Consider the following 107,541-nt stretch of genomic DNA (forward strand, 5'->3'; position numbering starts at 1 on the left):
TAGGGTCGTTGGCCACTTCCTGTCTTGGCAGCTATGACCTCCTTCTCATGCAAATGTCCCTCTGCCGCAGTTTCGCAGTGCGTCTCCAGGCTGGATTTCTTAACCTGAATGGCATGAGAGGAACTCCCCCCCTTCCCTTCTTCTCTTCCCCAGTTTATTTTATTTATATCAACTGATACACCATTTATTCCCATGAATTACTCCCCATATTTCTAACGTGTGTATTATGGTAATTCGTGCTGGTAGAGAATATATGTGTATGACATATGTTCGAAATATAAAATCCTAAAAAGCACACTAGCTGGAGACAAAGGGGTTGCTTCACAGGATGGCAAAATCGCAGCTGGCAGCAGAGGAGGAGGAATGCAATTAACATATGAAGAAGACCTAGCCCAGCACAGGAGATGGTCGTTCTCTCTGGAGTGATCAGGAAGTCGCCCAGGGGTGATGGCCCATGAAGATGCTCAATACAGATAATCAGAGCCATCAGGAACATACATCTGAATACCAGATTCCGGTAACGAAGGATAAACATACATCCTTTCCGGATGGGGTTTTGTTCAACGCAGTACAGATAAAGAAAGCAACATGAATATGGAGAACCCTGAAAGGAGATAAGAGACTGCCTCAGGACAGCCGCGGGTCGGGGATGGAACAGCTGGAACAAATGGGACCTCCAGCACAGCCAGCGGAGCAGCGCGGGCCAGGTGGCTGGAACCGGGACTGGCGGGGCCAGAGCCAGCACAAGGGCTGGATCGAGTGGTGCAGCCGCAAGAGGCGGGGCCAGGGGCTGGGGCGAGTGGTGCAGCTGCGAATGGTGGGGAAACAAGCAGGAACGGAGGAGGCAATACTTGTAAAAGATCCCAATCTTTTTCTTTCTTTTTTTCTTCTTGTTCCCAGCCCTTTTCTTTCCCCTTTTTATTTTCTTGCTTTGTCTTGGGGGTTTCTGATATTTTAAAGATTTTTATTCGCCTATGATCTCCCGTCCAGCATGCGGCATATTCTCTTTTTTCTGGATTAAACAGTTCTTTTGAATTTACAAATAAATTCAGAGCCTGACAAATCCAAACTTTGAAAGAGCCCTATCTGGGCCAATAAACGTGGTCAGATCTTATTTCTTTCTTTGCCCTTTTTATCACACAAAATTGGATCATCTTTACCTTGTCCTTTCTCCTTGTACAAGGATTTGCATCCCTGTTAGCTAACATAACTCCCAGAGGGCTATCTTGGGGTATCTCTGCTGGTACCCTTTTATTCCCCCCCCCTTTTTTTTTCCTGTACCCAACTTACTGGTTTTCTGTCCCATTTTTCAAGATCTTATCTATTTGTCCCCTGCCTCTGTTTCCCACTTTCTCTAACAACCTAAATACCACCTTCTTCCCACAACACAAAAATCCCTTTCTATGGCAATACAATTCAATACACCTCCCTCCAAGGAGATTAAGTGAAGCTTAAAATAAACAATTTACATTACATATACTTTCATTCATCTACATTTACTCGCTTTTATTTCTCGCTCACTCTCACACACAACAAGACAACAATAAGGTACCTTTTACTTTCAGATCACTTGTTAAAATCTCAGATGTTATTGGCCATTTCAAGGTGCTCTTGGATCCTACACCCCTCAGTCTCTAGTGTTAGCTACTCTCAATCCAGCAGCTTTTAAGCCTAGGTGCTCTTGAGTTTGCTACTCTCAGCCTAGCAGCTTTTAAACCTAGGTGCTCTTGAGTTTGGCCCTCCCAAGTCTCTTGTGTGGTTTAGACCTTCAACCTGGCAAGATTTATAGGGGGCCCTCCCTTTTGTCCCATTTCCTAGTGGATTGTGCTAGGAAACTCCTCTGCTCCCTTCCTCCGAGGGGTCCAACCCCTCCCTGGGACCCCATCCCAGTCACCCCGGGGGTCTCTCTCATTCCTTTTTCATTCACTTTGTTTCCTCGCTGGCAGCATTTCTCATGAAATAACGGAACCGCAGCACTCAGAAACTCCACGATCACTTTGCAGGTCCGGAGTAGCTGGCCGACATCTCATTCAAATATCTCACAACCCCCCCGTATCTGCACCCCCAAAAAGAACTTACAATCCTTTTTCCTTTCTGAGTCTTCATGTACACTACTAGTCTTGGGGGGCCAATTACGGTGGTTTTAGGGAGCCTTTTCCCTTTTCTTTGTTTTATTGTCTCTTTGTCCACTGGGTAGGAACCTGCATCTGCCGATCATGCCAGAAGAAACAGAGCGAGGCTGCCAAACTTGACAGGGCACACCTCCCTCACTCAGAATCCTCTGAGGTTTCTGCAGCAAGGTGTTAGATCTGAGTCACGGCACCAGTTGTGAAAAATGCCATTCACTTCTGTTAACATTTTAGAAGTTTAATAGTAATGAAAATAGTAATAAAAATTAGGACAATAAGAGACAATAAAAATCAAAGAATTACGGACATCCGGGTGCTTTGCACTCTGTCTCAAAGCACACTTGGCTAACAAAGGATTACCCCTTAAAAGCAATAGCCTATTGCATGTTCATAGATCTCATACATGATTCAAACATTCCTTTCAAACTAGGGTGTTTCTGCTCAATTTTAGCTTCCCCCCCTCATCTTGTAAATCTATCTTCTTGGTCCCTCAAAGTCTGAGCTTTCCTGATAAGGAGGCAATAATTCTTCTCTTGGGATCTTGGTGCCTTGTTGCTGTTATCTCTATCCAGAGAGGATAATGCAAAGAATTTCTTGATTTTCTTATCCATTCCTTGAGCTAGTTACAAAAAATATCTTACATCACATAGTTTCTATTTTAATACTATGCTATAGCCTAAAAACTATATTTACCACACTACTTAAAAGAGATTAATACAGCATAACTTTCCAACATAACACATATAGTATTCATTTTAATATTTGTGAAGAGCCAATCATATAATATTAACTTTTCACACTTTCTGAATCCAGTAAAGCGGCTGCCATCAGGGATGTTTTTAGTTTATAAAGATCAAGCCTGAGCCTTATAGTGGCTGGAGTTTTTTAGTTAAAAGATTTTTTTTAAGATAGGTAAGTATGTGATAATTTTTGATAATAATTGTATTAATCATGATACCTTTCAGTGTGTGCAGAGGTTAAATAACAAAGCCATTACAAGAGGTTTTTTGGTCAAAAGGAAAGGGGCAGATGTTGGAATGTTGGGGGACACAAGACAGATGATGGACTTTGGACCTGGTTAACATAAGAGATTTAATAACAGGATGCCTTGGCAAAAGCAAATGGAACTTTGAAAATTAGACCTAGATTGCAAGAAGAATAAATCAGACGGGTTGACCGGAAAAAGAAAATCCTATTAAACTCTGCAAGCAAGAGATGTTGTTATATGCATAAGTTTGTGTATGTGATTTTAACCTAATCATTATAGTACACATTACTAGTCTCCCTAAAATAGTATATAAGTGTTTGTATCCCACAATAAAATCAGATTCTGATCACCAAGTCAGTCTCCCCATCTCTCTATTGCCAACAGATATTCATTCCTATGCCTGAGCAGTTTTGTTTGTTATTATCTCTACAACTGCTTGGAGTCTTGTAGTATGATTCAGCATGTAAATTGAGGTTTGATATCCCCAACTCCCATCTTGTGCCCAGGTGGCTGGCCCATATGCTTCCAATATGCATTCAGGAGGCCATTCCTCATCTCTCTATTTTTGAAATCTTCTAATCAATTCCATTTTATTTCTTTTTAGGTCCTCATAAATTGGTACTCTTAATTGATCTCTATCTTGTTCTGGTAAAAGAAAAAATCCTGGTTGTATGATTCCCAGAGTTGTCACTATAGGACACGAAACAACACGATGCAGACACGCTGTTGCTCTCAAGGCAGGAAAAAGGGAAGTTTATTTTCTGACTCCAACATTTACAGATTTCCAAAGGTGACAGTGGATTGGAGGGTGAAAGTGCCACCTCTCCAATGCCACTGGACAAACCAACAGTCCATCAAGTTTCTCCTCCTCCATAAAATAATGCAAAACAATAAGTTGTTTACAGAAAGTGTGTGAGAAAGTTTGCTACAAGAATGCAAACATCAGAAGGCTTAGAAAATCTTAAAAAATCAGGGCGACACTATACAAGATATATTCATTAAACTACTATTTCTATGAGCTATACAGTGCATCCTTAAACTAATAGATTATGTTATATTAACAAGCAGTTAAAAGGAGTTATAAATTGCACCGTATCTAAATACTTATGATCAATAACAACATGCAAAATCTAATACATAAATACCAAAGCCAATATTATATGGTCATTTTTAACATCCAGACCTTGCCGGGTTGTTTGCTTACCTTTGCTTTCTTAGAGGAATGTAAGGGGTTCTTTCTTTCTTTCTTTCCTTTTCTTTTTACTGTTGTGTGTTTTAACAGATGCAAAGTCCAGATGGATTTCAATGAAGAATGTGGAACTCTGTCAAGAGCAAGAAAAACATTGACCATTCGACAAGCAAAGAAGACACACAGATGTGGACTGAGAACTTCGGAGACTTGCTGATCACTCATATTGCGTGCCACATTTCTCCCGCTGAACTCCACATTGGGGGGGGCTTCTGTTTTGAGAGGCTGTTAGAAAGATGAGTCTAAGAGCAAGTAAAAAATCCCCAAAGCGAGGGAGAAATGAAAAGATACCCCTAAACAACCCCCTAAGAAGAAGACTAACCCGGTGGAGATGTGACCCCAACACCAAAAGTGAAAATAAGGTTATGCAGTATTGTGTAATAGAGTGGACTGAGAGGGAGATTGGGTCCAACCAGGTGTACTGGCTGTGGTGTAAGTCGAAGGAAGAGTGGGTGTGCCAAGTTTTAAACATCCATATAATAATTGAAAAACAACCCCAGTACAGATCAGGGAGAAGGGACTTCTCACTGAACAACCCATCTAGCTCTAGCCTCTCAGACCTGAATCTCAAAAGAAAGCTACTCTGTACCCCATTCTGTCCAAACAAAAAATCCTGGATTTGAGAAAAACACTGGCTTGGGGTATGCTTTATTTTCCTCTTTCCTTTTGCCATCTCCTGTAAAAAGCGCGAGTTGGATGGTGGGTGCTGCTACGTATTGTCTGTTCCCAACAAGCATCTCCTGTGGAAAAGCCGGTTGGATTAGCATTCAGGCAACGCAGTCAGATCCACACACCACACTCACCTCAGCTGGTTCAGCAAAGAGAGGCAGAAGGCTCTTTTGTAAGGGTTAGTTCCAGCAAAGTTTATTTGGTGCACATGCTGAAGGGAAACCCAGACGAAAAGAGAGCTAGCACGTGCTGTGGACAGCTTAAGAATGGGAAGGGATAGGAGGGAGAGGGGGCAGCCACCAGGGGTACCCAACCAATGAGGAAACAGTGAAAGGAGAAACCAGAGAAAGTTGCAAAATATGGGAATCAGTGAGACAGAGGTCCATGAGGGAGACTTGTCTGTCCCACAGGAGGAATGAACTCTATGGTAAGTCTTTCAAAGGCAATACCCTTGGGAACTGGCTGGGGGTGAGAGTTCAAGGGATACTACAACAACCTCCTACCTTTTTCTCTTTCTCTGTGAACACTAATTTTTTAATCAAGTGTAACAGAAAACAATCGTTCTCCACTCAAATTTAACACTAGGAGGGTGTCAGCACAACAGGTCCCTGGCTGGGTAATAATTGACATAGACTCCATGTATTTCAAAGAAGGCTGATAATTTTTATTAAGAAACCCATAGTTTTATACCCTAGTTTGCTACAGGTGGACCTAATTGGTCCTTTACTTAAAACGCCATCAGTATTGGCTAATTAAGAAACCACCCTTTGGTAAACAAATCTCCATAACACATTCCACATGTTCACAATACCAGGTGCAGCAAGTTAAGATAAGAATTGTTTCTCATTCTTTTCTCTGATCTTCTTACAGCCTTTCTCAGAACGATGCCTGGGAAAGTTGTCTGTTTCTCTCTGTGGCCAGAGAGCTGCTGCCACAGCAGGGTGCTACTATTCTCTTTCCAGGACCCCACTGGGAGCGCTGGAGCATGGGTCTGTGAAGCTAAACAGTTAAATATTGCCCAGAAGGTAACAGGCAGTAGATGTGATCCATCTCATGTCAAGATTGTCCTAGCCTTTCTTGTTTGTACTTATAGCAGCATGTTTTAACTAATTGTGAGCATAATTAACTGATTAAGTGGTATGAAGAAAAACAAAAAAAGTGAAGAAGACTGTGCCACAATGTCCCCCCCCATACTCCCCTCTCCTGTCCCCATCCCCACCATGTTGTAATTCCACAGGGAGAGACCTGTGGAGAAGTCAGGGCAGGAGAGCTCTAGGGGAGTGCTGTGCACATGTCTGCCAGTGTGCACGGCTCTGTGTGCACACACAGGTGCTGAGGTACACAGGTGTGACAGCATATATGGCTGTGTGCATGTGTGTTGAATTGCACACTCTCAAGTGTGAGTAGGTTTGTGCATAGCTCTGTAGTTGTGAGTGTGCACAGGCTCTGTAGATGTGAGCATGGCCCTGTGTGGGATATGTGTGTGTTGATGTGTATGACACTGCACACATTAGTGTGCACAGCTCTGTTATGCACGTGTGCTGGTGTGTGCAGATTAGGTATGCACAGCTCCATGTGTGTGTGCAAGTGCTATAAGCAAGTACCAGGGCTCTGTGCAGGTGAGCAAGTGCTTGTGTGTGTTCACTAGCTTTGCACATGTCCCTAGGTGCACACACAAGCTAGGCACGCCCAGAGACATGGCTCTAGAGACACAGCTCTGGATACACAGCTCCATGCATCCGGCTGCTGTCCCACCTGGGAAAAACGGACGTGTGTGTGTGTGTCACTACTGAGCTCTGCTGTGGCTGGAGTGGCCCCTGGCTCTCTGTGTACCCTCTGTTCTCATGAAAAAAAAAAAAAAAAAGAATTTTCCTCTGCGTTTTGCCTTTTATAGCTGTTAAAGGAAAAAGAGTCTGCCTGCTCTAGAAAGAAGGGGAAGCATCTTAGGCATGGCTCTCAGATTTCCTCTGGTTGAGATGATCCCGAGGTGTGTTGAAGGTCTCTTTTCCCCAACCCAGACATCGAAGAACTGATCAGGAGCCTTCAGCTCACGTTCTCAAGGTTGTTTATTATTTTTTATCTAAAACATTTTCTGTCTGGCCTGCCAAGATCTGTTCTGCAGGTCAGTCTGAGGCACAGTGCCCACCCACAGGGCTGGTGTTGTCTTTTATATGATAACCTACATATTTGATATTTACAGTTGTGTCCCAATACCTATCACCTATGTTAGACAGTGACTTTCTAGTCTAAACCAATCCCAAAGTGCCACCATCACCAACAAAATGGAGGCAAGGAAGAAGGACAGGACAATGCACAGATTCCTCCATCTTGTGCCCTAGACCCCCATAGTAAAATTCTACAAAATTCCACTTTTCACCCTGTGACAACTACTGTTATGCTATCTAAACTTTTGTGACCTTTAATTCTTCATACAAAGGTGTTAATTTGTTCCATGGGTCAAACTCAAAGCCACAGGGGTCTTTGGTTGCATGCCAGGGTCTCCAACCCCCCTGCCAGGGCTTCAAAGCCCCCTGGCTGGGGCTTGGATCATCCAGGACCGTCAGGGGGACATCCTGGGTTCTGACAATGGCCAGTCCCTTTGTCCCTTTTCTCTAAGAGAAGTGTCCTTTTCATGAGCCCAAGGGCTGGACAGCCTAGCACAGCTGAGGACCCAGCTGGGTACAGAAAAAGCAGGCAGCTGTGGCCAAAAAGCTTTTGCTAAACCCAAAAGTTTTGGAGAATGCTGATGGCAAATCCTAATGTGGTGTTGCCTTCCTCTAGTCATTGTCTCTGTGCTGTTGGGTAGGTAACTGCTGAAAATATTATTCCTCTCTAGACCAGCTCTACCTTGGCCAAAAAACGAGACCCCTTTTGCCTTTTTCAGTGGTTACCAGTCCTGTTTGTTACCTTTCTCACAAAGTTGCCCTCTTCCATCTTATGTGCAGCCCACGGTGTGAATGCGGCAGTGCCCCCATTGGTGACAGCAATAACCAGATCAGTGACAGCTGCTGCTTGTGCCTTTCACTTGCCAGCACAAAACCACAACATTTTCTCTTGTCCCGGGAGAAGCCCATGCCACTAGCACATCTCCAAAGCCTAGAGTGGCAGACACCCAGGTCTTGCCAGAGCAGATAAGCCTGGAACATCCTAGAGAACCTGAGAACCAAAAATTTGGAGGGGGATGTAAGCTAGTAAGCATTGCTGCTACAACCTAGATAAATCCACCTGTTTATTGGAGAAAAACTACTTGTGCTTTGTTTTTTTATGCTGGTGGCTTTCTTTTTCCATTTAAGCTCAACTAAGATAACTGCAGTGTCTCTGCCAGATGTGAGGGCCAAGAGACACCTGCCTACAATGGTTCATAAGCCAGCACTGCAGTTCTGGCCAGGCTGGCAAGAAGATTGCCTGACCTCTGCTGCTTCTCCTCTTCAAAATACTCTCTAAGACAAAATTAAGAAGCCCGGTGAAAGAACCCAAAGAATGGACCATAACATCCATACCGGGTGAGACAAGATTGACTCGTAACCAGAAAACTGAGAAGTAACCAGAAAACTGAGAAGTAACCAGAAAAGCCCCCAAAACGTCTGAAAAATAGAGTCAAGCTTCCACCGGCCAGCTCGAAAACTGCTTAAGTAACACTTTTAGCAAGGAATTTTAATTGTATTAGTCATTAATGTAATTGTCCTATTTTAAATGGATGAGCATTATGAGTGCCTGTTGAGGAGAGGAACAGTGAGAAGTGTTGAAGTAATTCACTTGGAAACTGACAAGTGGAATATGATGGGAACCAGAGGGCAAGACCAGGTTGGCCCCTGTGTTCCCCACCAAGAAGATTATAACCCTGCTGCAGACAGCAACTCTGTAGGCATGGTAGGTGGGGGTAAAAGCCATACTGGACCTCTGTTACTACCTTTTGTCTGTTCAGACCAATTCATGTCACAAACTCCACAAATCATTTTGCTTAGAGAAAGCCCAAGGTTTCTTTTCCTTTTTCCACTGTCCTCACCCACATCAACAGACGTTATTATGACTCATCCAAAATCAAATTTGACTTAAGACAAGAATGAGTGGTTCATTAAAATTGAAAATAAGAGTTAATTGCTCAAGCCAAATGACTCATAGAAACAGAAAAAGGGGGTTTGTTATAGATGAGTAATGGGATGATTGGCTCTCGCAATTAAGGGATGAACATTGTGCGTATTGTAGGAATGTGCCCCCTGTTGACGGAGTGACAAAACTGTCCTTTGTCCCCTTAAAAAGGAAAGAAGCCCAGAAGTTTCTCTCCTGGATTAGGTGAAAAGGCATCTCATAGGCCTAGGGGACTTCTCCTCAAACTTAAGGATAGCTAATTGGACAGAAGCCAAAAAAGTCCCGCCTGAGCAATTTACTAGAAAAAGAAGTGAACAAAGAAACTAATCGTTTTTGTGAGGTGTTTTACCAGGAGCAAGAACCTCTTGCACCTGGCTCAGTTTTTCTCTGTTTGTTATTTTGCCTTTTATTAAACCTTTTTGTTTCCAACACTGCAACAGAAGCCATCCTGCTGATTTTTATACCTCCAAAGGTAGCTGAGCTATCTTGGGTGTGTTATAGACCTCCAAGAGCTTATGAGACCTGGCTCAAGGAGGCTCATATAACAGCGTATGTTAAGAGAAGCTTTATTGATGTATAGTTATGTTATTGTGATTTGTTGTTTAGATGTCCTCTGTTCTCCCCATAGTCCCCTTTCCCCCCTCTGTATTGTTGCAACTGGAAAGCCTGGGTTTGTCTGGTACATGTAGAAAGAAGGCATGTATATGTGCCCCTTGCATGGGGCAGTTGGGAATGGGAAAAGCTTGATTGCTTAGGCAGTGCGGCATGACAACACCTGACCTCCAATCAAGTTGCAAGAAAGTAGCCTCCACCAATGAACGGCAAAGAAGAGTTGACTGAATAAGAAGAGTTGACTGACAGACTTTAGGAGGGGCCAGGGTTGCCTGATGCAGCCCACAGGGGTATAAAAGGTGGAGCAGCCATTTTGTAGACGAGCTCGTGGCTGTCAGGTCACGTGCTCCTAGCGTGCTGTCCTTTTTCTTTATTCAGTCCTTTGGGTTTTTTTAAGGTTTTAATAAACCTTTTGTTAGGAATATAGTTAGTAATTCATGGAAATAAGCGTTATATAAAAATATAGGTGTATAAAATAAACTGTGGAGGGGGGGGAGAATCCCTTTTTCCTCAGGATGGAAAAAACCCTAAGCAGGATGATGAAATTACGAAACCACGAAACCGTGGCAGATGGACACCACAGCATTTGCATCCAAAGAGAGCCTCGGCTGCTCGGGAGATGGGCAGTCACAGAGGTATGCGCCCCATGATACCCAGAAGATGATGGCCGGACCAGGGCCATCAACACCTACAGACTGAATGCCAGATTTCGGGAATCGGGGAAACACATCACTCAATTCCCGGGCGAAAGCTTTGTGCTGCTTGAGCCGAAGGAAAGACCAAACATGAATATGAAGACTTCGAACCAGAAACAAAGGATCTCTGCCACGGGCAAAATAAAACGTATAAGAACCACGGACTGGGGACAGTTGGTGTGGACGGGGAGGTCTGGTACTAGTGAGTCCATTCCTCACGTTCACCTGCATCACTTCCCGGGGGTGGTATGCTGTCCGTTTTGGGTGGTGGCTGTTGAGACTGTATTACGGTCGCACAATAAATTTTATTTTTCATTTTTTAATTAAAATTTGCTATTTTTCATTTATAACACTTTGAAATTTTTAAAAGTGAGCATAATTTCTCACATGCTGTGAGCAAGGAAGAAATTTTATGGCATTTTTGGGGCGTAGGCAGCTCCCAGAACTGCAGTCAAAGTCACGAGACAGCACCGTGAGCGTGGAGGCCACATCCCCCATAAAGGAAGGGGGAGAAAAGCCGGCCTGAGAGGGGCCAAGGTGGTCCCTGCCGTTGACCTGCCGACGGCCGGGAGATGGGGCAAAAAAGGAACAACACCAGGACTCGGCCCAGGGCTGGGGCTCCCGGGGCAGCTTGCCCCTGGTCCGCTGACGGGGCCGCCATGCAGCCATGGCCCGGTCTGCCCACCGCCCCTGGGCCCTGCCTGCATGGCCCCTGATGGGGCCGGGAGTGCAGGACCTGCGGTCGGTGACGTGATCCCCGTGGGCAGCGCCGCTTCTGCTACCGCAAGGGTTGGAGGCAGAGGTGGGGTTGAGCCCCTCGGAGAAGCTGATGTCACCTTTGTAGGTGGGAACACAGCTCCTATGATGGACGCCTCTATTGAGGTTTCCATTGTAACGAGTTTTGTTTTGGATAGATACGGAAACAAAAAGTGGTGGCGGCAAGGAGCGGGCGCGGTTGAAGTGGAGCGCACAGCACTAGTCGTGCCGGGCGTGTCCCCAGGCAGGTATGTCCCCACTGTGTGTCCGTCCCCGTGCAGCGCTGCTGGGTCTGCGCTCGGAGACGCTCCTGCAGGGAGCAACAAGCACCAGGCAGTGGGTGGTTCTCGTCTGTGCTGCTGAGCTCTGGTCAGAGCAGCCTCCCCTGCCCTGCCGCGCGGGTCTATGGGAATGGGGCTATGCTATCTGCTCCTCTCCTCTTTGTTACCCAAGAGGAAAAGGCAAGGTCCAGTTATGGACATCTGCCTGATCTGGCAAGACCAGTGTACCTCTTAGAAGAAACATTGGAAAGGAAGAGGAAGAAGCCACATTTCAGGCTCCCTTAAGACAGGCTATAAGCAGAGTCCTGTTTTAATGAACACCTTAGAAGGGAAACTGAGTCAGGATATTGTGAGAATAGATAGGTCTCATCTCACCCCTGTGGCACTTTCTTCCAGCCTTTGAAATATGAATTGGGAAAACACTCTGTGGTTCATCAGTTTCTCTATTTGCCAAATTCTCCTAAGAAGAGTCAATTGAAATTTTGCAGAGTGGGGAGAATAGCAGATAACTTAAGAGGGTGTTCTATATTTAAAAATACCTTCTCCTGCATCCCTGTAAATAAGAAAAGCCAAGGACTCTGCTGTTTAGTGGAAGAATCCTGAAACAGGGAAAAGGAGCTAGCTCACTGAGACAGTCCTACCTGAGGGTTTAAAGAACAGCCCAACTATATTCAGAAATCTGCTGGCAAAGGAACTGGAGAAGGCAGCAGCTGAGAATTGCTGCATTCAACCAGCAGCCAAGAATTGCTGCATCTAACAGTTGCATACAACTCACTGTAAGTTTGTCCTGTGAACATTGGCGACATGTATTCCATGCCATGTTACTGAAACAGGGGAATGTTATTTTGAAAACATTTGCTGACAATCCTGGTATGTCTTTGTTCCCGACACTAACTGATAATGTATCTGAGTATGACTGTTTACAGACCATCAAAGAGGCCTATTCCAGAAGACCAGACCTGAAGGATGTGCCTCCAGAAGATCCAGATTGGGAGCTGTATGCAGACGAGAGCAGCTTCGTGTGAGATGGCAAACAAATGACAGTTTATACAGTGACAACCACAGATAAGGTAATCAAAGGCAAAGGACTTGCCATCAGATATGTCATTGCAGAGAACTGAACAGATTGCATCAACGAAAAATCTAGAACTGAGTGAAGGAAAGAAGGTAAAAATATGGACTAATTCTGAATATGCATTTAATGTTGTGTATGTCCATGAAGTCATCTGGAAGGAAAGAGGACTGCCAACTGTTCAAGGTAATGGGATGAAACATACTGAACAGATCCATGCACTGCTACAGAATATGTGGATGTTTAAAGAAGCGGCTTTTATGCATTGCAAAGTTCATCAAAATGGGGAAACAACTCCCAAATTAGAGAATAATTTTGCTGATGAAATAGTAAGGGGGGGGGGGGCAAAAAAAGGGCATCTTAACAGTGGTACCATAGAAGGAAATTGATCTGTCAAGGTTTGCCCCAAAGCACTGATGCCTGAAAGATAGGTTGGAAATAAATCCTCATAGACCGATGTCTATACAGCAGGTATTTGTTTATTGTAGCGCTGGTGGTGAGGGGGATATCTCCACCTAACTCACCCACCTTTGTCAAGTGCTGTGGTATATTTATACAGTAAGTATTGCTCAGTGTCACTATGTCACTACATCATCACATACATGCCGGAACTAATTTACATAGTATGATCTCATGGTTATTAGATAGTTCTCTTGCACTGCACTTGCACCTCCCCAATGTGGGGGTCATCGGGGGTCTTTGATGAAGGCTTCCAAGGTCTTCTTTGCATCTGAGCTTTTCAACTTTGTCTTCAGAACATGCGCAGTTACAGTGTTCCTGGGTCTGTCTGGTCCTAACTGGTCTAAATTCTTTATTTTGTGGTTAATTTGCTTTACATTTGCCAATTTCTCATTAGTACTATACTTATCTATCTCTAAAGCTGTCCACCTGGTGAGTTTTTTCTTCTTTTTTGTCTATTTAACATTAAGCAACTAGTTAACCATATACTAGCCATTACATTGTATAGAAAGTTATTTATATCAGGTTATATAGGTATAAAAAGCTATTATTCAGGTTATATAGGTATCAGGTTATATAAATATATAAACATTCATAATTTAGGTTATATTGATATCAGGTTATATTAATACCTTATAATTCAAGCTACATAAGCACCTTGTAACTTTGACCTAAGTTATATAGGCATCAGCATGAAAGTGAATGGACTATTACACCAGAGGGACAGATTGTAGTCCCACTGCAGCAACAACATGAAAGCAGTCATAGGGAAACAAAGAACCTTTTGAAACATCTGTAGATGGTAGTAATAGAAAGAGAAATGACTGATACTGTACAGTCTATTACAAGCAAATGTGAAATCTGCTATAGAAACAACCCAAACATGAGCAAAAGAATTGTGTTAGAAATAACAGAGGCAGGGGATTTTCCTGGAGGTTATTAGCAAATAGATACAGGTATGTATTGGTGTTGGCTGACATCTTTTGTGGATGATCTGAGGCTTATCCTTGTTGCAGTAACACAGCAAAAAAGGTGGTGAGTTTTGTTCAATCATATAATTCCAAGGTTTGGGGTTCCTTTGGGGTTGGTCCCCCAGTGATCAGGGAAGTTTGTCAAATGTTGGGAATTGTTTGGGATCTGCAAATTCCCTACATACCCCAGACGAGTGGTAAGGCTGAACATGTGAATGGAACCCTCAAAAAAAACCAAAACTGCATTCACCTCATGTAGGGGTGGGCATTTTGTGTGCATTTTCTATATCTGCCCCTGGAGGCCTCCAATAAAACCAACCTTTATATTACCTCCTACAGTAATATTATCTCAAAAGTGTGTTGTTTCATTTTTAGGTTCTTTAAGGCATCATCCCAACCTGTCACTGCTCAAGATTTAAAAGCATTCTTGGGTATGGCTGGATGATGCAGATTTTGGGTCTCAAATGATGGATTTTTGGTCAAATCATTGTATGAGCTTTTAAAGGAGGCCCCGGAAGGACCTTTGATTTGGACTCCTGAGAGTGAACATACATTCTGTAATTTAAAGATAGCCTGGTGTTGTATTGCACTAAATAGTTATTTAGTTGTTTGCACTGGGTGTTTGCTAATTTGCACTGTTCACATGATTCGTATCCTATCACCAAATGGTCTTCCCCTTCTCCCCCCCAAGTGTCAGTGTGGTCATCCCATTTCCCCCCAGTTCTCCCCCCCCCCCCCCCACCGTGAGAACGGGATGGCTTCTTTCCCACCTTGGAAATAAATGTAGGACGTTGGTCTCCACGTGGAGAAGAGCACTTCTGGTCTTTTGCCTTTTGTCCATGTAAGATCGTGTGGGCTGGGGTCCATAGCCAGCCGGATTGGACCTGAACAGCCCGTCCAGACATGAATTCTTACAGCCCTGATGTCCCCACCTGCCTTAGGACTCCCAGACTTAACAAAGCCCTTTGAGCTTTTTGTGCATGAACAACAGCACCTAGCCCTCAGAGTTTTAGCTCAGAAGGTAGGAGACTTCAAGAGGCCTGTGGGGTACTTTCAAAACAACTTGACAAGGTCAGCCAAGGATGACCCACATGCCTGCAAGTTGTAGCAATGACTGTTTTCCTCATAGAAGAGGCCAGGAAATTAACTTTGGGACAAAAGATAGTAGTGTACGCTTTGCACGCCATACCTACTGTATTAGGCCAAAAAGGTGGGCATTGGCTTTCCCCGAGCTGCATGCCGAAATATCAGTCCATTCTACTGGAGCAAGAAGAAGTGGAGTTGAAAGTAACCACACTGGTAAATCCAGCCCTATTTCTGAATACCCCAGTGCAAGGAGAAGAGCATCTAACCCATGATTGCTTACAGACAATTGAGCAAGTTTATGCAAGCCAACCAGACCTACAAGACGCACCCACTGAAGATCCAGAGTTCATAACAGACAGAAGTAGCTTTGTGAAAGATGGAAAATGAAAAGCTGACTATGCAGTAGTCAAGCCAACAAAGATAATAGAAGCTGCACCGCTGCCCATGTACACCTCAGTTATGAAGATCCCTGGAATTGGCACCAGGAAAAGGAGTAAACATATTGTGCAGAAAATCACACTATGGAAAGCCCCTGGGGGCCTCTAATAAAGATCAGTCTTTATGTTACCTCCTATACTAATATTATCTTGAAATTGTGTTGGTTTATTTCTAGGTTTGATAAGGCATCACTGGATGGGATTGCTCTTGAGATCTGGTCTGCCAGAAAACACTTGTTCAATGGTTACCAGGCAGTCATAGTACAAAGGTCTCTAAGCTTCTTCTGAAGCCTGGAGAAACATGTCTGAGTTTAAAGTAGTCATTACCTTAAGCCCAACATTGTCCTGCTCCAGTAGGGCGACCTGGTATGTCAGCATTTTGCTGGTGATATCTAATGTCCTCCTTTTTGTTCCAAACCATTTGTTACCATGTGGGGTACATATCAGCTTTTGCACTTCTCTGCAGCTACCACTGCTCTCAGGTATCCAGGTCATCCTTTACTTGCATTGTCCAATTGTTTGGACAGGCTGCTTCCATGACCCCAAATGCTGCACCAGTACCCCCAGTGCCAGGTGCATCCCTTCATGCACAAATAACTCAAATGGTTTGGTTTAAGTGTGGGAGTTCCAATGTAGGGGTTGGCATTAAGGTTCTTTCGGGGCTTTCCAGGCCCTCTGACTCTCAGGAGTCCATATCAAGTATTTTCGGTGGAGGACCATACAAGGGTCTTGCCAGTACCCAATAATTGGCAATCCATAACTGACACCATCTGGCCATACCTAAGAAGGCTTGTAGTTCTTGGCTCCAGTGTCTGGCAAACAGCTTCTTTTCATCTGCTTCCCAAGCTTCTTTTTCCCTGCAAGATCTCAAAACTAAAATATATTACTGCTTCTTTGCATATTTGTGCCATTTTCTTTGACACCCTGTATCCAGATTGTCCCAAGAAATTTAACAGACTTACAGTAGCATTGAGGCACTTAGCTTCAGTTATGATTGCTGGCAGAATACTTTCCAATTATTTTTTTTTTGTAGCACAATTCATGTTAGTTGTGCCTTCCACCCAGTGTTTGGATTCCCCCAATAAAAGGCAAACAATTTCTAACTACCTGAGTCAAGGTATTATGGAAAAAAGCATCCTTAAGATTGAGCACCATGAACCATTTGTATTCCCCTTTCAGTGTTGTCAAGAGTGTGTACAGATTAGGTACTACTGAATGAATATCAGGTACTATTTTATTAATGGCCCTAAAATCTTGTACTAATCTATAACTGGTAATATTGGTGTGTTATATTCTGATTTACACTCTTTCAATAACCCATATTCTAAAAATTTTTCTATAAGCTTCTCCAACTTTTTCTTTGCCTCCCATTTAATAGGATATTGTTTTTACTCATCTGCCTTCAGGTTTGAGAGTAATCTTCACTGGTTTGGCCACCTTTGATCATCCAGGCATCTCAGTTGCCCATACCAACAGGGTTACAGCATTCTCTGCCTCCTCTGGGATTTCTTCCAACTCTTCTGATTCCTGTAGCATTAAATCTTTGCCTTGACAGCTTTTGATTCTGGTGTTTGAATTTGTTTTTCCCCATCCTGGAAAGTTATTTGCGCATCCAATTTTCCCAATAAATCTCTTCTCAACAAGGGTGTTGGGCATTCAGGCATATACAGATTAGTGTTTCCCACACTGTTTTTTTTAAATTTAAATAGTAATAGTTGTAAAAAAAGGCCTGTTCTCTTTCCTCTCTGTTGCACCCACAACACTTACAGGTTCTGAGCTAAGTTTTCCTCTGCATGTATTGAGTACTAAGTTGTTCTTGTATCAATTTAAAAAATTTACCTTTTAATTTCCCAGTGATAATGTAACCAGGGGCTCAGCTGAGGATTATTCTCCCAGTCCCCTTCAGGGGAATTCTTAACTTTCACTTAAGTTCTTAAGCTTGATGACTTGAAGATCCAGGTTTAGGTTTTCTGTCTGATTTCCCCTGGCTTGGAGACGCTCCCTTTTCCAATGTCCCCTTTCTTTACAAATTGCCAAATACACTTCAGTCACCAACTATCACAACACAAACTGCCAAATATACTTTCAGCCACTAATTAATACATATTACCAAAGTATACTTTAGCCACCAATTATTATAATATCCAACCAATTGTTTCCAAGTGAGGGGGGTCCTGAGTTCTAATTGTGGTTTCAAATTCTTTAGCAATTCTATCGAGATCTTCCCTATAAACTCCTCCCACCTTTCTCCATGACATTGAATCCACTATTAAAAATGGGGTTTTTACTCTTACTGGTCCATGATTCCAGACTGTCTGCTGGAAGGGAGCCATCACAACTTCCCCCCCCCCCCATTTTTTGCTGCAGAGCAATCATCAGCTCTGAATCCTTCTCCTCTTGCCTGCACTTTAAATGCCTCTGTCCTATGATGCATGCAGAGCAACATCTCTTCAACCCTTTGCCTTTCTTTTCCTTTCAAGTGATAAAATTAATGGATCTTGGTGGTCCTCCCACATTCCTTTTGCCCATATGGATGATTTCTTAGGGTGAAAACCAAGTCAACATAAGGAACTTCATCCCACTTATTTTCCCTTCTACAAAACAACATTAATAGCAATATGGTGTTATACTGTAAGGTTCCATCCTTAGGCCACTTCTCTTGATCTTCCATTGTGTAAAGTGGCCATCACTGATTACAATATTTTATAGGTTTTTCTCATGTAAGGGGATAACCCCCAATTTCTTTCCAATGTTTCAAGATACATTCCAGCAGTGACACCTGTGATACCTCTTTTGAGGTTTTGTTTCCCACTATAACCAATTACCATTTAGGAGCTCCTTAGAAGGGACTCTAACCCTTCTCTTTTGAAGGGACTCTAACCCTTCCCTTTTCCTACTTTAGGTACCATTAAACCAATGCCTGCATAGCTTTTGCTGCACCTTACAGGCAGGTTAACAGTTAACACCTTGAAAGTAAAGTAAAGAATACCTTTATCTTACCAGGGGTCTTGCTCTGATTTCCTTCAGACCAGCGATCAAAGGTTTTCCCTGAGAATCCCTCAGTGCCAGCTGAAGGTCCTGTGATCCCTCAGATCTGTTGAAATTCAGGAGTATGTTCCACCTGGGTTGCCAAAACTGTTACCAAAAATTTGGTAAAATAAAAAAACTCCTTAGCACCAAGGTAGCATTAAGAAGCAGGCATTCTTTAATCGGCAGGACGCACAGAGAGATAGCTCCTCCTAAAGCTGTGCATGCTGAGTACAGGAAAGTTTCTGTTTATGTACTGTATTTTATGCACATATTCATTGATTGTCCCAGAATAAACATACATATGATAATAATTTCCCTGAAATAATTAATATATTTTCCCTCCCCTTTATGCATATGTTCTTCTGTCCTGGGGGTCTCTCTGGTGGTCCCTAGTAGTCATGGACCCCAATGTTACAGCTGACATAGTTGACTTGGCAGGGCACTGGGGCTGGTGAACTTCCAGTTCTCCTTACACAATGGGCATTGTGCAGTTCCATAGGCCAGTGGTTTCAGAAGAACAAACATTGTATTAGCTCACCAGGTATAGACAATTTATCATCTGGTGTGGGAGATGGAAAGATAGAAACTTCCACCGAGCCAGGAGGGTTTGATCTGCAGCCTTGGAAGGAGTGTGGATTGATGTAAAAATAAAGTACGCAGACATTAAGTAGAAAAATCATAAACTTATGTTTCTATAGTTGTAAGTAAGAATATACCTTAAGTAAGTAAGAAACTGTATTGGGTAAGATGGTGAAGGGTCTATAGTATAGTAATTTATAGTAATTTATTGGTATAGAGTAAGTTAAGAGTTTAAGAGTTATAATAGAAGCATATGTGTATATTTGTGATAATAGCCCATTGGGTAAAAGTATGCACAGTGCAGTAGAAGTGAGTTAAGGTGATAGGTTAGTAGGTTAGAGAAGCAAAATAAACCTTGTGGTGACTGTCCATTGAATTGGAAAGTTATATATTGTCTTGTAACAAAGAACTTGTGACTACTTTGAGCTATGGCTGACTGCTTGCTCCTTTAAAATCTCATGGCCTCTGAGAGTGATGTTTATTTGAGCAATAAATCGTTCTTAACCCGACAATGGTCCCATTCCTTCATTACAAAGCAGCGACAAGGATAATCTGGTATCATTTTCTTTGAATGTTCTAGTAATTCTATTTTTCCTGAAGACTGGGGGTGTGTCTTGGGTATAGAGGCAAGGGAGTGGAGTTTTCAGTGCTGTTTATTCAAATATCATTTATGTCATAGTCATGGGCATGGTTTTGGCAGGGGAGATTCCATGGCTGGAACCAGAAGGGAGTTCATTTTGTCTGGCTCACTCCAGTGAAGGTATCAGCAGACCTTGGCACTGTATGCCTGGTGGGTCTCCTCCCATTTCCCATCCCTCTAGGATGCTTCTGTAGGGCAAGGGGGTTGAGAAGAGGCAGCGGGGCTGCTCCCGAGCTGTAGTATAACAGGGTGCCCCCAACCAGGGAATGATTTGCATCTGACTCCAAGGCTTCGGAATGCTGAACACTCACTTTATTAAAACTATACTATATTACATTACAACTATATTAAAGAGAGATACTATACTATATCATACTTACTACTAACTGAAAAAAACTCGTGACTGTCTGCAGACCAACAGTCCACACAGCTTGGACCTGATAGGCTAATTAACATAAACAATCTCCACCAGAATCCAATTACCAAATTCCTTCAGGTAAACCATTTTCCCAACACATTCCACATGTGCAAAACACCAGAAGCAGCAAGCAGAGATTAAAATTGTTTTCCCTCTGTGCTTCTCCAGGAAAAAACCTGAGAGAGAGAATTATGTCTCTCTCTGTTCAGAGAATGTGAATGCCACACCGAGCCACAGTGCTGAAGTGACAGCTCCAAACCATAATCTGGACCAATGGGGCCAGGGCACAGTTTTCTAAGATCATCAAGTACAACTGTTAACCCAGCACTGCCATGTTCACCACTAAACCATGTCCCCAAGTGCCACATCTACATACCCCCTGAACACTTTCAGGGATGATGGCTCCACCACTTTCCTGGGCAGCCTGTTCCAATACCTGACCACCCTTTCAAGTGAAGAAAATTTTCCTAATATCTAATCTAAACCTCCTCTGGTGCAACTTGAGGTCGTTTTGTCTTGTCACTTGTTAGCTGGGAGAAGAGACCAACCCCCACCTTGCTACAACCTCCTTTCAGGTATGAGCTGCTTTATCGCAAACAATATTTATCTGTAAAGGACTACTTTTGACCTGCAGCAAAACCATCTGTATTTTGACCAGTTAGCCCAGAGATGGAAGGAGGAGGAGAAAGATGGCTGTGCAATAAAAAGCATTTTGCCTGGATTGTAGATGTCCTGGATTCAACTGCTACCTTTGCAAGATTTTCAGCATAACATAGAGCATCTCTTTTATGCTGCTCCTATCTCTTCCCATCTACGTAATAAAATAATAATGCTTATTTTTAATTGCTTTTTATGGCATGAATTACAAAATACATTGTTCCTCAGGAAGGCAATAAAAATCTTCACAAATCAGCTTGAGACAGGAGTCCACATGTAAGTAAATTCAGTAATGGGAAATGCTCAGATCTTACATAAATAAAAAATATCAAGAGACTGATGAAGATCTAAGAAGTTTTTTTCCATCTGTAATTGCCCAGATGCCACAGCTACTTTGCTCTTTCCATTACCTTTTTCCTGACACAGGAATTCCATTAATTCAGTCACTTTGAATTTCCTATTCAGCCCACCATTTTATTGTAAAATGTGTAAAATTGCATGAAATAAGGGCTGCCATCCAGCTTGAAAATAAAAAGAGAAACATCTGAGTCCAAATTTCCTGGAAAGTGAGATTTTAAATAATCTGGACAGCTCTCTAACACTTTCATTTTTTGTAAGGCATGTGTCTCCTTTAGGGAGTGAACAGCAGAGGAAAAAGGTCAGCTGTGAAATTGGCCAACAACTCACCAATGTGCAGCTCCAGAAGCTCTGCATCTCCCAGATGTTTGCAGTGCTTGATAGCAAAATTATATTGGGGGTCCTAGAGGGACTCCCTTTCCTTTCCTGCAGCTGCCCATCACTTTGAGACATGAGAACAGCTCAGCTTTCCCTCCTGCACCTCCAGGACTGAGTGATGGCCCTTCCCTGTCCACCTGGCAGTTTTAAAGGGACTCAAAATCTTTGCTCTTTACCCTTTGTATAAGCATTTTATGGCTCACTTGATAGTAAATAACTAAAAAGGAGAGGAAGGAAGGTGAGAGGTGACAGATGGACAGCCAGATGGAAGACTCACATAACCTTTATTTCTTTGGCAGCCTAAACCAACCTCCAAGCCAGCAGTGAAAAACAGTTTTGAGGTCCAGCCCAGCTGTGATGCAATGTGACAGCACAAAGAGACAGGTGGCAATTGTGGCATAATGGGGCATCAACAAGCCTATGGTGCCATCCCAAATCTCAGCTGGGATCTACATTGCTGCTCATCAATGCACTAAGAGCTCAAACAAGGTCTTTAAGGAGTGAGATGACAAAATCTGCTATGGAAGAGGAGCAGCTTAAACAGGTAAGGATGCGTTTAACATAAAGGCAAGGCAATACCTACACAAGATAAGAGATTTATATGTGTTAGTTTCCTCTCCCTGTCTCATAGAAATGGCTGGTTTAATAAAGCCTGTGAATCTGCAGCACAGTAAGCAAAATCATCCTGGAGCTGGAAAACTTCAGGTGCCCTGTGTGCAATGCATGCTGCACACCAGGGTAACTCAAGGACAGCGCTTTTAAGAGAAAGATTTGCAGCTGCTTTGACCTTGCATGCACTTAAAAATAAGCCATATGACTGTGCCCAACATATACATATTTTATGGAGATGTAATTTTTTAACAGTAAATTTCTCACAATCAGCAGATGACCCAGCCATTACTTCCAACATAAGCAGGCAGGCTCAGCATCCCACCATGCATAAACCTTTGGTATCGTGTCGACGCAGGGGTCCCCCTGACGCGGGTGTAATTAGCACTGACTCCAAGATGCAGAAGGCTGAACCATTGCTTTATTCTTCTATGCTATATTCATACTATATTCTTAAGAAACCCGTAGCCCCTTCCAGCCTGTCCGATACAGCTTTTACCTCATTGGTCAACCAACCAAAACACCACCACCCTTTGGTAAACAAATCTCCATAACACATTCCACATTTGCCTAGCAACAGGTGCAGCAAGTAGAGATAAAAATTGTTTTAATTCTTTCTCTGAGCTTTCTCACAGCTTCTCGCAGCCTTCCCCAGGGAAAAATGCCTGGGAAGGCCTGTGTCTGCTCTCTGTGGCCAGAGAGCTGCTGCCATACTTTGGGAGCTCATGAAAGGCATATCTATTACTGCTGAGACAGATCTGGGGCTCTGTTCATATATAACTCATTAAAAGTCCACAAAACTCACTAGACTTTTCCTGTGCACATGCTAGTTTTAGGAAGACAGGTACACTAGACCTCTGATGCCATCTGCCACTCCTATTCCACATCAGGTTGAATGAGCTAAAACCCAAGGGATTGGGGCTACAAGGCACTAATTGCTCCTTCTTTCATAGAAATTTCCTACAACTTCTTAAGCTACAAGTGGGGCAGAGGTAAGATGGAAAGGATGTTTTCTTCTGTGCTGGGGGGAAGAGAGTGTTTTGCTGGTGGGCAGGGTCAGCACAAAAGACACAGACACCAACTTAAGGAATAAGTGTAATTTACTATAATGTAAAACTGCAAAGAATCACAAAAGGATAAGCTAAGCAATGCACCTAATTATTACTACAAAAGATTGCTTAAAGTGATTAAGAAAGATAGATCACCAGTTACCCTAGTACTTAACTATCATCCAGGTCTGCACATCAACTGGGGGAAGCTGTCACAGTGAAAGACTGGAGAACCACTCCCAGTAACTGGGAAATCCAGCAAGTGCATCCACCTACAGGCAAAGAGGCTTCTCTGACTTTGCTGTGAGAGGGTACTGTTTTTATACTCTTAAATAAACAAGCTACTATAACTTCTAGTGCAGGAACATTTGGTTTAATTCTCCTGTTGGGTTTCTCCCAAAGCCTGGCCAGGGCTCAAGGAGGAACCAAGGGAGTTGTCTTTGATCCTATACCCCCAAACAAGGCCAGATGTGGCCTTGTCCAGTTTCTAAATATGGAAAGGTAAATACATGTTTTGCCAATGAGAGGATACATATATCATATTGCTAATAGTACTTTGTTAATGAGTGGATACATATAACATTTGGTTGGAAGGTTCATCTAGAGGTCAAATTTGGCTCAGGGCCTGTTGTTCAGGCCTTGGTACTTCAGAGTCATAGAAAATAGAAAACAATTCAATTTCCATAGACTATAATATGCAGCAAAGCAATGGTCTCACTAAAACACTGGGGGAAAATGGTATTGCTCCCTGGTCCTGGCTAACACCTGCTCCCAAAGAATCCTACTCACTACGTCTATAGCACCGGATCCACAATATCCAGCATTTCTCTCCCCTGAGTTCACACCAAGCCTAGGGAGGGGACAGTACAGCACTGTAGAGGTCTCAGTATAATACAACCACTGAAGGAGTCACTGTCCCAGTGAGGGGATGTGCTGCTCATCCAGCAGGTCCAGAACTCAAAAGACTGATGGACACCAGAGACGCAAAACACCAAAGGGCTTCTTTTGTAATCTGCTCTCCTGGGTCCATTGGTTCTTAGAAGTGAAATTACAGCTGCTTCTAAACTACGGGAGACTGAAGCACTGACCCTACTTGGTCCTTGTTCTAGGGTGACCAAGACAGTCCTAAAGAGAAACTGAGCACAGAATTAAAGATTTCATTGACTACTGGAATGGCCAGACACAAAAATGGTAAAAGTCTTTAAACCCAAAAATTTTAAGCCCTAGATCAAAATCCCAGTATGAATTCATCTTTCATGGCAGTTTATGTAATTTTGTATTTTTAACTTTGATTGATCATCCCGTCTGACTGTCTTTTAAACCCTCTATGGCAGCTATTGCATTTTGGTGAATTCTAACCAAATTTGCCAAGAGATTAAGGATCTCAAATAAAGGAAGTCATCACAAGTTTAATGAAAATCAGTTCTTGGGTGCAGTGTCCTCACTGATCAAAAGACTTCAACAGGAACTTAACAACAACTCAAAGGGTGGTAAAACACTGGCATAGGTTGCCCAGAGAAGCTGTGGCTGCCCCATCCCTGGAAGTGTTCAAGGCCAGGTTGAATGGAGCTCTGAGCAACCTGGTCTAATGGAAGGTTCCCTGGCCATAGCAAGGGGGTGGGAATGGAATAATCTTTAATGTTCCTCCCAACCCCAACCATTCTATGATTCTATGACTCCTGAGCCTGATGTATGGGCTTAGTACCAAAAACATGCTCCTCTATCAGCTGCTTCTTGGTAAGTGGTACTCAGGGGCATCAAAAGTGGTGAGGCTGATGGCTGATGGCATTTATACCTGCTGGGAGCTCCTGGGGTGTACAAGGGAGCAGAAAAGGACCCCAGTGAAGGTGACTGTGGTCTCAAGGCACAGGCTTGTAGGATGCAAGTCTATAAGAAAGTGGACTTCATCAGTTATGCTGCTCCCAGAACAATTGTTCCACGAGACAAGTAACAAAATTAGTAATTAAGAAGATTCACAACCTGAGAGAATTAGTGCCTCTGATCTATAATAAACCTATTAGAAACCTCAATGGCAGATTGCGCTGCCACAGAAAAGTCAGCAGAGATTTTAGTGCCCTGTCCTTACTAAATCCTCACCTAAGACAGGTTAAAAATAGCAATCAGATGGGTTGAATACTGATTTCAAGACCATTATCATGGTACCAAGCACTGACAAAAATTAGCTACATGTTGCATATTTCTTAAAGTAAGTTCTTTCCCAGGACACTGAATTTACAGATAAAAGCAACAAACCAGCAGAATTAATCTATACATTAATGAAACTCACTGTGTGTTATTAGAAAGCAGTTACTCTGAGACAACAAGAATTATATTTATAGTGGTGTGTGGTGATACTGTCCTGAATTGTAAGATAAGTGTGTATTCTATTTGCCATCTGTTAGAGGTGTGACAGTTATCTTCTGTTAACTGGGCAGTTTTCTTTATCTCTTCCACAAACCAATCCTCCCTCTGGGAAATATGACTGATAAAAATTACATCATCCCATTGTGAGATGCTCTGCCCTGGGGGAGGAGCCAAGCATTCCTTCCTGGATATAATCTGATATTTTGGGACACCAGGGCAGCCCTTTCCCACTGGATTCCCAGAGGAAGACCAGGCCCATCTACACCACCACTGGATCTTCAGAGAAAGACTACACCCTTCTACAGGATCCCTGCTTCAACAGAACCACATCTGTCACTCTGGGAGGACTGCAGCCACCATTTCAATTGGACTGCTACCAACACCCTAACCAACAGGGTGTCAGGTCATATTCTGACTCTGTCAGTGTTGTTTTGTATTACTGCATTGTTTTTTTTTTTATTATTTTCTTCCCTAATAAAGAACTGTTATTCCTGCTCCCATATCTTTGCCTTAGAGCCCCCCTTAATTTCAAAATTATAACAATTCGGAGGGAGAGGTTTTACATTTTCGATTTCAGGGGAGGCTCCTGCCTTCCTTAGCAGACACCTGTCTTTTCAAACCAAGACATATTTTAATAGTTTTGTTAACATTATCTACTTTTCCATAGACTTAAAAAGAATTATCCATAATAGTGGTAGTTACGGTAGCATCTTAAAAATTTCCGGCTTTCTGCCATTCTAATTCTCTTTTCAATCATCTGCAATTTTCAACCTTTTTCTCACCTATTAGGTTGTGATTTTTCAGTGGAGAACCACACGCTAGTATTTTGCAAGAAGGATACAGGGAATCTAATGGGGGAAATATTTTACTCAGGACAGGGAAAAATATTTTAAAAATTATTTTGCTTTATATAAGAGCTACTGAGTCAAAATTTGATCTGGAAATAATTCTGCTCCCTCAGGGGACCAGACAGCATGGATGGGCTCTATCAAGGATAAGAGCAATGGGTGATGCTTAATCATGACAATGTCTTCTGGGGAAGCCTGCCCTGATTTTACTTCTCTCCCCGATTCCTGTTATGGTCTGTTAGGACAGGCTTCACTCTGTTCTGGTGTACTGCAAGTTGTTTAAATAATCCATGAAAGAACTTAAAAGGATCAGAGCAAAACAGAGATGAATTTTGGGAGCACAGTCTCAGGGGATTTTGGAGGGATTTGGAGGTGAGGCTGAACACATTCAACCTTCAAAATCCATTTTGTCAGTTCAAGTCTAGGGTATGGAAGGTTTTAAAAGCTAAAATATTCATGTCTGTAACCTTAAGTCTTTCAGTGCCAAGATACAAAGTTCTTTAACACCTAAGCAAGACTGCAGTTAGATCCTTAATACTGATCACTCATATGCATAGTGCTCAGTCTCATTTTCTCCAGTCAATTTAACTTTTAAAGAGAACTTGAACTGTTACTCCAGGTAAAATCAATTTAATTGTTATAAATTCCCAGTCAAGTTACAACAAAATTTGTCCCAAAATGGATCCTTTCACCCGGTGTGCAAGAGGCCAATACACACACTGAGTCAAAGTATTTGATTTATTTACAGTCCTGTGCAGAAAGGGGAGCTGGGTGGCAAATGCACAAAGCCAGCACGATGACTATCAAAATTTTAAACTATTTATACATTTCAGCAAACAAAGGAATTAGTGTTCATTTGCTAAAAGTTACATAGTTCTCTTATTAATTAGTATTCTATCTTATATTGGTTAATGAGTCTCTCCCTTCCCATGCTGATTAGTCCGCATGCTGAGTCTCTCTTCTTTTGGGTTGGTGTTCCATGAGTTGGTGGTTGCGATCTCCCCCTGCAACAATTACCTTTTACTCAGTCTGTGCTGATTTCAGCACAGTTGCTGAGTTGGGTTTATTAATTTCTTCTTTATCTTGGGAGTTCTGCCAAATGTCCTAACGGCCCATAAATACTGCATTCTTTGTGTCCACTATCAGTGGTACATCCTTTTTATCAAGCTTTGTTAACCTCCCCCTAGGTCTGAGATCATTGAAACATGTCAAGCCCCAAACCTTAACAAGGCAATTCTACTGACAAGTAATTTATCTCTCTAACACCTGGACATCAAAACCATTAACAATTTATTCCATTACAACTCTTCTTGTCTAACACAGAGCAAGTTTTCAAGGGTTTACTCTCTAGGGTAATTAAACTGCCGCTTATTGAACTTGGCTTCCAAAAGAGCATTTAAATGGGGGATCTATTTTTCCTTCCATTTCCTGTGGGCATGTTTTAATTTGCTGGCAGAGCATTCAGTGAATTTCATGCCAAATCAGTTAATAGAGCTAAACATGACCTATTAAAGATGAGGTTTGGTACCTAGACTCTTTGGTATTCCAGTTTTAAAATAATAAGCCTTTTGCTTTGCTAAAGGACAAGGAAACCAGTTAACAAGGTACTCAGGCCCTGTTCATGCAAGAATTAGTCAGGCGCTCGCAGCTGCGCCTTCCCCACGTATGATGGAACTATTTAACCGTTCTGTGTGCGGCATCCGGGCCGTCATGCTTGCTTCCTCTGCTATGCGACCTCCCCATCGCAAGATCTACGATCCAGTCCCCTGGCAGCCTGGGGCGGGTAGTGCGTGTGAAAGAAGGCCGGGGGAGGAGGGGGACGCGGTCCCGTACTGGTGGCCTGGGTAGCTCCTTGGGAAACCGGAGGGAAGTGAGGTTTTTTTCCCCCCTTCCCTTCTTGCAGGGGAACTCGGAGTCCCGTCGGCGCGGAGCGAGGGCGCCCGCTCCACCGTGAGCCCCAGCTAGCACGGGAAGAACAGCTGTCCGCCCAGAATCACCTCCAGGGAGCAGTCGAGTCCGCCGCTAGAGCGCCCGCATGCTAGGACGCTCTGGCAGGCGCCACACGCTTCTCTGTCGTCCGGCCCGCCTTTCCGACTGTGTGGCACTGTCGCGAGCGGAGCAGTTGTGCAGGCTCCGCCATGATGAGCAGTGGAGGGATCGGGGTGCCGCTAGGCTTCCCCTTGGCCCCCACGTCTGTCATCCAGATCACGAACCTCTCCTCGGCTGTGACCAGTGAGCAGATGCGGACTCTCTTCAGCTTCCTGGGAGATATCGAGGAGCTGCGCCTCTATCCCCCGGAGTAAGCAGGGTCTGCGTCGGCCCTCAGAGCAATAGAGATTCAGAATGAGGAAGAGGCTTAGAGGGGTCTAGAGGATGGAGGGAAAGGAAGAGGCAGAAGGTCCTATGTGCCATCTTGAGTGTGGGCATCAGTCTCCCGCACGTGGGTGTGTGTCTGTCACGTGGTCCCACCCCTTTGTATGGGGCAGGAACGTTAGGGGAAAGGGGCTAAGTCTGGACCTAAGATGGTTACCTCGGTCCGGAGGAGGGGATCAGTCGCGGTATCTCTGGAGCGGCCTGTAGAAACACGGCGAGTTTTGTTCTCGTGGTGGCGGTCGGAGCCGCGGTCACCCCGTGGCAGCTGTCGGCACTGAGTCACAGCCTGACAAGACGCGTGCTCGCAGGCTGCCCCGAAGCGCTTCCTAGATGCAGGTCTCGTTTCCCCCGTTTTCCTGAAAACCTGTTTTCTGTGCCCCACCTTTCTCTTCGCTCGGATTCATCCCAAGGGGAGGGGGAGGGGGCGGGGGCGAGCGGGAGCGCCCCAGGCCTGACCTCCGCCCGGCTACCTGGTCTTGCCGGCGCGCATCGCCCGAGTGGTGCGGCCGGCGAGACCAGCTCTTTTTGTTCGAACGGCTGTTTTCTCCCGCGAGAAAGGGTCACTCGAACAGAAGTCAGCATAGCTGTTAACAGAGGAACGGTACCTGGCCTGGGCTTAGAAATGTTTCCAATAGGACGTTTGGAGTAAGTGAAAATTAATAACGGACATTACACGTTTCTCTAAATTGTAGCTGTCCTTGTTATGTCAACTGCATGTAAGGGATCTGCTCAAATGAGAGATAATATTGTTATTTTGCAAACCTCAGTGTTTCTTCAAAGCAAATGGAACAGAAGAGGAAAATAAATATTTTTTTTTCTTAACACATCTGTTGTATTAGGAAGTGAATGGCAGACTGGCCCTTTCAAACCATTTATATATATATATATATATATATATATGTATATGAATTAAACTTATATATAAATGAAAATTAAATAGGAATATCAGAAAGGGGCAGGGGGAGTCATTCACATTCAGACTTCAATTTTAATACAAAGAAGACAGGAATAAAATTTAATTATAAAAAAACTAGTAAAAGAAGATGGTATTTGTCCATTTTAATGTGTTACTAGATTATACATAGCTATGTTTGGATGAGGAATGTTCAGAAAACTTAAATGTGATTTAACACATAAAGTATGTATAGTAGGCATCCATTCATGTCAAGATAAAACAGCTTTACCTAAGTTTTAAACACTTTAATAGATTTATAGTGATTTTTGCACAGTTATCTAGGTTTCTATTTTGGACTTGTTCCACAATACACTTAATACACTTATCAGAGAATAGAATCATAGAATGGCTTGGGTTGGAAGGGACCTTAGAGATCATCTAGTTCCAACCCCCCTGCCATGGGCAGGGACACCTTCTGCTAGACCAGGTTGCTCAGGGTCACATCCAATTTGGCCTTGAACACTTTCAGGGATGGGACATCCACAACTTCTCTGGGCGACCTGTTTCAGTGCCTCACTATCCTTACAGTAAAGAATGTCTTCCTAATATCTAATCTAAACCTATACTTTTTCAGTTTTAACCTATTCCCCCTTGTCCTGTCACTATATGCTCTTGTAAAACATACAGCCTTCTTGTAGGCCCCCTTTAGGTACTGAAAGGTTGCTATAAGGTCTCCACGATGTCTTCTTTTCTCCAGGCTGAACAGCCCCAGCTCTCTCAGCCTGTCTTCATAGGAGAGGTGTTCTAGCCCTCTAATCACCTTCGTGGTCCTCCTCTGGACTCTCTCCAACAGGCCTATGTCCTTCCTGTGCTGGGGACCCCAGAGCTGGATGCAGTGCTCCAGGTGGGGTCTCACAAGAGCAGAGCAGAGGGGGAGAATCACCTCCCTCACCCTGCTGGCCATGCTCCTTTTGATGCAGCCCAGGATACAGGTGGCTTTCTGGGCTGCAAGCACACATTATCAGGTAAAACAATGTGATGAAACAAAGTTGTATGTTGCATTGTGTAGAATTGTAGCCTGTTTTCTCTCTTATTCTGTATTGAAAATATTCAGCATACACACAAAATATTTTTACTTAGTCAAGCATGAGTTTGCAGAGTACAATGAAGTTGTGTTCTCTTCTGTATGCATGATTTTGTTTATTAAAAAGAAGACATTGAAGTTTAAAGATTTACTGCAATATTTGGAATCCCATTGCCTTTGCTGGGCATGTTTCTTTCTAATAGATATGAACTTGTAGTTCTGTTGATGCTCAACATTAAGCAGAATATATAGACATTATATGTATATGTACATGTGTATATACACTTGATAAATCATATAAACTCTCCTTTTTCTAATTCACCATTATGATCTTTCCAAATAAAATATAAATTTTCCTTCACCTCTTCAAAATCAATAATGTTTGTCAGCCTTCTACTTTTTCCCTTAATCTGCTGAAGTCTAATACATAAAATCTTATATTAAATACTCAGTAGTGTTGTTATTAATTTTTTTTTTTTGTTTCAAAGGAAATAGATCTCATTCTGGTATTTGTGAATTAACTTGGTCAAGGACATGGACCATTTTGAAGTATTGATCTTGGTAATTTATTTTTGAAATATTTTTCCCCATTCTTGAAAGATGCAGTATTACATGTTTAACTTTGGATTATCTTTTTCTTCCTAATTCTCTGATATTTTGCTTTGTCAGAGCAATCCAAGAGATTTATAAAGTGGTGAATTTGATCAGGTGATCATTTCAACTTTATAGGAAATTCCTTTGATAACACTGTTCCACTATAGTTAATTGTGCAGCACCCTACTGCTGACATGAATGAAAAAAAAGAGAAGATTTATGACTTACTGGGGGGTGAGGATGATGTATCTTGTTACTTATAGGCTCTTCAATGATTGTAGAACAAAGTATAGGGCTGTGCTATGAACTAGCATCATGAGAGAGAAGTTACTTTTCAGCAATTTTCTATATTTTTCCAGTCTCCTGTTATTGTCTCTAAAAGTGGGATTCGTCACCTGGTGTGCAGTAAGACAATCTCACACACAGAGACAAGGTATTTGGTTAGTTCATATTTGCACAAAGGTGGGTGCTGGGTGGTAAATCCACAAAGCTAGCACACAGAGCAGAGAACTTGATCATTATTTATACGTTGTTAATCTAATATATTCCACCTATCTACTACATATTCAATGTTTACTACTCTACTATTGGCTACTCATAAAAAGGCTAATTGCATAAGGTATTTTGTAATTCATTATTAGCTACTGCGTGTTGTCAGGGCTCTTTAATTTGAATTGGGGGTTGTTTGGTGGTTGTGATCTCCCCCTGATGGAATTACCTTTTACCCAGTTGGACCTGCTTTCAGCACAGTTGATTAGTTGGCTTTGTTAGTTTCTACTTATCTTGGGCAAATGTCCTTTTGGTCTGTAAATTCTGCATTCTTCTTGTCCATTATCAGTAACCTCCCCCTAGGTCTGTGGCCTCCAAACCATGTCAAGCCCTAAACCCCAACAAGGCGATTCTATTGACAAGCAACCCATCAAAGACATCACTGTCATTAACATATCCCTTGGTTTTATAGGGTGCAACAGAGAATGTCTTTAAAAAACTAACAGGAAGTCTCAATTGTTGAATATAATTACTTTAAAGAGAAAATATTAATGTTGGATTAGTTCACTTAAAGTTCTTGTAAGGATGCACAATGTGGAGGAGAGAGAAACCATCTCAGTTTTTTAATGCATTAAATAAAAGGCAGGTTCTTTAAGATGACTCTTCAGTATTTCTAGTGAGCTTCCTGAACCCAGTGACTTTTCCTGGCAATTAATATCTTAAGACTGGGGTTTTAAAGTAGCAGTTTCTGACAAGGTCCTATATTTTGTATACTGAAATGATTGGGATGACTTTTATGAATGTTGAGCAAAATCACACTATGCTCTTTGGTAGTTTGTCACTTCATGTTTTATCTTCATTCATCAAAGCCCTTCAGTTTCTTCAGTCATTGTTAAGCAGACATCCCATTAAGAAGGATGGATTTCATATATGTAATTTTCCTGAAAGCCTAGTTCTCTGTGAGGAAGTGTCTCTCTTGTGTATGAGAGGTTTTTGCACTTTAGGCAGTTGCCAGTAAATGCTATTTTATTATTATTGTTATTTTCTGAAGAGGTCTGTGTGAACTGTGAATAAGCTGCTTTCAGATTCAGCATTGTGGGCATAGGAAACTCTTGATACTGAAGAAGTTTCCATATGGTCATCATTCTGATTTTAGCTACTTGTCAGTGAGACTTCATTGACACTGAAAACAATATTTCTTTTTATTGAAAAGCTATGAATGTGTATCATATTTTAGTAGGTCATAATGCTTGTTACTGGTGGCTGTTTGTATTTACCTGTTTTCTTACAAGAAAAATTTAAATTTGACTCGACTGTACAACTATATACTGTTCTGCTCTCTAGAAGGCTTTCCATTGAAATTTTAATCTAAAAATTGAAAGCACCTATTTGATGAATAACCTCAGTAAACAAGTTATGTGGAGGTGGGAAGAGGTTTTTTTTTTTTTTTTTAAATCCACTTATTTTACTCTTAAGTAATTTGTATTTGATTATCAAAACTCAAAGAGACTAGCTGAGTTTATATTTTATCTTCTTGCAATTGTCTGCTGTATTGCTTTAAAATTGGTGTCATAAACTTGCCCAAGAAACTTTGACTTAATGAAATTTTTAACCATTTCCTCATAAGACCTCTCTCTTATAGACTGCTATAAGTATCTTTCAGTGCTCAAAGACCTCTTTTATTCAATTTCATTACTATTGCCAAGCATTTTGGTCACCTCTTCTTCCCTGTCCCATAAACAGAGCTTTAACCTTGAGAAGAAGTATGTTCAGAGAATTTGAGGGGTTTTTTTTTTCTTTTCCTAACTGCTCAGAAATGAAAGTAAGGGATGCTTGTAAAATCCTTTCAGGAAAATAGGATTTCTATGTTGTTGGCTTTTTAAATTTACTTGTGCATATAATATTTTTCCCTTTTGCTTACATCTTGAGGAAAGTAGGAGGACTGAATTGCATGTTTCTAATTTTACCAAATGAGATCTGTTTTTTTTATGAAGATAAAGACTTAAATATCGTAAAGAAAAGTTAAAGATGTATATGAAAATTACTTGGAAAATTGTTGTTAGATAGGGTGAAGCAGTTAACAAGAACATAATATTACAGTCACAGCCTTGGTAAGAGAATTTATGTCCTACGAGTTGTAACTACATCAGGGCCTTGGTGTGGATTTGCCACTTGTGTGTAGAAGAGGGTGGCTTTAGTGGGGTTTCTGTCATCTTCAGTGATATTTTGTCATCAAAGTCTGAGGGAAAAACTCCTGACATTTTGAATATCTGTGTATGGTCCTGATTTAGGTAGAGATCTGAATTCTCATGTTGAGAATGGAGAATTGCTGTCATTGTTTAACAAGTGCTCCTCAGTTTGCCATTTGCAAAACCATGCTTTTGCGTTAGGTTTGTCACCCAGTTGAAATCTGTGTTTCAGAGAAGCCGTTAAAATTACATTTGTAGTGATAAACCTTCAAATGTGGCTGTAAGAGGATTTTTGATTAGTTAAGTATTGAAAAGCTTTATGGAAATTGAACTTTAGCAGAATGAATTGTTCCAAAGCAGGGAGGCACAAAATGTCTGCATCAGGTATTGAAAGCCTTGCTATAATACTGTTTGCTTATGGGTGTTCTGGAGCTGTCTTGGAAGCTAATACACACAAGTGTTTCTTAGATATTGTTATATCCTGCAGTGGCTGCAGTATAGATAAGGCCTTTGAGATAAAATACACAGAGCTTTATTTAAATGTGATCTGCACAATTATTCCAGAACATCTTATTTTGACAGGTTATTAGTTTTTGTTGTCTTCTCCACCATCAGCACCCTGAGAAAATTTGGACCCTTAGAGAGATATTTTGTAGCCTTTTATTTGATTTTTCACTGTAGATTTCTGAATAGATCATTCTTAAGTTTTTGGTTGGTTTTTGTTCTGTTGGGGGATGGATGTTGCTGTTTCCCTACAAAGGAAAAGAAAAATGGTAGAAACATCTGAATACTATTTATATCTTTATTTCCTTTTTGAGTTTTCTTGCATTTCTGAAGAAACTGGATTATAGTAACCTTAAATCAGAGATGTAGGACTTGCTTTTTTTCAACAATGCTTTGTAACCGTAGGAAGAAGTCTATGAGACTACCTCAATTCAGCCTTGAAAAGGATTGGCAAAAAAAAGCTTAAAAAAAAGAAAAAAAAAAAAAAAAAAAAAAAAAAAAAAAAAAAAAAAAAAAAGGGATTAAAACAGAATAGGACTTTTCTGCTTTAAGAAAGACTTCTTACGAAGCCTACTGGGGAAGTTTAGGAGGCCCACTTTGCAAAAAAAGAGGACTCAGTCGCTGTGAAACTTTTTGGAATTTCAGAACTTTTGGATCTTAATCGTCTCCCTCAATGTAGATGCAGCATTGATGTGTTTTCAGCAGAGGTGGTCTCCTTATTAGAGAATTTTTCCTTTTCATCACTTCTCCAGTGAATCTCATGATTAGCTTAACTTTCAGAAAACACTTTGTAGCAAGGGTTTTTTTTAGAGCCTTGTTGCAGTAGTATTCTTATGTTAATATTTTTAACCTACTTCTCAGATAGCTTTTGTGATTGAAATCCAGGAAATACAGAGAGGGAAATATATAAATGACACTTGTCATAACTGGCTCTGTAGTTGTTGGAATTTATAAGGTTTATTTATGTAGCCTGTAACTGCCTGGAACAGAATTATGGTTTTGAGTTACCAATGAAAACAATAAAGAAAAAATCTAAGGGATGTTAGAAGTTTGAACCAGAGAATCTTCAATGGAGGCTTCAACCATTTGGGTTGTAACACTGGCATATGTATTTAATAACAAACAAACCCCAAACAACAAGAAAAAACCCAAAAGACCCTCCCCCTCAAACTTACCCACACAGACCTCTGTCCCCCCAACCCAAAACAAACAAAGAAACCTGTGGACATTAAAAAACCAAACCACCACCAGTGCCCAACCACCCTCTGGGTGAAGAACCTTTTCCTAATATCTAACCTGAACCTCCCCTGACACAGCTTCATGATGTTCCCTTGGGTCCTGTCACTGGCCACCACAGAGGAGAGAGCAGTGTCTGCTCCTCCTCCTCCTGACAAGGAAGTTGTAGACTGTGATGAGATCCCTCTCAGTCTTCTTCAGGCTGAACAGACCAAGTGACCTCAGCTGCTCCTTGTATGGCTTCCCCTCAAGGCCCTTCACCATCCTCTTGGCCCTCAGTTGGACACTTTGATGTTTTTAAACAAGTTTTACTTGGAGGATAAAAGATAAACTATAAATTATTTACTTGACAAGAGTGTCCTGTAAATATGCTATTTATAATAGCAATGTAATTTTGTTTAGCAAGATTTGTAAAGAAAATCAGCCTTGTTAATTTGGGCTTTTGGCTTCTGTAAGTTTCCATTAAAAAGAAAGAGGGGATATACTATGAGTTTTTAAGTGAAAAGGCAAATTAGTAAATTTGTAAATGTAAAAATTAGTAAATTTTTAAGTAGGCAAATTAGTAAATTTCTATACTTGTCTTTTGGGTAACTTTTCCAGGAAATCTGACTTCTTTATTTTTATTTTTTTTTTGATTAAGAAATAATAGTTGAAAATATATGCATACATTTATTTAATATGGCTAATTGTTGTTTTTTTTTTCCTTTTATCTTGCAGCAACACACCTCTTACTTTTTCTTCCAAAGTATGTTATATTAAGTTTCGTGAAGCATCAAGTGTTGGTGTGGCCCAGCATCTAACTAACACGGTTTTTATTGACAGAGCTTTGATAGTTGTGCCCTGCGCAGAAGGTTGGTATTTTAGACATTCTTCTGTAATGTTGGTCTTTGTCCTGTCTGTTAATTGTTTTAAGCTTTCTATCTAAAGAGGCAGTGCTCTTTTATTTTATTTTATTTCTGTAAAAAAAAAAGCCTTGAAACAAAATTGAAAATCAAATGAAGAAACCAAATTATCTAGATTAAATTGAAATCCAGCATTAGAAAAAAAATTAGTTGATTTAAATTAGGATAGTTCAATTTTCCACAGTTATTACATATTTTGTGGGAAAATAAGGTAAACTAATACTCTTCATTATGGTTTGGATTGGCAAGCTTATTCCCACACAAAGTTCTCTCTGAAGTCAATGGAGCACTGCAAAGATAAAACAGTTTCCTGGCACTGTGATAACACTGCAGTTTGGATCTTAATGTGTTGCCCTTGGTGTGGTGTTTTGGTTTTGTGTTTTTTTTTAAGATAGTAGTTATTTTTCAGTTTTTTACACCAAATTCCAATTTTGTCTTGGAGACGTTATATGTGCATTTGACTATTTTAGATTAATCTTATGTATTTTGCATTTGTGATGATAATTGCTGTTTGAATATAAATATTTACTTTCTAATTTAATTAAAAAATGTTTCAATTTTTCTTTCTTCTTCCTGTGGAAAATATTACTTTGTATGCAATAAAAAGGCTTTCTTATGCATACTGGTACTCTTCTTTGATTTTAGATGTCTTTAAAAATGCAATCAGCTGTAAAGAATGCTTTTAGTGTAAAATATTTTTATAACTCTTAGTAAAATAAACTGCTTGATGAATGCTAAATTTACAAGTGTTTCTTTGGCTAGCTTTGAGGTCCTGCTTTTACATGTGTTGAATACAAGGTAGTTCTTATTGTTAGTATACTATCCCAGATTTAAATGCAATTCTATGAAGCATGGCTCTACTTGCTGTAGGCAGATCACTGGAGTTAGGCAGAGCCCCATTGACTTCATTGTGATAATTGTGAGAATTGAGCATTTGCCCATTTGAATCTGGATTGCCTCTTTAGAGTGGAGTATTTCAGTTGATGGAGTAAAGATAACTTCACATGATAGCTGTTTTGCCATGAACAAAAATATTTAGAAAGATTGATCCATAAACTGCAGCAAGTTCATAAATATCTGCTATTAACAGGACTTTTATAACTTCAATAGTCAGATTTTGGTTCAAACAATACTGTTGACTTTTTGGAGTTTGTTAACAGTGGTCCCAGAGTGCCATTTTTTGGCATGTTTGCCACATCATGATCTAGATAGTATGAGATTAGTGCTGCTGCAATGATGATCTGGGGTTTTCCTAGCAAACTCTGACAAGTCTTAAAAATTTCATAGACTCTTAGATGACCTACAGTATACTGTCTATTCTTGTAGCCTTGTTAACATGGGCATAATGATAAGTCTTTGTGAAGCCTAGATTTTTAGTTGCTTTTATGGTTTGTTTGGGGGGCTTTTGGGTTTTATTTTTGGAACTTGTTCTTAAACCACAAAGAGGATATTGCTGTATCCACTTGAAGCTTTGTAAAGGCTTTGGGTAGGCAAAATGTATCAGAACAGCATCCTTATTGAAAAATTGCCCTTAAGTAATTGACTGCAAATTCTTCAGAATCTTAACACTGGTTCAGTACTGCCAGAGAGGAAAGATTGCTACCTAATGAATGAACAACACTTCCTGGTATTTTTCTTGAGATCACTGCATGATGTGATATGACAACAGGCAGGTAGAACTACATTTTCCTGTGTCTCTTGATGGCAGACAATTAGGGGAAGGAGAATAAAATCAGAGTTCTGAGAAATCTTGTTCCAACCCTGTTTGTAGCTGACTTATTAGGTGTTTCTCAGAAAATGTGTTACAGACAAACTGTCACTGTTCCAGACTATTCTGGACCCCACAGAGATTTATATATAATTCGGTGAACAAGTGATTGGGTCGTGAGGTCAATTTCTATTTTCAAGTCAGAATGCTGTTTTCATGTAACTTTCTAACAGAATAACTGATTTTAATTTGCAAAGATATGAATTCATATAGGTTTAACTTTCTGAGACCATAGTGCAACATCTTTTATTCACTATGTATAATTGTTAACGGAATCAGTGGAGTGTACAATGGGCTTTAAAAATAGCAATGGCTATATTCTACTAAAAGGTTAAATTATATCAGTAGCCAACAGTGCCAGCAATAAAATGTTTCATGTGCTGAATTAAACATATAGAAGGGGTAAAATGAAACTCTGAAAGCTTGGTTTTAGAAAATAGAATAAAATATGAAATTTGTAGTGTATTTAAACAGTGGTAAATTAAGAGTATGAGGAATGAATCACTACACAATGAAAACAGTGTTCATTTTGTGACATTTAATAAGCAATTTAACAAAAATATAATTGTAAATTAACATTATCAAGTTCTCAAAATATAACTTTCTTTTGTGTGTATCATTAGGTTTTTCTTTAAACATTATAGTTTGAGAACACACAAGTTGAAAGATAAAGATACCACCCTAATAATTCTAAATTTTATGTCCATATTGTCTAGTAGATGGATTTTGACTATTAATTTGGTTTTGTATGTTTTCTCTGTGTGATATTTGTGCATTATTAGATGACTAGACTGGCCAAGGCAGACCTGTTACACTTGCCTGAGTTAGGCATTGTTTGCCATGCCACTAAACCTGCCGCCAAGTGAAATCTTCATGGGGGAAATGAGATTGAAGTCTGGCCTGCTGAAGATGGACGCCCTGTCTCTGTTTTCATTTTATTTTGCTTTCCTTCTTTTGTTTCTTTTATTTTCACTTTTTAATTTTTTTTTTCCTTTTTGTTTTGTTCCGTTAAATCCCTTACCCTTGTACTTGTGAACTGGTAATTCAGCTGTGAAAAAAATTATGCTTTGTAAAGGATTCATAGTCTTTCATTTTGAAGTCGACCTGAAGCTACTTGTGGATGGTATACAGAGAATTTAGGATATGTTTAAGTTTTATGCTGTGAGTTATGGATAAGTTTTGTTTGGAATACATTTAAGCATCTAAATTCAACAGATGAACACATTGTGTCATACTGGAATAGTGAAAACTATATCAGTTTTAAGATGCATTCTTTCATATATTATGCTTTGTGAGCTTATCTTGAAAGAAAAGTTAAAACTTTCTGGAGAAATTCACTTTACAAAGTAAAATCATTATTTTTCTCTGCTATTTTTCCTTTTCTCAGCAGAGTACTTTGAGGCTGCATGATCTGTTTAAAAGAAGGCTTTCTATTTATATCTAATAAGAAGAGTTTAAAATAATTATTTCTGATATTGAGATTTCACGAGTATTGAATGTCATGAAATATTTGTTTGCTTCTGATGAAACCTTGCTCCATTGAGGTCAGTGGCAGTAAGATTTCATCCTTTTGTTTTTGTAATTTTGAGAAAAAACTGTTTAGGTGAGTATTCATGTTTACGTCGCTGAGATTTTTGTTGGAATGTGTTGTGAGGCACATTGTCTTTCAACACTGTTATTCATGGGAAGATTGAAAAGTTTTGTGTGCGTGTATGTGTGTATTGCACTTTTACATGCTCCAGTGGTCATTATTTCAAGAAGAGGTTAAAAACAAATTATCATTTCACAATCTCAGAAGCCCTGGCAGTTCATGCTGGAGTGATTGAGAAAGTTCTTATCCCTAAATGATGTTTGTTCTTGTGAAACAGAAGCCCTAAAACAGAAGTGCTGGACCAGGTAATGTGTCTAGTCCTCAGGCATTATTCTTCCCAGCCAGCTGCATTGGGACCAATTGGCTTGATTCTCATAATGCACCAAGCTGAGAACTGTAGCTGGGAAGAGCTTCCTGATCTCTGTTGGATTTAGCTGTGCCAGTTGAGGTAATTACAAGTAGTTGTAATCCTTTTAATCTCTGCCGCTAAATCCAATAAGAATCATGAACTGAATCACACAGAAATTATTTTGTTTGTAAGTGTGCATTTTCCATTGATTTAAAATAGTAGAAAAATAACAATTCATTTAAAATTCTTTCAAGTAAATGAAAAAAGAAAGTATTTAAAAAAGAAATGTACTTAGTTATTTTTGAAGCTGTTTTGGGGTGATGGGAGGATTAACCATGTAGTTTCAGTATAAAGAGTAAGAAATTAGTTTCTGAGCACATGTACAGCGATAAAAATACTGTGATTAGTACCTGCTTAACACAGATATTTCTGTTTAGCATTTAACAAAATGGATTCTGGTACAGACTAGGTTGACTAGGGCTCTTAAGCAACTAGGGCTCTTAAGCACTTAGGAAAACTGTACATTTCTGAAGAAGCATAAGGTATCTAGGTAATACAGAGTTAATCTACATTTGCTTTCAGATTCCTTTGCAAAGTGAAGAATAAATAAATAAATTATCATAGAATCTAATTTACTAAACACTCATGCATTCAAATAAATATTTCTAAGGATGCAGTATAGATGTGGCAAATTTATTTTGCTTGTTTCCCTTATTAGAAAATAAATATATTTGCCTCATTTCCATTCAGCTTTTAAATACCATGAGTTTAAAAACCAAAACAGTTATTCTTAAACTAAAGTGTCCTAATTTGTTATGTCATTACTGACATATTTTGTTGTATTTTTGTGGGCTTGTATCCCTTTTTAAAATAAATTAATGGAGGCTGTAACTTCTGAGGTTATTTGGCCTTACATATTAATTTGTTTTTCAAAACTGTCTAAAAACCAGGGAAATAAATTTGCAAGATATTTCAGGCTTTTGGTTTTGGGGTTTTTTTTCCCTCAACAGTTTATTTTCTACAGAATTGTTTAAAAGCTTAATCTGATCTTAAAACCTAGTAAGGGGTATCTTCTCAAAAGACAGTATCTGAAAATACAAACAAATTTTCAGGGTTCTGTCTGTAGAGGTAGGCCTTTCTTCATTCTTGAATAAAATAAATGAACAGATCTTTGTGGCATGGACCTGATAACTAAATTTTGTAATTAACATTAAACATTATGTTGTTGAGGGACCAAAGTATTCTGGAAATAATGCTGCTAGCTTTATAGTTTATATATGTATGTAATTCATTTTTTTAAACTATAATAGTTTATTTAACTGAAATTGTTCAATTTATTCCTTAAGCAATGTTTGAGGAAATGAATAATGAATAACTGCAATTATTTCAGTAAGGTGAACCATATGCTTAAAGTTTAGAATTGTATTTAAGTACATTTCTGAACTTGACTCCCTGTCAGTTTAGTTATATGCATATGCATAACTCATTTCCTATCTAAAAGGGCTAAATGTCTTAAGCATCTCTTAAGTTTATCTGGTTAAGTGTGTATTGAATTGGCTGTATGTAAGTGCATACTTAAATTAGGCCTATGCTTATGTATATTATTGACCAAGGATCTAAATTACAATGCAGATGTACCACTTTAGGAGCCATTAAATTAACTTGAGCCATGTCTGTTGATCCTGTAGAAACCTCTATGAGTATCCAGTTAATTGCAAGATGCTGGCTCAGCAATTATTTGAAAATGCTTAAGTATTTTGTTTTTCAGAAGAACTGGTATATAATTGTATGCCTAATTTGCACACACAGTTGTTGGAACTGTATATTTGGAAGCCTGTTAGTTAGCTACATAGTAGGCAGGATGTGAGGCAAGGTACCTGATTCTCATGAGCAGTCTGGCAAATCAAGTACACCTCTCATTGCATGCCTGACTTCAAAATGAGACCTGTTGAGAGTGCTCAGCATTGTGATGATGACTCAGATTTATGCATGTTTTTATAAAAGCCCTGGAAAACATAATAGCACAGTTAATTCTTAATTGTTAATAATTTTCCTATTTTTCCTCTTTAGATAGCAAAATAAAGTGGTTTGTTACATGTTAAGGAGCAAGATGCCTCAAAACTTAAATAAAATAACTCTAAATAGAAGGTGTGAGAAAAAAGAAGAGTACTGTTTTAACTTTTCTAATCCACTCATGCTATATATAAATTAATTTTCATTTATATTTGTTTTGTCTTTTGTATCTCCAACTCTAACCGAGTCCTTGCTGCAGATCTGTAGAACAGGTTTGCAACTTTTGTTTTTTTTTTTTTTTTTTAAGTAGTATGATTCCTGTGGGGTTTGTTTTCACAAATATAGCTAAAATTGCAGTGTTTTGAAAATAATATAATAATTTAGGTTTTGAGAACAATATTTATAATAATTTTAAAATTCTGAAGTTAAGGGCTTTATAGTTAAAACACATAAAGTTTGAACCAAAGCAGTAAAAGCCACTGGCACAGTATTTGTATATACCTTGACTTTTAAAACAATGTTTAAATAAAAGCATTTATATTATTAAAGTGCATGGGGTAATATCAAAGGGCTCAGATGGGTAGCATATATACAGTTACTCCAGTAATTTTGAATAAATCATAGATAACTAATGTAATTAGCACTTGTTTTCTTTATTTTTTCAGTTCAGTGTTTAATATTTGTACCAGTTTCAATGCCTTTGCATTTAAAATTTAAAACATACGTTTAATTTCATTTGTAATTAACTGTTGCATCTTTTGATTTTTTAAGACTTTTATTATTTATTTAGCAGTCTAATTGTAACTAACTTTGAATGAAACCTGTGTTTAGTTCAGATTAGATATTGCTTAAACTTTTTGCATGACAGGGAAAATATAATATGGTTGAAATAGTAGGAAATATAGGAAAATATAGCTTGCTTAGCTGATAAGTTATGATTCTCTTTAATTTCAGTAAATTTAAAGTTAATTTATCAAAATTTTAGATAAACTGAGGTGACCTAGAATGTAAGACAGTACAAATATGAATTTTTCAGCCCTCCCTCCACTCCCAACTTCATTTGTAGTATGTCTTGTGTAGAATCACAGTAGGGCTTTTTTTATTTTTATTTATTTTTACATCAAAAGTAGGTAACACCAGAGGGTGAATTTCAGTTAACACATACTTTGTTTCTTTCTTTTTTTTACTGATTTGGTTATTTGCCATTTCTGGGGATTAAACTTTAAAAAATGTTCTTCTTTTCTGTATCTGATGTTCTGTGTGCTATTAGTGATGCAGCCAACACGAACGGTTGTCATGTGTAAAACAGCTTTCGATCACCGTGAAAACACCGCCCTGGGAAAGCATCCATGCTTGATATCGTTTGGTTCATGAACATTAAGTTTCCAGTACAGGTGACCCATAGCTCCAAGTGTTAAATAATTGTGTACATTATTCAGTTTTTAAAATAATAATCCATTAATGACATTGCTAGTCTTTGAAGTTCTGCTCACTTTTGTTTTTCCTAGTAGACGCAGGGTAAAAGGAAATACTTAAGCTCATATCCCTTTCTTTGTAAGGATCTGGTAAATAGATTCATTCTTACTTATTACTTTTTTAAATGCAAGGGTAATTGTAAAATCATAGAAAGAGTAACATCTGTGTAGTGTTCCAACTCTGTGTAATGCTTTCCTTTGCTTCTTCAGGTAAAATCCCAGATGAAGCCAAAGCCCTTTCTCTATTGGCACCTGCTCCTACTATGACAAGTCTGATGCCCGGTGCAGGGTTGCTTCCTATACCTACACCAACCCCTTTAAGTACAGTAAGTAAAATTCAGTCTCTATTTGATTTCTGGTTTTCCATTATACTCAGTAGCCTCTCTGTGTTCAGAGAACAAGAACTATCTGATCTGTGGATGTTGTCTTCTCATATGCTAAATCAGTGAGGATTTAGCTGTGGTGCCGAGAGGGTAGATCACAAGATGTCCATGCACTACCTTTCCTGGGTGTTTCTTTCAGATTCTCGGATAGCAAAATAGTGAGTAAATACTGGGTTTGGTTGTGTTCATTTTAGTTGTTGTCCTTTCGCTATACCCATTAATTTGATCCACTAGCAATGCTATCCACCTCCTAAAATTATTAAAAAATCATAGTTAAATTGAAAGAGTTCTTCTTAATATTAAAATGCTGCAATAGGATGTTTTTGCAATAGGATACTTTGACCCTGGTGGAAGCTGAGGTGAGCCTGACTGGAAATGAGTGGAAGAAACATTCCGTTGTGACTGGCCCAGAGGCCCTGTGCATTTTGGGCATAGACTTCCTCCAAAGTGGGTATTTCAAAGACCCAGAGGGACTCAGGTGGGCATTTGGGATAGCTGCTGTGGAGACAGAGGGCATTAAGCCATTGAACACCTTGCCTGGACTATCAGAGAACCCATCTGCAGTAAGCCTTCTGAAGGGGGAAGAGCAACGAGTATCAATTGCCACCTTGGCAGTGTACTGCCAGCAGTACCGGACAACTCAAGATGCTGTGATTCCCATCCACAAGATGATCTGTGAGCTGGAGAGCCAAGGGGTAGTCAGCAAGGCCTACTCACCCTTCAACAGTCCTATTTGGCCTGTACACAAATCTGAAGGAGAATGGAGATTTACTGTGGACTATCGTGCCTTGAATGAAGTGACTCCACCATTGAGTGCTGCTGTGCCAAACATGTTAGAGCTCCAGTACAAGCTGGAGTCCAAGGCAGTGAAGTGGTACGCCACTACTGACATTGCCAATATGTTTTTCTCCATTCCTCTGGCAGCAGAGTGCAGGCCTCAGTTTGCCTTCACCTGGAGGGGCATGCAATACACCTGGAACCAACTGTCCTAGGAGTGGAAGCACAGTCCCACAATCTGCCATGGACCGATCCAGAGTACACTAGAAAAGGGTAAGGCTCCAGAACATCTGCAGTACATCAATGACATCATTGTGTGGGGGAACATGGCAGCAGAGGTGTTTGAGAAAGGAGAGAAAATAATCCGGATTCTCCTGAAAGCCAGTTTCGCCATCAAGAAGATCAAAGTCAAGGGACCTGCTCGAGAGATCCAGTTCCTGGGAGTAAAGTGGCAAGATGGATGGCATCAGATTCCCACCAATGTCATCAATTAGATCACAGTAATGTCTCCACTGCCCAACAAGAAGGAAACACAAGTTTTTTAGGTGCCATAGGCTTTTGGAGAATGCATATTCCTGAGTACAGTCAGATTGTGAGCCCTCTCTACCTAGTCACCTGCAAAAAGAACAATATCCACTGGGGCCCTGAACGGCAACAAGCCTTCGCCCAGATCAAGCAAGAAATCGCTCATGTGGTAGCCCTTGGCCAGGTCAGAGCAGGACCAGAAGTGAAGAACGTGCTCTACTCCACAGCTGGGAACCATGGTTTGTCCTGGAGCCTTTGGCAGCAGGTGCCTGGGGAGACTTGGGGTTGACCACTGGGATTCTGGAGCTGATGTTACAGAGGGTCTGAAGCCAACTACATTCCAACAGAGAAGGAAATCTTGGCCACCTATGAAGGAGTCCAAGCTGCCTCAGAGATGATTGGCACTGAAGCACAACTCCTCCTGGCACCCTGACTACTGGTACTGGGGTGGATGTTTAAAGCAAAGTTTCCCTCTACCCACCACGCCACCAATGCCACATGGAGCAAGTGGATTGCTCTCATCACACAGTGCACCTGTACTGGAAAACTGAAGTGCCCTGGGATCTTGAAAATAATTACAAATTGGCCTGAAGGTGAAAACTTCGGTCTCTCTGATGAAGAGGAGAAAGAACAAGTGACACATGCTGAGGAAGCTCAACCATACAACCAAATGCCAGCAGAAGAAACATGCTATGCTCTTTTCACTGACAGTTCCTGCCACGTTGTAGGGATGAAACAAAGGTGGAAAGCAGCCGTATGGAGCCCCACATGACAGGTTGCAGAAGTTACTGAAGGAGAAGGTGGATTGAGCCAACTTGCCGGACTCAAAGCCATTCAGCTGGCCCTCAGGTGGGCTTTTGGGATTGCTGTAGAGGCAGAAGACATTAGACAATTGAACACCTTGTCTGGTCTCTCAGAGGACCCTTCTGTGGTAAGACTCCTGATCATTGGGGCAACGCAGCAGAGGAATATTTTGAGAAAGGGGAGAAAATAATCCAAATCTTCCTGAAGTCCAGTTTTGCCATAAAGCACAGTAAGGTCAAAGGACCTGCCCAGGAAATTAAGTTCCTGGGGATAAAATGGGAAGACAGGTGCACACAGATTCCAACAGAGGTGATCAATAAGATAGCTGCTATGTCTCCACTGACCAGCAAGAAGCAAACACAGGCTTTCCTAGGCATCGTGGGTTTTTGGAGGATGCATGTCCCAGAATTCAACAAGATTTTAAGCCCTCTCTACCTTGTGACATGAAAGAAAAATTATTTCAAGTGGGACCCGGAACAACAGTAAGACTTTGAACAAATTGAATAGGAGATTCCTCATGCAGTGGTCTCTGGGCCAATCAGGACAGGACAGGATGTGAAAAATGAGCTCTAAACCACAGTCAGGGAGAATGGCCCTTCCTGAAGCCTCTGGCAGAATGTACCTGGAGAGACTTGAGTATGATCTCTCAGGTTCTGGAGTCAGGGATTCAAAGGATCTGAGCCCAGGAGTTCAAGCTGCCTCAGAAGTGATTGGCACCAAAGCACAGCTTCTTCTGGCACTTCAGCTACCAGTGCTAGGATGTTTAAAGGGAAAGTCCCTGCAAAACATCATGCCACTTATATGATGTGGAGTACGTGGATTGCTCTCATCCCACAGCAAGCTTGTATAGGAAATCTGAGTTGCTCTGGGATCTTGGAAGTCATCACAAACTGTCCTACATGTGAGAATTTTGGATTATCATCTGAAGAGGAAGAAGAGCAGGTGACATGCACAGGACGCCCCACCATATAACCAGCTACTGGAGAGTGAGAGGTGATACTCTCTTTTCACTGATGGATCTTGCCATATCTTGCCATAGGGACCAGTAGGAAATGGAAAGCAACTGTATGGAGCCCTACACGGTGGGTCGCGGAAGCTACCGAGGTGGATGGAGTCACATTGCAGAGCAGAAAGCTGTCCAGTTGGCTTTGGACATTGCTGAATGAGAGAAGTGTCCAACACTCTACCTCTGCATTGACTTGTGGATGGTAGCAAATACTTTATGGGGGTGGCTGGAAAGATGGAAAAAGGCCAACTGGCAGCACAGAGGGAAACCCCTTTGTCTGCCAAAGTGTGGCAAGACATTGCTACCCAGGTGACCATGAAAGTCTGTCATGTGGATGCACACGTACCTAAGAGTCAGGCTCATGAGGAGCACCGCAACAATGAACAGGTGGATCAGGCTGCCAAAATCAAGGTGTCACAGGTAGATCTGGACTGGCAACATAAGGGTGAGTTATTTCCAGCTTGGTGGGTCCATGATGCCTAATGTCATCAGAGAAGAGATGCAACGTACAGGTGGGCTCGTGACTGAGGGGTGGACTTAGACACTGTATCCTAGGTTATCCATGACTGTGAAACATGTACTGTGATCAAGCAGGCCAAGACAGTAAAGCCCCTGTGGTATTGGAGGCGGTGGTCTAAATATAAGTATGGGGAGGCCTGGCAGATCAATTACATCACACTGCTGCAAACCCGCCAAGACAAGAGTTACATGCTTACAATGGTAGAAGCAACCACTGGATGGCTGGAGACAACCCCATGTCTCACGCCACTGGCCAGAACATTTTTTTGGGCTTTGAAAAGCAAGTCCTGTGGTGACATGGCACCCCTGAAAGAATTGAGGAAGACAATGTGACTCATTTCACAAATAGCCTTATAAACATCTGGGCTAGACAACACAATATTGAGTGGGTGTATTATATACACTGTCATGCACCAGCCACTGGGAACATCAGCTGGTATAATGGACTGATAACAACACTGAAGGCACTGGGTTGTTGGACCCTCAAGCAGTCAATCTGCACTTAGCAAAGGCTAGTCAACACCAGATGTTCCACTAACTGAGCCGGCCCTGCACAATCAGGATCCCTGTATACAGCAGATGGAGATAAAGACCCTGTGGTGCATATGAGAGGTATGCAAGGAAAGACAGTTTGGATTAATCCTGCCTTGAGGAAAGGCAAACCCATCCATGGGATTATTTTTGCTCAAGGACCTGGTTACACTTGGTGGGCAATGCAGAGGGACGGGGAAACACATTGTATACCTCAGGGGGATTTGACTTTGGGTGAGAACAGCCTGTAATGTTGAATTGCATATGTAACACTGGTTGCTGAATGTCATTGTCACTGCATGTTGTAACTACCATGGACAATGAGAATGGACTGCTTTGGTTATATCAGTCATGGACCAAATTAATTCAATCCATATCCTGAAGGATAGTCAGTGGCTACTGAAATAATAATTGTATTTGTAAATATTTATCTGTATATATGTGTACAGGTGAAAGGTATTCATTTGGGCAGGAGTAGATGATATGGAATAAGGGCTGGATAATGTCTTGGGTAACCCAAAATGTTATTGTATTACACATCTATCTGTGCCCAAAATTGTTACTGTCTCTTTAAGACCTGACAGATGAAAAATGGAATGGTAGGGCAGGGGCTAGGGGATGCCCCAGGAATTTTAGAAGTCAGAGCACTCAGGCAGAGCTCTCTCTTGTCTCTTGCCTCTCTTGCCTCGGCTTTTGCCATAGAGCTGAGGCAGCATGGGTGGAGGCTCCCCTTTGGGTTTCTTTTGGTCTTTTTTCTTTGAGGGGGGTGCTTCGGGTGTTTTGTTTATGAAAGACTGTGTTTTGCAGTCCTGGACTGCTTCAAGGTAAATTCTGCGAGTGCCTGACTACAGCTGCAGCATCACACCGAGAAGAACATAACAGCCCTGCTCCATGTGGTCGCCCCAGCACACCTAAAAATGTGGGTGTTAAAGTGGTAGGTGCTGCTGCCTCTCCCTTGTCCCCAGCAAGCCTCTCCTGTTGAAAAGCAAGCTGAGTTAACATTCAGGCAACTCAGTCAAACCTCCACTCAACACTCACCGCAACTGATTCAGTGATAGAGGCAAGAAAGGCTCTTTTGCAAGGTTTTATTCCAGCAGAGGAACACCGTCGCTGAAGGACAAACCTGGGGAAAGAGGATGAACCACGTGGAGCAGGCAGCTTATAAAGGGGAAGGAGTGGGGGGGCAGAGCTAAGGGGTGGGTGGAGGGGCATGGCCTCCAGGGGAAGGGGGGTGGCCACCAGGGATGCCAAGCCAGTGAGAGGGGAAGGAGAAACCAGAGGAAGTTGCGACACCAAGTCCACGGGGAAGTCTGTTTTTCCCTTTGGGAGGGCTAACTCTATGGTAAGTAGTTAATGTTTCCAGGGCTGAGGGCTTGGGGGTTGGCCGAGGGGAGAGAGTTCATGGGATGCCACACACACCAGCAGCACCCAGTCGAAATGGGAAGGCATGGAGTCTGAGTTACCCCAGCCGACTGCTTGTCGTCTTCTGCCAAGAAGGCAGCAAAGTCCCTCCACAAGTTCTAGACATTGACCGAACTCCAGCCACTGGAGTGTGCCATCTGCTTTTTGCCAATGGAGCTGCCACTACTGGTGGAGACATAGAGGGGATGGGCTATTGCCATCTTTGTCTCTCCACATGCGGTCATCTGCAGAGGGCATCATCTTGGGAGGGGGGTGGGGGTGGTGTTACTCCTCCATTTTGAGTTTCTCTTTATTCCTGGGCAGTCTGTGAGATTTCAGCAAGTTTGTAACTAGTGACTATTACTGTTATTTTCTGCCTGTTGCTATTTTGTTTTTTTTTTAGTAAACTGTTATTTTTTCACTTGTATCTACTCATATTCTTTTCTTATTGGTGGAAAGGGGTTGGCTAAAACACTTAAGAGGAGGCAACTCACTTTGAAGTGTCTACCTCTTAAATTGTCCTAAATCAAGATATTGTACTTAAATGATTGCTCATCTGTCTCCATGACCAGAAACGTTATTCCCACTCTCATATTCTTAGCTGATACTGATCAGCATCCTAAAAGAAATTCCTTCCTTCCTTCCTTCCTTCCTTCCTTCCTTCCTTCCTTCCTTCCTTCCTTCCGAGGTCACTATCCATTTTAAAGGTTGTGGTCCAAGAGCTGTTTTCAAGTGTGCAACTTGTATAATGAAACAGTGTGTCCAATGTCGCCAGTTAGAGGTTTAGGATGCTTCTGTTTATGGTTCATAACTGTCATTGTATGAGAGACATTGGATGACTTTGAAAATAATTTTTAGTTCACAAGAATGTTGGCGCTTTTTTGTCTTAAAATATGTGAAGTAATAGTTTAGGTATTTCATTAAAAAACTGTGCTTACTCAGGTTTTCACTGCATAATTGTTGGTAATGATCCCTAAATAATCATGGAATAATTTAGGTTAGAAAAGACCTCTAAGATCATCAAGTTCAACTGTAATCCTAACACTGCCAAGTCCACCACTAAACCATGTTCCCAAGTGCCATGTTTACACATCTTTTAAATAGCTCCACAAATGGTGACTCAACTGCTTCCCTGGGCAGCCTGTTCCATTGCTTGACAAGCATTTGTTGAAGAAATGTTTTGTAATATCCAATCTAAACCTCCCCTGGTACAACTTGAGGCCATTTCCTGTCATCCTATCACTTGTTACTTGAGAGAAGTGATTGACACCCACTTCACTACAACCTCCCTTCAGGTAGTTGTAGAGAGTGATAAGGGCTCCCCTGAGCCTCCTTTTCTCCAGGCTAAATAAACCCAGTTCCCTCAGCTGCTCCTCATGAAGACTTGTGTTCCAGCCCCTTCACCAGGTCTGTTGCTCTTCTTTGGATGTACTCCAGCATCTTGTCATGAGAGTCCCGAACCTGGACACAGTATTAGAGGTGTGGCCTCACCAGTGCCGAGTACAGGAGAAGAATCACTTCCTAGTCCTGCTGGTCACACTATTGCTGATACAAGCCAGGATGCCATTGGCTTTCTTGGCCACCTGGGCATGGGCTGGCTCATGTTCAGCCAGCTGTTGACCAACATCCCCAGGTCCTTTTTTTGCCAGGCAGCTTTCCAGCCACCCTTCCTCAAGGCAGTAGTGTTTCATGGGGTTGTTGTGACCCAAGTTCAGTACTCAGCACTTCACCTTGATGAATCTCATACAGTTGGCCTTGGCCCATCAATCCAGCCTATCCATATCCCTCTGTAGTACATTCCTACCCTCCAGCAGATCAACACTCCCACCCATCTTGGTGTCGTCAAATTTGCTAAGGATGCACTTGATCCACTCATCCACTTCCTAGTCCTGCTGGTCACACTATTGCTGATACAAGCCAGGATGCCATTGGCTTTCTTGGCCACCTGGGCATGGGCTGGCTCATGTTCAGCCAGCTGTTGACCAACATCCCCAGGTCCTTTTTTTGCCAGGCAGCTTTCCAGCCACCCTTCCTCAAGGCAGTAGTGTTTCATGGGGTTGTTGTGACCCAAGTTCAGTACTCAGCACTTCACCTTGATGAATCTCATACAGTTGGCCTTGGCCCATCAATCCAGCCTATCCATATCCCTCTGTAGTACATTCCTACCCTCCAGCAGATCAACACTCCCACCCATCTTGGTGTCGTCAAATTTGCTAAGGATGCACTTGATCCACTCATCCAGAGCATTGATAAAGATTTATATGTTAAACAGGACTGGTGTAATAGTGGTGTTTAGAGACATTTGTTTCTAAACTAACCATCTGTAGTGGTTTTGCAAAACCATGACACCATCTAAGGTAAATTCACTTTGTTTTTAATATACATATTTAATAAATTATCTGTGAATTTTAGAATATCAAAGAGGAAGTCAAGCTATATAACTTTAATGGGTTGACCTTGGCCGGGCACCAGGTGCCCACCAAGCTGCTCTACCACTCCCCTTCCTAGCTAGACAGGGGAGAAAAAATAAGAACTCGTAGGTTGAGATAAGGCAGTTTACTAAAGCAAAAGTGAAAGTTTGCATGTGAACAAGCAAAGAAAAAAAAAAGTTTATTCTCTGCTTCCCATCAGTGAGCAATGTTCAGCTGCTTCCCAGAAAGCAGGGCTCCAGCATGTGTAGTGGTTGCTCTGGAAGGCAAACATTGTAAATAACGAATGCACCTCCTTCCTCCTCCTTTTCCTAGCTTTATATCTGACCTGACATCATATGGTACAGAATATCCCTTTGGTTAATTTGGGTCAGCTAGCCTGGTTGTGTCCTCTCACAAGATCTTGCCCACTCCCAACCCCTTAATGGGAATGTTGAGAGACAGTATTGATGCTGTGCCAGTGCTGCTCAGCAGTAGCCAAAACACTGGTGTGTTATCAACACCTTTCTAGCTACCAATGCAAAGCACAACACTCTGAGGGCTGCTATAGGAACATGAACTCCAGCTCAGCCACACCCAGTACAATAACCCTCTGTTTAATAATAAAAGGATGATTTCAAATAAAGAGAGTAGTTTTGTTACATAAAAAAAAAACTACTGGTGGTTAGAAACTTTGTTTGCTGGAAAGGAAGTTGATTTTTGGATGGAGAAAAAATTCAAACCAGGAACTCAGCAGACCAATTTAGTAATCATTTTAGTGTGACTTTTTTTTTTTATAACAGGAGAAATTTCAATTCCCAATTCTGGGACCTTACAGTTTAAAGTCTTACCTATATTAATTAGGTTTATTTTTACTGAAATGCACAAGGAAGGCAAGTATTAAAAGGTGAAGTGTCTCCTTCCTGTGCTTGGTTGCAAAGCATATCCTATTTTTATGTTTTCCAGCTTGGTGTTTCACTTGGCACTTTGGGGGCTATACCAGCAGCAGCATTGGACCCTAACATTACAACAGTGGGAGAAATACCACAGCCACCAATTATGGGGAATGTGGACCCATCCAAGATTGATGAAATTAGAAGAACAGTCTACGTTGGAAACTTGAATTCACAGGTAGCTTTTTTTGTTTTGGTGGTAATAATAATGGAAGATACAGAATTGTTAATTTGTGAATTACAATCTTACATTTTAAGAGTTTTCATTAGTTGATGCCAATAGACGTTTACTAGAGATATTTCAAATTCTTGAATGCTCTTTTGCCAATCAGATTAGACCAAACTGTTGGAATTCATTCTAGCAGGAAAACAGAAAAATCACACTAACTGAATTCAAGAAACATTTATGATTGTCGGTGTTGATCAAATGTCCAGCTTGATGATATTAGCTGAACAATGCCTCAGAATTTGTGAGAGCATGGTAGCTGTCCCCCACAACACTCTGCAGTTGCTTAAGTACAGTAAGAAGGAATTATTTGTCCCAGTAGAAGTTTAAAAATTAGCATAAATATATTTGAGTTGCTCTGACAGGAAATGTGGGTCTGTCAGAAATTTCTTTTTCAGCAATTGATTGAATTGATTGAAAAACAATTTGATTTTGACTGATGGAAATATAAGTATTTGATTTTTTGTTTTTTGACTGCCAAAGTAGCTACTAAAGTATAAAACTACTATTGATTGCAATAAAATAAAACAAGCTTGGAACTAGTAGAAAAGCAGATAAAAGTGAAGTCTTGTAATACTGCTTGGATTTTTTTTAGTTGATCGGAATTCACAATCGGTATCTTGGACATAGGTGTATCATCAGTTATTTCAAATAAGTTGTCTGAAAACTACAAAATCCTGTACAAGTGCTTTTTTAACCTAGATGTAGGACTTCAGGGCTCATGGTTTCACTATTTTAAATTGTAATATATTTTTTAGATTATTGGAAGAAAGAAATACCTTTCTCTCTTAAAGTGTAACATCACCAAATTCATGTCACCTGTGTAATGATGATGAGATGTGTTTACAAAATCTGTAGCTGTTAGATTATCTGATATGTTGAATATGTGGATTTCATTATATCTTTTACTTCAGCTGAGCTCTTTGACTCTTTCTAGACTACAACAGCAGATCAGCTGCTTGAATTCTTTAAGCAAGTTGGAGAAGTCAAATTTGTGCGAATGGCAGGTGATGAGACACAACCAACACGATTTGCTTTTGTGGAATTTGCAGACCAAAATTCTGTACCTCGAGCTCTTGCCTTTAATGGAGTTATGTTTGGAGACAGGCCACTGAAGTAAGAAATTAATTAGCTATATGAATATTGAATGTGAGATGTCTTAGTATCCTTATATATTTATGGCTCATGTGCAGGAAACTGCTGTGATTAATATTTTATATTATTATTATATTCTTTATAATATTAATATATTCTCAGTGTAAAGACCTATTGTTAGTAAACTGGAATGCTTTTATGAACTCAAATTTCAAGGCTGGACATAACTTTTTTTCCAAGAAGAATATGGTTGGCATTGAATAAGATATTTCTACATCCAATCTTGAATTTGTGAAAGCCATAACAGTGAGAAAATCTGCAAAGTCCTTTGTACTAATTAAGCTTTATATATGATGTGTATGTAATTAGTAGGTATTAATGTAGGAATTTGATCTGAAATAGATTTATAGACTTGTACTAGAAAAAATTTAACAAAGAAATATTGTGCCACAATTATTTAAAAGTTATAAGATTTGAAAGCAATAAAAACCAGATATCTCATATACTTAGAAAATATGAGTGTTAGAGGAAAAATTTGTAGTTTTGCTGAACTTTGGAGTTTTTAGTCATACATGGAAGTTGAGGTGCTTTCTTTTTTTTTTTTTTTTATTATTCCTTTTCAAGAGTTTTGGAAGTTAATTTTTTTTTTTGTCTTAATTTAGAATAAATCACTCCAATAATGCAATAGTGAAGCCTCCTGAAATGACACCACAAGCTGCTGCCAAGGAACTGGAAGAAGTGATGAAGAGAGTAAGGGAAGCTCAATCTTTCATATCTGCTGCTATTGAGCCAGGTAGGTATATTATGTTCATGACCTAACAGACATGTTCTGTGTGTACCTTGACACATGCTTTTAAGAGCACTTTCAAACACAGGAAAAGGGTACTCAAAGGTGAGCAACATGTATGTGGGAAAACAAAAGAGAACAATCAAAGTTGTTTTCATGCAACAAAGCAATGGAATGAAGCTGACTTTATTTCATCATGTCTTATTTTCAGATACATGCTCACTGAATGTTTTCAAAAATGCAAAGTAAATACTAAATTAATATTTAATGTTGATGCTTTTAAAGCTCAAAGTACTTACAAACTTAAAAAATGCTTTATATTTTGTTTTCTCTTCTAGCACCCATTAATACCATAGTTTCATGATCAGAGCGAGCTAAAGTGCTGCTGAAAGCAGCAATATTATGCTTTTCTTTGGCAGGTTAATTTTATCACTGTGCTATGCTCTTTTACATACTGCCTCAAGACTATATGCATCTTCATAGCAAATGGGATCAGAGAATGAATCTGAGATAAAACTTAACATATTGTAACAGACTTTTTTTTTATTCAGATTGGTTTCCTGACCCCTGTTAACACTGAAATGCCAGGTCAAGGAGGAAGGTGTCAGTGGCTCAAGTGGTTAAGCAGACACTTCAGTGCTGATTTATGCTGACTTAAAGGGATTACAACACCTCAATGTAAAAGATTGTCAACTTGTTAAACTTGCAGTTGAAATCCTCCTTTTTTTTTTGTCGTAGATTGCCAAGCAATGTGTATTCTATTTGTCATCTGTTAGAGGTGTGGCAGTTATCTTCTGTTAATTAGGCAGTTTTCCTTATCTCTTCCACAACCCATCCTCCCTCCAGGGAGATATCATGTGTTAATGGGCCATTGACTGTCACTGCATGACTGATAAAATTACAGCATCCCACTGTGAGATGCTCTGCACTTAGAGATAAGGGAAGATTAACCTGGATAACCACCCTGACACCTACCCCGGAGACTAGGGATGCTGCTGCCCTCGAGCCTGACCCTGCCCCACAGCCCACCTCAGAAATAAACTACCCAGATTGGATGGGGGTTCTGGTGAAGGAGATACATGAGATGGGAGAGATGCTGAAGGAGTATATTTCCCCAGCTAGTGAGAAGCCCTCCCCCTGCCTCAAAGAGAGAGAGTCTAATAGTGCAGCAGTAGAACCCACAGATGTTACAACTGTCCTGGTTCCAGCTGAACTGCAAAGGCAGTCACAGCCAGCAGCAGTCGCCCCTATAGAAACAAGGCGATCTAAGATGAAATCAGAGCACCCAGATAAGGGAGGGCCCTCACAAGCCACAGAGGAGCCAGAGGTTGCAATCATCACTGAGTCCCTGATGTATGAAAGTCTCCATAATCTGCACAAAGGCATTGTACAATGGGGACATGAGGCTTATACAACCTGGCTACGTCTAGTCTGGGACCTTATGGGTGCAGGCGTCCAGCTGGATGGTGGTGAGGCAAGGAATCTGGGACCTTTGACCCAGGACTCAGGCGTGAATGAGATTTTTGTAAGGGAGCCAGGGTCCCTTTCCCTCTGGGAGTGGCTTTTAATGAGTGTCAGAGAGAGGTTTGTACACAGGGAGAGAATGCATGAGCAGCAACATAGAATGAGCTGCAAGACCCTTGAGGAAGGGATCCAACAGCTGAGAGAAGTGGCAGTACTGGAGGTACAGTTTGGGAGGGATGGACAGAATGATAATGACCCTGACAAGGTCAGGTGCACAGAGCAAATGTTGTGGAGTCTGGCAAATCTAGGGCCATCTCAATACACCACCTTCATTACAATGATTAATGCTGATAGCAACCGAGAGACCGTGGGTTCTGTTGCCAACAAGCTTAGAAATTATGAAAGTATGATCAGTGTTCCAATGAAGACCTCAGTTTGCTTTCACCTGGAGGGACATGCAGCACACCTGGAACCAACTGCCCCAGGGATGGAAGCACAGCCCCACCATCTGCCATGGACTGATCCAGGCCACACTGGAAAAGGGTGAAGCTCCAGAACACCTACAGTACATCGATTACATCATTGTGTGGGGGAACATGGCAGCAGAGGTGTTTGAGAAAGGAGAGAAAATCATCTGGATTCTCCTGAAAGCCAGCTTCGCCATCAAGAAGAGCAAAGTCAAAGGACCTGCTCGAGAGATACAGTTTCTAGGAGTAAAGTGGCAAGATGGACAGCGTCAGATTCCCACCAATGTCATCAACAAGATCACCGTAATGTCTCCACCAACCAGGAAGAAGGAAACACAAGCTTTCCTAGGCACCGTAGGTTTTTGGAGAATGCATATTCCCGAGTACAGCCAGATTGTGAGCCCTCTCTACCTGGTCATCCACAAAAAGAACGATTTTCACTGGGGCCCTGAGCAGCAACAAGCTTTTGCCGAGATCAAGCAGGAGATTGTTCATGCGGTAGCCCTTGGCCCAGTCAGGACGGGACCAGATGTGAAGAATGTGCTCTACTCTGCAGCCAGGAACTATGGCTTGTCTGGGAGCCTTTGGGGGAAGGTGCCTGGGGAGACTTGAGGCCGACCACTGGGATTCTGGAGCCAAAGTTACAGAGGGTCTGAAGCCAACTACACTCCCACAGAGAAGGAAATCTTTGCCACCTATGAAGGAGTTCAAGCCGCCTTGGAGGTGATTGGCGTAGAAGCACAACTCCTCCTGGCAGCCTGAGTACTGGTACTGGGGTGGATGTTTAAAGCAAAGTTTCCCTCTACCCACCACGCCACTGATGCCACATGGAGCAAATGGATTGACCTCATCACGCAGCACGCCCGTATTGGAAACCTGAATCGTCCTGGGATTTTAGAGATAATTACAAACTGGCCGGAAGGTGAAAACTTTGGTCTCATAGATGCCACCTATGAAGGAGTTCAAGCCGCCTTGGAGGTGATTGGCGTAGAAGCACAACTCCTCCTGGCAGCCTGAGTACTGGTACTGGGGTGGATGTTTAAAGCAAAGTTTCCCTCTACCCACCACGCCACTGATGCCACATGGAGCAAATGGATTGACCTCATCACGCAGCACGCCCGTATTGGAAACCTGAATCGTCCTGGGATTTTAGAGATAATTACAAACTGGCCGGAAGGTGAAAACTTTGGTCTCATAGATTAAGAGGAACAAGAGCAAGTGACACGTGCTGAAGAAGCTCCACCCTATAACCAACTGCCACCAGAGGAAACACGCTACGTTCTCTTCACTGACGGTTCCTATCGCATCGTAGGAATGAACCGGAAGTGGAAAGCAGCTGTATGGAGCCCCACACGACAGGTTGCACAAGGTACTGGAGGAGAAGGTAGATCAAGTCAACTTGCTGATCTCAGAGCTGTTCATCTGGCCCTGGACATTGCTGAGAGAGAAAAGTGGCCAAAGCTCTACCTTTATACTGATTCATGGATGGTAGCCAATGCTCTGTGGGGCTGGCTGAAAAGGAGGAAAAAGGCCAACTGGCAGCGTAGAGGAAAGCTGCTCATGAATGGAAAGACATTGCCACTTGGGTAGAAAATCTATCTGTGAAAGTCTGTCATGTAGATGCCCATGTCCCTAAGCGTAGAGCCAGTGAGGAACACCGAAACAATGAGCAAGTAGATCAGGCAGCAAAGACAGAGGTGTCAAAGAGACTTAGATTGGCAACATAAGGGGGAGTCGTTCCTAGCTCAATGGGCCCATGGTGCCTCAGGTCATCAGGGGAGAGATGCCACCTATAAGTGGGCATGAGACCGAGGGGTGGATTTAAGCATGGACAGTATTTTGCAGGTTATCCATGACTGTGAGACATGTGCTGTGATCAAGCAGGCCAAGCGAGTAAAGCCCCTATGGTATAGTGGGCCGTGGTCCAAGTACAAGTATGGGGAGGCCTGGCAGATTGACTACATCACACTGCCTCAGACATGCCAAGGCAAGCGCTACATGCTGACCATGGTAGAAGCTACCACTGGATGGTTGGAGACCTACCCTGTGCCTCACGCTACTGCCGGGAACACCATCTTGGGCCTGGAAAAGCAAGTCCTGTGGAGACATGACACCCCTGAGAGAATTTACTCAGACAACGGGACCCATTTCAAGAACAGCCTTATCAACACCTGGGCCAGGGAACATGGTATTGAATGGATATATCATATCCCCTATCATGCACCAGCTGCCGGGAAAGTTGAACAGTGCAACAGATTTCTTAAGACTACCCTGAAGGCACTTGGCGAGGCAACTTTTAGAAATTGGAAAATGAACTTAGCAAAAGCCACCTGGATGGTCAACACCCAAGGTCCATCAATCTAGCTGGTCCTTTCCAGACTGAAGCCTTGCACACAGCGGATGGAGATAAAGTTCCTGTGGTACATATGAAAGGTATTTTAGGAAAGACTGTTTGGATTAATCCAATGATAATCTTTTAGACTGTGAACCAAAGTCTGCAGAGGTCACTGGTAAGTTTTCTGTTGACTTCCTGGCCTTTGGATCAAACTTTTTACTCCCTTCTCTCCATCCCTTCCTCCCCCAAAAAAGTGTTTGAGGAATAGAACTTCAATATTTGTGCAGTCGTTGGAATATTTAAAAGTATAAAAAGTACTAATTATTATTTGCATTTTATGCTTGTTTTCAAAACTCTGCCATCTAAATTTTTTCTTCTGAGGTTATTTTAAAAATTATTTAAATAATATACCAGAGGAGAACCTGTTGTAATCTTGTGCATTGTGGCAGCAACATAAATCCCATTCCTAACAGAACTAGCTGTTTATAATTATCTGGTATATGTGTACTGTTGCAGGGTGGCTGCACTCAATGAGTATATGCAATGACTTTATTGGATGTTTCTCAAGGATATTAGCAAAGAAGGAAGATGTGCAAAGCATGGGCCCCTTGCACTATATGCGTGTTACATTACACTTGTGCCAGATTGTTAACTGGGATCTTTCAATATTCTGAGCTTACATTGCTGTGTTTTCTTCCTCTCAGAGTCTGGAAAGAGCAGTGAAAGAAAATGTGGTCGATCTCGTTCCCATTCTCGTTCAGAATCCAGGTCTAGCTCAAAATCCCAATCTAGAAGGAAAAGATCTCACTCAAAACACCGGTAAGTATATTTATTATTTTGGAATAAGAATTCAAACTGGTTTTTTTTTTTTGAGTTGTGGTGGTTACTGAAATTTCTTACTGAGTTGTGAGACAAGTTTCCCTGTAGAGAAAATTAGTAACTTAAACTGACCTAGACAGAGTAACTAGGTAGTTTGTCTCTGAACAAATACTCTTTCCCTCTAAATGCTGCCTGTTTTCTGTATTACTTTCAGGTAAAACACACTAGAAGGTACTTTTTGTGCCATGTAGCATAACCATTTTTATGGTTTCATGGTACATTTTTTGCCATGTAGCATAATTTCATTTTGTAACCTTTGTCTTTTAAAAAGAAATAGTTATCTCTGTTTTGTGGATGGAACATTTAGTTTACTCTTAATGCCTTAAACAGACAGGCTGGCTGGTTTTGCTAGTAGAAAGTTGCTGCTGTCCTGAGCTTCTAAACATCTAGTTAAGAAATGCTGTATTTTTATTAACTGTACTGTAAATGTAAAGCTGTATTTTTTAAAAGCCAGAAGAAAAAAGGCTTTAAGGGTAGTTTTTCATTCTTCAGATTTTTTTTGCTTTGCTAATTTCTTAAGTTGTAAAACAGGCTTTGAAATATAGGACAAATAAAATTACTAGATAATCCATAAAGTTTAGACATTAAGATTTTTTTTCCAAGAATGAGACAGTCTTTCTATGTAAGATTTATAAACACTTCCTGAAATGGTATAATGTCAGGAATGTCTTTTGATCATTTACATAATCAATCTAAATATATTTGACTCCATTAAGTATAAAAAACCCCAACAAAACTTCAGTGTATTTGATAGCTTGCACTTTAAAATGGTGAGTGTTTTCAGTGTTGCAGCAACAGCACTATCCCATTCTTTTATCCATTGTTTTTTCAACAGGGCAGCTAGAGTTCTTTCACATACGGAAAAGCTGGCCAGAGGGAATATACCACATCAGTTATACTACCAAACAAGATATAAGTGTGAAGGCTTCAGATTTCATAAAATCATAGAATAGTTTGGGTTGGAAGGGACCCTAGAGATTGTCTAGTTCCAACCCTTCTGCCATGGGCGGGAACACCTTACATTAGACCAGGTTCCTCAAAGCCCCATCCAACCTGGTCTTGAACACTTCCAGGGATGGGGCATCCACAACTTCTTTGGGCAGCTTGTTTCAGTGCCTCACCACCCACACAGTAAAGAATTTCTTCCTAATATCTAATCTAAATCTACTTTCTTTCATTTTAAAGCCATTCCCCCTTGTTCTATCACCACACGCCCTTGTAAAAAATTCCTCCCCAGCTTTCTTGTAAGCCCCCTTTAGGTACCAGAAGGCTGCTATAAGGTCACCCTGGAGACTTCTCTTTTCCAGGCTGAACAGCCCAGCCTCAACTCTCTTAGCCTGTCTTCATAGGAGAGGTGTTCCAGCTCTCTGATCACCTTCATGGTCCTCCTCTGGACTCTCTCCAACAGGCCTATGTCCTTCCTGTGCTGGGGACCCCAGAGCTGGATGCAGTGCTCCAGGTGGGGTCTCACAAGAGCAGAGTAGAGGAAAAGAATTACCTCCCTTGACCTGCTGGCCATGCTCCTTTTGATGCAGCCTTTGAAGCAGATTATTTTTTATATGGTTGGCTGTCTGTGCTGCAAGGACACATTGCTGAGACATTGTCGTGGTTTGACACTGGCCCAATGTCAGGCATCCATGAGAGTCGCTCTGTCACCCTCCCCTGCCACAGCTGGGCAGAGGGAAAAAAATTATCTAACACTTCATGAAGGAGATAAGGACTGGGAGAAATGTTTCAAAGGCAAAACAGGCTCAACTTAAGGTGGCAAAGTGAATTTTATTACTAACAGAATCAGAGGAGGATAATGAGAAGTAAAATAAGCCCTTAAAACACCTTTTTGCTCCTCCCTCCTTCACACTGACAGCACAGGGACACAGGGCATGGGGGTTTTGGTCAGTTCATCACTGAGATTTTCTTCTGCTGCTCTAGGAGAGGAGTTCTTCCCCTGTGAGACTATGGGGTCCCTCCCATGGGAGACAGTTCTCCGTGAACTCTCTGGCGTGGGTCCACTCTCACGAGCAGCAGCCATACCACACCTGCTGCAACATGACCTCCCCCCATGGGAACACAGTCCTCCTAAAACTGCTGTGATGTGGCTCTCTTTCCGTGGGGTGCAGTCCTCCAAGGACAAGCTGCTCCAGCCTGGAAACAGGGGCCCCCTCTCTCCACCGGGTCTCCCACTGGATCACAGCCTCCTCCAGGCATCCACCTGCTCTGGCATGGGTACCTCCCCCATGGGCTGCAGGTGGATCTCTCTGCATCCCCTGCAGACCTCTGGGCTGCAGGGGTACAGCCTGCTTCACCATGGACTTCACCATGGCCTTCAGAGGAATCTTGGCTCCAGCGCCTGGAGCACCTCCTCCCCCTCCTTCTCCACTGACCTTGGTGTCACCATGTTGTTTTCCCTCACATATTCTCACCTCCTCCTCTAACTACAAGCAAAAACTTGTGACTTTTGTTTTGATTTTCTTCCTAAATATGTAATCACAGAGGTGTTACCAACCTCTCTTGTTGGCCCAGTTTTGGCCAGCAGCATGTCCATCTTCAGAGCCATCAGCCATTTGCTCTGTTGAACATGGTGGGAAGCTTCTAGCAGCTTCTCACAGGAACCATCTTTGTGGCCCCTCTGCTGCCAAAAACCAGGCCATGTGAAACCAATACATACATATCAAGCTTCTTGTCCACCAACACCCCCAAGTCCTTCTCCCCAGAGCTGCTCTCAATCCATTCCTCACTCAGCCTTTACTTGTACTTGGGATTGCCCCGACCCAGGTGCAGGACCTTGCACTTGGCCTTGTTGAACTTCATGAGGTTTTTACAGGCCCACCTCTCAAGCCTGTCAGAGCCCCTCTGGTTGGCATCCCTTCCATCCAATGTGTTGACTGCACCACACAGTTTGCTGTCATCAGCAAATTTGCTAAGGGTGCACTCGATCTCACTGTCCATGTCACCAACAAAGATGTTAAACAGTGCCAGTCCCAGTACTGACTCCTGAGGATCACCACCAGTCACTGCTCCCCACTTGGACATTGAGCTGTTGACTGCAACTCTTTGAGTGTGATCATCCAGCCAATTTCTTATCCATTGAGTGGTCCATTGTCACATCACAGAATCAGACAATCAAAGAATCACAGAATATGCTGAGTTGGAAATGACACACAAGGATCACTGAATCCAACTCCAGGCCCTGCACAGCACCATCCCCAAGAACCACACCATGTGCCTGAGAGTATTGTCCAAAAGCTTCTTGTCCAAACTCTGTCAGGCTTGGGGCTGTGACCACTTCCCTGGGGAGCCTGTTCCAGTGTCCAACCACCCTTTGGGTGAAGAACCTTTCTCTAATATCCAACCTAAACCTCCCCTGACAAAACTTCAGGCTATTTCCTCAGGTCTTGTCACTGGTCACCACAGAGAAGAGATCAGTGTCTGCCCCTCCTCTTCCCCTCACAAGGAAGTTGTAGACTGTGATGAGATCTCCCCTCAGTCTCCTCCAGGCTGAACAGACCAAGTCACCTCAGCCATTCCTCACAGAGCTTCCCCTTAAGGCCTTTCACCATCTTTTTTGCCCTCCTTTGGATGCTCTCTAATAGCTTAATATCTTTCTTGTATTATGGTGCCCAAAGCTGCATACAATATTCAAGATGAGGTCACACCAGTACTAAGCAGAGCGGGACAATCACCTCCCTTGACTGGCTGGTGATGCTTTGCCTAATGCACCCCAGGGCAGAGTTGGCCCTCCTGGCTGCCACGGCACACTGCTGACTCATATTCAACTTTCCGTTGACCAGGACCCCCAGGTCCCTTTCCGTGGCAGTGCTTTCCAGCATCTCATTCCCCAGTCTGTACATAAACCCAGGGTTGCCCCATCCCAGGTGCAGAATCTGTCACTTTCCCTTGTTAAACTTCATGCATTTGGTGATTGCCCAGTCCTCTAATTTGCCAAGGTCTTTCTGCAAACCCTCCCCACCTTTGAGGGAGTCAATGGCTCCTCCCAGTTTTGTATTATCTGCAAACTTGCTTAGTATCCCTTTGAGTCCTGCTTTCAAGTAATTTATGGAGGTGTTGAAGATGCTTTGCCTAATGCACCCCAGGGCAGAGTTGGCCCTCCTGGCTGCCACGGCACACTGCTGACTCATATTCAACTTTCCGTTGACCAGGACCCCCAGGTCCCTTTCCGTGGCAGTGCTTTCCAGCATCTCATTCCCCAGTCTGTACATAAACCCAGGGTTGCCCCATCCCAGGTGCAGAATCTGTCACTTTCCCTTGTTAAACTTCATGCATTTGGTGATTGCCCAGTCCTCTAATTTGCCAAGGTCTTTCTGCAAACCCTCCCCACCTTTGAGGGAGTCAATGGCTCCTCCCAGTTTTGTATTATCTGCAAACTTGCTTAGTATCCCTTTGAGTCCTGCTTTCAAGTAATTTATGGAGGTGTTGAAGAGCACAGGGCTAAGATGGAGCCCTGAGGAATCCCACTAGTGGCAGGTTGCCAATCTGATGTCACCCTATTCATTATAATTCTCTGTGCCCGACCTGTGAGCCAGTTGCTCACCCATCACATGACTTGTTTATCCAGCTGTGTGCTGGACATTTTGTCCAGAAGGATTCTGTGAGAGACAGTATCAAAAGCTCTACTGAAATTCAAAAAGATGACATCAACTGTCTTCCCTTGATCAATGAGGTGGGTTACTTTGTCAAAAAAGGAAATCAAGTTTGATAAGCAGGACTTTCTTGTCATGAAGCCATGCTGGCTGTGACCGATGACTGCATTGTCTTTTGGGTGTTTTTCAATACCTCCCAGAATAATCTTAATCACTTTACCAGGCACTGAAGTGAGACTAACAGGCCTGTAGTTTCTGTGATCCTTCTTCCTGCCCTTGATAATCAGGACAATGTTCGGCAGCTTTCAGTCAGCTGGGACCTCTCCAGATTCCCAAGACCACTCAAAAATCATTGAGAAAGGTTTTGTGATGACATCAGCCAGTTCCTTGAGGATTCTTGGATGAATCACATCAGGCCCCATAGATTTGTAGGGATCCAGCTGGAGCAGCAGATCCCACACAATTTCAGGGTTGACTAGGAGTAGATCATTCTCACAGTCATGGTCCTCCAGCTCAGGACACGGAGACCCCCTTGGTCCATCATCCGTGTTGATGACATAGGCAGAGAATGAGTTAAACACCTCTGCCTTGTCCATGTCCCTGTTTGTGAGGTGACTATCCTCATCCTGTAATAGGCCGATGTTATTTTTACACTGCCTATTGCTATTATTATATTTGAAAAACCTCCTTTTATCATCCCTCACAGTTCTGGCAGCTTCAACTCCATTTGAGCTTTACCATACAGATTTTCTCCCTACAGTGCTGAGCAGCATCTCTGTATTCTTCCCATGTCACCTGACCTTGCTTCCACCTGGCATACACCTTCCAGTTTTGCCTTATTTTCAAGAGGAGATTCCTGTTCAGCCAAGTCAGCCTTCTGCCTGGCCTGCTTGACTTCTTACATTTAGGAATTGCCTGCTCCTGGTGACCTTAGGAGGTGATGTTTAAAAAGTGACCAGCACTGATGGACCCCAGCACCTAGAAAAACATTTTCCCAAGGGACCTTTGTACAAGTCCAGGTAGATGACATCAGTCACTCTTCCTTCATCCACCACTGCTGTATCCCCATTGTAGAAGGCCACTAAATTTGTCAGGCACAATCTGCTCTGGCTGTCAGCAATCATCTCCTTATTTTCCAGTGCCTGTGTTTCGTAATAATGTTACACAGTGTTATATAATGACATCAAAACATTGGGTACCTTTTTAATGCAAGAACAATCATTTGTTCAATTTTTTTATTGCTTATCTTCTCTAACTCAGGAGATAACTGAAAAACTGTTTTGTGTAACTGCAGTAATCAGTGCTATTTTGTACTGACGCAAATCTAACTGATTTTTAGGAGATAAATCTGTGCTTTAAACAATTTCTGATAGTTTTATATATATATATTTAAGTGATTTTACCACTGTTACTGTCAGTTTTGAGAACATGCTGTGTTGTGGTTTAATCCCAGGCAGGAACTAAGTACCATGCAACCACTTGTTCACTTCCACCCCTCCTTCCCTGGTGGGATGGGGAGGAGAATCGGAAAAAGATAAAACCCACGGCTGAGATAAAAACAGTTGATTAAGAGAAAAAAAAGTGAAATGTAAAAATAATACTAACAAAACCAACAATCATTTTAAAATGTAATTACAATAAGGGGGAGACAGAGGAATAAAACCCAAGTGAAACAAGTGATGCACAATACAATTGCTCACCATCTGCTGACCTATGCCCAACCTGTCCCCAAGCACTGATTGGTGGCTAATGGCCAACTCCCCCCAGTTTGTATACTGAACATGATGTTCCATGGTATGTAAAATCCCTTTGGCCAGTTCAGGTCAGCTGTCCTGGCTATGCTCCCTCATAGTTTATTGTGCACCTCCTCACTGGCAGAGCATGAGACACTGAAGAAGCCCTTGTCTTAGGGTAAGCACTACTTAGCAACAACCAAAACATCAGTGTGTTATCAACATTATTCTCATATTGAATCCAAACCACAGCACTGTACCAGCTACTGAGAAGCAAATGAACTCTGTCTCACCTGAAACCAGAACTGTATTCACCCCTTATTCCACACTATTTGTGTCATGCCAGGTCCCTGTTACAAATGGAGATGAGAGTTTAGACAAGTCCTGCCTTTGACTCAGATTTCTGGTAGTAGCTCTTTTTGAGGTGGCCTGCACCCCAAATGGTTCTTGCTCCCAAGTTCTTAAGAATGGCAAATTAAGTCTATTTTAAAATGAATTATTTCTTGAATAGACACAATATTAACTGACATAAGACTTTAAACAGACTACTTAATACACAGGATAAAGCAAAAAGAACTACTAGTAGATAAAATACAGTGCATGATAAAAGGTGCCTAAATTACATCTAGTGAAGAAATAGTATAGGTTAGGAGTCAATGTAGCTTATTACCAAATTGATAATGGAGTACACATAGAATCCTTTCACTCAGTTCCTGGGAAAGTAACCACAAAGTTTGCATCCAAACTTCGGAGAGAAGTCCTACATGTTTCCAGAGTGTGTGTAGGAGACTTCTGACTTTGTGAAAGTTTGTGTAGCTTTTATAGTTTGTAAAGTGAATTGTCTGTCAGACAGAAATTCCAGCTTATCTCCCTACATCCTGCTCTCAAGGCAAGATGTTTATTGTATCCCATCTGGTGTCAGAGGTAAATCCTTACTGGACAAGCCTGTGTTATCTCACCAATTCATGTGAGGGGGAGAATGCCTGGAGCTATTGCACCAGCTGATGGATAGAACAGATAAGCTCTTCTGTGGTAGGGAGGAAGACTTATGTACATTCAGATTCCTCAGGTGGTCATGAACCTGATCTTCTCTTACAGTGGGAAGGACTTTGCTCCCCCAGTCCCCATTCTGCTGTCCATCCACTCAAGAGGTGTGGGAAGAGAGGTTGCCATTGAAGACTGAGGCAAAGAAGTTGTCAAGTACCTCAGCCTTCTCTTCATCCATTGTTACCAGTTTACCAGTGTTGTTTATTGGGGGGTTACACATTCTTTGACCTTCCCTTTCTGGTTGAAATAACTGTAGAAGCCCTTTCTGTTGTTCTTTGTGTCCTTTGCCAGGTTCAGTTCCAGCTTCACCTTGGTCTTCCAGCTGATGGATAGAACAGATAAGCTCTTCTGTGGTAGGGAGGAAGACTTATGTACATTCAGATTCCTCAGGTGGTCATGAACCTGATCTTCTCTTACAGTGGGAAGGACTTTGCTCCCCCAGTCCCCATTCTGCTGTCCATCCACTCAAGAGGTGTGGGAAGAGAGGTTGCCATTGAAGACTGAGGCAAAGAAGTTGTCAAGTACCTCAGCCTTCTCTTCATCCATTGTTACCAGTTTACCAGTGTTGTTTATTGGGGGGTTACACATTCTTTGACCTTCCCTTTCTGGTTGAAATAACTGTAGAAGCCCTTTCTGTTGTTCTTTGTGTCCTTTGCCAGGTTCAGTTCCAGCTTCACCTTGGTCTTCCTCACCCTATCCCTACACAACTGTACTTTGTGTCTATATTTTTCCCAGGTCACCTGTCCTAGCTTCAATTGTCTATGCATTTGCTTTTTTCCCTTTAGTTTGACCAGCAGTTCCCCACTCAGCCATGCTAGTCTCTTGCCTTCCTTGCCTGATTTCTTTTTCCCGGGGATCACTAGCTCTTGCACTCTATGGATGGCTTCTTTAAATGTCTGCCAGGTCTGTTCCACTCCCTTGTGCCTGAGGACAGTCTCCCAGGAGATCCCACTGACTCTCTCCCTGAAGAGCTGTAAGTTTTCTTTCCTAAAGTTCAGGGGCCTAACTGCTCCTTACCTGACCCATATCCCTCAGGACTATGAACTCCACCAGTGCATGATCACTGCAGCCCTGGCTACCTCTAATGTTGATGTCCCCAATTAGCTCAGTTACGTTGGTGACCAACAGATCCAGTATTGCATCCCCTCCGGTAGGGCTATTACCTGGCTCAAGAAGTTATCCTCCATGCATTCCAGGAGTCTCTTGGATTGCCTACAGCTTGCTGTGCTACTTTCCCAGCAGATGTTAGTGTCACAGGTAGAGTGGGAGCTTCAGACAAAGTTTATTAGAGAAGCCTTCCCATTGAGTCACAAGGTGCAGAAAGGACTGCCTTGCTTTCTAAACTCCTTCTCAGAGAGGAGCCTGAGTGTGGCTGGATCCAATCTTAGCCCCAGACTTTGTCAACGGTTTAAGTCTAAAGAATTATAAAGGTGTAATTGAACCTATGTACAACTTTGCCCTGTGGGATTAAGGATGGCAAACCAGATATATAGATATAGATAAATTTATTATTTATTATGATAAACTATTAGACAAAAATATCTTAATCAGAATTATTTACTACATGGTATAGAAGCTAAAACTACTAGTATAATATAGTATACTATATTGAAGCAATTATGTTAAAGCTACCAAACCCACCCAATTTTTAAGTAGAGACTGATGTTACTCACCCATACCAACAACTCTGGGCTCTTTCTTTCAGCCTCAAGGAGTAACCATGAGGGGCACCCTCACCCAAGGGAGGAATCTTCATACACACTCCAAGAAAGAGTGTGTTAGAATAACCTGCCATTTGAAAGTGGGACTGAACTTTTATCATATAAAGTGATTGACTGTCAGTTATATGTCTCCAGGTCAACTGTGCCAGCTTAGCGTTTTTAGCTAAGGATACTTTACCATATCTGCTACGTCTTCACCTCCATATCAGGATGCTTAACTTTGGGAGTGATGAGTCAGACTGACTGTAGCATAATTCAACACCAAAAGCAGCATGATATCCCCCTCTTAGTTCACCACTGATAGCTTTGCAAAATAGGGCATTGTTCAAGATGTTTTACCTGCTCATGGCTGATCTTCAGAGACAACTCTTCACACTCAATCTGCTTCTTGATGTAGAAGGCAACCCATCTGCCTCTCCTTCCTCCCCCATCTCTTCTGAACAGTCTTTAGCCATAGATAGCTACACTCCAGTCATGGGATTCATCCTACCAAGTTTCAGCAATGGCAACAAGGTCATAGCTTTCTAGCAGCACGGTGGCTTCTAATGCCTCCTGTTTGTTGCCCATGCTGTGTACATTGGTGTAGAGGCACCTCAGCTGGGCTTTTAGGTGTGTTGCCTTCCTAGAAGAAGACCCCTTAATTCAAGATAATTTTCTGGTGTTTCCCTGTTGGCTTTTATTAGCTTAGGAGTCCATGGCTCATCCCTGTAAGACTGCAAGTGTGTTCCAGTGTGGCCACCACACTTCAGAGCCAGCGAGGTCGATACACTACAGCTGGGCTATTGATTTCACCCCCAACACTGTCATGCCACCCCTTAACTCACCTCTGCCGAGCCTGGTCTTTTCCCCTCTCTCCTTCAAACCTAGTTTAAAGCCCTCTCAATCAGCCCTGCCAACTCACAGATTAGAATCCTTTTGCCCTTGCTAGACAGGTGAACCCCATCTGTTTCCAGCAGGCCTGCTGTTGTATAAACCACCTCATGATCGAAAAAGACAAAATTCCACCGATAGCACTGATCTTTGAGACACATGTTGACCAGGTGGGTTCTCCTGTTCTTTTTGGCATTTTTCCCTGCTACTGAAGGAATTGAGGAAAACACCACCTGTGCTCCTGTCCCTTCAACCAGTTGCTCCAATGCTTTGAAGTCCTTTTTGATTGCCCTAAGACTTTTCTCAGCAACCTCGTCGCTGCCAACCTGGGCAGCCAGCAGTGGGGAATAATCAGAGGGCTGAATCAGTCCAAGGAGTCTTCTGGTAATATCCTTTACCCGGGCCCCAGGGAGGCAGCAGACTTCCCTGTGAGATGGGTCCAGTTGGCATACCAGGTCCTTGGTTCCCTTCAGAAAGGAGTCACCCACTACAGTTACCCTTCTTTCTTTCGTAACACCCATAGTTGGGATCCGTCTGGTTGACTGACTTGTTCTGGTCAGCCCTCTAGGTAGTTCTTCATCTCCACTATCATCTGCCTGATCCTTGAGTTCAAGAGCTTCATACCTATTCTGTAAGGGCACCTGGGAATGAGAGGGAGGCCGGAATGGGATTCTCCTACCTCCTGAGTAGAGACCTGTTTCCATTCCCCCCCATTTTTTTAGGTCTCCTTCTGCCTGATGGTGAGAGGGTCAGGGCTTCTCCGACTCTTGCTGAGCTTCCGTCCACTGCATTTTTTTCAGGGGTGGAAGGGTGTGACTCCACCAATGTATTTCTCTCTCACACTCCCTGATACTCTTCAGCCTCTCCACTTCCTCTTTAAGTTCTGCCACCAGGCAGAGCAGATCATCCACCTGGTCACACAGCACGTAGGTGTTGTCTCTGCTGTCATCCGATGTTACCAGGAGTACATGAGTATTACTTAAATGGTGCATTGTTTCAAAGGAGAGCATATGCACCTGGTGAAGCTTAAAGTATCCATTTTTACAAAAATGTTGATTGGCAGTCTATTACTGAGGTGTAACTATATAATTTTATGTAGTGAGGCAAGATTTATGTGGGGTTTTTTCCCTTCTTGGTTGACCTAATTTTTATGAAGTTTCAATATTATTTTTCTTCTGGCATTATTCATATAGAAGTAGATCTGGCAACAGATCACTGTCAAGACAAAAGGACAGACGAAGATCCAGAAGTCCCCTGAAAAAACGGTCTAGATCTAGGGAAAGGTGGAGATCAAGAAGTCGCTCTCATTCTTGGTGAGTTCCATTCCTTAGAAATTATACTGTTCATCTTAACTCATAGTACAACGATTTTGAAAAAAATCTTAACAAACCTTTTAGGTGATGGCAAAGGAAGCAATCTCTAAATGCTTTAGCCTGTCCCAAGGCTTTTTTTGTGAAACAAAAGAATAGAAAGTAAGGTTTTTTTGTGTTCAGTGTACAGCTTTTGTCTGTGATATAGTTAATTTTTTTCATAGTAGTTCATATGGTGCCTTCAGGGGTTAAACCACAACCCTGAGGTATCTAAACTTTGATACCAGTCTAGTCTGCATTTATACCAACATCAAGCTGACTGAAAGTAGGTAACTTAATTGTCAGATTTTAACCAATGAATTAGGTATGTTCTGTGTAGCCTGTGCTACAAAAATGTGAATGATGCTTCTTCAACCTTGTCAGCAGTTATACTTTGGATTCAAGCTGAGCTTGATCCTGCATTCTAAGAACATGTATAAAACTTTTGTGCACGAGATTGTCATGCCGGTGCGTGTGACCCCGGGACCAGGTCAGCCAGGAGCATGGTAATAAATAAAAGGACGAGTGCAATGGATTTGCCTGGAAAATAAGAACCTTTAATAACACACGTAAATAACAAATGTGGAGAAGCTGTGCACAGTACAAGGGGCAGGATCCAAAGACCTAACAATGGGGCAAACAGAATTTTATCTGAGGGGCAGGGCTGAGGGGACAGGATCTAACCAGGGTAGAGAACAAAACATGACTAAATAAGGAAACTGTAGTAAATCAGTCAGAGGGTGGGGTTCAGGACATGGCCTTATATGGAATGGCTTACTTTGCATAAGTATTCCCATCATTCCATGCTCATTCCATGCTGCTCGCCCTAACTTAACAAGATGTTTCCCATGGCCTAAGGTTAATGTTTTCTGAATAAGCCAGTGGGGCCATTCTGCTGTCCATCCCAACCAGACCCACTCCAACATGAGATATTTTTTTTTGCCTTTGGCTATTTCATATTGGCCATACACTACTGTAAGCACAAATGTATATGTCTATTATGTAACATATTTACATTTCAGCATCCAATACACCTTTATTTTGCCTAGTCCATTAATTTTTAAGTCTGATTATCTAATTATTGAACTGTGAAATTCCAACAAAATAATTCCTTTATCTCCTTGGATGATAATGTAACTTTCTGAGGGGTAAAATAGTGAATATTCACAAAACAAAAGTGACTGTAAAAGTAGCTTAATGAACAGAAGCCTTGGTACTTTTCTTTCTGTTTCATCTCTTTAATTCCCCTGACTCATTTAAAGGGAGCTTCATACTTAGGTTTTCCAGTTGTTTTCTGAGGAGAAAAGTTTTGTGGGAAATAAAACTGCAGATCTGTGGACCTCAGTGGGAACAGTTAGGAGGTAGGCTACATAGCTGGGCTTAATTGATAGATCCTTTTGACTCTGTTGCTGTCTGGGGCTTCTTGAGATATCTGCTCACTGGAAGGACCAAATCCAATGAAATCTCTGTGATAAATTACTAGAAGGTGCTTCTTGGGTCGTTGTGAAACCCTTTGCTATTGCTGGGACTGTGTGCTGTTTCATCTTAATGATCTTACATTTCGTATGTGAGACATCCAAAGAGGTATTTCCCAAAACTTGATGGGAACCAAAGTCTTCAGGTCACAGACCATGAAACAAGCCTACTATTTATTAGTAGCCAAACACTTGTTCCAATGAAAAAAGGTGGGGGCTGTGTGTATAAATATCCTAGAGGCAGGTCTAGGAGTCATGTGTCTCCTTTGTTAGAAAGATGGTTTGGGGGTCTCATGCTTCCAAATAATCCTTTACCAAAATGTAGTGTTTCAGTGTCTTGGTTTGAAAGACAGGTGTCTACCAAAGTAGGTGGGAACCTCCCTTAGAATGGAAAAGTTGACTCTCTTCCCTCCAAATTATTATAACTTTGAAATTAAGGGGCTTTCAGGCAAAGATATGGGAAAAGAAATAACAGTTCTTTACTAGTATGTATATGTATAACAAGGCAAACAAACAACAATAACTATGGCAGCAACAACAAACAAAACCAGAAACCCAGTAACAGCCTTCTCTCGGCTGTCAAGCACTTTCCCCTTTGGTGTAGTTATGGTCACAGCCAGCAGGGATGCTGTTGGCTCCTGGCTGGGCGGGGCAGGTGCGAGGATTCCCTCGCGGCTGCAGGGGGCACTGTGGCACGAGTTCAGATACATCTCTCGTGGTGATGGCAGGCGTGCAGATGATAAAATGGACTGTAGGAATTGGTCACAGCCCCAAGCCTGACTGAGTTCAAGAAGCATTTGGACAATGCTCTCAGGCACATGGTGTGGTTCTTGGGGATGGTGCTGTGCAGGGCCAGGAGCTGGATTTTGATAATCCTTGAGGATCTCTTCCAACTCAGCATATTCTATAATTTTATGATTAATTAATTTTTATTTGGCTTGTCTACTAGAACATCCAGTGGAATTTTTCTCACTGTTTTTATAAACATGTATCATTCTCCCTATCACAAAGAAGCTGACTTGTTCTGTTACCTTGCTTCTGTTTTTATGGTCTTACTGATTTTTCGATAATTTTCTAATTCATAATGGCATTACAGATAGTTGAATCGTCTTGGTTGAGTTTTTACCTTACATTTACCTTTTGAGGGAATGTGGTGAAATTTTTTCACAGTTTTTTTTTTGTTTTTGTGTATTAATTGATGTTGGATTTCCAAGCAGTTAAAAGATATTTATGTGAGAGAACACCATAGAATAAAGACTTCAGTCCAGTCAGCTGTCATTATTCACATGGGTGTGGTTAATCTGCAGTCCATTTTACATGTACACCTATTTAGTAAAGAATGAGCTTACAATTTGTAGAGTTTGTCTCACTCCTGATAAAATGTAGAAAATTTATGTATGTATGGTAACGTAGCTGTGAGGTGAAAAGACATTCTTTCAAAGTGTAATGATGTCACTTTGACGATCACAGTTTGATTTGATTTTTGTCCCCTCTTTCCCAGTTTGGTTTCCAAATTTTTGCTATCTATATAGCCTCTCCCACATGGTGAACAGGGGTGACAAATGAAAATTTTGAATAATTACTATTTTTCAACAGAAACGTGTATTTTGTCTTGAACAATTAATGTATGCTAAAGAGTTAGTTGTAATTTTTATTGGAAAGTTCAAATATTAATTAATGGATTTGTGTTTGGTTTTTCACAGGGACAAAAAAAGAGACAAAGAAAAAGTCAAGGAAAAAGAAAAGGCCAAAGAAAACGAGAGAGACCAAGACAAAGAGAAGGAGAGAAACTGGGACAAAGAAAAGGAAAGAGAGCGAGATAAAGAGAGACACAGGGATAAGGACAAGGAGAAGGACCAGGAGAAAGAACGGCATAAAGATCGAGAGAGAGTTAGAGGCAAGGATAGGGATAGAGACAGGGACAAGGACAGGGAAAAGAACAAGGAGGAGAAGGAAAAAGACAGAGAAGAGGTAGACCAGAACAAGGAAAAATATGATGTTATGAAAGAGGGGGAAAAGGATAGAGAGAAGATTAAGGACAAGGAGGGCGATAAGGACAGAAGGGAAAAAGGGGACAAAGAAAAGGAGAAAGATGAGAAGAAAGAGAAGAAGGAGCAAGAAAGAGAAAAAGAGAGAGATGATAAAAAAAAGAAAGAGAAGAGATCCAGAACACCCCCAAGAAGCTATAGCTCTTCAAGAAGATCTCGTAGCTCCAGCAGGTTTGTTTAGAATTTTTTAATGCTTTTTTGGACTTGTCAGTACAGTGATGCACCATGTAAAATGCACATCCTAATTTTTATGTATCGGTATCAACATGCCACTTACCAATTCAATTTGTATTCTTTCTGTTTTTTAGATTTCCCTATAAAATAAAATCTATTCCAAAGAGCTCTATATGATGCTTGATGGAAAATAGTTTATTGTTGGGCAACTGATACTTGCCTTTCACATTACTGTATAGTATAGTCCTTGAGGACAGTAAGTAGATGGTTCTTATGCCTTTTCACTGTGCTGGAGCCATCCAAAACTTATGATAGAGGGACATTAAACACCATCTTTGTCCTAATGAAAGTTTGAGTCACTGGTACATAGTTTCTTCATTACTTACATACTCTACAGTGTTGGTCTGTAATGGAATTTGTTTGGCTTATGAACAGTTGGATGGTAGTATTTGCCACTGGGCCACCTTAAGGATGGCGAGCAATGAATTTTCTTGGCTGGATGGCTGAAGAGCAGGAAGCAAGCATGTTATTTGGCTGACTAACCATTCAGAAAGTGAATGTATGTATCTCAGTTGAAAAATAAGGATGCCTTGTTTAGTTGATTAAATGTCCAGATGCAAGTAAAAATTAACACTTCTTAACCATGCTGATAGTAAACAGGAAAGCAGTCAAGGTTAATCTAGCTGTTGTTTTTGCCTGTGAGGGAGGGTAAACTGAGTGGAAGTCTGGGTAAATTCAATCTAGCAAAAGGAGACTGTGAGATTGATTTTAAGCTCTGTAACTGGACTAACTCAAGCATATTCAAAAGCATAGCAGCTAACTTAAGTTCAGAAGCTTTCCAGATACTTCAGCAATTATGGAGTTCAATAACATCATGTGACAAATTTAGATAGAAAATTTTATGTTACCTTGAGAGAATGAAATGCTGGATGAATTGGGAAAAGTTCTACATATAATAATCACTTCCCTGGACAAAAGCAAAATTTTCATAGCCCTCAAAATTCAAGAGTTTATGGTTCATATAATGCAGAAAAAACTGTAATGGTTTCTGAACATTCTGTTTGGGTTATATGAAATGTCCATGCTGTTCTGGAGGTTTATGGGCAAAATATTGTGGCTTCTTTAAACATATACAGCTTCCTATTTTAATGCATTGTTAACATTATTTCATGGATTGACTACTTGCACAGAGTAGAGGTAGTTCTGTTAGCTTTGGAAACAACGATTTCTGCATGTATGTATCAGGAGTCTTGAATTAGATAATTAATCGTGCTGGACTGACCTAGGTTGAAAGCCAGGTGCTCACTAAGCAACTCTATTGCTCCTTCTCCTCAACTGGATGGGAGAGAAAAATACCATGAGTTGACATAAGAAAGGGGAGAGATCACTCACCAATTACCATTATGGGTGTGGTAGGTTGACCTTGGCTGGATGCCATGTGCCCACCAAGGTGCTCTGTCACTCCTCTTTCTCAGCTGGACAGGGAGAGAGAATAAGATTAAGAACAACTGATAGGTTGAGACAAGGCAGTTTACTAAAGCAAAAGTGAAAGTTGGTATGTGCACGAGCAAAGACAAAAAAAAAATGTTAATTCTCTACTTCCCATTGTTATAGGTAAAAATTGATCCAGCCAATTTTAATAAAAATAAAATGATAAAATTTATTTGTGACCGATATACAGTCCTGACTGCCAACAATCAAAGGCAGTGGTAATTTCCACTTACCTTCTTCTAGTCTCCCCCCGATTTTCTCGTACCCCTCGATCTCTTTTTGAGAGGGTCGTGAGGGATATTCTTGTACCTCTCCTCTTTCAACTTCTGGGGTGCTTACCTGTAGCAGTGCTGCGTTTTTAGCCTCCTTATCAGCTAAGTTGCTCCCTTGGGTCTGAAACTGTACTCCCGCCTGGTGTCTTTTTACATGAACGACCGCAATCGCCTCTGCTTTTTGCTGTAAAATGCTCCTCACATTATGAGGAGTAAAAACAACTAAAGGTGCCCCAAAGGTTATTTTCTTAGCCTCTTCCACCAAAACAGCCACTGCCACAATGGCTTGCAAACATGTAGGCCACCCCCGGCTAGCAGGATCCAGTAGTTTTGATACATACCCCACATACCCCACAGGTTTCTTTGACCCTGCCCACTCCTGAGTTAGCACTCCGTGGTCAGTATGGTTACTCACGTCCACAAATAGTTCAATTTCTAATTTTCCCGCTTCTCCCTTTGAATGCCAAACCTTAGGACTGATTTTTCCCTCGTCCTCTGTAGTTAGTTGATACAAACTTACCATAAGCTGTGAGTCCTGAGCAATCAGGCTAATCCCCAAATTCACCATTAAATCCCTTTCCAGCAAATTATAATCTGTTTCTTCTACCAACAGGATATTTCCCAAACAGATTTTAGTTTCAGACTCTATTTCTACATCTTTTATAACTGGTACCTTAAAGGGTTCACCTTTTGCTCTGATGACCATCATGGAATCTTTGCTTTTAAAGCATCCACAAGGTAATTGTTGAACAGTGCTGTGCTCGGCTCCCGAATCAACCAAGAATACCAATTCTTCTTTCTGGGGTCCTATTTTTAATTTTATCAAGGGCTCTCTGGGTGTTATGGACCCCAAATTAAAAAGCCCCTGACACCTCTAATCCTCCTGAAAGATCCTTTCATCCCTCAGTCTCTTTTTACATTCCCTCTTAAAGTGACCTCTTTGCTTACAGTAGTAGCACTAAAGTCCATCCCCCTGCCTATTCGTGGGTTTCTTTTGGGAGTGGTTAGGTTTCCCTTGAGGTTTGTGTGCCTGACCCATCTTATCTGTGTTCAAATCCCTCTCGTGTTTCTGAGCTTCCCTTACCGCCGCCACCAAGACCTTTGCCTGTGCCTTTTGCTTTTCGTCCTCCCTTCTCATGTAAACCCTCTGAGCTTCCCTCAGTAATTCCTGTAGCGTCTTCTCCTGCCAATTCTCCATCTTTTCTAGTTTCCGCCTTATATCTTCCCATGATTTTGCCACAAACTGGGTCTTCAACATGATTGCTCCCACTGGGGAGTCAGTATCTATCCCTGAGTACATCTGGAGGCTTCTCCTTAGTCTCTCCAGCCACTCAGTGGGAGTTTCATCCCTTCCCTGGCACTCCCCTAGTGCTTTACTCAGATTTTGTCCCTTTGGAACTGCCCCCCTAATACCTTGTATAACCATATTTCTCAATTCTATCATTTTACATCTGTCTTCCTCCATCTGCGCATTCCACGAAGGTCTCTGGTTAGGCCATTTGTCTTCACCACTCCCCCCTTGAGGATTTCTATGCTCCCAGTCCTTTATTGCAGCTGACCTTATAATTTCCCTTTCCTCCACATTGAACAGCGACCTCAGGATAGCGCTGATGTCATCGTAGGAATATATGCTGTTCCCCAGGAATTCATCCAGTCTCTCCGCCACCCCCAACGGATCATCCATTATCTTCCCCATTTCCTTTTTGAATGCTCACACATCCCCAGAGTTTTTTGGCACGTTTACGTACCCAATAACTCCCGGAGCTGTTGGAACCTCCCTTAGTGGAAAAAGATTTTGTTGACCTTCCTCGTCCTCACTATCATCTAAGTTTACCTTTTGGGTCTGGTGTCTTGTCCTGCTAGCAGGCGGGGATCCGCTCCCACCTGTGGGAAGGGTGTGCCTTGTGTTCTCTATCTGCTGTGAGGGAGGAGGGGGCAGGGACGGTTCTTGTGAGTGCTGCATCACCGAAGCCTGTCCTTGTATAGGTAAGGCTTCCATTGGCGGTGCTTGTGGTAACACAGGCTGGTGTGCAGGATTTACTGGCACGGGGAGAGGGAGAGGGTCTTGCGGTGTCGGGTAAGGGGGTGGGAGATTGTCCAAGGGTTCCCATGTCTCACCAGGGTTCGTCTGGTTTCTGTAGGTTTTAACCGGAAAAAGTCCCGTACTGGCATATTCCCAGAGTTGGGTGTACTCCCTTTCTTCACTTGTTGGCCCGGTCTCCTCAGACACTAACTCATCCAAGGCCCAGCATGTTTCCTTTTCAAAGGTGCCAAACATGGGCCACAATAGATATTTCTTAACCTCCGCGTTCGCCCATTTCTCCATGCAATAGTAAATAATTCGTTCCCTTGACCTCCTCCGCCTTGTCAGGCACTCCTCCCAGTGTTCTAACATCCATCCCAATGGACTATTCCTAGGTATGTCTGGTAAACAATACTGCCAGCTGCAGTTTTTGTCACCCTGTGAAGCAATCCCCTTCTCCCTTGCTGGTGTGATTTTAAGGCTTTATATTATATTATTCTAACAATCATATTCTATCAGCACGAATTACCATCATATCCATAACACCATCCAGCCAATTCCTGGGAAGCAAGGCATGTGTAGCAGTTGCTCTGGAAGTCTGTCACGTTAAAAGGGGAGATTTCCTCAACCCTTGGTGTGAGAAAGCTTAGTATTTAATTTGTCTGTAAGTGCCCCAGGAAAGCCGAGACCCCTGTGCTCAACCAGTCTGTCAGCATCCTGTTAGGGGGACCCTTCACTGAACAGTCCAACTGGATTGGAGGGTGACTCAACTGACTTAGTGAGGGAAACACACCAACAACATAAGGGAGACCCCTCAGCAAGTCTTCAGCTTTATTTGAGTATGTTATCCACTGTCAGTGCCCGTGAAGGACTCACACTAACAGTTTATGGAATAACACTTAATATAAAATTGTGACAGGTTAAGGTTCAAGGATTGTCAGTGATGGTATCTGACTGCAAAGATGTATTCAAAGCAGTACACAGACAGGGTCTCATCCCCATTAAATGTATTCAGCATGCAGAGTACGGTTCTTACCCAATAGGCATCCCTATGGGGAAAAAGACAGGTTCAGCCTGTTGACTGATCCCAACAGTTACAATGGAGTCTTCCCTAACTTTTCTCCCATTCTCCACTTACTTTTATATTATTTCTTTATGTTTAGGTGGAGCTTGAGTGACTCTAGTCATACATACCTTTATTACTGCTTGGTGTAAAATTCTGTTGCTTTGCTTTGAAAGATACAGTAAAAAAAATATAGAGCACATGCCCAGTGAGGTGTGGTGGCACCTTGCAGGTGGGTAGCTGTGGGATGGCGGTATGCATTAATATTACAATTAGGCTATAATGAAGCAAGTTCATCTGAGGAGAGCAATTTCAACACAGTTGATGGCTCAGCAGCAGGACATCTTTTCCTATCTCCCCTGGTTGACAGGTGCTACTTGGTTTATCAGCTGCAAAGTATCATTGAGTTCCCCTCCCTGTAAGGATTTCAACAGAGCCTGGCTGCAGTGTGCCCACTCGGTTCCACCCTCCATTCCATCCCCTTTAGCAGGTGCTCTGGTTGCAGATTGTGGGTGTGGGGAATTATCATAGAATAGGTCTTGAGCATGCCAACCGCATTCTATCCAGGGAGTGGCAACTGTATTTTAGCCTATAATTTCCATACTGTTTATAACTTCTGTCAGGATGTGAATATAACTTCTCAGTTTCCTCTAATTTTATCCCCAGACATCTTTCCACAAAGGTAAACATTGTAAATAAGGAATGTTCCCCCTTCTTCCCCATTTTCTTAGCTTTTATATCTGAGCTGACATCATATGATATGAAATATCCCTTTGGTCAATTCAGGTCAGCTGTCCTAGTTGTGTCCCCTCTGTCATGGTTTAGGAATGGTATTTCCCAATTTAGTGTTTCCACTGAAACACTCCAAACCACATGCCACTTCCTCACTCCCCTCTCCCCCTCCCTTCTGCAGCAAGCTGAGAGGAGAACTGAAAGCACAAAAGGCAAAGATCATGCATCAAGATAAGAACAGTTTACTGGAAACATCAATGAGATAAGAAAACTAACAGTAACAGCAACAGCAACAGTACTAATAGCAATGTACAAGAAAGAGGACATGATTCACTGAATGACTCCCATTACTCACCGTGGAACCCAGTAATAGGGGAACCTCCACCATGATATCCCCAAAAGAGACCTCCTTCCCCCACCCCTGGCAATGAGGTGGTATAAACTAACTGGCTTTACTGGCTACAGCAGAAATTAACCCTATCCTGGCTGGAACCAGGACATTATCCACCCCTTAATCTATACCATATACTCACCTTCTAACTATATACATACACATATATATATATTTTATATATATAATATATTATATATATTATATATATATATATAAAATATACACAAGCATGAATATCATTGCCATAGTCAATGGCCATCCCTCCAAGATGTCTGTTAAGTTAATTTAGTCCGTGACTGTGGGTTCTATCCATCCTAGATGTCTTCTAGGGCAGGAGGGCTGGTGTGCTGTTGGCTGATTGCAAGTTGCATCAGGAACTCACAACTGGTGTATCTGGAGCAGTCCATCCTCATTGTCCATGGTAGTTATGGCATACAGTAGAAGTGTCATTCAGCAACCAGTATTATACAATTCAACATTACCAACTGTTCTCATCCAAAAATCAAATCCCCTTGAGGTACACATCGTGTTTCTCCATCCTTCTGCATTACCCACAAGGTACACCCAGATCCTTGAGCAAAACCAATCCCATGGATGGTTTTGCCTTTGCTTGAGGGAAGACTAATCCAAACTGTTTTCTCTAACACATTCCTCATATGGACCACAGGAACTTTAACCCCTTATACAGTATCTGGAGGTTTTGATTGGGCAGGGCCAGCTTGATTGGTAGAGCCTTGGGTATTAACTAACCAGGTGGCCTTTACTAGATGTAGATCCCAATATTTGAAGGTCCCATCACCCATTGCTTTCAATGTGGTTTTTAACAGTCCATTGCACCATTCAATTTTCCGAGAAGCTGGTGCACGATAGGGAATATGATACACCCACTCAATACCATACTCTCTGACCAAGGTGTCTATGAGGCTATTTTTCAAATGAGTCCCGTCATCTGACTCAATTCTATCTGAGGTGCCATGTCACCACAGGACTTGCTTTTCAACGTCCAAGATAGTGTTCCGGGCAGTGGCGTAAGGCACAGAGTACGTCTCCAGCCATCCAATGGCTGTTTCCACCATTGTAAGCATGTAGTGCATGCCTTGATGGGTCTGTGGGAGTGTGATGTAATCAGTCTGCCAGGCCTCCCCATATTTCCCATATTTATATTTTGACCATTGTCCATCAGGGGCTTTACCCGCTTGGCCTGCTTGATCACAGCTCGTGTTTCATAGTTATGGATAACCTGGGAGGTAGTGTCCATGGTTAAGTCCACCCCTCAGTCACAAGCTCATCTGTATGTTGCATCTCTTCCCTGATGACCTGAGGTGTTATGGACCCATCAAGCCAGAAATAATTCACCCTTATGCTGCCAGTCCAGATCCACCTGAGATGCTTTAATCTTGGCAGCCTGATCCACCTGTCCATTGTTGCAATGTTCTTCCATAGCCTTACTCTTGGGTATGTGTGCATCTATATGATGTACATTTACTGCTCTATCCAGGCAGCAGTGTCTTACCACAATTCTGCAACCCAGACAGGTTTACCTCTCTGCTGACAATTGGTCTTTTTCCATTGATCCAGCCACCCCCACAGAACATTTCCTGTCGGCAATGGAGAGAGATGGGGAGACTGACTCGGTGATCAGAATCTGATTTTATTGTGGGATACAAGCGCTTATATACTATTTTAGGGAGACTAGTAATGTGTACTACAATGATTAGGTTAAAATCACATACACAAACTTATGCATATAACAACATGTCTTGATTGCAGAGTTTAATGGGATTTTCTTTTTCCGGTCAACCTGTCTGATTTAATCTTCTTGCAATCTAGGTCTAATTTTCAAAGTTCCGTTTGCTTTTGCCGAGGCATCCTGTTATCAAATCTCTTATGTTAACCAGGTCCAAAGTCCATCATCTGTCTTGTGTCCCCCAACATTCCAACAATTTCCTACCATCCACAAATCAGTGCAGAGGTAGAATGCTGGCCATTTCTCTTATTCAGTGATATCTAAAGCTAGCTGGATGTCTTTCACATCTGCAACCTGACTTGATCCACCTTGTCCCTCAATAGCTTCCACGACTCGATGCATAGGACTCCATATGGTAGCTTTCTATTTTCAATGTATGCCTGCAATATGGCAGGAACCATCATTAAAGAGAGTGTATTGCTTTTCATTTTCTGGCAGCTGATTATATGGTGGGGCCACCTCTGCACATTTTACCTTCTCCTCCTTTTCTGATGATAGTCTGAAATTTTCGCCTTTGGGCCAGTTCACGATGACTTCCAAGATCCCTGGGTGATTGGGGTTTCCTATTCGAGCTCACTGTGTGATCAAAGCAATCCGCTTACTCCAGGTAGTATCATTGGCATGATGTGTTGCAGGGACTTTCCCTTTGAGCATCCAGCCTAGCACTGGCAGTCAGGGTGCCAGGAGGAGCTGTGCTTCAGTGTCAATCACTTCTGAAGCAGCTCCAACCCCTTTATAAGTATCATTTTTGCAGTTGAGGTGTAACAGGCCTTGGATCCTTTGTGTCCTTGACTCCAGAACCCTAGGAGTCATCCTCGAGTCTTCTTGTGTACTTTTTGCTAGAGGGTCCAGGAAAGACCAATATTCCCAGATGCAGTGTAGAGCACATTTTTCACATCTTGTCCTGTCCTGACTGGCCCAAGGGCTACTGCATGAACAATCTTCTGTTTAATTTGTTCAAAAGCTTCTTGTTGTTCAGCACCCAACTTATCAGCAGGAAGGGAGAGGACTTACAGTCTGACTATATTCTGGAATATGCATCCTCCAAAAACCCACAGTGCCTAGGAAAGCTGGTTGGTGGGAACAGAGCTGCTATTTTGTTGACCACATCCATTGGAGTCTGATGATGTCCATCTTACCATTTTATTCGTTAAAACTGAATCTCCTGAGCAGGTCCCTTGGCCTTACTCTGCTTTATGGCAAAACTGGACTTCAGCAGAATCTGGAATACCTCACCCCCTTCTCAAAAACTTCTGCTGTGTTGCCCCACATGATGACATCATCAATGTGTTACAAGTGTTCTGGAGCCTCACCCTTTTGCAGTGCAGTCTGGATCAGTCCATGACAAATGGAAGGGCTATGTTTCCACCCCTGGGGCAATTGATTTCAGGTGTACTGGACACCCTTCCAGGTGAATGCAAACTGTGGCCTGCACTCTGCTGCCAGAGGAATGGAGAGAAGCACATTAGTAATGATGGTGGCACCACTTTGCTGCCTTGGAGGCCAGTTTATACTGAAGTCCCAGTATGTCCGGCACAGCAGCACTCAGCAGTGGTGTGACTTCGTTCAGGCCACAATAGTCTGTCAGTCTTCACTCTCCACTGGACTTATGCACTGGCCATAGAGGACTATTAAAGTGTGAGTAAGTCTTGCTGACAACTCCCTGAGTCTCCAGTTCACAACTCATCTCACAGACAGGGGCCATGGTGTCCCAGTTAGTGCGGTATTGCTGACGGTGCACTGTTGTGGTAGGGATCAGTACCTGTTGTTCTTCAACCCTCATCAGTCCCACAGCAGAAGGGTTCTATGAGAGACTAGGCAAGGTATTCAGTTGTTTAATTTCCACTGTCTCCACAGCATGTATCCCAAAATCACAGTGATGCCCTTTTGGGTCCTTGAAATACCCTCTCCTCAGGTAATCTGTGTGAGGGATGCATGGGGCCTCTGGATCAGTCACAATGGGGTGTTTTTGCCAATTGCTCTGTATCAAGCTCACTTCAGTTTCCAGTACAGTCAGCTGTTGGGATCCCTCTGTCAACCCAGAAATAGAGATAGATTCTGCCCCTAAATATTTTGATGGCATCAGGGTGCACTGTGCACCAATGTCAACTAATGCCTTATACCCTTGTGGGTCTGATGTGCCAGGCCATCGGATGGTCACAGTCTAATAGATCCGATTGTCCCTTTCCTCCACCTGGCTGGAGGCAAGGCCCCTCTAATTCTGGTCATAGTACTCATTGCTCACTTATGGTAAAGATGACCTGGAGGTCCCTTCAAGAGTATCAGAAGTAACATCATCCCTTTTATTCTGTCTGAGGACTTGCTCACTGGAAACTGGAGCTACATTTATCCTTGAAGAATTTCCTGCAGTGGTTATCCTTCCTCTCAACTCACATACACATGCTGCTAGGACAGAGGTGGGTTTTCCATCCCATTTCCTCATGTCCTCTCCATGGGCACACAGATAAAACCACAGGTTACCTTGTGGTGTGTACCCTCTCTCTCAAGTATGGGGGTGCTTGCTCCCAATAGCAGACTCTGGTCCATACTGGTGGGGCATGGGACATTTCCTCTCTAACTCTCTCGAGTCTTTCAAATCTGTCTGCTGTCTTGGACAGTCTTTCCACAGCCGAGGTACCACAACCATGTGAACAGACCAAGCAACATTGTGATCAGTGGCTCCGTACCTGATATAACAAATGCTTATGGATGCCCCGCTTGACTCCCTACACAAAATCACAGACTCGTTAGGGTTGGGAGGGATCTCTGGAGATCATCTAGTCCAACCCTTCTGCCAAAGCAGGTTGTATTGGATCTGACTGAGATAGAGTTCATTTTTCCTTAGCAGCCCTCACATTGATGTGCTTAGCATTGGTAGCTGGAAGCATATTGATAACACACCAGTGTTTTGGCTACTGCTGAGAAGCACTGTCCGTCTAACATTCCTTCCCCCCATCAAGGGGCTGGGAGTGGGCAAGATCCTGGGAGGGGACACAACCAGGCCAGCTGACCCAAATTAACCAAAGGGATATTACATACCATATGACGTCAGCTCAGATATAAAAGCTAAGGGAGAGAGGAGGAACAGGGGGCATTCGTTATTCTACGTTTGCTTTCCAGAGCAACCACTACTCGTGCTGAAGCCCTGCTTCCCGGGAAGTGTCTGAACATCTCTCGCTGATGAGAAGTAGAGATTAACTTTCCCCTTTCCTTATGCATGCATAAACTTTTGTTTATTTTTTTTCCTTTGCTTTAGTAAATGGCCTTATCTTAACCTACTAGTTGTTTTCCATCTTATTTTCTCCCCTGTCCCACTGGGGAGTGATAGAGCAGCTTACTGGACACCTGGCACCCAGCCAAGGTTAAACCACTAGTCCTTTTGGTGCCCAAATGTGGGATAAGATAAAGGCAGTTATACATATATATATATATATTGCATGCTATAGTAAATGATAAATAGTAGTTATCAAGTAGTAAGCTCCTATGCAGGACATGGCGTTTGTCAACTGCGCTGCTTATCACTCTGTTTTGCTGAGTTTGGGAACATGTTAAGACAAACAATGATGAGTGAATACAGCTCCTTCTCCCTGCCCAGGGTGGATGTGAATGATTTTGTACTGCAGACTTCCATGGTCTTTGCTCATCCTTATGTAAGCTGTTTAATACTATTAATAATATTAGCTAATACTGTTGGTACACTATGGAATTCATGCAATCTGTCATCCTGGTATAAGAGAAAACAACCTTTATGTGAAGAGCTATTGAAAATCTGCCCTGTGGAAAAATTTGGTCAGGTTCCTAGGGTAGTTATCACCTTCCATTGCCTGGGACTTTACACCCAAACAGGTAAACAACCCTAATAAACTGACCTGTCAACTGAAAGAAGGGTGCCTTGTTTACCCCAATGAATACCAGCAGCTTCTTGCCCTGTACAAGAGCCTGGCCTGTGCCTACCGAGCCACCGTTCAATACTGTCACAGGACTATAGTTGATGCAGGAATCCAAACTGCATTTGAGGACACTATGGCTGAGACAAGGACTCAAACTACAGCAACTACAGTAATTGCCCCTGTAGCGAAAACAAAAAAATGGACAAGGCAAGTTGCAGGCCCATACTATCAATTAGTAAGGGAGGAAGAAGAAGAGGAAGTAACAGTAGGAAAGGAGGGATTAGATCAAGAGGCAGGCCCTTCAACAAAGAAATTGAAAGGAGTGAGGCAAATCAAACGGGAAACTGAAGTTACTTGGTGTTGCAGCCTGAATTGCTGCTAGTAAAATCCAGGGTAAAGAACTACAAAGGCCTTTGCATAATATTCACAGATCTTTAATTCAGCCACGCAGTGAGATGCTCAGAGTTCCCAAAGCCCACACATGTATATGGTCTAGGTTACTCAGTCCCCAGGGGGTAGGGGGTGAACCTCGTCTCGGGGCAGTACAAAGATGAGGGCCAATCAGGGAATAGGGAGGGAGTGGCTCGGGGACATAAGGACAGGGAAAGGAGCCAGTGGGGCCAAACAGCTTTGAGGGAAGCTTCTTATGTCCCCCCAACCCAGGGGATGCCCCCCAGGGTCTCCACAACTTGGTCCCTGACCTCATCAGAACTTTGAGACTTGCAAAAAGATTACAGCCGCCAGCAAGGTGAGCAGATTTCTGCCTGGCTGCTTTTGTGCTGGGATAATGGGGCCAACAGTCAGTAGTTAGAAGGTCATGAAGCCAAACAGCTGGGATCCCTTCCTAAGGATCAGGAAATTGAAAGAGGAACTGGAAAGGAAGGAGAAATTTGCAGACTCTGGAAATGGCTTCTCTCAAGCGTGAGGGCAAGATATCCATTTAAGGAAGATCTTGTGAGCTCCCCAGCAAAGTGGACCACTACAGACAAAGGTATCCAGTACAGAGAAGTAGCAGTGCTGGAAATAATCTATAGTGATCTAAAAAGTGACAGAGTCCCTAAAGATCCAGAGGATGTCCCTTGTACAATGGCCATGTGGAGGAAGGTGGTTCAAAGTTCCCCTGCATCATATTCCAGCAGCTTGGTATCATTGTATTATCCACAAATGGATACACCAACTGTAGAGATGGCATCCTCCTGGCTCTGAAATGTAGAAGAAACACTGGGTACTTCCTCATGCCTACAAGCTAGCACCCCAGCTTTTAGGGGCAGCCCAAGAGATCTGTCCTCTCCTGCTCTGGTCAGAGGGAAGTCCCAAGCTCAGGCAGTGTGGTGAACTCTGGTTCTTTCTGTGTGACCAGAGGGAGGGTATGAGGAAGTGGGATGGTGAACCCACCTTTAAGCTGGAAGGCCATGTCTGTGAACTGAGAGGGAAGAGAGCTGTTAAGAAAGGGTCATCCAAAATGACTCCGTGTCATTGCTGCAGAAAGAAAAGAAGGCAATCAGTGATCTCCCAGACATAAAATAACTGAAATCACTTCCATTAACCGTGGTGAGGACACTTCTGATCTGGCATCCCAAAGGTCAGACATCCACAAATGGATACACCAACTGTAGAGATGGCATCCTCCTGGCTCTGAAATGTAGAAGAAACACTGGGTACTTCCTCATGCCTACAAGCTAGCACCCCAGCTTTTAGGGGCAGCCCAAGAGATCTGTCCTCTCCTGCTCTGGTCAGAGGGAAGTCCCAAGCTCAGGCAGTGTGGTGAACTCTGGTTCTTTCTGTGTGACCAGAGGGAGGGTATGAGGAAGTGGGATGGTGAACCCACCTTTAAGCTGGAAGGCCATGTCTGTGAACTGAGAGGGATGAGAGCTGTTAAGAAAGGGTCATCCAAAATGACTCCGTGTCATTGCTGCAGAAAGAAAAGAAGGCAATCAGTGATCTCCCAGACATAAAATAACTGAAATCACTTCCATTAACCGTGGTGAGGACACTTCTGATCTGGCATCCCAAAGGTCAGACAGTGAATACTCTGACCAGGAACAGAGGGTCCCTGCCTTCAGCCAGGAGGACGAAAGGGATGACCGGGTATACTGGACTGTGTGTATTTAATGGCCTGGCACATCAGATCCCCAGAAGTATAAAGCTTTAATAGATACTGGTGCACAGTGCACACTAATGCCATCAAGGCAGAAGAGTGCGGAATCCATCTGCATCTCTGGACAGGGGGAGGCCAGGAGTTCTCTGTATTAGAGGCTGAGGTGAGTTTAACGGGACAAATGGGAAAAGCATATCATTGTGACTGGCCCTGAGGTGCCTTGTATCTTTGGCATCAACTACCTCAGGAGAAGGTACTTCAAGGATCCAAAAGGGTATTGGTGGGCTTTTGGTGTAGCTGTGAATACAGAAAAATCAAACAGTTATCCACCCTGCCTGACCTCTCCGAAGATCCCTTCATCATGGGATTGCTGCAGGTTGAAGACCAGCAAATACCAATTGCTACCAGGACAGTGCATCGGCAGCAATATTGCACCAACTGAGACTCTTAAACTCCCACCCAGAGCCAAGGAGTGATCAGCAGAACACACTCACCCATTAACAGCCTCATATGGCCAGTGTGAAAGTCTAATGGGGAATGGAGGCTGATAGTAGAGTATCGTGGCCTGAATGAAGTCACACCACCTCTGAGTGCTGCCGTTCCAGACATGTTGGAACTTCAATATGAGCTGGAATCAAAAGCAGCCAAATGGTGCCACAACTGATATCACTAATGCATTTTTCTCAATCCCTTTGGCGGCAGAGTGCAGGCCACAGTTTGCTTTCACTTGGAGGGAAATCCAATACACCTGGAACCAACTGCCCCAGGGGTGGAAACACAGCCCCACAATCTGCTGTGAATTGATCTAGACTGCGCTGGAACACAGTGTCACCTAGAGCAGGTTACAGAAAAATGTGGCCAGGTGAGTTTTGAATGTCTCCTGAGAGGGAGAATCCACAACCTCCCTGGGCAACCTGTTCCAGTGCTCTGCCACCCACAACATAAAGAAGTTCTTCCTCATGTTGAGATGGAACTATTTGTGTTTTAGTTCATGGCCATTGCTCCTGGTTCTGTCACTGGGCACCACTGAGTCTGGCACCATTCTCTTGTCACCCACCTTTGAGATATTTATATGTAGTGATGATATCCTCTTTGAGTCTTCTTTTCTCTAGACTAAAGAGGCCCATCTCCCACAGTGTTTCTGCATAAGAGAGATGCTCCAGACCTGACCCCCCCCCCCCCCCCCCCTAATGCCCCCCCCCCATGTCCCCCCAACCCAGGGGATGCCCCCCAGGGTCTCCACAACTTGGTCCCTGACCTCATCAGAACTTTGAGACTTGCAAAAAGATTACAGCCGCCAGCAAGGTGAGCAGATTTCTGCCTGGCTGCTTTTGTGCTGGGATAATGGGGCCAACAGTCAGTAGTTAGAAGGTCATGAAGCCAAACAGCTGGGATCCCTTCCTAAGGATCAGGAAATTGAAAGAGGAACTGGAAAGGAAGGAGAAATTTGCAGACTCTGGAAATGGCTTCTCTCAAGCGTGAGGGCAAGATATCCATTTAAGGAAGATCTTGTGAGCTCCCCAGCAAAGTGGACCACTACAGACAAAGGTATCCAGTACAGAGAAGTAGCAGTGCTGGAAATAATCTATAGTGATCTAAAAAGTGACAGAGTCCCTAAAGATCCAGAGGATGTCCCTTGTACAATGGCCATGTGGAGGAAGGTGGTTCAAAGTTCCCCTGCATCATATTCCAGCAGCTTGGTATCATTGTATTATCCACAAATGGATACACCAACTGTAGAGATGGCATCCTCCTGGCTCTGAAATGTAGAAGAAACACTGGGTACTTCCTCATGCCTACAAGCTAGCACCCCAGCTTTTAGGGGCAGCCCAAGAGATCTGTCCTCTCCTGCTCTGGTCAGAGGGAAGTCCCAAGCTCAGGCAGTGTGGTGAACTCTGGTTCTTTCTGTGTGACCAGAGGGAGGGTATGAGGAAGTGGGATGGTGAACCCACCTTTAAGCTGGAAGGCCATGTCTGTGAACTGAGAGGGAAGAGAGCTGTTAAGAAAGGGTCATCCAAAATGACTCCGTGTCATTGCTGCAGAAAGAAAAGAAGGCAATCAGTGATCTCCCAGACATAAAATAACTGAAATCACTTCCATTAACCGTGGTGAGGACACTTCTGATCTGGCATCCCAAAGGTCAGACAGTGAATACTCTGACCAGGAACAGAGGGTCCCTGCCTTCAGCCAGGAGGACGAAAGGGATGACCGGGTATACTGGACTGTGTGTATTTAATGGCCTGGCACATCAGATCCCCAGAAGTATAAAGCTTTAATAGATACTGGTGCACAGTGCACACTAATGCCATCAAGGCAGAAGAGTGCGGAATCCATCTGCATCTCTGGACAGGGGGAGGCCAGGAGTTCTCTGTATTAGAGGCTGAGGTGAGTTTAACGGGACAAATGGGAAAAGCATATCATTGTGACTGGCCCTGAGGTGCCTTGTATCTTTGGCATCAACTACCTCAGGAGAAGGTACTTCAAGGATCCAAAAGGGTATTGGTGGGCTTTTGGTGTAGCTGTGAATACAGAAAAATCAAACAGTTATCCACCCTGCCTGACCTCTCCGAAGATCCCTTCATCATGGGATTGCTGCAGGTTGAAGACCAGCAAATACCAATTGCTACCAGGACAGTGCATCGGCAGCAATATTGCACCAACTGAGACTCTTAAACTCCCACCCAGAGCCAAGGAGTGATCAGCAGAACACACTCACCCATTAACAGCCTCATATGGCCAGTGTGAAAGTCTAATGGGGAATGGAGGCTGATAGTAGAGTATCGTGGCCTGAATGAAGTCACACCACCTCTGAGTGCTGCCGTTCCAGACATGTTGGAACTTCAATATGAGCTGGAATCAAAAGCAGCCAAATGGTGCCACAACTGATATCACTAATGCATTTTTCTCAATCCCTTTGGCGGCAGAGTGCAGGCCACAGTTTGCTTTCACTTGGAGGGAAATCCAATACACCTGGAACCAACTGCCCCAGGGGTGGAAACACAGCCCCACAATCTGCTGTGAATTGATCTAGACTGCGCTGGAACACAGTGTCACCTAGAGCAGGTTACAGAAAAATGTGGCCAGGTGAGTTTTGAATGTCTCCTGAGAGGGAGAATCCACAACCTCCCTGGGCAACCTGTTCCAGTGCTCTGCCACCCACAACATAAAGAAGTTCTTCCTCATGTTGAGATGGAACTATTTGTGTTTTAGTTCATGGCCATTGCTCCTGGTTCTGTCACTGGGCACCACTGAGTCTGGCACCATTCTCTTGTCACCCACCTTTGAGATATTTATATGTAGTGATGATATCCTCTTTGAGTCTTCTTTTCTCTAGACTAAAGAGGCCCATCTCCCACAGTGTTTCTGCATAAGAGAGATGCTCCAGACCTGACCCCCCCCCCCCATCATCTTAGTGTCCCTCCACTGAACCCTCTCCAGTAACTCCTTGTCTTTCTTGTACTGAGGAGCCCAGAACTGGACACACAACTCCAGGTGTGACCTCAGTAGGGCCAAATAGAGGGGGAGGATCACCTCCCTCGACCTGCTGACCACACTCTTCCCAATGCACCCCAGCATACCATTGACCCTCCTGGCCACAAGGGCATACTGCTGGATCATGGTCAACTTGTCATCCACCAAGACTTCCAGGTCCTTCTCCACAGAGCTGCTCTCTAGTAGGTCAGCCCCAGCCTATACTGGTCCTTGGGGTTATTCCTCCCCAGGTGCAGGACCCTACACTTACTCTTGTTGAACCTCATTAGGTTTCTGTCTGCCCAACTCTCCAGCCTATCAAGGTCCTGATGAATGGCAACACAGCCTTCAGGTGTATCAGCCACTCCCCCCAGTTTAGTATTATCAGCAAACTTACTGAGGGTACATTCTGTCCCTTTGTCCAGGTTGTTGATAAGCAAGTTTATTGTGTTTTTTACACACCCCACTCTCATATGATTTTGTTACTGGCTCAACCCCAGGTTTCCCATAGCAGTCTCAGACATCTGATTCCTTAATTTATTCATAGTGCAGTAACAGAAACAGCTCAAGCTGGTGCCTTCAAGGAGGAACCCTGAACAACTGAATCCCTGGGCTTTTATATCCTTCCAGTCTATCTGCACAATAGTCTGGGGTCTTCCTGCTGAGTCCTCAGCTCCTGCTGTGTCTCTGAGTGTCCGATCACCTGGCTGGTGCTACAGGTCCCTGTGCCCTTTGTTGTGCAAAAGGTCAGTGCCAGTTCACAGCCTCTTCCTGGGGCTCTCGCTATTTTCCACCACACAGAGTTTAATCTGTAGCTCGCACTGCAGCTGCGCACTGAGCTACTTGCACAGAATGTATTACTCAACACTCACGAGAGTGGAGTAGAGGGGGTCTTATTCCACACTACCACCATTCTTCCAAGTACTGCTAGTTGGGGACAGGTGGTGTGAAATGTCTCTGCCTCAAAGCTTCTGTCTGTCTCAGAATTCAAAAAATTATAGCACCGCTAGACCTGATGTTGGTCTAAGGCAAATCTTGGAGTGACTTCTAGTGAACTTTATTTAAATCAACAGGAAGTTGGCTCATGTCATTACCCTGTGGAATTTTTCCCTTTGAGACAAGAATGTGTATGATTTAGAGTCACAAAATCAGTATCAAATTTTTCAAACTATTTTTCCTTAAATTTTGCTGTATTAGTGTTCCTTAAGAGTGTGAATAGAAATAGGCACACAAAAATCTTTTTATAGACAAATGTAACATAGAGGTAGGAATGGTGTCAGACACAGCTGTAGTTCTTCAAATTGAAATATGAAAAGCAGAAACTGAAAATTAGATTTAATGAATAAATGGTTTCTAGTTGAAACATAATTACTAGGGCGCTTACTTGGTTGCTCACAGATATGTATGCAGGAAAACAAAATAAAGGGGATTTACTCAATGTAGACCAAGTGGGAACACTGTCAGAACAATATATTAATTTCCAATGTCCCCATTTGAAAAATGGTGATGATAAATGTAAGGATGTTCAAAATGAGGTGCATGTTAACTAGTTAACAGCTGATCAATGATTGTGGAGGTTCTTTCCATGATTTTGAGGCCACTTTATATCTTTGTTTACCAAAAATTTAATCAAACTTAAGAACTCGCTGAAAAAAATTAGTTATGAACTTTTGTCCTGTGCAGCATCAGGAGATCAAGCTAGATGATACCATTAGAGTATGAATCCAAATAGTGATACTAGGTATATCTTAATTTATGCTTTTGTAATTTATCTAATAACTGTTGTTTTCTTGGCCTTCCTAAATATTAAAGAAAATCAGTGGGAATTGCAAAAGCTGGTACACATAAGTGTAACTTTTGTGTTGTGTCTTAAAATGCCCTGACAATTAGTTTTTAACTTCCCTGTTGTCTTTGTTGGTTCTTCCTGTCTGCTTTTCCTGCCCTATGAAGAGGTGATAGGAAAGAGTCATCTTTGACAGATAGGTAGTATGTTTATGTTAAATGAAGCTTTTACTTGATCAATTTTTACTTTATTTTAACATGTGCTTCAGTATGTTTGCAACCAGTTATTTAATGTTCTGTTCTATTTGAGATCAGACTCCATAACAGCAACTTCATCAAATTTCATACATCTGTATAAAACAGCTGTTTTGTAAAATACTAAGAGCTCTTCAGTGTGTTATAGAATAATGCATAGGTTTGCTGAGCATGGACTGCTAGGAAAACAATTGATATTAACATTTTCATTTTGATTTTGACAACAGCTTGAGATTCATTTTGTACTGCTTGCTACTAAACCAATATGAATGCTAGTTTATGTATTCAGGAATTAAATGTCAGTCATGCTGAACTGGAATTCCAGTGATCTTAAGCTTGCAATGTTAATTTTTGAAGTGTGTATTGCTCAAGTTTACGCCTTTTGTCTTAATTTGTCTTTTCATTCAATTGTATTATTTTCCTGACTGAAGAAACTTAGTACAAGATTAGTGAATACAGTGTGTTTCCATTGTTATCACATATAAGTACAAGCATGTGAGGATAAGCATAAAACTAAAATCTGAAAGGAAGGGCAGAACTTTTTTTTCCTACTTCTCACTTCCATTCTCTCCTTTCCCATCAAACTGAAACATAATTTTTTTTTGTTTTGTTTATATGGTTCATATATTATTGGTCATAGATAATGTTATATTCAGGAATATTTATTTAGTTCTGTCAGATCGTTTTAAGAGCTTTCTGGTTTTATCCAGCTGCTGAGTTTATTATTTTTCTTCTTTGGTGATCTTAAATTTATTGGTCCTCCAGAGAAAGACGTAAAACAAAGAGTAGAAGTCTCTCCAAGTCTCCTAAAACGACCAAAAAAAAGTCTTCACAAACTCCTTCTCCGAGAAGGTCAGTTTGCTGTAAACATAAAAGTTAATGAACAGTAAAGGAGGAAAAAGTTGTAGTATTTTTTTTTAACTGAAATGTGATATAGAGATCACTGTTATGAAATAAGCTAACTCAATTTGTGTTTCTTCTGGTTTTTGGTTTTTTAGTTTGGAAAAAGCTCTTTAGTAATTTTCATTTCTAAGGAAAAGGTCTATTTTTCAGTAAGCAGAACACTTGAAAGTGGATGCAGATAAATATATTGAAAACAATTTGGGAAATATTTTCATTGATTTACTGCCTTTTCATTAGTTATCTCAGATAATTTTAATTGGTCAGTATGATTCAGTTCTAAGTTAAAACAGACCAAAAAGCCCTTTATGTATTTGATATGCTTTGGTATGCTTTGGTATGCTTTCAACTGGAGAGTTTTTAATCTGTTAGCTCTTTGCAAATACCATGTATACTGAACACATGCATTCTTTCGCTCTCTTCACTTGTCTTTGTGAAGGGATATTTGTTATGTTTCAAAGTGACTGAACTTTTCTGAAAGAAAGCAAACCAGGATACCAACATTCATAGTTATTGTACAATTTACTGTACAGTACAGTCAGAGTATGCATTGGTAGTACATTTGTTGCTGTGGGATCAAATTCTGATTTGAGTAAAAATTTTCTTAAACAGAAACAAGAAAGAGAAAAAAAGAGAAAGAGATACAAATAATGAAAGAAAAGAAAGGGAATACTTCAAGAAAAAAATTAGTAAAGTAAAAGAGGGAAAGGAGAGATCTGACAAAAGCACCACTACTTTGAAGGTAAGCTGTGTGACCAGGTGATAAACAGTGGAGTGCTACAAGTGGAACAACTATTGGAATTTCCTCCCTTCTTCATCTTTCTTTCCCTCACCCTTCTTTTCCCCACCCTTCTTTTCCCCTGTTTTCTTTATCAAAGTATTGCCACTTGATGGAGCTTGTGCGAATAGGTTACTGAAACACTTTGTTTTGGTTTCTCTCTCTTCTGTTCTGTGTCATATGTCAGGAATTGACTGGCTGCCTATCTGTAAGGGCAGGCATAAAGGAGACTGTATAACTAAGCATCAGGGTTCAGGGTTAGTTTGCCCGTCGTGGTTTAACCCTGACCAACAACTAAGCACCACACAGTTGCTCTCTCACCCACTCCTCCCTGATGGAATGAGGGAGAAAATCAGAAGACTAAAAGGGAGACAACTTGTGGGTTGTGATTAAGGCAGTTTAATAGGGAAAGCAAATGCTGCACACACAAGCAAAGCAAAACAAGGAATTCATTCACTCCTTCCCATGGGCAGGCAGGTATTCAGCCATCTCCAGGAGAGCAGGGCCCCATCATGTGTAGCACTTACTTGGGAAGACAAACACCATTGCTCAGAATTCCCCCCCCCCCCTTCCCCCATCTTTTAATTCCTATGAAGAAAATTAGCTTTATCCCAGCCAAAACCAGCACAGGCTTTTGATCTGAAAGGATTTTTAATAAACTTTCATCATTCTGCAGTTCAGCCTCTCCCTGGTTGCTTTGGTCCTGGACTGCATATTTGACTCTGCAGGAATAAAACTGAAGATTTGAGGAAAGAGTAGTATGGGATTTTTCCCTTGCAAAATAGAAGGTGGTGTGATTAAGAAAAGGAACATCTTCAAATGTTTAATTTATCATTTAAAACCCAGAATGCTTCTAAAGAGTAGTTTGTAGTACTCAGAATTATTCAACTGTTATAAAACAGCTGATTTAGGTGACCCTGTCCACATGCTTAAGTAATTGTCTTGCCCAAGAACTCTCTTAAAATTTATCAGTTACCTGACAAAAAATATAAAAGAAAAATTGCAATTCTGTTTTACTTTTAAAATATGTTGAAGTCCTGATTTCTGGAGCTTTTTCTCATAGGTGCCATGATACTGCTTGTTCTGTATTACGCGAATATTGATCATAAAGACAGATCACTTTATGGCAATGATTTCTTGGGTGACAGGTTATTATGAGTGCCTAACTTCAGCCAATTACAAAAAAAAAATCTTAAAAAAGTGTTTTAATTTAAAAAAATTTAAAACCCCTGATACCTGTATTCCGAAAATTGCTGAAACAAGGCGTGTAAAAATTGAGGCAATCAAAATATCAGTAATTGGTTGGAAGTTATATCTTGTAATGCTAAGACAATTTTTTTTTAATAATTTTATCTTTGGTAGGACAAAGATCACACTGAAGAGGATCAGAATTCAGAAACTGACAAGGAAGTAGGCAATAGAGATACAGAAAGGATTAGTGAAGTCCAACTACAACAGAATGGGAACTGTCGACCAAATGACGAAAACCATTCAATTAAAATGGAAGAGGTTTAAAGCAAAAAATGGACCACTGACTCAACTAAGGGATGAAATATGAAACTTTTTCTTTCCCAGAACAAGGAAGAAAATATCAATGTAATCAATCTGAACATGGTGATAGTACTAGTAGCTCTTCCAATTCTAGTAACAGTTTTGTCAATTTCTTGCTGTAAAGCAAGAGAGTACAGACCAGTAGTTATACCCTGAAAAGGCAGATGACATCAGAACTATTCATGTCTGAAAATCCATGCATCTCCATGATGGCTGTACTTGTAAAATGATTTATGTTAAGTTTTGCCATTTTCTGTTACGAATAAGTAGAAACTGAAAGATGTAAACCTGTACTATCAAAAAAAAAAAGCTGAATATATGCATCAAAGATTGTTTAAAGTTCTGCTTGTTCATGAATTTTGTATTGACTTACTTTTCAGGTTAAAAATCTACAAAACCTTCAATGTGTACTGTTTGATGTGCTTTAAAATGGTGCATAAATGTACACATTTTCTTCTGTTATAAATTAAAATTATTTTTAAACATAAACAGAGTTTTATGGTTCTTATGTTAAATGCCCACTGACTAGCTTGTTTTTCATTTGCTTACTTCTTGAGATTCTTGGATTTTATTTTAAACAATTTCTTACTGTTATGCTTAAAATAATTATTTCTTTTAAAGTACTTGAACAATGCATGATACTTTTCTGTTCCAAAAAGGAACATGGCTATGTTATAGATAATAGGTTAGCTTACTGGGTTATTTCAGGGTTGTTTTGTTTTTTTGTTTATTTTTGTCCTTCCAGAAGTAAGCACATTTATATGATATTATGGTAACTTACAGCTTTGTTTTGAATAGTACGGCAGTGTGTCTGTTCAGCTGCAAATAGTACAGGTGCCATTATGAAATTTTTTTTCTTACTTGTTTAAAAAACTATGGGAGCACAAGCAGAAGCTTTAGTGCCTTCTTAAAATTATGTGGTATTTTCCAGAAATGTTTGTGCTATTACTTATTTTCAGCTAAATCTTACATTATTTCTATTGCTATTTGCCACCACAATACTGTAGACAAGAAAGCAACTTATTTCTCAGAAGGATTTTTTGATTCCCTTGTTAAAATACTAAAACTCCATTTTTGCTTTTTTTTTTTTTTTTTTTTTTTTTTTACTAGAAGAGATTTATAGGTGAAAGCAAAGATGCATTTCGGGTACCACCACTGTACAAAAGCAGTAGCTGAATACAAAGCATTTTCTGATCACCTGCATCAAAGACAGTCCTTCAGACATTTAATCTACATTTGGATGGCCTTAATTGTTACCTCTCCATTGTCATCTCTGATACCTGTTGGGTGATAAATAAGGAATCAGATGCAAAGCTGAGATGATAAATAATTTTGGAAAATGTTCTAATTTACACAGGAGTTATACAGTAGAGATTCTTTTTTTCATTCTTTAAAGAAAAAACATGTAAGAAGAGAATGACAAACCAAATATTTTTGTCAAGCTAAACCACTGAGTACTTGAGTACCTTGAGTACTGTGTCCAGTTCTGGGCCCCTCAGTTTAGGAAGGATGCTGAGACGCTTAAGCACATCCAGAGGAGGGCAACGAGGCAGATGAAGGGCTTGGAACACAAGCCCTATGAAGAACGGCTAAGGGAGCTGGGGTTGTTTAGCCTGTCAAAAAAGGAGACTCAGGGGAGACCTTATCACTCTCTACAACTACCTGAAAGGTGGCTGTAGTCAAGTGGGGGTCAGTCTCTTCTCCCAGACAACCACTGACAGAACAAGAGGACACAGTCTTAAGCTGTGCCAAGGGAAGTTTAAGTTAGACATTAGAAAAAAATTCTTCACTGAAGGAGTGATTGCACACTGGAGTCATCTGCCTGGGGAGGTGGTGGAGTCACTGTCCCTGGACATGTTTAAAAAAAGACAGGACATGGCACTCAGTGCCATGGTTTTGTTGATGAGGAGCTGTTGGGTTAGGTCATAGGTTAAACTTTATGATCTCAAAGGTCTTTTCCAACCTAGTGCATTCTGTGATTCTGTAAGATGGCTTGTACCCTCTGAATTAATTTAATCAGTTTCATCATTGTGAGATTTCTTAAGAGCCATACTTTTAAAATTTATACCTAAAATCAAGTAGATTATTTTTAAAACAACTTAATACAATCAAATTACTTGCCTTACTTCATGGGAAGTTATTTCCTTCAATTAAAGCAAAATAATACCATATTGACAATTTGCTTTCAATTTGTTTTCATTTTCCTTTGCATAAGTAATTCTTACCACAAAAACGAAAAAGAAAAGCATATTACAGGGAATGTAAAATAACCCAGTTTGATTATAAGATGCTTAATCACTTTTTTTATAGGATTTTATGTTCTTGAGACTGTGTACATTTAAGACTATAGAAAATGCTTTACCATGTAAAGTATAGAACAGCCATTTTTGTGATGTTTAAGCCACATGCTGTTGATTGGTAAGCAGCTTATTTTGATCAAATAACGACAAATCTGTATGCTTATAGAAAGACTGTGAAGGACTGTGTCTTACAACAACTGTCTTATTTATGATGTGTAAGTAGCATAGAGCAAATAAATTCTTTGCATACTTGTCCTTGCTACCATTTCACTAATAAAATTAAGTATTTTAGAGGGAAGTTTTTGCTTTTACATGCTTTCAGTTGATCTGATGCTGGCTGGATGCCAGGCACTCACCTCTCTATGCCTCCCCTCCACAGCTGGACAGGGGAGAGAAAATATAACGAAGGGTTCATGGGTTGACATAAGGACCAGGAGAGATCACTCGTCAAATACCATCATGGGCAAGACAGGCTCAAATTAGAGATAATAATTGAATTTATTGCTAACAAAATCAGAGAAGGATAATGAGAAGTAAAAGAAAACCTTAAAAACACCTTCCCCCCACCTCTCTCTCCTTCCAGCTCTACCTCCTACCACAGTGGTGCAGAGAGACAGGGAATGGGGGTTATGGTCAGTTCATCACACATTGTTTCTCCCGCTGCTCAGGGAGAAGAGTCCTTCCCCTGCTCCAGCATGCAGTCCTTCCAATGGGAAACAGTTCTTCATTAATTTCTCCCAACATAAGTCCATCTCACAAGCAACAGATCTTTGCGAACCGCTGCAATGTGAGTCCATTCCATGGGCAACGGTCCTCCCTATACTGCTGCAATGTCGGTCACTTTTCCATGAGGTGCAGTCCTTCAAGAACAGGCTGCTCAGGCATGGGGTCCTCTCTCCACAGGCCTCCCACAAGGTCACAGCCTCTTCCCAGGCATCCACCTGCTCCAGTATGGGTCTCCTCCAAAGGCTTCAGGTAGATCTAGGCATCCCCATGGATCTCCATGGGCTGCAGGGGAACAGCCTGCTTCACCATGGTCTTCACCACAGGCTGCAGAGTCTCAGCTCTGGTGCCTGGAACACCTCCTCCCTGTCCTTCTCCACTGACCTTGGTGTCTGCAGAGTTGTTCCTTTCACATATTCTCACCCTACTCTTCTCTAGCCACAATTACAACTGCACCACATCGTTTTGGTTTTTTTCTTTTTTTTAAATATGTTATCATGGAGGGCTTACCACCATTTCTAATTGGCCCAGCCTTGGCCAGTATCACGTCTGTCTTCGGAGCTACCAAGGATTAGCTCTGTTGGACATGGAGGAAGCTTCTGGCAGCTTCTCACAGAAACCACCCGTTGCCCTCACACTACCAAATCTTTACCATGCAAACCCACTACATTCAGGCAGCTTCTCTGATTTGAAATGGGGATACAAATGAAAATAATACCTTTGAAAATATATGTTTCTCCTTTGGGAGAAATTAGAATTCTTGCAGTGTATCACATTTCAGCTGAGATTAGCTGGATTTCCTGAGTTTTGTTATCCTGAAATGGCATAGCTCTATTATATAGCAGTTACAGAATATGCAAAGGATTGTGTACAGTTAGCAAAGAAACATGCCTTTGAGAATTATTAGTTAAGGATGGAAGCCTTACTAGCTAATGCATCACATGTGTAAGTCAATATGTAGCACATTGTTATATCATATGTGAATTAATGGTTCACTTACAAAAAGTTTTGGTTTTTTTTTTATAAAAAAGGCAAACAAACAAAAACAAATCCATCAAGCACATAAATTCCCTCCCCACCCCAGGTCATATTTTCTTACAAATTCTATTTTTTTTTTTTTTTTTTTTTTTTTTTGCTTTGTAAATACTATGCATCTCTGTGGAGTAGTTAAGTTATATCTATTCCTATTAGGTGATGTTTGGTTCTGCTCTTCCTAAAAAGCCACCACTAGAGGGCTACTCTGTAAAATGCCTGTCTCTGCAGAAGGTAGCTAATTTTTAAACCAGTAGCATAGCACAGTAATGAAGTTCCTGCTTGCTCCACCAGGATTGTGTGCTGTCACACTGCAGCTAGTCTGAAGCTGCCCCCCTAAACTCGACCAACCTGGAAACAAAACCAGGTCTCCAGATAAGGCCGGGATAGGTTGGATTCAAACTCAAACAAAGACAGCCAACCCTGTTCAAGCCTAGATGTAGACACACCACTGGTCAGAGATCTGGGCGGTGAGAAATCCCAACCAATCGGCTGTCTGAACCCAGGAAATTCAAACTCCCTATAAAAGAGGCAGCCATAATAAACTCTGGGCTGTTTGTTGAGGACCCTCAGTGAGTCTGTGTCGTCTCTGTCTCCAACCAACAACCCCCAGTGTAATATCTGGTGATTCCCAATGTGAAGACAGCAGCCATCCTATGAGTAGAACGGAGGGAGAAATACAAAGTGTGCGTAAAGAGCCACAAACCAGCAAAAAGCTGAAAAAAAATCAAAGCAAGCTTGGAGAGCTGCCAAACCAGCAGCAAAAAGCTGCAACAATACAACATGGAGAGCTGTTTGCAGTGGAAAACCTTCCAAATCCGGGTTCCTTTGCAAATACCCCTTGTAAACAGAAGAAAAACCCTACTGGAAACATGGTAAGATGGATTTCAGCTGAGAAAAACCTAGTAGTTAAGGTATGAACCTTTTAACTTCAACAGGAGATAAAGTATAAGCAACAGACTCTAGAAGCTGCTATGGACATTATAAAACCCCGGAGGCTTATAAAACAGGCTTTAGATGCTGCCATGGACGCTATGAACATTATAGAGCCCTGGAATCTAGTCTCAAACTGGGGTGGTTGAAAGCCGAGCAGGATGCAGGGATGACAGTAAAGATGCCACGAGCACCAACCTGATGGAACACCCAGCAAGCACAAAAAGTGGGGAAGAGCCACTGGGCGAGCAGATGCCATTTCAGGCATGCAGGCGAAGAAGACAGGCAAGAAAACAAGGGGGCAGGCAGCCGTTATGTGAAAAATGACAATATAATATTGGCTTTCTCATTCATGTACTAGCTTTTGCATGTTGTTTATTAATCACAAGTATTTTTTATATGGTACAATTTATACTTACATTTTAATTGCTTTTGGGTATAGTATAATCCGTTAGTTTATGTATGCAACATATAGTTTATATAAATAGTAGTGTGATAAAAATACTATATTCTAGACTTTAGCAAAATGTTAAAATAGAGACTATGTTATGTTAAAAATGCTTTTATATAACAAACTCAAAGAATGGTGTAAAACAATTATGCTGTTTCTCACATCCCCAGACTGGCCTCTGCAAGAGATAAGATAATGGTGAGAGAAACCAGAGCCCTAGAGAGGATTTATTATCTACTTGTTATCAGGGAGTGTGAAACAACAGGATGGAACTTCAAGAAGAAATAAAATATATGGACCTAATCTACAGAATGTTATGCAGACAAGTCAGAGGTTGAAAACAAAGAAAAGAGTTCCTAGAACATCAAAAGCTCAAAGGAATGTTTGAATAATGTATAAACTAATGAATATGCATGTAACCCCAGCAATGTAACTGTATATAAAGAACATGATTTTAAGCTACCAGTGTGCTCTTTGGCCGTTTGCCAAAAGCACCCAAGCGCTGGATTAATTATTTGCCCTTTTATCCTTTATTAAACTTTTAAAAATTCTAAAGAGTGAATGGAGGTCCCACCGAGATCAGGACCTCTAGTCTCTGTGGCTACGGGGGGTCCCGGGTGGGAGGTGCCCTGCTTAATTACAGCGGTTCTCTTGGGCTTTCCCTGCTGCTACAAGAGACTGCAGGTTTAACCCTCAGTCGGTAGGATAAAAAGGGACAAAAAGAGAATGGGAAGTGTAATATATTATTTCGAATAATTTGTGCTTATGTGAAATATACTGGAAATAAGTTATGCTTGTAAGAAATATTCTTAAAGTTTTAAACCCACAAGCTGGAGCCGGGGAGAAATTGCCTCACAAAATTGCGAAACCACAGATGGCGCAGAAAGAAAGACCTAATTAACAAACGAAAAGACGTGGCTCTGTGCAGAGATGGGCCCATTCCCGGGACAGTCCAAGAAACACCCAAGTGATAAATACTCCATAAGTATCTACAATCAAGATAGCCGGAGTTGTCAGGAACATGCATCCCAATGCCAGGTTCCCGTAACTCACGATCAGCATTCATCGCTTCCCAGAAACTGTTTTGCCCAGCCCAACACAGAGAAAGGAGACTACATGAATATGTGAAGCCATGAAAAGAAAAGGAGTGAAACTCTGCCCCAGGTGAAAAACACCGGTATAAAAACTACCCGGACAGGGACAGCCTTCGTGAACAGAGGGGATCCGAAGCAGTAGAGTTAATATCAGAATTCACCCAGCACCGATCCAGGGCTCCACGTTGTCCCTTTGGTTGTAGCTATCGGAGACCAAATCTCGGTCACGAAATAAAACCTATTTTATTAATTATTAATTCAGCTTTATCATTTATTACCTATAACAGAAGGAAAACTCCCTAAGAAACAGTGGCAACTCCTAAATCTGTGCACGAAAAACCTAGACAAGTGAGTATATCACAAAAAATCTGGGAGTGTGTGTGTGAGACGCGGAAGGGACAGTTCCTGATCTGCAAGGTGATTGTGGGGGTCCTGATAAGCCATGTTTTCATCTCCCCGCAAGGGGAACGGCCATTGAAGGAACAAAGCAAATGCTGGAAACTGAGGAAGAGCCCGGAATGGGGGAGGATTAACTACTTTAGGGTTAAAACATGGAATTAAGAAAACAAAGAGCAGAGGAATTGCCTGTTATTTTGACTACAGAAATCCTGATTCCAAGGTAGTACCTCCTTTGACCCATGTCTGACTGCCTGTAGGAATCTTGCCTATATTGAGGGTTGGGACAGTTAAAAGTTGGTGCAGAGTCTGCAAAAGGCGAGATAAGGAGTATCTGAAACCCCAATATACCCTTGAGGCACGAATGGTTAGGCTGATGGAGGTGTTAAGCTGCTGAGCTGAAAACACTGCCTGACAGATCTGAGGAAACTGATTAGGTCTGCTTTTACGGGGCAAAATGTAAAAGCCTTGTAGTAGGGCCTTTGAAGTTCGTTTATGTGTTGTTATATGGCTGGGGTTTTAGAAGTATTTGGGTGATGAGAGAAAGATTTTAAGTTTGGGAAATCTTAGAGGGGTTTAGTGTCATAGTTGAGACGGAGACAATACAAAGCAACACACTCCATTTTCATAAGGCTTCAAACCCTGTTTTTATTATAGCATGCATGCTGTTATGAATAAAAAGTTATCTATTTTTGTTTAAGGTTACAGAGCTAAAACCAGTTAGACCAATTGCTGTTAAATTAGCTTCATTGTTAAGAGTTCTTCTTCAATTGCCCATCAATGGTTGGTGATTTAGCCATTGTCCTCCTGATGCTTGCCCGGGAGCAACAGCTGGACACGGCAGCATCAGGAAAATAGGAGTGGCCTGAGACCATGTATGCAGATGAGAAATGCACTGCTCCAAATCTTCCCGTTTTCCAGGAAAACCCCTAAAAACAACGAGCCAATATAGAACTAGGGGACCTAGGTGATGTCTAAGGATGGGCGCGAAGTCCAGTGCCTGCTTGAATCCTTTTTGCTTCTCACCCTGACCTGAAAGGATGTTCACTAAGGAGGGGACCCGAAGTGTTGGACCGAAAAGCAGGAATCTGCCAATCTCCCGTGAGGACGCAGTCCCCAGCTCTGCCTGCAGACCAGCGGACAAAGCTGCATCACCCTCCTCCTCCGTGCCACTCTTGGGGACAGCAGCGGCGTGGGCGCAACCCGTCGATTTCTCCTCACCTGAGCTGAATCTCTTTAATAAAGGCATTAAAAAGGAGAAAGATCTCCTGCCCATTTATTTCACGTGCTTTTTATACATTCTTACAAAACTCATAAGTTTACACTTTACTCATTGGTCACAAGAGACAAGCTTATTGGAATCGGCAGTTGCAGGTTTCTCTTATTTATCCTTCTTTCTTTCTTGGTTTCTATGTCAATGACCTTGGTAGAAAATTCTTTCAGGGGTAAACATGGGTCCTCTTATCAAACTTCTTTCTGGCTCCCAGAAGTTGCTGTAAAATCTTTTCCACAGTTTAGGACTATTTTGGGGAGGTAGGTCACTGTGTAAATAATAAGCATCTGTAAATGAATATTAGTACCTAACTCAACAAAAAGGGTGTGGGAAAGACATTTTGTGCTGTTCTTGTGAGCCAGTGAAGGCTTCCTGGAGATAAGGAAAGCCCCGTATCTCTCTCAAGGAACACACCAAGGCTATCACTATGGCAACATGATGGAAGAGGGAAACTTAAAAGATACGGACATTAGCTGGCTCACAGAATGACGTGGCTCCCTGGTTTCCTATTGGGAACTTTGTTTCTTTTTTATTACCAATGGGCAATGTATGTTTCTGTTAGGTAAATGTAAATATCTTGAAAAACTATAAAAGCAACATGTTGCTGTAATAAATCTCTCTCATACACCCTTCTGATGGAGTCTAGGTGCTTTGTGACTTGTCACGCTCTATAGCGACATCTGGGGGCCGCCTGCCATGATTACAACTGGACTGTAAAAAAGGAAAGAAAAAAAAAAAGAGATAAGGAAAAAGGTTGGGAAGAGACTATGGGAGGTGATATCTAAAGGGGATAAGATGGTTGTCGATTTGGCTCCTACCTGGAGACTGTTGCATGAGGCATTGAAGGAATGGAAAGCAGAACAAGATAGAGGGGAGGAATTGGAGGAACAGGAATTAGAGGAAGAAACTGAAGTAAAGGAACAGGAGGAAGATGAGGCTGAGCCTGTCTATGTATCTTCCCCTGAGGAGTCTGCTGCAGTTGCTGTGGAGGTTGCCCCAGGGTTTGCTCTTATGAGAGTCAAACAGCAGGCTAAGACTGTTCCTTGGTATTTATCTCCAAAAGACTATGTTAAACCTGTGTATACTTCGCCTGCTCAGCAGTTAGTTGAACTGAGTATTAAACCAAAGTATCTTATGCCTGCACAACAATCAGCAAAAATGAAGTTACAGAAGAAGCGAAGTGAAAAACAGGCTGGGTCATCGGCCCTTCTGTCTCTCCCTGGGCCGTTTGCTTCCCCCTCACCCTCTTGTGGGTCGGCTGCTCCTCCCCCACCCTCCTGTGGTTCAGCTACTCCCACCCCTGCTTTTCCTTGAGCCATCCGCCCCTCCTTTGAGTCATCTGCTTCCTCTCCATGTTCCCTTGAGCCATCGGCCCCCTCTCTTCCCCCCTTGGAGTCGTCTGCCTATGCTCCACCCCCAGTTGAGCCGTCTGC

The 107,541-nt window shown here is 42.0% G+C and overlaps 1 protein-coding gene across 5 annotated transcripts; it reads left to right on the top strand.

The window, feature by feature from the left end:
- Positions 1 to 28,189: 28,189 nt before the first annotated feature.
- Positions 28,190 to 99,484, top strand: LOC121357457 (splicing regulatory glutamine/lysine-rich protein 1-like). Of its 5 annotated transcripts, XM_041474725.1 has the most exons (13): positions 28,588 to 28,721; positions 31,263 to 31,335; positions 36,504 to 36,637; positions 44,095 to 44,210; positions 53,205 to 53,369; positions 54,355 to 54,533; positions 55,175 to 55,305; positions 60,270 to 60,384; positions 71,607 to 71,726; positions 74,941 to 75,456; positions 95,443 to 95,529; positions 96,190 to 96,319; positions 97,718 to 99,484. In XM_041474725.1, exons 4-13 carry the CDS (start codon positions 44,148 to 44,150, stop codon positions 97,868 to 97,870), a joined length of 1,659 nt encoding a protein of 552 aa, XP_041330659.1. In that variant the 5' UTR covers positions 28,588 to 28,721; positions 31,263 to 31,335; positions 36,504 to 36,637; positions 44,095 to 44,147; the 3' UTR covers positions 97,871 to 99,484. The 5 variants fall into 5 exon arrangements, with proteins under 5 accessions (XP_041330655.1, XP_041330657.1, XP_041330656.1 ...); XM_041474721.1 differs by lacking the exon at positions 31,263 to 31,335 and having other exon boundaries at positions 28,190 to 28,721; XM_041474722.1 differs by lacking the exons at positions 31,263 to 31,335; positions 95,443 to 95,529 and having other exon boundaries at positions 28,193 to 28,721.
- Positions 99,485 to 107,541: the final 8,057 nt, after the last annotated feature.

Source organism: Pyrgilauda ruficollis, unplaced genomic scaffold (genome assembly GCF_017590135.1).
Source record: "Pyrgilauda ruficollis isolate IOZ18807 unplaced genomic scaffold, ASM1759013v1 scaffold335, whole genome shotgun sequence".
NCBI classification, from domain to species: domain Eukaryota; kingdom Metazoa; phylum Chordata; class Aves; order Passeriformes; family Passeridae; genus Pyrgilauda; species Pyrgilauda ruficollis.

Coding starts and splice junctions, on each gene's coding strand:
- LOC121357457 (XM_041474721.1), top strand. CDS start 28,561: ATGATGAGCAGTGGAGGGATCGGGGTGCCGCTAGGCTTCCCCTTGGCC. Junction 53,370..54,354: donor TTGGAAACTTGAATTCACAG/GTAGCTTTTTTT, acceptor GACTCTTTCTAG/ACTACAACAGCAGATCAGCT. Junction 54,534..55,174: donor TTTGGAGACAGGCCACTGAA/GTAAGAAATTAA, acceptor GTCTTAATTTAG/AATAAATCACTCCAATAATG.